Source organism: Bicyclus anynana, chromosome 2, assembly GCF_947172395.1.
Source record: "Bicyclus anynana chromosome 2, ilBicAnyn1.1, whole genome shotgun sequence".
In the NCBI taxonomy this organism is placed as follows: Eukaryota; Metazoa; Arthropoda; class Insecta; order Lepidoptera; family Nymphalidae; genus Bicyclus; species Bicyclus anynana.
In genome coordinates this window covers 6,740,064-6,884,242 of record NC_069084.1, presented here as the reverse complement: position 1 = coordinate 6,884,242, position 144,179 = coordinate 6,740,064, and the positions used below count along the sequence as shown (strand labels likewise).

General features: G+C 36.2%; 5 protein-coding genes, 1 long non-coding RNA gene and 1 pseudogene across 7 annotated transcripts; 6 read left to right on the top strand and 1 right to left on the bottom strand.

Moving 5' to 3' along the window:
• Positions 1 to 35,737: 35,737 nt before the first annotated feature.
• On the top strand, positions 35,738 to 37,117 carry LOC112045623 (uncharacterized). The gene is made up of 2 exons (XR_008251610.1): positions 35,738 to 36,713; positions 36,835 to 37,117. It is a non-coding gene; the product is annotated as an uncharacterized LOC112045623 (long non-coding RNA).
• A 4,278-nt stretch (positions 37,118 to 41,395) lies between these two features.
• Positions 41,396 to 44,732, top strand: LOC112045620 (UDP-glycosyltransferase UGT5-like; annotated as a pseudogene).
• Positions 44,733 to 48,778: 4,046 nt separating this feature from the next.
• On the top strand, positions 48,779 to 66,434 carry LOC112045625 (UDP-glucosyltransferase 2-like). Of its 2 annotated transcripts, none has more exons than XM_052887584.1 (4): positions 48,779 to 49,640; positions 50,332 to 50,554; positions 51,789 to 52,008; positions 66,116 to 66,434. In XM_052887584.1, the coding sequence occupies exons 1-4, from the start codon at positions 48,819 to 48,821 to the stop codon at positions 66,390 to 66,392; spliced, it is 1,542 nt and encodes a 513-aa protein (XP_052743544.1). In that variant the 5' UTR covers positions 48,779 to 48,818; the 3' UTR covers positions 66,393 to 66,434. The 2 variants fall into 2 exon arrangements, with proteins under 2 accessions (XP_052743544.1, XP_023937660.2); XM_024081892.2 differs by lacking the exon at positions 66,116 to 66,434 and adding an exon at positions 53,461 to 55,440.
• A 1,240-nt stretch (positions 66,435 to 67,674) lies between these two features.
• Positions 67,675 to 75,921, top strand: LOC112045622 (UDP-glucosyltransferase 2-like). The gene is made up of 4 exons (XM_024081888.2): positions 67,675 to 68,898; positions 72,767 to 72,989; positions 73,104 to 73,323; positions 75,245 to 75,921. The coding sequence occupies exons 1-4, from the start codon at positions 68,074 to 68,076 to the stop codon at positions 75,519 to 75,521; spliced, it is 1,545 nt and encodes a 514-aa protein (XP_023937656.2). The 5' UTR covers positions 67,675 to 68,073; the 3' UTR covers positions 75,522 to 75,921.
• A 2,813-nt stretch (positions 75,922 to 78,734) lies between these two features.
• On the top strand, positions 78,735 to 87,287 carry LOC112045619 (UDP-glucosyltransferase 2-like). Its single transcript, XM_052885091.1, has 5 exons — positions 78,735 to 78,978; positions 79,321 to 79,523; positions 83,108 to 83,330; positions 85,606 to 85,825; positions 87,008 to 87,287. Exons 1-5 carry the CDS (start codon positions 78,735 to 78,737, stop codon positions 87,285 to 87,287), a joined length of 1,170 nt encoding a protein of 389 aa, XP_052741051.1.
• A 2,372-nt stretch (positions 87,288 to 89,659) lies between these two features.
• On the top strand, positions 89,660 to 98,146 carry LOC112045617 (uncharacterized). The gene is made up of 8 exons (XM_052885082.1): positions 89,660 to 91,847; positions 91,984 to 92,206; positions 92,718 to 92,937; positions 93,478 to 93,737; positions 95,411 to 96,252; positions 96,613 to 96,835; positions 96,955 to 97,174; positions 97,855 to 98,146. Exons 1-8 carry the CDS (start codon positions 91,023 to 91,025, stop codon positions 98,138 to 98,140), a joined length of 3,099 nt encoding a protein of 1,032 aa, XP_052741042.1. The 5' UTR covers positions 89,660 to 91,022; the 3' UTR covers positions 98,141 to 98,146.
• A 36,110-nt stretch (positions 98,147 to 134,256) lies between these two features.
• On the bottom strand, positions 134,257 to 138,514 carry LOC112045621 (UDP-glycosyltransferase UGT5-like). The gene is made up of 4 exons (XM_024081887.2): positions 137,684 to 138,514; positions 136,790 to 137,012; positions 135,600 to 135,819; positions 134,257 to 134,560 (listed from the first exon to the last, which is right to left on the bottom strand). Exons 1-4 carry the CDS (start codon positions 138,512 to 138,514, stop codon positions 134,281 to 134,283), a joined length of 1,554 nt encoding a protein of 517 aa, XP_023937655.2. The 3' UTR covers positions 134,257 to 134,280.
• Positions 138,515 to 144,179: the final 5,665 nt, after the last annotated feature.

Sequence of the window (144,179 nt, the reverse complement as noted above, 5' to 3'; positions counted from 1 at the left end):
CTGATAATGGAGATTTCCTTTTTTATTCCTAACTTAAATTAAATTTAAAATTAACAATATCGCGATTAATATAAAAATAATTATAGAATAGTTTTAAAAAACACGCTTCTAGCGCTCACTAAAAACTACAAATGGAAGATTTTTTCGTATTCTGACAGAAAACCTTTTCATTTGATACCCATGGGAATGCATTTCAAATAGCCTGTCCGCCATATTGGATTTAAGTCACGTGACTATTTTTTTCGCTATTTCTGACAGCAAACACTTTCATATCCATTCATATCATGGGGGTTAACAGCCAGTCTGCCATCTTAGGGAGGCTGCCATATTGAATTTGTAATGGCATTTCTTAGCTAGTCATGTATTGTCATCAGAACTCTGAGCGCGTGCTTCATCCTAATCGAAGACCGGGAAGTGGGTCAAATTGAGATTCCAAGATTTTCTCACATACTTAGTTAGTTACAAGTGAAGCTAATATTATAAGCGTGTTAAAAACGCAATGAGCAATATTAATTTACGATGTCTAAATAACAATTAATTATGTAACTTAATTAGTTCGATACGACCATATCATTGTATGGTTTAAGTGATCTATTACTATTATTGTTAAATTTTGTATTATCTAACCAACTACTGTGATGAACACAATAAATAAACAATGAACCTAATAATATATTAGGGTGGATACTTATATTTCAGCGTCATCATCATCATCATTATCAACCCATATTCGGCTCACTGCTGAGCTCGAGTCTCCTCTCAGAATGAGAGGGGTTAGGCCAAAATAGTTCACCACGCTTGCCTAATGCGGATTGGCAGACTTCACACACGCAGACAATTAAGAAAATTCTCTAGTATGCAGGTTTAATCACGATGTTTTCCTTCACCGTTTGAAACAGGTGATATTTAATTTCTCAAAATGCACACAACTGAAAAATTGGAGGTGCATGTGTGGTGAGCCAAGGAGTTCGCTTTACATAAGACTGGCTGTCTCATCGCGTGTTTTGAATTTAGAACACGATTCTGCCTGGCTGCGCACCGAACGTGCGCAGAAGAGAATCGGGCTGCATTACCACTGAGTTCTCCACACAAGCGACTGATATTCAAACAACAGCCTGAATTATAATTTCACCGCCTCCATTACTTATGTACTACTAGCAGATGCCCGCGACTTCGTCTGCGTGAAAATCGATGTACATTTTCGAACCCTTCGCCCCTTCTATTTACATTTTCGATTTTTTTATATATGAAAAATACAAAATCATAACCCCTATACAATAAAGTGCGCGTTTTTTTTCGTTTGGGTAAAATGCCTAGCCATAGCCACGGTCGGTAGTCCCATCATAAGCCCCCGGCCGAAGTTTTTTGTGCTTGGGTAAAATGCCCAGCCTTAGCCACGGTCGGAGGCCCGTGTACAATAAAGTGCCGAAGACCGGTGTACAATAAAGTGCCCAGCCGAAGGTCGCGCGTTTTTTTCGCTTGGGTAAAATGACCAGCCATAGCCACGGTCGGAGGCCCCATCATAAGCCCCCGGCCGAAGGCCGGGCTACAAAACAGTGGGCGGCCGAAGGCCGCGCGTTCCGTTTTTTTGTGCATCGGTAAAATGCCCAGCCGTAGCCGCGATCAGATGCCATATCACAAACCCCCGGCCAAAGGCCGGTGCACAATAAAGTGCGCGGCCGAAGGCCGCGCGTTCCGGTTTTTGTGCATCGGTAAAATGCCCAGTCGTAGCCACGATCAGAGGCCATATCACAAACCCCCGGCCGAAGGCCGGAGTAAAATAAAGTGCGCGGCTGAAGGCTGCGCGTTCCGGTTTTTGTGCATCGGTAAAATGCCCAGTCGTAGCCACGATCAGAGGCCATATCACAAACCCCCGGCCGAAGGCCGGTGTAAAATAAAGTGCACGGCTGAAGGCCGCGCGTTCCGGTTTTTGTGCATCGGTAAAATGCCCAGTCGTAGCCACGATCAGAGGCCATATCACAAACCCCCGGCCGGAGGCCGGTGTACAATAAAGTGCGCGGCTGAAGGCTGCGCGTTCCGGTTTTTGTGCATCGGTAAAATGCCCAGTCGTAGCCACGATCAGAGGCCATATCACAAACCCCCGGCCGAAGGCCGGTGTAAAATAAAGTGCGCGGCTGAAGGCCGCGCGTTCCGGTTTTTGTGCATCGGTAAAATGCCCAGTCGTAGCCACGATCAGAGGCCATATCACAAACCCCCGGCCGGAGGCCGGTGTACAATAAAGTGCGCGGCCGAAGGCCACGCGTTCCGGTTTTTGTGCATCGGTAAAATGCCCAGCCGTAGCCACGATCAGAGGCCATATCACAAACCCCCGGCCGAAGGCCGGTGTAAAATAAAGTGCGCGGCTGAAGGCCGCGCGTTCCGGTTTTTGTGCATCGGTAAAATGCCCAGTCGTAGCCACGATCAGAGGCCATATCACAAACCCCCGGCCGAAGACCGGTGTAAAATAAAGTGCGCGGCTGAAGGCTGCGCGTTCCGGTTTTTGTGCATCTGTAAAATGCCCAGTCGTAGCCACGATCAGAGGCCATATCACAAACACCCGGTCGAAGGCCGGTGTACAATAAGGTGCGCGGCCGAAGGCCGCACGTTCCGGTTTTTGTGCATCGGTAAAATGCCCAGTCGTAGCCACGATCAGAGGCCATATCACAAACCCCCGGCCGGAGGCCGGTGTACAATAAAGTGCGCGGCCGAAGGCCACGCGTTCCGGTTTTTGTGCATCGGTAAAATGCCCAGCCGTAGCCACGATCAGAGGCCATATCACAAACCCCCGGCCGAAGGCCGGAGTAAAATAAAGTGCGCGGCTGAAGGCCGCGCGTTCCGGTTTTTGTGCATCGGTAAAATGCCCAGTCGTAGCCACGATCAGAGGCCATATCACAAACCCCCGGCCGAAGACCGGTGTAAAATAAAGTGCACGGCTGAAGGCTGCGCGTTCCGGTTTTTGTGCATCTGTAAAATGCCCAGTCGTAGCCACGATCAGAGGCCATATCACAAACCCCCGGCCGAAGGCCGGTGTACAATAAGGTGCGCGGCCGAAGGCCGCGCGTTCCGGTTTTTGTGCATCGGTAAAATGCCCAGTCGTAGCCACGATCAGAGGCCACATCACAAACCCCCGGCCGAAGGCCGGAGTAAAATAAAGTGCACGGCTGAAGGCTGCACGTTCCGGTTTTTGTGCATCGGTAAAATGCCCAGTCGTAGCCACGATCAGAGGCCATATCACAAACCCCCGGCCGAAGACCGGTGTAAAATAAAGTGCACGGCTGAAGGCTGCGCGTTCCGGTTTTTGTGCATCTGTAAAATGCCCAGTCGTAGCCACGATCAGAGGCCATATCACAAACCCCCGGCCGAAGGCCGGTGTACAATAAGGTGCGCGGCCGAAGGCCGCGCGTTCCGGTTTTTGTGCATCGGTAAAATGCCCAGTCGTAGCCACGATCAGAGGCCACATCACAAACCCCCGGCCGAAGGCCGGAGTAAAATAAAGTGCACGGCTGAAGGCTGCGCGTTCCGGTTTTTGTGCATCGGTAAAATGCCCAGTCGTAGCCACGATCAGAGGCCATATCACAAACCCCCGGCCGAAGACCGGTGTAAAATAAAGTGCACGGCTGAAGGCTGCGCGTTCCGGTTTTTGTGCATCTGTAAAATGCCCAGTCGTAGCCACGATCAGAGGCCATATCACAAACCCCCGGCCGAAGACCGGTGTAAAATAAAGTGCACGGCTGAAGGCTGCGCGTTCCGGTTTTTGTGCATCGGTAAAATGCCCAGTCGTAGCCACGATCAGAGGCCACATCACAAACCCCCGGCCGAAGGCCGGAGTAAAATAAAGTGCACGGCTGAAGGCTGCGCGTTCCGGTTTTTGTGCATCGGTAAAATGCCCAGTCGTAGCCACGATCAGAGGCCATATCACAAACCCCCGGCCGAAGACCGGTGTAAAATAAAGTGCACGGCTGAAGGCTGCGCGTTCCGGTTTTTGTGCATCTGTAAAATGCCCAGTCGTAGCCACGATCAGAGGCCATATCACAAACCCCCGGCCGAAGGCCGGTGTACAATAAGGTGCGCGGCCGAAGGCCGCGCGTTCCGGTTTTTGTGCATCGGTAAAATGCCCAGTCGTAGCCACGATCAGAGGCCACATCACAAACCCCCGGCCGAAGGCCGGAGTAAAATAAAGTGCGCGGCTGAAGGCCGCGCGTTCCGGTTTTTGTGCATCGGTAAAATGCCCAGTCGTAGCCACGATCAGAGGCCATATCACAAACCCCCGGCCGAAGACCGGTGTAAAATAAAGTGCACGGCTGAAGGCTGCGCGTTCCGGTTTTTGTGCATCTGTAAAATGCCCAGTCGTAGCCACGATCAGAGGCCATATCACAAACCCCCGGCCGAAGGCCGGTGTACAATAAGGTGCGCGGCCGAAGGCCGCGCGTTCCGGTTTTTGTGCATCGGTAAAATGCCCAGTCGTAGCCACGATCAGAGGCCACATCACAAACCCCCGGCCGAAGGCCGGAGTAAAATAAAGTGCACGGCTGAAGGCCGCGCGTTCTGTTTTTTGTGCATCGGTAAAATGCCCAGTCACAGCCACGATCAGAGGCCATATCACAAACCCCCGGCCGAAGGCCGGTGTACAATAAGGTGCGTGGCCGAAGGCCGCGCGTTCTGTTTTTTGTGCATCGGTAAAATGCCCAGTCGTAACCACGATCAAAGGCCATATCACAAACACCCGGCCGAAGGCCGGAGTACAATAAAGTGCGTGGCCGAAGGCCGCGCGTTCTGTTTTTTGTGCATCGGTAAAATGCCCAGTCGCAGCCACGATCAGAGGCCATATCACAAACCCCCGGCCGTAGGCCGGTGTACAATAAAGTGCGCGGCAAAAGGCCGCGCGTTCCGGTTTTTGTGCATCGGTAAAATGCCTAGACGTAGCCACGATCAGAGGCTATATCACAAACCCCCGGCCGAAGGCCAGTGTACAATGAAGTGCGCGGCCGAAGGCCGCGCGTTCTGTTTTTTGTGCATCGGTAAAATGCCCAGCCGTAGCTACGATCAGAGGCCATATCACAAACCCTCGGCCGAAGGCCGGTGTATAATAATGTTCGCGGCCGAATAAATAAATAAATAAAATATAAATTAATAAAATAATAATAAAGGCCGCGCGTTCCGGTTTTTGTGATGAAAAATCTTTAAAATATCTTCTATGTACAGTATTTGACAAAAGTATAGATTAGCTATTGTTGTTGTTGTTTATGGGGAGCATACATCAATATGCTGAGCTAGGACCTTTTTCTAGGTTATGCCACATATCGCAGGGTATTATTCTTAAATAATTGTGATGTGTGGCATAATGTAGTAATAAATATATTTTCTTTCTTTCTTTCTTTCTTTCTTTCTATTATACACTTTCATAAAGGCCCAATTCTGAATGATCTCCTTTTAGGTCAATCTAATAAGTAGTTATTGCTTGAAACAGTAAACTTGCATACCATTATACGATAAAAAGCAGACAATGTGACTATTTAAACACAAAAAGAATTATCCAATTTGAACCTGAACTTTTAAGTAGTTCCTATGATAAGCTTGGCGCGTTCAACCAAATAAACAAACAAATTGGTCAGTTGAGTATAGAATATGTGCCTCAATATCGTTATTATACAGTTTTAGTGGAAAACTCGTTTCTCCAAATAACGCCTGCGAATCAATTTGAGCAATCCGGTTTTTTCAAGATAACTTTTTTTCTATCTGTCCGATCTTAATGAAACAAAGCCTATATGTTGCCCTGAACTTTGCTTAATCTATTTGTGAAAACCGCATCAAAATCCGTTCAGTAGAACCAGAGAATAGCGTGAACATACAGACAGAAGGACAGACAGACAGACAGACAAGAAAATTAAAAAAAATATTTTTGTATTCTATTGCTCATTTCTAATCGCCCTAACTTGATTTTAGTTAAATTTGGGCAAAGTACAGACACGCGATTTCTACTCTTTTATTATAGTATAGATAGATTAATTAGTGGAATATATATAATGTTATAACCTACCGGCGTCTTATTCACAAGTAAAAGTATTGCAGCAAGCATTGAGATTAGTGCCAAACATGCCCTGGACCGGATTCGAACCGGAGGCAGAACCTCCGGAATCGGAGGCAGAGGTCATATCCACTGGGCTATCATGGCTTCTTTTCTGAATATTGTATAAATAATTTTGTATTATGGAAAACTAATAATAACTAATAAACTAATTCATTCTCTACATCTTCAATAAAATTAAGCATAAATTCTAGATCGCCGAGTGCTGTTAAATTCACTCGAAACTTGGGCAGACGGCTTAATTATACAACTATAATAATTAGAACTACGAGTAGAGGTTGTTCGTTTTTACTTTTTTTAATAATATAATAATAGGAATTGCCTGGAAAATATTACATTAAAATCAATCGAATTTATGTTACGTTTTTTTAACTGATTTTTATTTTAATATGATACCAATATGACGGCGATTTCAGAAAAATCTAAATATTCTAAATAAAAAATCTAAATAAAAATATTTCAATACTAACGGACGCCTGCGACTTCGTCCGCGTAAATTTCGATGTCAATTTTACTACTACCCCTACCCTATCCTACCCTACCCTACCCTACCCTACCCCTACGTATTGTTATATACTTAATTGTTATTACAATATGTTCATAATGATTTATTATTATTATTCGGGATAATAACGTCTTGATTTAATTATATTTTGTGTTTATAAAAAATACACCAAGCACTTACGACTAATAATATGATCTATACTAATATTATAAAGCTGAAGAGTTTTTTTGTTTGTTTGATTGAACGCGCTAATCTCAGGATCTACTGGTTCAATTTGAAAAATTCTTTCAGAATTAGATAGCCCATTTATCGAGGAAGGCTATAGGCTATATATTACTCCCGTATTCCCACGGGAACGGGAATCACGCTGGTGAAACCGCGCGTTGTCAGCTAGTACTGATTATAAAAATTATGGCTACCCTAACTCGAGAAACTAAGAACAGTCTAATATATTGAATATTGAATTATAACTAAATAGGTGTATAATATTGTAAATATATATACCTATTTTGTTATTTGCGCTTCTATAATTAATTATTCATATTAACTGTGTATATTATTCAATGATGTACATTTGTAATGAATTAGTTCGTGAAATGGCGCTGGTAAACCTGATACAATAAATAGGTAGTATCCACATCTGGCGTTTTTTGCTGATTACGATAATGTTCATTTTCAGCCCTTGGTGTACAAATGAACTGCATTTTTCTGCTGGCTTTAATAAAATGTCTTTATCATATTATTGATATATATACAGTCATGAGTTTGGTTTAAATAATGTTCTTGTATGTACGCACATTTCATTACCCTACCATATTTGACTGTCTTCACAAAACATCAGGTGATATTGTAGTAGTTACGTCATTATCTGTGGTACTTGGCATACGACGACGATTTACGAGACGGAGGTCCTGGGTTCGATCCCCGGCTGGGCCGATTGAGGTTTTCTTAATTTGTCCAGGTCTGGCTGGTGGGAGGCTTAGGCCGTGGCTAGTTACCACCCTACTGACAAAGACGTACCGCCAAGCGATTTAGCGTTCCGGTACGATGTCGTGTAGAAACCTACCACTCAATATTGAGTTTATGTCACACTGATAAGTTATATTAAGTTTAGTAAAAAATTTATATTTATATTTAAATATATAAATAAAAAATAACCGAAAGGAGTGTGGATTTTCATCCTCCTCCTAACAAGTTAGCCGGTTTCCATCTTAGATTGCATCATTACTTACCATCAGGTGAGATTGCAGTCAAGGGCTAACTTGTAAAGAATAAAAAAAAATACGATTTTATAACTAAATAAAAAAAATGTTGATAAACATTTACTTAGTCAAGTAAAGAATAGACGACTGTCTTAACAACAAAGATTTATTGAAGCGATCGAATCTGTTTACTTTTGCAAACCATACTAGGATTAGGATGATTCATTCAACTGCTGCTATTATGAACTGTAAGTAAATTACAAATTTTAACATTTGTTTTAAAAGAGAATTTCCTGAACTCCGTCTCTAATGTCATCTCTAAAACAGAATCTAAACTACGGTTGAGTTAAATTAGGTAATTCACGAGTCACTACTAAAATGTTCTTTCAAAAGTACTTGTATTTCCTACATGAAATAAATGATTTCTATTTGATGAAATACAAAGAAAAACGAAAAGCCTACAACCCAATTTTCCGTCGTTTGAAAATGACAACACAGCGCAATAATAATTCAGTCGGAGGGAAAACAAAGTCTTGATTCTGGGAAGGCAATTTTTCAACAGTCGCCCGACAATATATCAAGCTCTCCAAATTTAGGTGAACAGCACTGACTGGAGAAATGGATAAACACTTCTTTCGTATTCGCCTTAATTAGTGAGAAATGGGGCCTCCAAAATCGAACATTTGTATTAATATTAGATTAAGTAATACTTGAAAATACACTTAGCCAGCCCTTATTCGCACGAGAGCAGTTTTTCAGTAGCAGACCGGCCATAGGAAATTGGTAGTACATCCCTGTCTTGGAGAACACGTGTCAGTCTCGGTCATTATAATTAGCGTTACATTATTACTTCAAGCTCGCCAATCCACTTCGGAGCAGCGTGGCGGGTTAGAGTTTTGAATTCCCACTCCTACGAGACTACATATAAGAAATGAGCTGATTATGTTGAGTATTATAAGCGCGAACGTTTACTACGGTTTTATGCCTTAAGTGCTCAATCAATCATGATGCAAGTTGTTTACAGAAAAGCCATAAAAACCTTTCAATCAATACTACCCTTTTTGCAGTTTTAGCTATAACAACGAACAGTTTTATTTATATGTATATGTATAAAAAGACCCGTGAGAGCCCAGTGAATATGACCTCTGCCTTCGGTTTGGATGGCATAGGTTTGAATCCGGTCCGGCGCTTGCACCTCTAACTTTTCAGTTGTGTGCATTTTAAGAAATTAAATATCACGTATCTCAAACGGTGAAGTTTAAAGGTCGTGAGGAAACATGCTTATCTGAGAATTTTATCGATTCTCTATGTGAAGTCCGCCAATTTGCATTAGGCTAGCGTGGTAGACTTATTACTAATTTTTTTTATTATTTACAAGCTAGCCCTTGACTGCAATCTCACCTGGTAAGTGATGATGCAATCTAAGATGAAAGCAAGCAGCTTGTTAGGAGGAGAATGACAATCCACACCCCTTTCGGTTTCTACACAACATCGTACCGGAACGCAAAATTGCTTGGCGGTACGTCTTGTTGGTAGGGTGGTAATTAGCCACGGTCGAAGCCTCCCACTAGCCAGACCTGGACCAATTAAGAAAACCTCAATCCACATACCACTGCGCCGCAGAGGTCGTCAACATTTTTACTAGTGATGAATAGAATTATCTAAGTGTATTCAGAGATAGAAATTGGTGTAGTAATACCACTTAACTCTCATAACATCAGCATTGTTTTCCAATAATCCCGTATTATAAGGGTCGCGGGATACAAAGCGTTCCGTAACGTCGTGCGGGGTCATTTAAATGCACGCCTTTTGGAGATTGAATACAGATGTAGGGTTATTTGATGAAAAAACGACGAAATAAATGAGCAGCGTTGTATGGTTTTATTGACGGCGTTTTTTTATGACCGCATTAGGAGGTGGATTTTATTAAACTGTGATTCTATGCGCACTAACAATGTTTTCTCTCGCTAGTGAGTTTCGAATTCACGCCTATAATAATCAATCCTAATCCATTTTTTATATCCAAGATTTATATATCAATCCATTTCTTACATAAAGTAAGCCAATAAGCTATCCTCGGATAGAGAGTTTGCTATCGTAAAAATCAATCTATCTTTGAGAGGACGGATCACAGATTAGAGATAGGCCTCTGTTTGAAAATGTACACGAGCAGCACGTTCTCAACGGCAGCTGGCAACTGCTACCGACGACTCCAATCGACGATAGCAGTTTCTGCTCGTGTAAACGAACCCTTACACGATCCTTTAAAAAAAGAATGATAGATTAGAATTCGAAGCTCGCACTTGCGAGTTATAAAAACATCGTTACAGAATAGCGCTATTGGTAAAATAATTATATAAAAAAAAATACAACCGACTTCAAAGCATTAACGTATCCACTGAACTAAAAAGGGAAAAATAACATTATTTTTTACCTTTTGAAGGGGCTGCCGGGGACTAGGGGCTGTGTTTTAGTTTGTTGGTCCATCTACAAAGGTTTGCTCGATACTGATCACGCTGGGCATGCGGGTTGGTCAGCGCAGGGCCAGATTTCTCGTACCGGTGTCGCTGCTGCCCGACACCGGCCTTGCTGCCTGCCTTTTAAAATTCTAGCCATTGTGAATGAATATACCGCCATTAGTCGGTCGCCAGAGCCTCGTCAGTCCATCTGAAGGGTGCACAAGCAAGTGAGTTTGGCAGTTGGGGAGACTGACTGATACTAGCCTCCCCCTTACACCCCCACCACTTTTAAGTAGGTGGTTAAAAATAAAATATAACGCTGTCAGTGTGACCGCACCTCAATCAGGATCGGGGTCAGTATTATCCCTTACCCAACTGTTACCAATATCTGCTTGATAAATTACCCTTTTATGCGAACACAAGTCTTCCTAATGCGTTTTTAGTATGAACACTGTTAGATGACTTTTAAAAAGGCTCTCGTGTAATACGTACACATTATACCTACCTACAAATAAATAAAACTGAAGTATCTGTTTGTGTATATTAAATAACTGCTTTGTGCTAAATGCTTTTTAAAGTATTATATACGGTACTTATTTCAAAAAATCATCAACATGTAAATATTTGTTAATCTGTTGGGTCTGGCTAATGTCTGAAACGATTCATAAACATCTTATATATGTTTATCTGCGGACGTAAGTAAAGATAGTTATCTGAAAAAGAAAAATATAATTCTACACAGACAAAGTCTGGGCGTTCCGTTAGTATAGTGTAAAAAGCGTAAATATTTACTCGTGTCTTTTATTTACTAAATATTATTAATCTCTATTTGTTGGAGAAAAGAGGTTTGACATCAGAAGCGGTTGTCTGCAAAACACAAATATTGAATAAAAGTCTGTCAGGTCTAACAATTCCCACTAAGAATGTTACCAATAAACCCCGAGTGGCAGAGAATGACCTTGAGTGGAGTCACGCACTTGTGAACAATGTGTGTAGGGTTAAAGGTACCTTTGACTGTTAACAAACACTCCCTTTTTCCACTCAAGTCACTCTCCCCGCCTATCCCGTAACAACCCATAAAGGATTATTATCCAACAAAGGTGTGGAAGGATCGAACGCCATGACAAGAATGAGCTAGACCATGACGACACAAGCCGATCGATCCAATAACTCACTCGCGCCGACATATTTAATAGGTACAAACAAAATTATCAAAGGAATATAATAATAATCAAAGGAATTGTAGCAATTCCTTTGATAATAATGTTTGTATTTGGAGCAATTTACGCAAATAAAATGGTTCCGTTTAAAATTATTTATATTATTTATAATTTATTACTTTTTGTGTCCTAATAATTTCTTTGAATTGTTTATCTTCGTATATGAAATACTTACTTGTATGAAATGTGTATTCTGTGAATAAATAAAAACTAAATTGGGTAGGGATTTTTTTTATAGAACAAGAGAAAAATTAGCGCTTAATTTGAGTTATTTTAATATTAAAATTTCATGTAAGTACCTACTGAAATTTCGACGGTCAATATTATGATTGATTCGCAATTTATTCCCAACCAACGAAGATACATAAATATTCCTTTCTTAAGGAAAATTAAATATACTATATCCTGAGGCAAATAGGAGCAAATCTCGTTAAATTTAGTGCTGGCTCCGCGCCAGCCTTGCCGCAAACATATTGACAAATGATGATACACCTCGCCACAGCGAGTTAGTGAGCCTTAACCGATTTATTTGTTTTGGTGTACCCGCGGTTGAGCAATATTTAGTTGACAAATATTGCTTGATATCACATAGATTTCCGAGATTTGACGGCCTCTGTGGCGCACTGGTATGCGCGGTGGATTTACAGGACGGAGGTCCTGGGTTCGATGCCCGACTGGGCCGATTGAGGTTTTCTTAATTGGTTCAGGTCTGGCTGGTGGAAGGCTTTGGCCGTGGATAGTTACCACCCAACCGACAAAACCGTACCGCCAAGCGATTTAGCGTTTCGGTACAATATTGTGTAGAAACCTAAAGTTAGCCCACTTACATCTTAGATTGCATCATCACTTACTATCAGGTGAGATTGTTGTCAAGGGCTAGCTTGTAGAGATTATAATAAAAAAAAAACTTCTTCACACTGTCTCATTGCTTCAGTGATGAACCTATATTCTGGATTCGAATTCTGTGTCGAATTATGAAAATGCCAACTGAGCTATTCTTTCTGATGTAAAAAGCTCGGCTCAGCCAGAAATTAGGGAGTTGATTGTTACACCCCCGTTTATCGAAAATTACGTCGGTCCCAAACAATATCATCAACATCAGATAACACCCTAATCCCGCCAACCTGCATTGGCTTAAAAATGCATAAACACTCGTAAATATTCATAATTAATCAACCACAGCATTTCTACAATCTTTACAATAAACGCCTGCACGCATGACTAAAAAAATATTTTGATATTCGGCGACGGTATTTTTCCGATCAGTTAGAAAATCTTCTACCCTCTCTGAAAGTCCTCTATCAGGAAATGTTGACTTTACAATTTTCAATTGCGAAGTCATTATCATAAGTAGGCCATACTCTTAGTTGTTGTAAAAAAACTTGCAGCGAAGTCGAGGGCAAAGCTCGTTATTATTGTTTTCATAGATTCCAATTACGAGAATCCAATTCCTTGCAAAGGCTATTAATTAATCTGCAATCAATTAGACTGTTTTTGTTACTTACAAAAAGAAAGATTGCTTAGGTTTCGTTGATTTATCGGAAAATACGTAATTTCACTTAGCTATTTAATCTATTTCTCATTATTTACTGTGTTGAATCAATATAATTATTTTAACAATATACTACTAATGACGACGAGATATTTGTCGAGAAGAGATGAGGAATAATTTAATTTATTACTAGCGGACGCCCGCGACTTCGTCCGCGTGGAATACAGTTTACACAAATCCCGCAGGAATCGTGGATTTTTCCGGGATGAAAAGGTAGCCTATGTGTTAATCCAGAGTGAAATCTATTTCCATTCCAAATATACACACTTATACACTTTCACACTTACACACAAACTTTCGCCTTTATAATATTAGTAGGAAGTAGGATTTTAGATTTTTTCCTTTATTTCTTAAAATTAATTAATTTAGGAATTACTGCTGTTCCATGTCAATTTGCTAAAATTTAGTAGCTTATAAGTTACTAATAATAAATAAATCTATTTTTACTAACATAACTATGAGCCTATTGGAGCTTGAAATAAAGTATTATTATTATTATTATTATTTCTGTGCCTCCCCCGATGTTAAAATTGGAGCTATATATAGCACCTCTAACACTACTTCTTTTAACCCTTTCCCAATTCAGATTAAAGAAAAAAGTAGTCTAATTATTATTTATGGGATAAAAGTAACATGAACCATGAAAACTCTACACACTAAATAATTCTGCAGTGGTGGTTTTTAATAGCACTATTAATCCGGTATATTTATTAACAAAACAACTGTATAAAGACTAACTTTAAGTATACAATTGTTTTGTTAATAAATACAGTCCGCAGAACAATGAACCCGCAAAGTCCTAGCAACGTTTTGCAAACCGCAGCCTGTCACTACAAAATTTAAGTTAAATTCATTTAATTTGCTTAACAAAAAGGAGTAGCGGCAAATTTAGATTAAATTCCTCGTAACGGAAAGGATTTCATTTTGTTTTATTCGTAGTATTAGATCTCAAGTATCACGTGACACAGAACTGACAGACCTAATTCACATTATTATTTGTTCACCAAAAATATTTAATAAGTAGAAGCGGTTAATTTAGATTAAAATTGTCGTAAAGGAAAGGATTTCACGAAGTTGGAAGGACTCAGTGGCAAAAGGACCGGACTCATCACCGAGAGGTTCGATCCCCACCCGCTGGACTATTTTCATTTCTTTTTATGTATATACAATCGAAGACGCCTGAACCGAATTAAAAAATATTTTTCTGTTGTAAAGGTTATACTCCCCATGTGATCCCATATTCATCTCATAGTCAGATGTCAGGATCTAATTATGGGGTACTTTCAAAAATTATATGAATAACTAGTGTGCTCGTAAAATATTTTATTGAGTATTTTTAAGCACAATTTAATGAAGGTTTGGAATCGAACTGCTGATGGAGTTACAGAATACAAACAAGGGAACTCCTCCAATAATTTACAGCAATTACCTTGTGTTTGGACTTGATTAAATTGTATTGATGATAACTTTCCACCTAGACGGGATGTGATTGTCATTTCGGGTTTGATGATAAAGACTATGCTCAATTAAGGGAACTCCTTAACGGTTTACAGTAGCTACCTTGTGTTTGGGCTTGATTAATTTGTATTGATGAGAACTTTCCAACTAGATGGGTTGTAACTTTCATTAGGGGTCTGGTGATGAAGACGAAGAATAGTTAAGGGAACTCCTCGTCGGTTAAGGAATTTTTGAATTTAAGGGGCCCAGGTGGAGGGAATGGTAGAGTGTTAATTTTGTGTATAAAAGTATTTTTTACTCGTATTATCTATATATTATTAAAATTTTAATAAAAAAAAATACAACCGACTCAAAACAAAACAACGTACCCACTAAACTAAAAAGCGAAAGATAATATCATAATATTATTATGTTCTATCTGCTTCTACCTGATCTTCATCATCATCATCGATCATTCCTAAAACCTACAGATCGAAGACGGTGCTAACGGTAATGTATGTTCGTTATGAGTCATATATTATGACTCAATGGACAGTTATGTTGATAACTTGTTATTCTTGTTTGAAACAATACAAAATAGAGCATTCAGATTACATCGATATTTGCCTGTTACTGAATATTCATGTATTGTTTGTTTGTTTGCTCACCAAAAATATTTCACGATACAATATCTGCCAGTAATTAACAAATTTCAGAGGAATACGTTGATGTAAATTATTCCAAAAACAATTTGTTTGTTTTCGGTATTTGGTTATGCAACATTTATGTTTTTCTTTTTAATATTGTTTGATTTAGAAATTTTATAATGCAGAATGTAGTTTCTGAAATACTATAATATTTCTGTTGCTGTTTATAATGATTTAAAATGTACATAATTAATTATAAGGTAAATTTTGGTACATATTTATCAAAGACTTCGAGATCAAACACATTTGCTTCAAGTTGATTGCTAGCTTATTGTACTGACAAGGATCAGTGAAAAACAGAGTTTAAAATTGTGTTAAATTGTCGTTGTCGAAAGTCGATGGTTAAATTGTCCTAACTAAAATTGATCTTAAATTGTACCGTCAATTATCGGCACATACTGATTTTTATGATAATTCGTTATCAACCTATATTCGGCTCACTGCTGAGCTCGAGTTTAGTCTTAGAATGAGAGGGGTTAGGCCAATAAGTAGTCCACCACGCTGGCCCAATGCGGATTGGCTGACTTCACACACGCGGAGAATTAAGAAAATTCTCTGGTATGCAGGTTTCCTCACGATGTTTTCTTTCACCGTTTGAGACACGTGATGTTTAATTTCTTAAAATGCATACAACTAAAAAGTTTGTGGTGCATGCCCCGGACCGGATTCGAGCACACCCTCCGGAATCAGAGGCAGAGGTCTAATATTTACCTTCACCGTAACTTGTTAATATTCTAATATCCACTAGGTTATCACAATATCCTTTATGACATACTTACAGAATATATGTATGAATAGATGGTTGATGGATCAATAAATTCATCAGTCAAGAGCCAAGTTCAAAGGTCATGTTCGGGATAAAAGCGATTAATACACTATAAATAAGTCCCCTGATTGGAAATTTGCCAAACGATTCCCGACCGGGATCACTTGAGAAGGTCAAATGAGGGATAACAGGATTTATTGTCATAGTAACTGAGCGAAAGTTTCAGAATTACTCGTTCATCCCGTAGATAAAACTGGCAATATTGTTCTGTGCCAGCACGAATCGCCCATTTCATATTGAAATTTTGTAAGTGACTCAGATTACCATTGGGACAGCTGCGTGAAATATTTAGAACTAGCGGACTCTCGCGACTTCTTTCGCGTGGAATTCAGTGTTTCACAATTCACAAATCATGCGGGAACCATGGATTTTCGGGATGAAAAGTATCTATATATGTGATAATCCAGAGTAAAATCGATTTCCATTTCAAATTTCAGCCAAATCGCTTCAGTAGTACCGGCGTTAAAGAGTAACAAACATCCATACAAACTTCCGCGTTTATAATATTAGTAGGATAGAAAGTTACAACTACTTCTTATTGAAGTAGATACTAATAAAGCTGGATTCTTAATAATATTAATTGCTAACGGACGTCTGCGACTTCGTCCGTGTGCAATTCAGTTTTTCACAAATCCCGGACAATTAATGTGCTACCGCGGGGGTAGCACATTAATTGTCCGGGATAAATAGTAGCCTTTAAGTTGTTCGATAACCTTCTCTATCTTCCAGTGAAAGTAGCCGTATATAGCCTTGATTCATGATGTCAAATTGGATATGACGTGTCTTTGATTCGGATAGCGTTGGTTTGAATCCGATCCGGTGCATGCACCTCCAACTTCTCAGCTATGTGCATTTTAAGAAATTGATTATAGGCATTTTCTTCTCATTCATAGCCCAGCTTATGATCTCAAGGGATACTATAACATACGCCACATATAACATAACAGCCACTGACTTAGACAAATTGGAAGGGCTAAATGAGAATTGTCTTTTTAACCCCATAAAAGTGGATATGACCTGTGCTTCCGATTCTGAAAAGTGTAGTTCGAATCCGGTCCGGGGCATGCACCTCCAAATTTTCAGTTGTGTGCATTTTAAGAAATTAAATATTAAGTGTCTCAAACGGTGAAGGAAAACATCGTAAGGGAATCAAGAATTTTCTTAATTCTCTGCGTGTGTGAAGTCTGTCAATCCGTATTGGGCCTGCGTGGTGGACTATTGGCCTAACCCGATCAGTGAGCCCGAGTCTCCTCTGAGTAAATATGGGTTGATAATGATGATGATGAATGATGAATAATATGTTTGCTGAAGTTTGGCAATGAGCCAATAATAACAAAGAATCACATTACTTTAACAATAACAGTAAATCTATACTAATATTATAAATCTGAAGAGATCTTGCGTATGACAAGAAATTTGATCTTATTGAGAGATATGTCCATATCTCGAAAATTAACCTTCCACATATCTATCTATAGCTGCCATACTACACATTTATCGCAATTTCCTCCCCGAGCTCATACATTATCGGGAGCGGGGCTGAGATGATGGACAAACGGTGTTCCCGATAGTTCAACGTCTTCGCCGCAAGATATCGACCATCTTCGTTCATAATTTTCTCTATATCTACTCTCTATATTGCAATATTGTTGTTTCGTTTAGGCACGGAAATCATATGTTCCAGTTTAGGTACAATTTGGAAAGGTGGATGTTATTTTGGACTTCATGACTTTCATGATGTTCAGACTTTCGTCATTATACAAAAGCTGGCTATTGGATTTTTTAGTGTGTTGAAGACAATCAAAAAAAAAATACGGTTAAGGGTCAGCGTTCTTCCTCCTAAATTTGTCACGGCCCAAAAAAGCTCTATAGTTGACTACCGTACCTACTTACAGTTTGACAAAAACTTTTATCTATACTAATATTATAAAGCTGAAGAGTTTGTTTGTTTGATTGAACGCGCTAATCGTAGTAACTACTGGTCCGATTAGATTAATTGTGTCTGTGTTAGATAGCCCATTTATCGAGGAAGGCTATGTATAGGCGATATATTATAATAAATAAAATTAAATAAATAAAAAATATTTACCTGGAATGGTGTATAAGTACTGAAAACAGTGATCCTTTTGAATAAAATGCTTTGCTGCACAACATTAATTAAACAACTATTTACATTTCGTCTTTTGTTTTCACTTTTGATTGAAGGAAAGAAAGAAAGAAATCAGAATACACATCACACAAAGGAAAGAGAAAAAAATTAAAACAATAATTAAAATACTTTACGACTAGCATGATGTGATCCTAAAAGGGTCTCCACTCAGCATATCACTGTGCCCGTGAAGACACCGCGCTACTGTGTTACACAGATTGTTATCTTTTCACCTTTTCACCCTGTCAACTTTTTCTAGAACTCCCATGTCATACATTCGTATGACATCATATGAGTTCATCATCATTATCAACCCATATTCGGCTCACTGCTGAGCTCGAATCTCCTCTCAGAATGATAGGGGTTAGGCCAATAGTTCACCAGGCTGGCCCAATGCGGATTGGGAGATTTCACACACGCAGAGAATTAAGAAAATTCTGTGGTATGCAGGTTTCCTCACGATTTTTTCCTTCACCGTTTGAGACACTTGATATTAAATTTCTTGTCATACGATTATTACATACAAATTATTTCAATTAATTCTTTCTCTACAATTATTATGTTTTGTTAACACACATTACATTAAATTGAGTGATTGTCTGGAAGAGACCGCTCATTAGTGATTAGACTGCCAACTGTACATTAGTTTTTAAGTTAATTTTTTGATTATTATTACTCTTTTTGGTGTACAAGTACATTTCATTCATTCATCCATTACATTAAATTTTATTTAATATTATTAAATTATAAAAAAACATTACAGGACGTCATTGCAATTTTTGTACTGAGTTTTTTCAAATAAACAATTCTTATTCTTATTACAATAATTTATACGATCGATGGTAATCTTGAATAGTATAATTACGATATTAACTTAATAGAAAATGTGCGTTATATTTCCAGAATTATTGGACAATTGGATTGAGAGCGTTGCTCGTTGGCTCAACGCTATTGTGTCATTTGTGGAACAGAAGAATCATTGAAATGCAAAAATCCTTTTAATGTTTCTTTGTTTAACAAAAACAGGGATGAATTTTATGAAAACAATGGCTCAATTATTGAACTTGTAGATTTTTTATGAACACGTAAGTTTTTTTTTTATTCTCTACAAGTTAGCCCTTGACTACAATCTCCCGGATGGTAAGTGATGATGCAATCTAAGATGGAAGCGGGATAACTTGTTAGGAGGAGGATGAAAATCCACACCCCTTTCGGTTTCTACACGACATCGTACCGGAACGCTAAATCGCTTGGCGGTACGTCTTTGTCGGTGAGGTGGTAATTAGTAACGGCTGAAGCCTCCCACCAGCCAGACCTGGACCAATTAAGAAAACCTCAATCAGCTCAGCCGGGGATAAAAACTAGGCCTCCGTCAAGTAAATCCACCGCGCATACCATTGCGCCACGGAGTCCGTCAAATACGTTATAAATATTTTAATAGCTTTTATTTGTACCACAAAACTATATTATTTCTCTATTTATTAGAGGTATGTATTATAAAATGTGCAATTCATGTATATTATACCTACTTGCATAACTAAAAAAAAAAAAATTTCGGCCTCCAAAAAATGAACGCTACAACCAAAAAAATAATTTCAATTAATTAAAACGTCAAACGAAAGGATAAGTGAATCAATAAGTTCAAACATAATTCAGTACGGCTAGTACTTAATTATGTGTTTACATAATTATGTTTAGTACTTAAGTATGGCAAACTTTGAGGCAGTGAAGTGGGTACAATATCTAAATCCGTAATTTTTTCAAGTAAAGGTCTTTGGACCGTTTAATAAATAGATGAGAATTATAATGATGAATCTCATCGATAGACATTGTTGGAATTATACGTAGTTTCATTCATATAAAGTAAGTCTGGCGTCTCTCCGAGAGATACCTGTCCTACATCTATGCGTAGCTTATATTTATTAACCGACTTCCAAAAAGGAGGAGGTACTACGTTCGGCTGTTTGTACCTATGTTTTTTTTAACTTACATTTATTTTATTAAAAGGAAGGTCTGGTCTCTATCTGTATATTTGTTAAATTATTATAAGCGGCTAATCCTTCTATTTGTCGCTGTAAGGTTATTGGATGCTTGCATATATACAAAATAGTTACGAACCTTGATATCAAGGGAACCATAGACAATAGCATGTAGCTGTCAAGTTGAATAATTGAAATCGAAGCTTGACTAGGTCATCTCAGTTCAGTAATTTCAGAAAAAACTGTCATTCTAAAGACGGAATGGCCTGACTATTCACATTTGTACTGATACAATAGTTGTACCACACGAAGTATAAATATTTAGATTGGTCAATCAAGCGGAATTGCGTGTTCTATACAGTTGCCAAATTGCGCGAAATATTGGGATTTTTCCCGCGAATCATGTAAGCGCTACGTAGCTGTGTTAACTACAATGGTAGTTTTTCTATGAAGTCCAAAAGTAATATTGCATGTAAACATTGCCTGCTTGTTTTGCACGAATCAATGTAGGTATAGCTTATTCAGGCCCTCATAAAAAGGCTCAAAGTCACTCAGCGGGCGATGGAACGAGCTACTCTGCGTGATCGAATCAGAAATGAGGAGATCCGCAGAAGAACAAAAGTCACTGATATAGCTAAGCGCGAAGCTGAAGTGGCAATGGGCAGGCCACATAGTTTGAAGAGCCGATGGACGTTGAAGTCCCAAGGTGCTGGAATGGCAACCCCGCACCGGAAAGCGCAGTGTTGATCGACCCCCCATTAGGTGGACTGAGGACATCAAGCGGGTTGCGGGGAGCTGCTGGATGCTCGGGGCTCGAAACCGTTTTGTTTGGAAGTCCATGCAAGAGGCCTATGTCCAGCAGTGGACGTCAATCGGCTGATAATGATGATGATATAAAGTTAGGTGATGACATTTTCGGACTTTAAATAAAGTCGGTAAAATACTAGTTAACCTAAGTAAACGACTGTAATGGGCTAATCTAATGGGTTTAGCTTTTTAAAAGCTAAAGTTGGGGTGCGCTTGCCTACAAAATGTCTGTTTCACCCTTGCCTTGAAGGTGTTCAAATTATAAGTGGCAAGGAACAGACGCCAGAAGGGCAATCCACACTATGGCTGTTCGTATTAAAATTTTAAAATTAACGTTTAGCGCGGGTTGTCTTTAAGTAAACCAAGTAGTTACGTATCCGTTCACATCTTGCTGACAATAGAGCACGACGTTCAGGTTTATAGAGTATGTGGATTTGATTTGCTTTGATGATTTACTCAATATATCCGATCACAATTAAACAAAAAGAAGCTGAAGACGAATGGTTAATCGTCTGCTTTTAGTGTAAAATCTGTAACAACTGAAAATATTTTACAACCGGGAGTTAAATATTGCATTGAACTTCATAGTTCAAATATGAAAGTTGTTTTTGACTTTATGTATGTAATGTATATTGAGTGAAAGATTGTTATTGAATTATGTATTTAAATCAATAGGGCGCCGTATGATTTGTAAGAGCAATTCACGACGTTTTCAGTATATTTTATCGTAAGTCTGACACAAGAAGTAATTTAAGAAAAGAAACAGAATAACAAGGAGTTTTCAAGTAAATTATAAATTATCATACAAGAAATATACGAAACTTTGCTCCCTTACGGGCGGGGCTTATAGTCGTTTTGTCAAGATATCACCGTCATTGAAGCAATGAGGCGATTTTTTTTTTTAAATGAATGAAGTTAATCACAAACTATAGGATAAATTAACCTAGTGTGTTCACAGCCTTATCGCAGAGTTCCCTCCGCTCCGCATACAATAGTCTGTTAACACCGTTCTTCTTTTAAATTGGTTTTATTCCGACGTGCGCTAACATAGTTTCCCACTTAAGGCTTGTTACTTGATCCGTGGCTGAAATAGTAATATCGTAAGTGAATTCTTCAGTTATATAACTAACTTAACGTTTTGGTTTATTTTTAACTGACAGTGCCGTGACTTCTTCCAATAGAATAAAGGTTTTTTAAACCGACGGAATAATTTAATTTTTATATAAACGGTATTCTATTCCCCTCTTTAGGATCCAATCATAATTGAACAAATCTTTGTGCCAAATATTAAAAAGGGGCAACAAAAACTTACTTATTCTCTCTTACAATTATTTTCATGTTAGCAGATAGTCATCATCTCCACTTTTTAATTTTTTATTTGTTGTAATATAATATCATTTATTATTGAAAAATAATAAAATAAGAAACTCAGGCTTATTTCTCCTAATTATTTTGACCCCCCAAGATACTTGCTGATTTTCCTCAATTAGTGACAAAAAAGCTGACTTATTTCTACATTGTCGCCGAAGATAAGGAAGTAATATATATTTTTTAACATCAAAAACATAATTGAAATTAAAAACGCAAAAAAATAACATTATAATGTCTACTTACTGATCAGTTTAGATGCGGTGTTCAATAAAACTATATGTGCCACAATATGAGCAATTTGGTATTACAGTTACAATATATTATACTTACCTGGACGTCAATGTCGGTGCGCTGTGAAAAACGATAAATTCCGGTCCAATACAAGCTGCCGCCGCCGATAAAACTGGAATGGACGCAGCGCGCAATATCCGGGTTTAGACACCGGATAAACTACAGCTGCGCCTAAATGCTATTAAACTTTTTCAACGGTCATATTATTGTTACCAAAATCAAATTTCTCTGCCAATATTTTTGATCTTTTTAAAAACAAAAGGCAGGTGTCACTTGGCGCTAGTTCATCATGAATCATGAATATATAATAATTTATTTATTTTGCTATTATCTGTGACAAGCTGACGAACCCATGCGACAACGTCCCCCATGTCCGACAAAATACTCTCTACGTACGTTTCACCCCGAAACCGGAGCATCCTCAGGAGATGTTGACTCTACAACGTGCAATTGCACGTTGATACCGAGGATGCTTCGGTTTCGGGGTGAAACGTACGTAGAGAGTATTTTGTCGGACCTGGGTGACGTTGTCGCATGGGTTCGTCGGCTTTTCGCGGAATAGCAAAATAAATAAATTATTATATATTCATTCAGCTACTACACTGGCACACATGCTCAATTTTGTGTTTACTTACATTATCATCATCAAAATCATCATTAGCAACCCATGTTCGGCTCACTAATGAGAACGTGTCTCCTTTCAGAAATTAGAGGAGTTTGTCACCTTTCATAGAAAAAAACTAAATTGAAATCACTTCATCCGTTCGGGAGCTATGGTGCCATAGATAGACAGACAGATATGTCAAACTTATACTTACTTTAACACCCCTATTTTACGTTGGGGGTTAAAAAGTCTGTTACGTGAATGAGGAATAATACCGAAATAGTTATAGAAATACCCGGGTAAAAATAGACTGTTTATTTTACCCTGGTATATTCTCTTGCCAAGTGAACAGGGTGGACAATTTTATAAGCCATATACCTTCTCCAAGGCACGGAGTGTAACACTAAAAACTTCCCAACTCCATGCTTCTATTGATAATCATTATTTAAATGTACCAGAATTCCCATGTTTCACAAAGATGCAGTTCAAAATCACGAGTAGTATTCCTAAATTAGTCAACTTTGATTAAACGTTGGTTGTCCACTTTGATTTCGCTTTGGCCTTTCATGTTCAATGTAACGTGATACTCGCAAACAACCGTGCATTTACACTGCAGTGAATGTCAGAGTGAAGAATATATAGTATAAACGCTATTACTACATAAATTGATATTCAATTATATCCTTTTGAGAAATAAGGTTACCACAGAACATCCGTGGAATATTCTGGGAAAATGTAGCCTATGTTTTGCTGAAAGGTATATTTTGTCTCTATACCAAATTTCATTCAAATTGGTTTAGTAGTTTAGCCATGAAAATAACATACAATCAGACTTACTTTCGCTTTGCAATATTAGTATATATAGTATATATTTTATAATATTAGTATATAATATACATGCATTTCAGTATATCCAAATCCAAGCAAATACTCTGGCAGGTATAAACGAGTTTTTGTCTTCATTATACTTGATGATATGTGTAGATGAAAAGTGATAGAGTTAAGATTACATAGAGCTCAATTAATTGCCGCAAACATGAACAGAACATGATCTAGCGTTAATAAATCATTAGGTACATTTGGGTGAAATATAGTATTTAGTTTACACGTAGTATGCATTTGCAACTGTCCTAGAAAATACAGGACAGCTTTTTTGTCACAAAGCCAGTCACACCGTGAATTAAATATTCAAGTCGCTCTAACTAACGCGGGTCACAGAGTCTTTATGACGTCACACCGTTTTTATCTAGTCGAGTACAATTGTTAGTTTTGTCTAGTACTATACTACTACTTTAAATAGTACTACTATATATTCTGTGGTTTTATACACCGACTGTTGCTTTATGGGAAAACTACCGGACGCCCGTGACTTCGTCCGCGTAAAATTCAGTTTTTCATCTCGCGGGAAATGAAAAACTGAATTATACTATTTATTATTACGTGTTAATCCAGAGTAAAATCTATTTCCATTCCAAATTTCAGCCAAATCGGTTCAGTAGTAGCGGCGTTAAAGAGTAACAAACATACAAACAAACAAACTTTTGCGTTTTTAATGATAAAAGGACTAGTGCGTTCGATGACATTAACGACCATGTTTATGTTGTTTATGTGCTTGAATGCTTTACCACGATCTCGCCTGATGATAGAATATAGTATATACCTGATGGTAGACGGCTTAATATAAACAGTGTTAAAGCTTAGAAAACGCCTGTTTAATTTGATGTTAAAGATATTAAAGATTGGATAGAAGCAAGCGTTACTTTGCGGAGGTTCATCATGAATATATAATAATTTATTTATTTTGCTATCATCAGCGAAATGCCGACGAACCATGCGACAACGTACCCAGGTCAGACAAACGTGCTTAAAAAACGTTTCTAAAGAAGTTGACTCTACATCTCCTAAGGATGGTCCGGTTTCGGGTTGAAACGTACGTAGAGAGTATTTTACCGGACCTGGGTGACGTTGTCGCATGGGTTCGTCAGTTTTTGCAGATGATAGCAAAATAAATAAATCATTATATAGATACTAAAGATTTAATGATGATGAAGCTGATGAAAGGGTTTCTCATACACCTGTGTATGCTGTGAAAAAAGTCAACACAAAATATTCGGTACTAAAGGCCGTCTATTCAGAAAGTTCCAGGAACAGTAGGTAGGTATTTTCCAAACCCAACCCTTAGCCTGACAGCCCAATGAAGGCTTCTAAATATTGTTCGTTATAGGTAAATAACAAAACAATTACAATTTATTAAACTTTTTAATTGTTTCTGTGAGTTTAAAAGCTTAACGTAGAATTTCTGCTTGGGTATGGATTTAATACCTACCAAATAGCTGATATTTAAAGACGCTCGTAAATAATTCTACCGTTTGTTAAAGACAACTCCTTTGACAAATTTCGGTAAGCAGTTAGGTATTATAATTATAACAGATTTATTTTTGATATTAGATTAAAGATTAACATAAATATTTATTTACTGGTGACATGTAAACGTTCTTTTGGAAAATAATTACTCGTATGTAGATATTTTTTATAAACCCATATTCAAGCAAATAAATATAATTCTATTCTATTAGTTTTTCCAGCAGGCTAATTCACTAATTTTGACTATGTAATTTGCCATATAAATTGAGGTTCTACGTGTATGTAACAAAAAAAAAATGCGTGCGTACGAAGTACACAAGTCAGAAATGAAGTCATATTTTCTTTGGCGAACTAATTAATAAATCTTGTTTATATTTATACAAATCTAAAACTTTAGATTTCCGAGACTAAGAGGAAGGGAAAAAGGAAGATGGATTAGGAATTTAATTGTCATTAAAATATAAAAGTGTTGAAAAATAATGTAAATTATAATTTTTTTTTTTTCATTTTACTTCTTTAATATTTTCATTGCGCGATTTCTCTCTCTCGTTCAATCTTTCTCACTATAGCTCTCTTCCACCTCTCATTCCATAGCACTGTGCGTGATACGACGTTCGCTGTCTCACTTTTTCTCTCAATCTTTCTCACTTGCTTGCTCCCTACTCTCACTCCACGGCTAGTTGCTTCATGCTACGTTCGCCCTGTCTTACTCTCTCTTAATCGGTCTCGATCGCTCTCTCTCTCTTTTTTGACACTTCCTTTACCCTCATGCGCCTAAAGAAGTTTCACTTCAATAACATTCGGTGTCTACTGACATACGAGTACTTTCGTGGATATCATACAGTAGTATGATGATATTTCTCAGTTGATTTGATGCTTATTTTAACAGAGTGTTAATAAACACCAAATTAGTGAATAGACCAGCTAGATGAAAAAAAAAGCGAGCGTGAAGACGTAACAAATAAACTAATTCGTGTACATGTGGATACTTTTATTTCAAAACTTTCAACTTTCAGCATTTATATTTTAGAACAACTGACATAAGAGAAGTCATCAGCTAAATTACAAATCGCAGTTAGGAGCGCAAAGTTTGCAGAGACGTAGTTTTTACTTTGGTCCCATTTTTACTTTCAGTAATTCGCTTAGTTCCGGCATTAAAGAGCTTAGCGTTCGAGTTTTGTACCTAACTATTAAAATCGATTGTGCTATGGTAGATATACCGTAATGTGTGTTCGAAGAATAGCTTGGCAAGTTCATTTATAGACGTAGATTTACGTACACGTGTACGCAAATCTACGTCTACGCATATCTACGTCTTTCAACACAAGTTATATATTATTTACTTTACTTATAAAATAAGAGATTTTTTAACCAGCATTGTGCGTTTTAAGTAACAAACAAAATCTGTTTATGACAATGAGTTTGTGTATCTAATACACAAAATCTTCAGCTTTATAATATTTACTAGCTGATGCCGCGTGGTTTCACCCGCCTGGTTCCCGTTCTAATAAGAATATGGAGATAATATAATATAGCCTTCCTCGATAAATTTGCTATCTAACACTGAAAAAATTTTTCAACTCGGACCAGTAGTTCCTGAGATTAGCGCGTTCAAACAAACAAACAAACTCTTCAACTTTATAATATTAGTATAGATAAAGAACACATCTTCTATACCTATTACTAACGTAGGTAGGTTAATTGAAGAGATAAACCTGATGCACGGATATGTAGCATGTATCATGTATAATAAATAATACTAGCGGACTCGGTCAAGCTTCGCTTTGACTTTTGTGCACTTCTTCCATACCCTTACCTACCCTACCCCTACCCTATTCCTACCCTATACATAATAAAATTCAAATTATTACGAATCGTTTGTATAGGAATATAAATTTCTTTTTTAGTCTTTTTAAATTTTTCTCGCCGTAAAAACCATCCTAAAACTTCAATGAACGTTAAAAAAAAAGAATCGGCCAAATTGGTCCAGGCGTTGTTGAGTTATGCGCTTACCAACGCAATTTGCTATTCATTTTTATATTATAGATTTCTCTTAATAGCAATCTTGAAACACCAATCACTTGAAATTTAGTATGTACTACTCATATTCGAGTCTATCACCCATATTACAAGATAGCTGAGACCAAATTAAGCTAATTGTATCACGTAGATTACTACAAAGACCACGTACATGAGGTAATACATCTACTCGATTGTCAATTACTAATAAGCCCAATTCAAAGACCACTATAATTTACTTAATATTATGAGAGTCTCAGTTATAATTCTCGAAATAAATAATAATATTTTAGGTTTGTTTACGGATAAAAGTAAATCAAGTTGTCTCCTGGGGTTAAATTATCATTTCAGAGGTTCTTTGAACGTCTGATTAGGGTCTAATTAGAATTGCGTGTACTTACGAATTTACCTGGAATATATGTGAGTTTTATAAATCAACTAGCGGACGCCTGCGACTACATCCGCGTGGAATTCAGTTTTTCACAAATCCCGCGGTAACCATGGATTTATCCGAGATGAAAAATAGCCTATGTGTTAATTCAGAGCAAAATCTATTTCCATTCCAAATTTCATCCAAATCGCTTTAGTAATAGAGGCGTTAAAGAGTGACAAACATACATCCATACAAACTTTCGCGTTTATAATATTAGTAGGACTAGCTGACCCTGTTTACCTTGTTCTGCCATGTAGGTACATTTCATTCATATAAAAACAAAAACTTGGAGCTAGTTAACGATAGGTATTGTCTGTTTTGTCCAAATATATTCATTTTCTTAGATATATTTGATAAAAACTATTTATTATTTAATTAACGTATTTTTATTATATTCTGATTATTTGGTATTCATCATCATCATCATTACGGTTCACTGTTGAGCAGGAGTCTCCTCTCAGAATGAAAGTAGTTAGGCTAATAAATAGACCACCACGCTGGCCCAATGCCCAAATGCCCAAATTTAATTTGGTAATGTAGTTATATTTTAACTTGGAAACAAATTTTAATACATGAAGGTTTGAAACGCCTAATGCTTTTGTCACGCATTTAACTTATGTACTGAAAGCACATATGACTAGACTAAGTACTATTAAATGGATGTGCTCTAGTGCATTATCTTGTTACTTTGTAGTTTGTTTAACTCGACAAACTTTTAACCTTTTAACCTTGAGATGTTGCTACATACATCACCTGTGCACCTACCTACGTTTGTGAAAACATTTACAAGTCCGTTGAGCGAATCTTACAACGTTTACTTATAGTTATTGACAGGGCTGGCCCGTCCATACAGCGAACGGAGCAGTCACTTCAACCCCCAAATCCTAGAGGGCGCCTACTAAATGGTAAATAAAAATAAAATGAATTTTCAATTGTCTATATTTTAAGCGAAGAGATGAACGCTCGCGAATACAGTGTGCGGGCGTAATAGCCGCAATCGGTTCCGCATCCGATATCCGGGAGTATGGTTTTAGAAGGTATCGATATTCTTTTACTTCTAAAATCCTTGTCGACCATATACGGTATTGTGTCTGATTTTCAATCGGTCATTCCAGAGTATGGTCGAGATCTTCGCGTTCCATACTTACCTACTATATAATATTAGGAGCAAACAGGAGAGGCTCCATAATTGGATCTCGCTCCATCCTAAAATTTACTTTGGGCCGGCGCTGGTTATTGATTCGCCTTAAACACATGGTAATGTTAACAGTACCTATATTGAATAGACCAAAAGCAAAGTGTATAAGGTCTCTCTAGTATCTACTGTAATCATAAATAGTAAAGGTCTATTGGTGGACGTGATAGCCCAGTGGATATGACCTCTGCCTCCGATTGCGGAGGGTGTGGGTTCGAATCCGGTCCGAGGCATGCACTTCTAACTTTTCAGTTGTGTGCATTTTAAGAAATTAAATATCACGTGTCCAAACGGTGAAGGAATCGTGAGGAAACCTACATACTAGAGAATTTCCTTAATTCTCTGCGCGTGTGAAGTCTGCCAATCCGCATTGGGCCAGCGTAGTGGACTATTTGTCAAACCCCTCTCATTCTGAGAGGAGACTCGAGCTTAGCAGTGAGCCGAATATAGGTTGATAATGATGAAAGGTCTATAGACCTTAGCTAAAGTGGTTTATTTTTGAGTTGGGCTCATTTGAATATTATTTAATAATTTGAAATTCTGAATAAAATCATCAAATGGATTGCAAATCTATAGGTTTTAACCGATTTGCATTTAACAGAGATTTAAGCACGTAAATACGACGTGATAAGTTTTATACATACACTACACGAATTATTACCGACTGAAATTCGGTCAGATAATAGGCCCATTAGTAGAAATTATGTTCGCATCCGTTGCGCTTAATCCATACAAATAATGTTGTGTACCTATCTCATATTTTGGAGATATGATCACTATCATAATCTATACAAATAAATGATCAGTAACAAAAATTTAGAGGGCAAATAAACAAAAGAGATAAAATATTTTTAACAAAAAAATTCAACCGACTTCAAAATCGCAAAAATAAATTAAAAAGTGAAAAATAACATAATATGTGCTACCTCCTGATCACTTTGAAAGCGGTGGGATAGGATTAGGAGTATATTAACGGAGACAATGGCGGTAGAAACAAGGATACATGTAGAACTCGTAGAAGAAGTAGAAGTACTTCCCCAAATGGCTCGTCACCTTAATTACTCCACAGAAGCTCAGTGCGGTGTCCTTACAGACAGAATATGTTTAGTGGAGACCCTTGATCACAGTCATCATGCTAGTTGTAACCTCTATATTGTTTTTTTTTTCTTTTTCTTTTGCGTGATATGTATAATAAATAAACTTTTTTCTCTTACTTTCAAATGAGCTCTAGCACATAATGCTCAATACACTGATTGAAGTACCTGTTAGTCATAATTTTAATTTTATAGCCTCAATAGCTCAACGGTAAGACGGTGCGACTCATTACCGAGGGGTGGTAGTTCGATACCCACCCCGTTGGACTATTTTCGTATCCACTCCTAATACCTACAGTCTTTCCTGTTGGAGGGGAATGGGAATATTGGTCATCTTAAAAAAAAAAATATGGCAATTATTCTTTAAAAAAAAAAACAAAATAATATGGTATGGATTAACTTTACTTATAATTTTGCAAGTAAACCAACATTGTTAAAATTACATCCTATACATTCTTGACTTCAGTAAGAGCCAATATTTTATGTCTTCCAAGACTCCTAAATTTTACGGCCGTTATCTGCAAGATATAAAGTTTCAAATCAAAGTTGGTATTGTTTTTCCATCCGCTCGGGAACCCTAAAAGTGGATAAAAATCAGCGATAGTTATAACGGGCTCATAAATCAGAGCGGCGATATTTCGTCGAAATCACTATGATGGTTAGGGATGTGCCTACTTAAAAAAAATAATTGAATATTATAATGATAAACTTTATAAAAAGTAATAATTCTATTTTCTTTTTGTCTATGGATAGGTATAATACCTATCCACAGATAAAAAATAGAATATAGAAATAGAATAGTGACAAAGTATATGTACTTATTTGTTTCATAAGTGAACCATAGTTAGCAACCAAGACGTTACGGATCCGTACGTCATCATTGGCAACATTGCTCAAAGACTTGTTGGAAAGCTGAAGTGGCAATATGTGGGAGCTGGATACTGGCTACCCGTGAAAGTCCATAAAAGAAACTGATCAACAGTGGATGTCCATTTGCTGAAAATGATGAACATCTTATTGAAAAAGTATAAGAATTAAAAAAATAAAAGTTTGTTCAACCCTAACATCAAACGTGCAACGAAAACTGATGGTGTATTACAGTTCGCGGATGTGCGTATTTTGAATATCCCGTGTTCGCTGCCGTATTGTTTCCTGAGCTAGGCTATAGCCTTTTATGTGCCTTCTTTACAACTAGTTCACCATTCATAAAATTGGTTGCCCTACGTTTTCAGAGCTATTGGATGGATTGGGAAGACCTTGGTGATTTCATAAGAGCGGAAAGTTTTTAAGCACATGCTGCGAAGGGCTGTACGAAGGAATTGGGACGATATTTTCATTTTCCCCGGAAGAAATTATAAAAATGCGCTTTATATTTCGACGTCTGTATCTTTAAAACCTCTTACCTCTCATAATTTATACTCCTTAAATACCTCTTCTATGTACTTACGTATCCTAGGAGAAAAAACTGTCAAACTTTCAGTCTACTCTAAAGTACTACAAATACTCTTAAGAAAGTAATACTTTTACGAAATTTCTTGATTTAGTCGCTGCGCTCAAAGCTCGCAATAAAAACTATGCAATAGGTTAAAAAAATATCTTACAGTTTGTGAATTTAAAACATTTCAGAGCTAATGCTAAATATACCTAATACTTACATAATATGTTATACTCATACGGAACATGGTTATATGTTAAGTTTTAACAAAAAAATTATCAAGATCATTACAAAGTAGAGATTAATTTGATGATGCGGTTAAAATGCAACGTACCTAGGAGAACTGGGCTAAATTAATGGTGGTTTTATTACCCAACTACGGCGAAGCTAAAAAGAAGGGTAATGATTTTGGCAGTCTATGTATATACCAGTTTAAGTACCTTGATAATAGATATTACGCGGCTAGTGAAAACTGCTAAGTAAAAAGGGTTTAAAACGGCCGATACAAATACATATTTCAGATAGAAATAGAGAAATGCATATTCAGAAATATTTTTACACTTGATTTCCCCTATAAAATTATATCTATGCTTCTTGGCTAAAATAACATTTTGTCTGTGAATCTATGTAAGTATCCTACTAATATTATAAACTCGAAAGTTTGTATGGATGTTTGGATGTTTGTTACTCTTTAACGCCGCTACTACTGAAGCGATTTGGCTGAAATTTGGAATGGAAATAGATTTTACACTGGATTAACACAAAAGCTACTTTTTATCCCGGAAAAATCCATGGACAAAGTCGCAGGTGTCTGCTAGTCTGTTAAATTTGTCTTAGAAGTTTTGGAACAAGAAATTACACACAACAAATGAGTTGTATGAGAGCGTGCAAGTAAATCAACACTAAACACATAGTACGTATACAACTTTTGCTGAAATGAGCAAGCTTTGCTTTGTGAAATTACATCAGACACTTTGGGGATAGCGGTGTAGAGCAATATAACTCACTCATGCAGTATAAAGTTGGAGCGCCGTAAAATCTTTATTGTAGGTACGCATTGCCAACGGGATATAGAACTTCTAGTAGTTTTATGAAAAATGTGCAAGAATATTTTGTATTTCACTAATGTTATTGTAACAATGAAATTTTCGACTACACTAGTATCTACTATAATTATTGTATGTATTTATTTTTCATCCTATTCTTCTTCCTTTGCATATTTCAGGAGAACGGATTTGCTGCTCACAAAATGCTCCAATACTACATTAACAGCCAGACTATGTTGTGATAGTATTTAGCTATACTACTTATCATCATCATCATATCAGCCGATGGACGTCCACTGCAGGACATATGCTGTTTGTAGGTGGGCCGCCTGCTTCCAGCGAACCCTTGCGACTCGCTTGATGTAATCAGTCCACCTGATGGGGTTGACCAACATTGCGTTTTCGCAGTCGCCATGTCGCCATTGGGACCCCAACTTCCATCGTTTCTTCGAACTATGTGCCCTGCCTACAGCCTCTTCAGCTTCGCGACTTGGTGACTATGGTTCTTCTGCGGATCTCCTCATTTCTGATTTCTGATACTTTGACTATAGCTCGTTACATCGCCCGCTGTGTGACTCTGAGCCTTCTTGTGAGGCCCATATTTCGCGACCAAGTCTCAGAACTATAGGTCATCACTGGCAACACTCACTGTTCGAAGATTTTTATCTTCAGGCATTGTGGAACTTCGGACGGAAAATACTACAGATGTCAATGGTAATGATCGTGCTCCTCGAGGTACTGGGATGCAACCATCAATTGTCAAAAACAAATTTGTATGAAAGAAAGGCTTAATATTTTATAGACTTGAACAGTGAACCATTGAAGCAACACGTTTATTATTATTAACACGAAGCATTTATTTTCCGTTTGTTTTTTTCATTTATCAACCTCATTTGTCTAAGTAAATTAAGCTAATGATGTAAATATTAGGCTTTTAATTTTACGTCGTCAGTGCTATTGTTTCCATTGTATTGTTAATAAATAGCAAGATACTTGATAATTAATGTTAACCTATCACGTTGACGATTAATTTATGAGATGTTATTAAATAATATCCTAAAGCAGGTGTGATGCACACTGAGGAAATTGTTTGATACCTTGATTATATTATAAATATATATGTTTTTTAGAAAATAAGGTTTTTATTCTCTGTTGTAAAGTACTAATTCGGTTCGCAATAAAATTACTACCTAACTTCTTTAAGACACTAATTAGTTGTTTTATTTTATCCTAAACTTAAAATATATTAACTATTTTTGTACTAAGACATCGCCCATAATTTAGTCATAAGAATACAGGAAACATTAGAAGCTTTTGTTTAACAATCGAAAGTTTAAGTACCTACTTGAAATCATTAATTGTCAAATAACAACAAATCAGCTAAAACGTAAAATCTGACATTTATTACATAGAATATCAATTTCGTACCCATATGTCAACTAGCATACGTCAAAGATAAAGAATTAGCCTGCTGGCCTCCTTCTGGAAAAGGGACACGTGCCCTGTGATTTTCTTTATCTATAAATATTTATATCAGTATAAATATTTGTTGTATGATTAGAGTAATCAATACTAATATCAACTTAAAGAATTTTTTTAGGTATTTGTTGTTCTTTTATGTTTCAATATCTAGCTGGATTTACTTTTAGATTTGAAAACATCGTTTGACGTATAGAAATATTGGAAATACCAAACCAAAACCTTTTAAATGCTTTAAGTGTTAGGTTGTGTCAAATGGATACGATATGAAGATAGCATTTTCCTTTACTGCAATTTTGAAAGTACTTATTGAAATTGAAAATATCAAACAAAACACTTTATTCTTATTATAAAAACTAAAAATGAATAGTCAGGACATATAAATTTATTCAGTTAAATATAGGTGACATTATTTATTTAATTTAGTTATTAAAACGATTGTGCATTCGTGTTAATTTACTCGTGTTTTGATTTCTAATCACCAAAGGTTTTTGAACCCTGATAATTCTAATGTGAAATTAACCGTTTATTCAATTAATAATTATCATTCAGTATTTGTTATTAGCAAACGTATCAATATATTATATTATGGTTTACATTTGCTACAGTGTTAACAAACAGTTTGAGCGTTTTACTTTTATGCATATAATAGTGAGAAATATGAAAATGTTTTGGTGTTAATAGGAGTTTAGTTTTACCTTTTTTGATTAACTCGTACATTTATTCAATATGAACAATATGTGTTTTTTATTAATTTTCAGTTAGTTTATTTTTGCGTTATACCTATAAACTCCTACTATAAAAAAGTGCATTATTTCTATTTAAATACATAATATTTAATATGATCAATATATTATATGTTTTATGTATGTGCGCCATAGCTGGAAGTGATGCAGCAAAAATATTGGGAGTATTTGCGTTACCATCGTATAGCCATCAAGTTGTGTTTTATCCAGTAATGCTTGAACTGGCGAACCGAGGACATGAAGTAGTAGTGATAACACCAAGTCCAGTATTCACTAAGGCCACGGCACACCCAAACCTGACCATCATAGATGTGCATGAAGTACCCACTAAATTTAGTCACGAGCTAGCTTCCTCTATAGGCCAAGAAACTGATAGTCATACACAACTTATGTTTTCCTTTGAAGTCTTAGCTAGAGTTTTTGAAGAACAATTCAAATCTAATGACGTCCAGAAACTTATCACAGACAAACGTAGAAAATTTGATCTAATATTTTATGAACCATGGGCAAGATCTGTTCTTGGTTTCTCACATTTATATAAAGCTCCCGTTATAGAATTTAGTTCACTTGCTGGGTTCTATGATATATACGATGAAGTAGGAGCTGTGTCTCATCGCCTATTTTATCCTTTTGTAACCAGGCAAAGACTGTACAATCTAACTATATGGGAAAAAATATCAGAACTATATAAACAGATTTCATTAGAATATTCATATTCAAGGTAATAAAGATATTGTTTTATTAGCAAATTAATACTTACTTATTAAGGATATTCGTATTTAAAGTTATCTGGTTATAGTCATCTTATTTTTGCGAAGACCATTCATGTCTAATGTGTCGGTCTTGTCTGTTTGTCTGTCCTTAGAGACATTTAATAAAGATCAGTTTGTGAAATATACACAAACTGAACATAAATAGGTGGTTACGTGCATACGTTATAAAATGAGAGCAGTATCATAACAAAATACAAGATGTATATAATTCGGAAAAGGAATTTCGTACAAATTCCTTGAATTGAAAATTAGTCAGATTTAAGTCTCTTAGATCGGTAACAAGTTAAAAGCAATTTTCAAATCCAAGTTAGTATTTGTAGCTCGCAATAACTTATATTTGGCCGGTTTTTTGAAGTAATAACTTCTTATAGAAGGCTAAACTGCTTCTTCACTCTGTCTGTCTTCCCTTTCTTTTACACATACGGCAGCAGGTTTACATTCCGAGACGCAAACGTTTCTTTTTTAATTTTTAAACTAGAAATTGGTAGGTACTTGTACATTAATTGCAATATTGTCTTTTATTGTTTGTTTATATGCAGGAATGAAAAATTGTCAAGGTCACTGCTTTAAAATCTTTTAATTCTGTAAATTTTGTAAGACATTAAGACGATTCCAATTTTAATTTTTTATTTTTTTATTGTTATATCTACTACTTTTGTGGAAGTTACATTAATTTTATTAGTTAGGTGTTTTTCTTTTTTCAGGACCTCCAATCCTATTTGGATGCTTCCAAAAATGGGGTTATATACATGAGTTTTGGCTCGAGTGTTCAACCATCGATGTTATCTGACCGACCGGTGATGTATTAATTCAAGCCATGTGAGAATATCTTATAGATTTAGATTTTGCAGACAGTGTTGTTTCTTGTGGTCCTGTCAGAAATGTCTTAAATTAAGACAACACCGGCTAAGCACCGCCTTCATACTGATCAGCAGGTAGAACATATTATGATGTTATTTTTCGCTTTTTAGTTTAGTGGGTACGTTTTTAGGTTTTGAAGTCGGATGTATTTTTTTTTGAAGTCGGTTAATGATAAATTGATTATTTTTGTTGCAGTTATCGTGAAAACTTGGTGAAGCTTCGTAATATTTTGACTGATCAGCAACTCTCGTCTCTGGAACGCGCCGTGTGGTGGACCGAGCATGTAATAAGACACGGTGGGGCAGCACATTTGCAGGCTGCAGCAGCACACATGACCTGGACAAATTACTATATGTTAGACTTACTGTTGCTATTACTGATGATCTTGCTAATTACCATACTGTTACTAACACTTATAGTACGTTTAATCTTTAAGAACATTACAAAGTTTATAGCTATTAAAGTTAAGAGAAGTTGATTTAGATAAGTAGTTTTATTTATAACTAGCGGACCCTTGTGACTTCGTCCGCGTGAAACCCTACCCCTACCCTAAGTATCCTATGTCCGTCTCCTGGTTTTAAGCTGTCTCTCCACCAATTTTCAGCCAAATCGGCCCAGCTGATCTTGAGTTCTAGACACGGTTTTCTTTTATAAATAGAATTGTTTCTGACGATCTTGCTAACAACTATTATAATATTACTTATATAATACGTTTAATCTTTAAGAATATTACAAAGTTTATAGCTATTAAAGTTAAGAGAAGTTGATTTAGATAAGTAGTTGTATTAATAACTAGCGGACCCCTGCGACTTCGTCCGCGTGAAACCCTACCCCTAACCTAAGTATCCTATGTCCGTCTCCTGGTTTTAAGCTGCCTCTCCACCAATTTTCAGCCAATCGGCCCAGCCGATCTTGAGACACGACACTAGACACGATTTTCTTTTATATAAATGGATTAGTGTTTCTGACGATCTTGCTAATAAGTGTTATAATATTACTTATATAATACGTTTAATCTTTAAGAATATTACAAAGTTTATAGTTACTAAAGTTAAAAGAAGTTCATTTAGATAAGTAGTTTTATTAATAACCAGCGGACCCCTGCGACATCGTCCGCGTGAAATCCTACCCCTACCCTAAGTATCCCATGTTCGTCTCCTGGTTTCAAGCTGCCTCTCCACCAATTTTTAGCCAAATCGAGTTCTAGACACAATTTTCTTTTATACAAATAGATTTGTGTTTCTGACGATCTTGCTAATAACTATTATAATATTACTTATAATCTTTAAGAATATTAGAAAGTTTATAGTTATTAAAGTTTAAAGATGTTGATTTAGATAAGTTTTTTTAATCATCAGATAGAATTTATACTAATATAATAAAGCTGAAGAGTTTGTTTGTTTGATTCAACGCGCTAATCTCAGGGACTACTGGTTCGATTTGAAAAAATCTTCGATTCGAGTTCGATAGCCCATTTATCGAGGAAGGCTACAGGTTATATATTATCCACATATTCCTACGGGAACGGGAACCACGCGTGTGAAACCGCGCGGCGTTAGCTAGTAGCATTATAAATTCAGACTAGAAGCAGCACACATGACCTAGACAGAGTAGGTACTACATGTTAGACTTACTGCTGCTTTTACTATAGATTTTGCTCACAACTGTACTGTTTGTTGTGCGTATGAATAATATCAATATAGAATTCAAACAAAATATACGGCTTTATTTCTCGTCGTCATCACCCCATATTCGGCTCACCGCTGAGTTCGAGTCTCCTCTTAGAATGAGAGGGATAAGGCCAATAGTCCACCACGCTGGCTCAATGCGGATTGACACACTTCACACACGCAGAGAATTAAGATAATTCTGGTATGGATAAATAAGGTATGCAGGGTTTCCTTACGATGTTTTCCTTTACCGATTAAGACACGTGATATTTAATTTCTTAATTTCCCGTTCTTACGTTTCTTACGTTCCCGTAGGAATATGGGGATAATATATAGCAATATATAGCCTTTAGCCTTCCTCGATAAATGGGCTATCTAACACTGAAACAATTTTTCAAATCGGACCAGTAGTTCAGTAGCGCGTTCAATCAATCAAACAAACAAACAAACTTTTCAGCTTTATAATATTAGTATAGATAACGTGTATAATCTATACTAGCCGACGCCTCGGGGTATATATTATAACGCGGCTTACTTATCAGAAAATAATTTTCATAAACGTTTCAGTAGACCCTACGAATACAAGTATCTACAGAAACACACAAACACTCAAACTCACAACCTAACCTATTTATAATATTAGTATACATTTATATTGAACTGACGCAAGGGACGCCTTATTCAATTCAATAGTTAATTTCTTTTAGTAAGAATTTGTCAATGTAGTCGCTTTTACATACTTTTATATCCCGTGTCTCTGCAAAGTGCTGACAGAATGAATTGATTTACCCTCAACGTTTCTTGGTAAATTATTAACCTACTTCGCTTCCCACTTCGTGTTTGGGTTATGAGATTACCTTTCGATAAAATCGTCTGAGTTTTGGGAAAAGCCAACGCAAAATTCCGACTGGATCGTATAATGGATGACTCGCTTTTAAAAACAAAAAATCATAATCTATTGTTGATTTTCATGTTTTTCTGCACAGTGAATATTAAAGTTATTATTGTACTGTAACTGTAACTAATTTATATATTTAGTATGCGATGTTTTAATACTTGATATGTCATTAGTGAAGATAGTTTAGGAAAATAAATATCACGTGTCTCAAACGGTGAAGGAAAACACCTGCATACCCGAGAATTTTCTTAATTATCTGCGTGTGTGAAGTCTGCCAATCCGCATTGGGCCAGCGTGGTGGACTATTGGCCTGACCCCTCTCATTCTGAGAGGTGACTCGAGCTCAGCAGTGAGCCGAATATGGGTTGATAATGATGTCATAGTGATATAAAACGCCATTTATAGTCAATAAAAAATTTAAATGAAACATAAAGCTTTTGATACGAGAATGCTTCTAACCTTCGCCATTAATCTGTGCTTAAATAAGACTGGAACCCAGGTGCCTTTAAAGAGCTAGAATTTAAGAAAACAAAAGAAGAAACCGCCTCATTGAACAGCGGTGCAACCGTCGTGCTCATTTCCATTCAAAGGTGGATTTATTGTTCGGTATTTCATTGATCATTTCTAAAGGCTATTGAGGTATTTGTTATGGAAAAGGAACTTTGAATTAAAAATATCTCGACTCGATGGACGCTGTTTTTAAAAACGCAGCATTAAAAATGTTAGGCTGATGTGTTTGAGTAGTTGTAATGTTTTAATTACTTAATCATTGTACTGTAGGAAATAGTAGTCTGAGACGGATATGACGTCGCTCGATATCGTGATGGCTTGTGTCAAAAAAAGGTGGCGCGACTTGTTTCCGTAAAGAGTAGGGAGTTAGAAAGGGGTAGCGATCGGTTGGCGGGAACGACTTGCGATATAAGGCACTCGTAGTAATCATACATTTAATATGGACTCGCCGCACACTGTTTAAGCCGGTGGCCGCCACATGCTACAATCGCCGCTGCTCGGTTCTTGTGGTCCGCACCGGCCACTAAACGCCGACAAAGAACACCGCAATACGCCACTCACGTGATTATGATACTCTTGTATGGGTTAAAAAAGTAGTAGCCACCGACCATAAGTGTCGACTACCGGCCACAAATGGCTGTCGCTTGCTTTAGCTACTTTTGTGGCCCTTTCTTGCTTCTTGTAGCGGCGTTTGTGATACTTGGTAGGCGTCCACTCATACACATCGTATGCATTGGACGCATCGATCGGCGAGCGCCTACCGATACTCGTAATAATTGTAGACACACAACTGTATATTAGATTTGTAAATATTTATAGTGATAAACTGGTCCAAAACGGAACTTATGTGGTGTCACGACTAATAACACTTTGACAACCTTTTTGAATAATAAACCGAATTTTACACAAACCGCAAAATTGTTACCACATACGTTTCCGAAAAAAAGTCGTTTAAAAGGTAAACCTGTGTTTTATTGTACCTGACCCTTCCAAAGTGTTCTTCGATCTGGATTATTACTGTATATTCCATCGCTAAATATGTTGAACCTTAAGGATGTTTATTACTTATTTTTAAAATTACCTTATTCAACTTACTTATTTATGAACAATTTTGCTATCCTGCATGATATTTCAATAATACTGTGCATTATATTGATACAATCTACGATCGCTGGTGAAGTATTTATAGAATATTTGCACAGTATAGATGACATTTCAATACCTTTTGAATTGCGTTTAATTGATAACTCTTATCTATAAATCTGAGTACCAATTAAACCTATTATATCGTCGATTTGAGAAAGGGCCAAGTTTGTTACAAATATCGTAGGAGGTTATTTCCTCACACATTAATTGCTATATGGCATCCAAATTTCTTACAACATACAAATTCTAGTTTCGCGAGCCTTTAAGTAAACTTTACTTTTTAGACTTTAAAAACATAAGACAAGTTGAAACATTCTAAGCATCTATAACATGATTTTTCATGAAATTGTTAAGTCTGGGTGCTCAATTGATGTTGATTATGTAATTTAAAAGGCGAATGTAGACAAATGATATATCTATCGATCGATCGATTGAATGATATATAATCACCGTGCGATTTGATATATTTTGTTATTATACGTGATCATTTTAAATACACACTCCTAAAAGAGTACTCGTTAGAAAATAAATAATGAATAATTTATTGAAAACATTATGTATTGTTTCTTCGATTGTATCAATCAAGTCTGCAAGAATATTAGCAGTGTATCCAATGCCATCTATTAGTCGCCAAGTGGTATTTCGTCCTTTGATGCACGAGTTAGCAAAACGTGGACACGAAGTCGTAGTGATAACAGCAGATCCAGCGTATCCGAAAGGACAATCACCCCTGAATCTAACTGAAATAGACGTCCATGATTTGTCGTACAAAATGTGGAACGATTTTTTAGCTTCATGAAAAGTACAGTATGATATGACAGCAGAGCAAATAAAAATATTTATGGGTAAGATTTTAGACGTCTTCGAAGCACAAACTAAATCTGAGGAGATACAAAAACTTATCAATGATGAAGAAAAAGTTTTGATTTATTGTTTGTTGAAGGTTGTGTTAGACCAACCTTGGCTTACGGTTATCGATACAAAGTGCCAATGATAGAATTCAGTTCATTAGGAGGTATGGTAGAAACATATGATGAAGCCGGGGCCTCTACGAATTATCTGTTGTATACACCGTTCCGTGAGAAAATCTATAACCTGACATTTTGGGAAAAACTTCATGAAGTATATAAAGAACATAAAACTAACAAAGTATTCAGAGAACTTGAAGAAATAGAAAATAAAGTTGTAAGAAGCATTTTTGGTCCAAATACACCTAGCTTAAGTGAATTGAAAAAAATGTGCATTTAATATTTCTCAATGTAAATCCTATATGGGACTTCAATAGGCCCGTTCCTCCTAACATAATATACTTGGGTGGTATTCATCAAAAACCTGATAAAGAGTTGCCAAAGGTAAAGCTTGATTATTATATTATTTACAGAAAAAATAACGCTTTTTTTAATATCTAATGATAATGTATGCAATTCTTAGACAAATTTACATACGGCTTTCCAATTTTTCAAATCCCAATTTTCGCTTGAAACAGTGAGTTTTTTGTTTGGCTTACTCGTAGTTATATCAAATCGAACGATATGTCGAAACATTATTCCTAATAAAAGAAAAACGAATTCCACTCTGAAAAGTAACGAGAAATTGCTAAAAGAATAGTATTTACTTAAACTACACGCCTCACTTCTTAGCCCCAAAGCAAGCGAATAGCCTGTGTTATGGGCACTAAGATAGTTGATTTTTATCATATACTTCATAGAAATACTAATAATCTGTATAAACATAATGTAACTTTCTGATATTTATCCTAATTTAGACATAGGTTTTGAAGTAGAAGTGATACAAACAAACAAATTCACTGTCGAATTTATAAAATAAACTATGGATCATCGTTTTTCAGGACATCAAAACGTATCTTGATTCCTCTAAAAATGGCGTAATATACATGAGCTTTGGAACGAATGCTAGACCATCTCTGTTACCGGTCGAAACACTAAATATATTCACAAAAGTATTCTCTCAACTGCCCTATGACATTCTATGGAAATGGGATACAGAAGACTTGCCTAATCGGTCGAGTAATTGTTATGATTCGGTTTAGCTATTACGCGTATTCAGGTGAATGAGATTTTATCATTCATTAAAATCCACCAGGGGCAGCATCTGTACAATTTTTTTCATTTTTTTTGTATAAGCAAGCGCTTAGCTGCAATCCCACCTGATGGTAAGCGATGATGCAGCCTATTGTGGAACGCGCTTGCCTAGAAGGTGCCTATTCACTCTCGACTTGAAGATATCCCATATTTTAGGTGCTGGAGAAAACTGAAGCTGTCTAGTTAGTAAATTACACTTTTATCGTAAGTGTCAAATATAATACAAGTAACATTTCAAACTTAGCCAATCACATGAGCCGAGGGATATGGCATTCTTTAAGGTGGTACCGTGGTTCAACCTGTGAAGTGAAAAAATACATTGTAGCATACAATGCTAGTAGCATTTTGAACGAATAATGATTCTCTTTTAGAGCATCCGAAAGTGAAGCTCTTCATAACCCAAGGAGGTTTACAGTCCACCGATGAAGCTTTGACGGCAGGAGTACCATTAATAGTAATACCATTTCTTGGGGATCAACGGTTTAACGCTGAACAATATGTAAAGTTCAATATTGGAATACGCCTCAGTTTGGAAACAATTACTGAAACTGACCTTAAAAATGCTATAGAAACAATTATTCAGGACAAAACCTAAGTTACAGTACAATTCAGGAAAATTTCTTAAAAGAAAGATAAGCTCAGTATGTCTTAAGACTCAGTTCGAACCCAGAACGTCGTGATCCGAAGCCACATAGGCTAACCACTGGACCAACGAGGTAGTCAAAAGCTCAAGAGAAATTAAATACCGGCCAAGTTCGTGTCGTGCCACGTGCAGTGTAGGGTTCCGTAGATTAAGTAAGAACATTAATCTCTTATGTAATGCACAAAAATAGAGATAGCGGTACCCCTCACCATTGCATGGACAACAAAAAATTCATCCTGAATTTGCATATAGGGAAATAACCGCAAAATATATATTTTTTTAAATTTTTTTTTCACCACCTTATACACTTAATTAATATACCTACATACCAAATTCCATCTTTCTAGTTTTACAAGGCTCTTTTAACAAATTTTACTATCAATTTTATCTTTTTGATTAATAACGGCATTAGTATGCAATTTCGATTTACAAGTACGTTTTTTAAGTTGGTCGAATTTCTTCTTAGGTCATATGGTTTTACATAAGCTAATAGCTGACCCTACAAACGTAGTTTTGCCTAGATAGCTATTAAAAATAGGGGTTTATAGTCAACGGGTCAAAATTTAGGTTTGTACGTATTTTACAATGCCATAACCGTTTCGGGGGAGTTTGGTTATATGAAGGTAAAATATAGCCTATAACACTCACCAATGACGTGACTTTCTAGTAGTAAAAAAATTTTCAAAATAATTTCAATAGATTATCCCTACAATACCACAAACTTTACCTCTTTATAATATGACTATTTAGATAAAAAATAAATAAAAACACATTAAATTACTGGAATTTGTATTCAATGTCTTTAGATACCTACATTATGTAAATGTAGTAAATTATTATTTTTCAGTTACCGTGAAAACGTTGTCAAACTGCATAACATAATGCGCGATCAACCTCAGACGCCGCTGGAGCGTGCCGTGTGGTGGACGGAGTACGTGCTGCGGCACGGCGGAGCGACGCATCTACGTGCCGCCGCCGCGCATATGCACTGGACGGAATATTATGCTATGGATGTTGTAATATCTATATTTGCTGTAGCAATAGTTATTGTAATAGGTGTTATATTTGCGATTCGATATGCAATATCACCTATGATTTTAAAAATTAAAATAAAAAGAAATTAGATAATTAGGTATAACTAGGCGTTTTTGTGTTATTTTATGTTTTTTCGTTAAATATTTGTTATGTTAACGGAAATGTTTGTTATACGTCATTGCATATGCATACAATACCTAAGAAGAAGAAGAAGCTCGCTGAAGACGTCAGGTCACAGGTCCGGTAAAATATTTTGTAAATCCGAACAGCAGTGTCAAAGTCGCGAAGCATTCGCTCCGTGATGCTGTAAGTGTAGACCGCGCTTAAAGATATGTATGTACCTACCTAACTACCTTTTGTTAATAGAAATTGACATCTTTTTTATTCATTAATTTGAAAACTATTTATTTCAAAATTACCAATAAAAATAAATTTGTGATCCTCATAACTAGATTTCTCATGATACAGTTTGATTTTTTGCTCCCAAAAGTGCATTACATGAAGGATCAAAGTGCTAAATTAATCTACGGAACCCTACACTGCACGTGGCCTGACACGCATTTGGCCGGTTTTATTGAATAATTAGTTGACTTTTCGCCATCCGTTTAAAAGATAAACCTTTGTTTTTATTTAGCCTGGGCCTACAAAGTGGTCTTCGATCCAGACAATTATGGTAAGCCATAAGGATGTCATGAAAAAAGTTTATTTATTATTTTTTTCATTATCAGCCGATGACCATCCACTGCTGGACATAGGCCTCTAATAACTTTAGTACGTAATAATTTTAGACAGAATTACGGACTGAAAAAGGTAACCGACTTGGTATTACATGGATCTCACAACTTTTCACGATAGAAAATAGTTTTTCTATTCAATAGATTAATAGCAATTCTCGCAACTCAGTAGTTGCGAGAATTGCTTTGCAGGATTTCGGTACAACTTCATAAAACATATACCATTCTTGCTTTTTTAATCCGTTTACCACTTTACTAGTTAAATTTAAACATATTTCTGGTTTCATCCACAACGAAGTTATTGAGGGTCGAAAATGGCTTGAATTGCACTGCTGACAATATCAGGTCAGTATTACATAACCACGACTCGAACCCACAATCTCGTGATTCATAGCTACATAGACTAACCACTAGACCACCGGGGCAATTCGAGTCAAAGTTGTGGTCGTTCATTAGTATTTATCACATCTACAACATGTACTTATACATGGAGTGGTACAATCAAGGAAGACAAACATCTTATGAACTAAAGATAATACTTTATCTATCTACTTATAAAATAAAACTGTAACCGGACCAAATCTGTACGTTGAACAAATTTAGGATTTTTTAAGAAAGATCAAATATTTTGAGGGCATTAACTTAAAATATCTTGTTCCATTCTAGCATAATACACGTTTAGAAGCTAGTATTAGTCTTTATTAAACCCACTCCACAAGACTCGAGCTCACTGCTGAGCTCGAGCCTCTTCTCAGAATGACAGGAATTAGGCCAATAGTCCACCACGCTGACCAAATGAGGATTGGCAGACTTAACACACACGGAGAATTAAGAAAAATCTCTGCTATGCAGATTTCCTCACGATGTGACTCCTTCGCCGTTTGAGACACGTGATATTTAATTTCTTAAAATGCACACAACTGAAAAGTTGGAGGTTTCGAACCCACACCCTCCGGAATCGGAGGCATTCCTGTTTTTTGAATTAGTTAAATAGTAATAAAATGCCTAGTACACTCTGCATATTAACGTAAAAATGGTATATAATAATTAAACACTATCTTATCTTAGCTTCGAGTAGGACGTACTTACTACACGAGGCACATAAGGAAATGTAAATATTTTACTTGAAGTTTCTGAAACGCAATACAATTTAATATTAAATAATATACAGGGTGTCCCGTAAATAGTACAGGGTAATAGCCGACATCAATGCCTACTAAAATAATGTAATATATGTTACCCGAAATTTAACGGTTTTTAAGTTATATTGATTTTTGTATAAAATTCCTACCTTCAGTGCAGTTTAGTCATACCATGTGCTGAAAAATTACTTAAGCATTAATTGTATACTTGGTAATTATTTTTGAATAGTTGTTAATCAAGTAATGAAATTTAAATTTTTTCTTTTGCAAAGTATTTTCCAAAAAAGATGGGACTGATATTTTTTCATGTTAAACGATTTTTTTTGTATGTAGTTTTAGCGGTCACTGTTATATGGCAGCAGATCTTCTTATACGTATATAAGCAGATAAAAAACTATGTTTGTCGCCCGATAGCTTTCTTGCTATTAGAGTAGATAGTAGTAGCGTAGACTTGAAGCTATTATTATTATATTTTTCTATTATAATTTCTACCAACAAGCTTAAAAAACAAGAAAATGGACAAACAAACTAATCACAAAAAAATATTAGTGTTCAAAAATATATCGTAAAATTCAGGCTGTACGGTAAACGATCTTTGCATGTTGCCGTTGGGGACAAATTATAGATGAATTAATTAGCAAACTTTTTTGATAAAGGAATGGTAATTCATAATTAAAGTAGAATTATCTAGATTATCTAGAGTAAATTGCCGGCTGGTTAGGGTATGCTAGGGTTGGGTATGGGCATATTCCCTTTTATTAAACTTAAGTCACCGTGCCGTTGTTGCCGTAACTAGTTGCATATTGCATATAACTCTGATTGCATATAACTCTGAGTTCTCAGTGAAATAGCAACGGTTCGAGCTAAAGTCGATCGAACGGTGCTGGTTTGTCGATGATTACCCGCATTCTTTTATATAAATACCTACTGGCGGACCTGGTCAAGCTTCGCGTTGACTTTTGTGCACTTTTGCCTACCCTACTCCTACCCTGCCCTACCCGTACCCTAACCTACCCCTACCTGAACTCTACTCTACCTCTACTCTACTCGTAGCCTACCCATACCCTACATTATATAGTCAAAAATAGTCTGCATAACAATTTTTACTTTGAAAATTGCGGAATACTTCATACAAACTTCCACCCAACATTTTAAGGAAGTAGGGGGGGGGGGTTTGGTTTAAAGAGACAAAAAGTAGCCTATGGTACTCGCCATCCTTTCAAATATCTCCATTAAAAAAAGTTCAATATAATATTTGTGTATTGTATTGTACGCTCAAACTTAAAAATGTTGCACTAGCTTAAAAGTTTTAAATAAGTGAATGTTATTCATTGTGAAATAATATATGTTCTAAACCTAAATGTTCGTTGATTGTTCATTTGTTCCATTTACTTATACATGAAAAATTTTGCTACACTGCATGATATTTCAATATTACTCTGCAATATTTATGAAATTTTTGCACAGTGTAGATGACATTACAATATCTTATGAATTGCGTTCAATTAATGTTTCTTATCTATAAATCTGAGTACAATATTATTATATCATTGCTTTGAGAAAGGGCCAAGTTTGTCACAGATAACGTAGGAGGTTGCTTCCTCACAGGTGAATTGCTATATGGCTGCCAAATTCCGCCACTGTTCGCCAAATTAGAAATTCTAGTTTCGCGAGCCATTGAGTAAACTTTACTTTTTAGAATTTAAAAACTCAAAACAAGATGTTTACATTTTTTTTTATTCTTTACAAGTTAGCCCTTGACTACAATCTCACCTGATGGTAAGTGATGGAGTAGTCTTAGATGGAAACGTGCTAACTTGTTAGGAGGAGGATGAAAATCTACACCCCTTTCAGTTTCTACACGGCATCGTACCGGAACGCTAAATCGCTTGGCGGTACGTCTTTGCCGGTAGGGTGGTAACTAGCCACGGCCGAAGCCTCCCACCAGCCAGACCTGGACCAATTAAGAAAATCTCAATCTGCCCAGCCGGGGATCGAACCCAGGACCTCCGATTTGTAAATCTACCGCGCATACCACTGCGCCACGGAGGCCGTCAAAAACATGATTTTTCATGAAGTTGTTGAGTTTGGGTGATCAATTAAGGTTTATTAGGTAAGTGAAACGGCGAATGTAAACAAATGATATATCGCTAATTCATTAGTGAAGAGCTCGGTCGGTGCGTCACCTTTTGTTTATTGAACTTGGCTCACAATCTCCGAGCGACTTGATATATTATATTATCATACGTGATCATTCTAAATACACACTCCTAAAAGAGTACTCGCTAGGAAATAAACAATGAATAATTTATTGAAAATATTATGTATTGTGTCTCTGATTGGATCAATGGAGTCTGCAAGAATATTAGCAGTGTATCCAGTGCCATCTATTAGTCACCAAGTGGTATTTCGTCCATTGATGCACGAATTAGCAAAACGTGGGCACGAAGTTGTAGTGATAACAACAGATCCTGCATATCCGAAATCATCACCCCAGAATCTAACTGAAATAGACGTCCATGACTTGTCTTACAAAATGTGGAACGATTTTTTAGCTTCAGGGAAAGCACAATCTCATATGACAGCAGAACAATTAAAGATATTTATGGATGTCATATTAGACGTCTTCGAAGCACAAACGAAATCTGAGGAGGTACAAAAACTTATCAATGATAAGGAAAAAAGTTTTGATTTATTATTTGTTGAAGCTTGTGTTAGACCAGCCTTGGCTTACGGATATCGATACAAAGTGCCAATGATAGAATTCAGTTCGTTTGGAGGTATCGTAGGAACATATGACGAAACCGGGGCCTCCACGAATTATCTCTTATATCCTACACCGTTGCGTGAGAAAGTCTACAACCTGACTTTTTGGGAAAAACTTCATGATGGATATCAAGAACACACTAATAACAAAATAGCCGTAGAACATGAAACAATAGAAAATAAAGTTGTGAGAAGCATTTTTGGTCCAAATACACCTAGCTTAAGTGAATTGAAAAAAAATGTGCATTTAATATTTCTCAATGTAAATCCTATATGGGACTTCAATAGACCCGTACCTCCTAACATAATATACTTGGGTGGTATCCATCAAAAACCTGATAAGGAGTTGCCAAAGGTAATGCTTAATTATTATAATATTAAATAACTAATAATTATACATTCGAATACTTATCATATTATAATGAAAATTTAATATTTTATTAAGAAATAAAATATTTTTTTATCAAGGTTTGTCTGTCTGCTCATATACTCATGTATGCAACTCTTAAACGAATTTTCATACGGTTTCCACAAGTTTCGCTAAAAACAATATTTTTTTTGTTTAGCTTACTCGTAATTTTATGATATCGGACGATACGTCGAAACAATATTCCAAATAAAAGAAAAAAAATCATCGCTGAGAAATTAAAAGTTACAAGAAATTGCTACATATAAAAAAAAAACAATATTTACTTAACTTTACTTTTAAATAGTACTTAGGTAGCTGATTTTTATCATATAAATTTATATACTACGTATAAATATATTCTGTATTCTTCACGCGAAAATTTTCCAGTAGTGGGAATCGAACCCACGGCCGTGGATACAGAAAGCAGTGTCACTTCCCACTGCGCCACGCATGCGTCTTTCTTTTTTTACTATTAATTTATTTTTTGCATTTAATCCTTTGTATTCACGACATAAACGTTATACTAAGTAAATATGTTAAACATAACATATATTTAGTTATTTAGGTGTAAAAGCAGTACAAACAAATAAACTCACATTCAAATTTGTATGTAATTCAAATTTATAATGTTTTTCAGGACATCAAAACGTATCTTGACTCGTCTAAAAATGGAGTAATATACATGAGTTTTGGAACGAATGCTAGGCCGTCTCTGTTACCGGTCGAAACACTAAATATATTCACAAAAGTATTCTCTCAACTGCCCTATGATATTCTATGGAAATGGGATACAGAAGAATTACCCAATAGGTCAAAAAATGTTAAAATTTCGAAATGGTTACCACAATCAGACTTACTGAGTAAGTACGAGGAATTGTTATGATTCTGTTAAGTATTTCACGAGAATTTAGGTGAATGAACCTTTTTCATCAAAAGGTCTTACAAAAATCCACTAGGGGCATCACCAGGGGGAGGTACAAATCGACATATGACCATCAAATTATAGTAAGCGATAATTTTAATGTAAGTGTCAATTTTAATACAAGTAACATTTTCAAAGGGTAAAATTTTAAATTCATTTTAATATAGATAACGATTTTGGGGGGAAATATAAAATGGTGCTTAGTTTATCGTTAGTAAAACTATTTTTACAACTAAACATTATCGTAATCGGGTTTGATATTTTATAGATGTCCGAAATTCTTCTTCTCACTTTTTTCCTGGTGCTGCCACTAGCGAATTGAATTGAAGCTGTATTATTTTTTTCTGTTACCAACAAGCTTAACAAACATGGAAACGAACAAATAAAACAATCATAAGTCCTCAATAAATATCGTAAAACTCAGGCTGTATGGTCAACGATCTTAGCTTATCAACCGTTGTAGACATATAAAAGACTAGCTGACGCCGCACGGTTTCAACTTCGTGGTACCCGTTCTCGTTGGAATACGGGTATAATATATAGCCTATAGCCTTCCTCGATTAATGGGCTATCTAACACTTAAATAATTTTTCTAATAGGACCTGTAGTTCCTGAGATTAGCGCGTTAAAGCAAACAAAACTCTTCAGCTTTATAATTAGTATAGATGAATTAATAATGTCGTCAAACGTTGTAGCAAACTTTTTTTGATGAAGTAATGATTTTATTATTGATGATAGAATTATCAAGATTTTTCTAGACATAAGTAAACTGCCGGGCGGTTAGGGTAGGCCTGGGCCGAGAATGGACATTCCCCTTTAGCAAGATCCAAAGTAACCTATTGTCTGCTTTCTGCCAATATTAGCTGTACATTTTATATTTACAGTTTAAATAAAAAAATTGTTGCTAAATTGCTTTGCAAATTAGCAAATCTTTGATTGTCAAAAAATCTTGCTGTTCACCCTAACCAATATCATATTTTCTAGATTTTCTACCTTTTAAAGCAGTAAGTTGAGTTATATTAATATATAGTTTGTTTGATATGGTACACCAAAATTAACTTCCTAACCACAGACATCATCACATGAGCTGAGGGATATGGCATTTTTTAGGGACGTCCGTTGTATAATATGTGAACATATTGAATGAATAATATATGATGATTTTCTTTTAGAGCATCCAAAAGTGAAACTCTTTATAACTCAAGGAGGTCTACAGTCTACCGATGAAGCTTTGACGGCAGGAGTACCATTAATTGTAATACCAATTCTTGGAGATCAATGGTTTAACGCTGAACAATATGTAAAATTCAATATTGGAATACGCCTCAGTTTGGAAACAATTAATGAAGCTGACTTTAAAAATGCTATTGAAACAATTATACAGGACAAAACGTAAGTTTACATTTCAGACCAGGTTCAGAAAAACTGCATCGTTGATATATTATAGTGATTACCCCTTGTGACCTTGGAACAAGACGAGAGTTCTAGAGCTTTGGATTAGACTAAGCTATTCTTTACAAATACATTCTTATTAGCAACCAAGAGATGGGAAGTGGGTAATAATTATACCTCTGTGCTCAGGAGAGCACATTGAATCAGCGGTAGGTGGCGTTATTATTAACACCTGATATCATTACACCTTAAGCCCGCTAAACCATATTGCGGCAGCGTGGTGTGTCTAAGCTCCACATAAGCACACATCTCTCTCTATCAGTCTATTTTAACGGCTTACTTTAAGGCCAGGCTTTCCTCTTTATAAAAATATAATCTATACTAATATTATAAAGAGGAAAACTTTGTTTGTATGTTTGTTTGTTTGTTTGTAATGAATAGGCTCAAAAACTACTGGACTGATTTTAAATATTCTTTCACCATTCGAAAGCTACATTATCCACAAGTAACATAGGCTAAATTTGATTTTGGAAAAAAAATAAGGTTCCGTAAGATATTTGGGTTTTACGGAGACAAGGTGTAAAAAATCAACCAGAAATGTTACTCATTTTGCGTACGCTGCCTAAACTATAAAAGTAGCGTAGGGGTACGGGTAGGGTAGTTGAATGTTTACATCGAGTTTTACGCGGACGAAGTCGCTGGCGTCCGCTAGTAGTTTATATGGAGCTTTAAACCCACCACGCTGTTCCAATGCGGGGTTACGATGATAATACTAGAGATTACCCCCTACAATATCGTATATACCACAAACTGTAGCTCTTTCTAATATTAGTATTAGATTAGAAATAAACTAGCGGACGCCCGCGACTTCGTTTGCGTGGAATTTAGTTTTTCAGAAATCCCTCGGGAACCAACGAACTCATCCGGGATAAAAAGTAGCCTTTTTTATTCTTTACAAGTTAGCCCTTGACTACAATCTCACCTGATGGTAAGTGATGATGCAGTCTAAGATAGAAGCGGGCTAACATGTTAGGAAGAGCCTATGTGTTAATCCCTGCTATATTATATCTCAATACCAAATTTCAGCTAATTCGGTTAACTAGTCGAGGCGTGAAAAAGTAACAAACATTCATATCATTAAAATCATCAGTTTTCGCAAATCTCGGGAAACCATTAATTTTTTCGGGATAAAAAGTAGCCTTTGTATTAATCCAGAGTAAAATCCATTTTCATTCCAAATTTTAGCCGAATCGTTTCAGTAGTAGCGGCCTTAAAGAGTAACAAACATCCAAACATCCAAACATACACCCATACAAACTTTCGCGTTTATAATATTAGTTCCTACTAATATTATAAACGCTAGTAGGATAAAAAAAAATATTAAATTACTAGGAATGTTTTTACATTAGGTATGTACCTAAATGTAGTAAATTACCTATTATTATTTTTTAGCTATCGTGAAAACGTAGTCAAGCTGCGTAACATAATGCGCGATCAGCCTCAGACGCCGCTGGAGCGTGCCGTGTGGTGGACGGAGTACGTGCTGCGGCACGGCGGAGCGACGCATCTACGTGCCGCGGGCGCGCATATGCACTGGACAGAATATTATGCTATGGATGTTGTAGTATTTATATTTACTGTAGCACTAGTTATTGTAGGAGGTGTTGCTATATTTGCGATTCGATATGCAATGTCACTAAAAGGTTTAAAAATTAAAATTAAGAAAAGTTAGATAATTATAATTAGCCCTATTTGTGTTATTTTATGTTTATAAAGCCATGTCTTTACGTCACATCTTTGTTATTAGTGAATAAGGTTTCAACATCCTATTAGACTTTCTGGTTTGAGGTGCCAATTCTGTAAAATTGCGTTAAAAGTATCAACCCGGTATCCGTGGAATATTTTTATAATTTATTACTATCAAGTTAACCAGATATTTTTTTTACTATTGCTTAATTAATAGTTAGATAACTTAACAGCAACAATGTCCCACAAATTGTGTGGTATACTTTGTGTAACAGACTAAACGATGTCTTTATCAAAGTTGTATGTATGTAAAAATTACAGGAGTGTATACTGCGACTTAATTTTATAGTTTTGTGTAGTGCAAGGATACAAAAAATATTTATTGGAGTTAATTATTTTCGATGTGTGAGTTTACCTCGTCCCATTAAAAAAACGACACACAATTTTTTTCGTGAATTTGATTGATACTAGACCTTGTGTAATTACTTTGAGATAGGAAGAGACTTAAGTTATTCAGAAAAATCCTTTTCGTGAATTTGATTGATACTAGACCTTGTCTAATTACTTTGAGATAGGAAGAGACTTAAGTTATTCAGAAAAATCCTCTTTGTGTGCTTTGCTATAATCCAAAATTAGCGAACACAATTTTATTTAATTGGTACCCTTTATTAATTTTTTTATAAGTTTTATGTATTACTATAACTGTATTGTTTATGTACATATTGTGTTTAAAATTTTCATTTGTATAAAAAGTTTTATCAATATAACTGTATTGTTTATGTGTTAGCATAGCTCGCTCCATCGACCGCTGAGTGACTTCTTATGAGGCCTATAGTTAGCGACCAAATCTCGGATCTGTCGGCCATCACTAGCAACACATACTGTTTGAAGACTTTCGTATTTATTCTTTCGACTATATTTCTTCTTCTTCTTCTTCTTCTTCTTTGATAAGTATTTCACTGTCTTCTGTTTTCAGTTGTCTTTGCAAACGCGGGTTGTTCATGTCAAATGAATGATATGTCATTATCAAATATGCATTCGACATTATTTAATGTCCTATTTTCAAATCCTTATTAAAACAAAATTTATGCAATTAATTGTATGTCAAAGAGATACAATTTTTGTCTACTTGTAACAATTAATTTAACTGATAGGCAAATATGGATATTTTTGAAAATTGGCCTCCCGAATTGTTATTATTTTCGGCCAATTTTCAGCTCTGTATCATTCGTATAATTTGGGCCCGAGTTTATATGGTGACTGGGTTTCTTCTTTGAGAGTATTCAAGTCTCAAAAAATACAATATATATATATATATATATATATATATATATATATGTATTAATATATATATTAGAATGTACGTAGATGGTTTTTATCGGACCTGAGTGATGTTGTCAATTGGATTCGTCGGGTGTCCACGAATAGCAAAATCAATTAGTATAAAATAAGCATTAATTTTTTATGTCAGTGGTTTTTTTCATATCTTTAATACCATTGTTGTTGTGAGTATGAATACATAGCAATAAATACGAGACACGAGTAATACCTGACTTTAATTCTAATAACTTGTATATTCCATACTTACAGCGGTTACAGGCGCAAAAAATATAGCTAATGATACTCACAGATAATGTGGCTTTCTATTGCTAAAATAATTTACAAAATCGTTTGAGTAGACTTAGAGATTACTCCCTAAACCTATACGAACTCATAGACACTCAAAATAACTTGCTTAACCTCTTTAAATTTTTTATTTTTTTTTTATTCTGTACAAGTTAGCCCTTGACCACAATCTCACCTGATGGTAAATGATGATGTAGTCTAAGATGGAAGCGGGCTAACTTGTTAGGAGGAGGATGAAAATCCACACTCCTTTCGGTTTCTACACAACATCGTACCGGAACGCTAAATCACTTGGCGGTACGTCTTTGTCGGTAGGGTGGTAACTAGCCACGGCCGAAGCCTCCCACCAGTCAGACCTGGACAAATTAAGAAAACCTCAATCAGTCCAGCCGGGGATCGAACCCAGGACCTCCGTCTTGTAAGTCCACTGCGCATACCACTGCGCCACGGAGGCCGTCAAAATATATAGAAGTATAGATTCATAATGAACTGACGCAGATGACGCTTTCCTAAATTCAATAGTTAATATCTTTTAGTGAGAGATGCCATGAGAATTTGTCAATGTAGTCGTTTTTACATATTATTATACCCCGTGTCCCAGGAAAGTGCTGTCCGAATGAATAGATTTACCCTGTACGTTTCATTGTACATTATTAACCTATTTCGTTTCCTACTTCATGTTCGCCAAATATGGTGAACCATAAGGATGTCATGAATAAATGTAAATAAATAATTTTAGAGACTATTATAACACTCAGCCGACTCTACTGAAAGGCAAACTGAAAAACAAAAAAAAAAAAAAGAAGTTCATTCAATATTTTTTTCACTATTAGCCCATGGATGTCTACTGCTGGACATCGGCCTTTTGCATGGACTTCCAAGCACAATGGTCTCGAGTCGCCGTCATCCAGCGGCTCCCTGCAGGCCGCCTGATGTGAGGACATCAGGCGGCCTGCAGGGAGCCCACCATTTGGTGGAACGAGGGTTCCACATAGTGGTGAGTCGACGTAAACTGCGCTTAGTAGTCTCAGACCAATTATAGAAGGACCTGTATCGCACTCATACAACATCACGTCACGAACAAAATTGTCTGTCATTTTGTGAGGAAAACGAGCTTATATTTTGTATATATCTTATACTAACCTAGAAGTTTTTGCCCGTTTTTTACACAATTCAATTACACAAAAAGGTATTTTTACGGAGCTCTTAAACCGACGAACACGATTACAACTATTTAACATCGATTCTATAGAGACAATTTTTATAATCGCATTAGATCGTTGATCATATACTTTGTCAGAAAAGTAACGTCTAGCGAGGCAGGTCCTATGCAATAATTGGTCTGAGTTAGTCGTAGATGCTGGGGAGTAGGTATTTCCCATACCTATAGTATATTCTTGGAAAATTAATTAAAAATGTCCATGACACTTGTATTCTAAATGAATATTTTCGGAGTAAGGACATCAGGCGGCCTGCAGTCCACCAGGGTGGAACGAGGGTTAGGCATCAAATGGTGGGTCAACGAACACTGCGCTGAGTAGTGGATGCTGGGGTGAAGGTATTTCCCATACCTCTTTTGTAAATAGATCTTAAATTGTGTCCCTTAGACCACATTCTTATATTGTGACGTTGCCGAACTTACTCATTGATATATCACGAAGTAACTTACTAGTGAAGTGCGGAGTGTTAATTGCAACTATCTCATCGGTATCGACAAAATCTTACCTCTACGTTCAAAAATAAGTTTTCTATATATAATAGTTCAGATATCTGTTATACTATACAGATATCTGAACTATGCCTGTCGGTATTTATATTATTTCTTAACAAGAAGTAAATATATCATGATTACTACTTAATGAACACCACTTGTATATGCACATATGCACATGTAAGTTTTATATAATATGTATATGTATCAAGATTAATATTCATTTCTGAACATATTTCATTAATTATAATGTTTAAAATATTTTGAAAAGAATGTTCATTTTATTTATAAAATCCTATGAGATTGCTAATCGGTATTTTCTTGCTTATGAAGCACGCGGGCGCCCGAGCGTTATGTAACTTCTTACTTACTCGTACCTACAACGCTAAAAAAAATTAAAAAAAAAACACGAAACTTCTTAAGACATATATATATATAGATATATCATATTGCTTCGATTTTTTTTTAATTTTTTTTTTTACAAGTTAACCCTTGACTATAATCTCACCTGGTGGTAAGTGATGATGCAGTCTAAGATGTTAATCGATGGATGGACTTTGAAGGAGGAGTATAAAAAACCAAACACCTTTCGGTTTCTACACGACATCGTACCGGAACGCCAAATCGCTTGGCGGTATGGTAGGGTGGTAACTAGCCACGGCCGAAGCCTCCCACCAGCCAGACCAGCTGGGGATCGAACCCAGGGCCTCCGTTTTGCAAATCCACAGCGCATGCCGCTGCGCTACGGAGTCCAAAAAAAAGTACATCGTTTCATGTATTTCTTTAACATTCATTCATTTTTTATCCTTTAGATAAACATTTAGAAATTCATCTTATCTCATTCATCGCGGAATTACTTTAAATATTTGTAATAAGAATTTCAGATCGAACTATTTATACCGACGTGAGATATCGTGGGTAGAAGTTAAAATTTTACTAATTTTAGTAATTTTCAACACTCGAATCCAAAAAATATTATTAGGTACTCAATCGTGTATCGTCCTATAACAATCATGTTGGTACCAAAATACATTGTGCTCCAAGAGTAGAGTTTAAATTTTGGGTGTTCGTTACACATTTATAGTTTGCGGCGATGGAAAAAGCAAGACAAATGATTCTCTTTGTCAAAATTTAAATCATATTATATTTTTCTTCTCTGCCTGTATCGAATTATGCATATAGGAAATTGTCATCATGTCCATCATCATCATCAGCCTAATTTTTAAAGTCCACTACCAGACCGGACCAGGACCAGCCCTTCGTTCTTATAGGATATGAGATATGGAGCTCACACTCAACACGCTGCTTAAATGCTGGTTGGTGGGCTTGGTGATAACCATTGGACCACCGAGGCAGTTCGAGTCAAAGTTGTGGTTGTTCATTAGTAAATTATTATTAAGAAGAAAAATATCTTATTACCTAAAGATAAGACTTTATTAGATACATACATAATAATTATATAATAAAACTTTAACCATCTGTATGTTGAAGTTATTTTTGAAAATTTTAAGAAAGGGCAAACATTTAGAAGCTAATATGATTATTATTATCAATCGATATTCGACTCACTATTATATTTTGAGCACGAGCCTTCCCTCAAAATGAGAGGGTTAAGTCTTAGTTCACCACGCTGGTACAATGCCGATTGGCAGACTTTACACACTGTATTGTAAGTATCATAATCATCATCATCGTGTCAGCCGATGGACGTCCACTGCAGGACATAGGACTTTTGTAGGGACTGCCAAACATCACGATCCTGAGCCGCCTGCATCTAGCGAATACCTACGACTCGCTTGATGTTGTCAGTCCACCTGGTGGGGGGTCGACCGACACTGTGCTTTCTGGTGCGGGGCCGCCATTCCAGCACCTTGGGATCCCAACGGCCATCGGCTCTTCGAACTATGTGTTCTGCCCATTGTAAGTATAGACTAAAATAATTATGCAAGATCAGTTTTATTTATTTAATTTTAACTATGGGTAGTTATATATAGGTCAAATGGATAACCTCCTGTTTTTGAATTGGTTCAGTATTAATATAATCAGCGTAGTTACACAAAAATTATATTATTTAAACACTATCTTATCTTAGCTTCGAGTACCTATTCTAAGAGGCACTTATGGAAATAAAAATATTTTACTTGATATTTTTGAAACATAACAATATTTAATAATTCATCATTAAACGGTAGCATAATAACAGTTATTATTTTTTTTTTATTTATTTACAATTACTTTTACAAAGATTAAAAAGAATAATAAAAACTGAAAAATAAATTACTTAATTATAACAAATAATTACATATACACAACATCTAATTGTTCACCAAGGCAAGGACTCAATACGTTGGCTGGTTACGCCTCTGGATCGCAAGACTTACTTATCTTTTGGGCTAAATAGGCACCAGCTCTTGGATCATCTGACGCATGGATCAATTTGTCGAACATACAATTAAAAAAAAAATTGGTGTCTGATGACCAAGGGCCTATAGTCTCAAAGACAAGCGCCGCAAATACATAGTCATTAGATATGACTGAGTATTTACGACGCTTAAGGAATTGAGCGTATTCAGCAGCTGCGCCAAGCGTTGGCCAAGTGCGCGTGAGATGAGACGCTGCCAAAGTATCTACGCAGGTTGCGTCCCATACGAAAGCACGCCCCATAGACCACGGTACTATAGTCAACCCGTCGGGCCTCTTGCCGTCATCCCTGATCAAACCGGGAGGTTCTAACTGCGAAGGTATAGTGGCAGTGGCCAGTGCGCACGAACTATATCGGCGCTTCTGCTGCAACAGAGTCCAAAATGACCAAACTGATCCACGCGGCTACCACAAGGGCAAACATGAGGCTCGCAAACTTTGACTCCCAAACGTAAACATATAAGCATTGTTCAAGGACACGTTTGTGTGTACGTAATACCCTCTGCCGACTAAACGGTTGTGTATGGATACGTGAAAAAATTCACAAAAGTAGGATATATAATGAAATTACAAGGAAAATTATAACAGCTAAGTAGCAATTGCTATTTAAAGAGTAATAATCAGCCAAATTAAAAAAAACGTAATTGGAAAACGAAACTTGCATACTAATATCGTTGTTAATTAAAAAGATAAAGTTGTCAGTAAGATAACTCAGACTAAAACTAAAAAGATGATATTTAGTATAGGTATGTTTATTAGTTACGTCTATAAAGTGGTATGATTTTTTTTATGGCGATCTTTTCTAACATGCAAAGTGAGGATGAATTTTTTATCGTCTATCCCATAGTGTGTGGTATCGTTATCGATATTTTTGTGCATTATGGAAGGACTGAAAGTGCTAAATTAATCTACGGAACCCTATACTGCGCGTGTCCCGACACGCACTTGGCCGGTTTTTTTCTTTTATGTGGTTCAGTAACGACTAAAATCAACACCACACAGGCTTATTAACAATAAGAAGAAAATATTATAATGTTATTTTTCTCTTTTTTGTTTCGTGTGTAAGTTAATGTTTTGAAGTCGGTTGTATTTAAAAAAATCTTTTCGTTAAGTGTAAAAAATTGAATTAAATGAAATTCATGAATGTATACAAATGATATATCATTAACTCGTTCGATTAGTGGAGAGCTCGATCGGTGCGTGATCTTTTTATTTATTTAACTTGGCTCACAATCTCCGTGCGATTTAATAAACGTTATTACCTTATACGTGATCATTCTAAATACACATTCGCGGGAGAGCACTCGCCAGAAAAAAAATAATGAATACTTTAATGAAAATATTATGTATTGTTTCTCTGAGTGGATCAATCGAGTCTGCAAGAATATTAGCAGTGTATCCAGTGCCATCTATTAGTCACCAAGTGGTATTTCGTCCTTTGATGCACGAATTAGCAAAACGTGGACACGAAGTTGTAGTGATAACAACAGATCCTGCATACCCGAAAGGAAAATCGCCTCAGAATCTAATTGAAATAGATGTACATGATTTGTCTTACAAAATGTGGAACGATTTTTTAGCTTCAGGAAAAGTACAACTTCGTATGGATTCAGAGCAATACAATTTGTTTATGGATATATTATTATACGTCTTTGTAGCACAAACTAAATCTGAGGAGGTTCAAAAACTTATCAATGATAAGGAAAAAGGTTTTGATTTATTGTTTGTTGAAGCTTGTGTGAGACCAGCCTTAGCTTACGGCCATCGATACAAAGTGCCAATGATAGAATTCAGTTCATTTGGAGGCGTCGTAGGAACATTTGAAGATACAGGGGCCTCCACGAATTATCTCTGGTATCCTTTACCGTTGCGTGAGAAAATACACAACCTGACATTTTGGGAAAAAATTCATGATGGATATAGTGTATATAAATATAACAAAGTACCCGTAGATCGTGAAAAAACAGAAAACAAAGTTGTGAGAAGTATATTTGGTCCAAATACACCTAGTCTAAGTGAGTTGAAAAAACATGTGCATTTAATATATCTCAATGTTAATCCAATATGGGATCTCAATAGACCCGTACCTCCTAACATAATATACTTGGGTGGTATTCATCAAAACCCTGACAAGGATTTGCCAAAGGTAATACTTGATTATTATATCAAATAAATAATAACTAGATAATATTATGACAATACTATCCTAATCTAATTTTAAAATTTAAAATTTTATAGCAAAATAAAGATCAATTTCTAAATGTAGAAGATTAATAAATAAAATATTTTTTATTAAGGTTAATCTGTCGGTTCTTGTTTATATAAGCAACTTTTAAACGGATTTTCACACTGGTGCGAGATTAGAAATATATACACTCATCTGTTATTTAACAGTGATAAGAAGTAAATGACATAATATTCACCTTGACTTGCGGCTATACAATAAAAAAATATAAAATTTTCAACGTAATTTTTTTGATTAACTTCCCTCATCAGATTTTTAAAAAATCGTAGACTAGGTAAAATAATATACCAAATAGAACTGAAAACGTATATATATATATACGTTTTCAGTTCTATTTGTACCCCCTTTTCCACCACCTTGGTTAAATGATCAATTTCATTGAATTGTACGGTTTCCCCAAGTTTCGCTTGAAACATTGATTTTAGGTTTGGCTTACTAGTAGTTTCATTAAATCGGACGATATACGTCCGTCCGTCCGTCTGTCCGCGGTATAGCGCAGAGACGATTACTACTAAAAAGCTGTCATATACTCGTAGCATGAGTGTGAACATTAAAAATGTGAACAAAGTCGCAAAATACATGTAAAGTGGGGATTTTTTTACTCGTTTATTTAATAATATGGGGTATCGTTGGATAGTTCTTTGATATGAGGAATTTTCTACAAACATTTTACGAATTAAAGATCCATTCGTAAAATATTAAGCTTTTAAGAGCTAATTTTTGTTGGACTCAAGTGTCCCCAACCTATACCGGCTAAGCAGTTGATTATGGATACGTAAAAAAAATCACGTAGTAAGTAAAATATACAGGGCGTCCCGTAAATATTACGCTATGTATGTGTAGTTTGCAAATTGGCCAACTAGGCCAGCGCGATGCACTGGCATTCTGCGGAGACTCGTGCGTAACAGTGAGCCAAATATGAGTTGTTATTAATGATGATGATGTTCATCACACAAATATTTTCCAGTTATGGGAATCGAACCCACTCCCGTGTTAGCGGCAAGAAGGGCTGTCTTTTAATTGTATCATCTTTGTTTTTGTCGTTTTCTTATTTTTTCCAGTAATTAGTATTTATTGATTCTAATAATTATAAATAACTATGTACTAGTTATTTACTGTTCAATAATTTATAATGATTATAATTCATTTAAATAATTACAACTGCGTTGTGAAGAAATAAATGAGTTATATAATGTTTTATAATACATTCCGTCCCCGTATTTTTACGGGATTCATGTTATAACCTATATTACTCTCCCATAATTTAGTTTTTTATTAGTGAAATATTTTTTAAAATAGGTTCAGTAGTTTAGTCGTGAATACAAACAAACAAAATCTTTTTCGAATATATAATGTAACTATGGATTACCGTTTTTTCAGGACATCAAAACGTATCTTGACTCCTCTAAAAATGGCGTAATATACATGAGCTTTGGAACGAATGCTAGACCATCTCTGTTACCGGTCGAAACACTAAATATATTCACAAAAGTATTCTCTCAACTGCCCTATGACATTATATGGAAATGGGATACAGAAGACTTGCCTAATCGGTCAAAAAATGTTAAAATTTCGAAATGGTTACCACAATCAGACTTACTGAGTAAGTACAAGTAATTTTAATGATATCCTTAACCCTACAACCTGTAGTCACAAGTTCAGGACTCTGCTCGGAGTTTTTCTCTCTACCACGCGATGGACCCGGCACCCGTACGGTGAATCTATGGAATGCTAAGATATTCGTCTCAGTTATTACGAGTATTCAGTTGAATTAAGGTATTTATTTAAATTTTCCAAGTTGTACCTGTATTAGATCGAACTTTTAGAATAGATTGATGTATTGAAAGACAGTTCAAGTTTTTCTTGATTAACTTTTTTAGCTGACATCTACTGTCTATTAGCTATCTTTCTGCCAATATTCAAATATGTACCTACATGAAGTGGTTTCAATACTTCCTGTTTTCGCTTCTATATTGAACTAGCCGACGTCCTGCAGTTTCACCCGCGTTCATGTGAGAATACTGAAGCACGGGCATGTCGCCGCTGCGAAGGGTACTCAGATATTTTAATTTTTTTAAAAAATATTAAAAAATAACTTAAATAGTTTTTGAGGTATAAGTCAAAAACCGAAACCTTTTTTTATTTTTAGTTAATTGCTTATAGCTTTTGCAATTTTTGCGAGCGGGCCTTCTATTTTTTAAAATCTATCAACATTCAATACTGAATTGAATGACACCTCAATCATTTTTATAGGAGACGGAGGAAAAAAAATGTACTCCAGAGCATATGTTAACCAGAGGTTAATAAATTCTTCATATGACTGACAAAGACACTGGTATACTTGTGTTATTGTACTGTCGGGTAATATTGCTGATATTGATAGTGAATTTGTACTGCAGAAGAGAGCCATTCGTGCTATTTAAAAAATGGGCTCTAAAGAGTTATTAAGCCAGAAATTCAAAGAAATAAAAATAATGACTGTGTAGTCAGTATATATTTGAAAATTTATGATGATTTTCTTTTAGAGCATCCAAAAGTGAAACTTTTCATAACGCAAGGAGGTCTACAGTCTACCGATGAAGCTCTAACGGCAGGAGTACCATTAATTGTAATGCCCATTCTGGGAGATCAATGGTTTAATGCTGAACAATATGTGAAATTCAAAATTGGAATATACCTCCGCCTGGGATCTATTACTGAAGCTGATTTTAAAAATGCTATAGAAACGATTATTCAGGACGAAACGTAAGTTATAGTAGACGAAGTACTTTTCAGTCCAGGTTTGGAAGAATTGTTTCGTTGTTGCAGTGATTAGGCTGTGTGACGTCGGAACATGAGTAAGTAAGAAACAAATTTATTTCAACACTATGCCACATATCATAATATCTCCAATATATCTAATACAATATCCTGCAATGTGTGGTATAACGCAGGAAATGGCCCCAACAACAACAACATAATGCTATATATGATGTTTTAAAATAGGGCATGAAGCGCTGATTTTCAGTCTGGAAATGACTAAGTCCGCTAACCAAGATTGCTGCAGCTTGGACCATGGTGCGTCTGAGCTCCATATACCCTCTCCTATAAACTCCATATACCCTCTGTTGTAAACCGTTAAAGAGTTCCCTCGTGTGTGTTTCGACTCCATTATCAGATCGACTCGCTATAGTTGTCATTACAATTTTTTAAAGTTTCCCTCGATTTCTCCAGGATTCCATCATCAGATCCTGATATGGTGACAATGAAATCACTTCAGGAGTATACACTTTCAAACAAAAAAAAAAATCAAAATTGGTTAAGAAATGACGAAGTTCTGAGGTAACAAACATTAAAAAAAATCATACGCGTCGCATTGAGAACCTTCTCCTTTTTTTGAAGTCGGTTAATATAAGTGATGATGTTTTTCATTTCATTCTAGATGAAATGGAAATATGAGAGAAAGACGCTACAAAAATAATTAAACCTACCGACTTCAATAAACATAATAAGGATGTTATTTTTCGCTTTTTAGTTAATGTTTTAACTTATACGATAATGTTTAATAAGTGGGTACTTTTTTATGTTAATGATATCGGCTGATTTTTTTCTCAAGTTATCATTATGTATGATGGTTCATGGTTCATTGACTATCGTTAAAATGTAATCACACTAATTACAAAAATAAAGGCAATATTTTGTTCCTTCCTTGTTCTGCGAATTTCACTTTGAATGAAAAAAAGATTTTATTAAGATATTATCCCGGAAAATCCACAGTTAATCCACTAGTGATACATAAAATAATGGAGACGAAAACTTACACTAATTATTCGCAAACGAAGTCGCGGGCGTCCGCTAGTAGGTTGATAATTATGATAGGCCAGATTGGAAATATGCTCTTATGGCACAAACATAAACGTTTGAAGGCCAGACATTTTTCTGCACTAAGTATACATACTTTGTGCCAGTGAGTCCGTGATAGCCCAGTAGATATGACCTCTGCCTTCAATTCGAAGAGCGTAGATTCAAATCCGGTCCGGGGTATGACCTCCAACTTTTCAGTTATACGCATTTTAAGAAACTAAATATCACTTGTCTCAAATGGTGAAGGAAAAACATTGCTAAGAAACCTGCAAACCCGAGAATGTTCCTAATTCTTAACGTGTGTGAAGTCTGTCAATCCGCATCGGGCCAGCGTGGTGAACTTTTAGCCTTTCATTCTGAAACGAGACAGTAAGCCGAACATGGGCATTTAGTGATGATGATACATGCTTTTGATTCAGGCCGACATTAAAATAGACGTTTAGAAAATACTAAAAAAATATTATAGATGAATGAAAAATGTGGTGATTATTTTTACATTCCTTTTAATTTTTCAGTTACCGTGAAAACGTAGTCAAACTGCATAACATAATGCGCGATCAACCTCAGACGCCGCTGGAGCGTGCCGTGTGGTGGACGGAGTACGTGCTGCGGCACGGCGGAGCGACGCATCTACGTGCCGCCGCCGCGCATATGCACTGGACGGAATATTATGCGGTGGATGTTGTAGTATTTATATTTACTGTAGCACTAGTTATTGTAATAGGTGTTATATTTGCGATTCGATATGCAATGTCACTAAAGGGCTTAAAAGTTAAAATAAAGAGAAATTAGATAATTATATTAAGCTCTATTTTGTATCCATGTTGTTCCAATAAAGTAATATTTTATTTTTAGTTTAGTTAACCCGTCTCTTCACAACACACTTTTTTTAGCCGTGATTACGAACAAAAAAATGCAGTTTCAGTACTTTTTCTATTAGTTAGATGCAATTGTAGATGTAACTAATAAATGTAAATTTAGCGGTAGTAGTTATAGTAGGTACATAGACGAGACTGAAAAGGGATCGGTAGTAGGACTGACTTTATGGGCTAAGATCCGGCATTAGAAATATATACTGCATCTGTTAAATTATTAGTTATAAGAAATAAATGATAGATAATATTCACAATGACTATAATATTTCATTTATTTCTTATCACTAATAAATAACAGATGAGGGTATATATTTCTAATGCCGGATCCATGATATAATTTATAAGATAAAGCTCGCAGACAAACGTATGAAACAACAACTATAAGTCTATTAGTTAATCATGACATAGCATAATTAACCTGTTCTTCTCTTATCGCAAGATAAAGACACTCAGTTTGTTACAATATCCTACTATTATTATTAACGCGAAAGTTTGTATGTTTGGATGTTTGTTATTTTTTAACGCCGCTATTACTGAAGCGATTTGGCCTAAATTTGGAATGAAAATACATTTTACTTTGGATTAACACATAAGCTACTTTTTATTCCAGAAAATTCATGGTTCCCGAGGGATATTTGTAACTCTTTAACGCCGCAACTTCTTAACCGATTTGGTTGAAATTTAAAACGAAGACAGATAATACCCTATATCAACACATAGGCTATATTTTATCCCGAAAAATCCATGGCTATAGGAAAAGCTGATAGTCATGATGGTATGAATGTTTGATACTTTTTCACGTCGCGACTACTGAACTGTATCAGCTGAGAATGGAGATATACTATAACTTGGATTAACACATACGCTATTTTTTATCCCGGAAATAATAACGTTTGATGTGGGACTTTTTATACACCGAATTTCACAGAGACAGAGTCTCTGGTGTTTGCGGGATTGAAACAACATTTGGAAAGCTTTTATCCCGGAAAATGAGTTCCTGTGGGTCCATTAAATTTAATTTTTGTGTCAGAAAAATAAACTGACGTTACAAACTTAAAATTGCCTAGAGTTATCATCACATTACACTAATATTATTATAAAGGCGAAAGTTTGTGTGTATGTATGTTTGTATGTTTGTTACTCCTTTAACTACCAAGCCAATCCTATTACTAACCCTATTAATAATATAAACACGAAAGTTTGTTTGGACGTTTATTAACCCTTAACGTTGCAACTACTAAATCGATTTAACTGACATTTAAAATAAACATAGACCCTGTAATTTCTTGGATTAATACAGATTGTCCCGAAAGAAACCACGGTGCTTGTGAGATTTGCGAAAATTGATTGTAATGATGGTATGCATTCTTTTACACAAAATTTATTGGATTTAGAAGTTATTTGAAAAAAATGTGCATACCCCAGTCTCACGCGGACCAAGTCGCAGGTATCGGCTAGTAAAATATAAAGATGACATTGCTATTTGACTATTGTATCAAGTTATATATCTAGTCAAGTACTACTTGTATTAACTGTGACTACTTATTTACCATAAGTCTTCTTCATTCGTTGTCTTATAAACTCATTATCCAACAATAATGTATCACCTACTGAAAATATTTTGTATAATATCTGTGATTGGAACTTCCGAGCCAGCGAGAATTTTAGCAGTGTATCCAGTGCCATCTATTAGTCACCAAGTGGTATTTCGTCCTTTGATGCTTGAGTTAGCAAAACGTGGACATGAAGTAGTAGTGGTAACACCAGATCCTGCGTATCCAAAAGGACAATCACCTCAAAACCTAACTGAAATAGATATCCATGACTTGTCTTACAAAATGTGGAATGATCTTCTGGAAACCGGAATGGGGCAAACTCGTATGACTTTTGTGGAATTAAAAATAGTTTTGGACACATTAACTGAGATTTTTGATAAACAAATGAATTCCCAGGATGTCCAAAAACTCATTAAAGATAAGAGTAAATCGTTTGATTTATTGTTTACTGAATCTTGCGTCAGACCAGCTTTAAGTTTTGGCCATCGATACAATGTCCCAATAATAGAATTCAGTTCATTGGGCAGTATATTCGGATCAATTTATGGAACCGGGGCTCCGACGAATTATCTCGTGTATCCTTCACCATCGCGCAACAGAGTCTATGATTTATCTTTATGGGAAAAGGTTTCAGCAGTGTATAATGAATATAAAATTGACAAAGTTTTGGAAGAACACGAAGAAGTAGAAAATAAAATGGTTAGAGGCATATTTGGCTCTAATGTACCTGATCTGAGTGAGTTAAAAAAAAATGTGCAACTAATATTTTTGAATGTAAATCCAATCTGGGATTTTAATAGACCTGTTCCACCTAACATAATATACTTGGGTGGCATTCATCAGAAACCTAATAAGGAGTTGCCAAAGGTAAAACATATCTGCTATATTTAAATGATATTTGAAATTGTTCATACTATTTGATTCATACTATTTGTCATCACGGACTCGGGTCAGTCTTCAGTTTCTTAAAGGACAGAGGATAAAAAGCTAATTCTCATCACAATGATCCAGTGCGGGTTGATGGGCTTGTAACAACGCTATCACACAAATAGCGTTTGACTATGCAACAGTCAGTACCTGATGTTAATGATAAGGCAGGGAGCAATCTTTTAGAGGCACGGTCGGAGAGGCACGGAGATGTAACGTCACCAGCTTCCTAACTCCGGGCTAAGCTGAACATTTATAGGAATAAAGCAAAGCTTAGTATTTCATAGCCTGACCCAGGACTCGGACCCAAGACCTCGTGATCCGAAACCTTATAGGATAACTGCTATAGCCTATAACCATCAGACATCACCTCTGAAGATTTTACTAAGGCCTCGATTTATTAAAAAACAGTACTTCAGTAAAATTATATATTAACTAGCAGGTGCCCGCGACTTCGTCCGCGTGAAAATCGATGTACATTTTCGACGCCGTCGCCCCTTCTATTTATATTTTCGTATGTTTTATATATAAAAATTATAAAATCACAGCCCCGACCGAAGGCCGGTGTACAATAATGTGCGCGTTTTTTGTGCTTGGGTAAAATGCAAAGTCGTAGCCATCGTCGGAGGCCCTATCCAGCCCCCGGCCGACGGCCGTCGTGCAATTAATTGTGTCTGCGTTAAGTGCCCAGCCGTAGCCACGGTCGAAGACCCTATCACAAACTCCCGGACGAAAGAGGGTGCACAACAAAGTACGTACTTTTTTGTGCTTGAGTAAAATGCCCAGCCGTAGCCACGGTCGGAGGCTGCATCACAAACTCCCGGCCAAAGGCCGGGTCACAATACAGTGCGCGGCCGAAGACCGCGCGTTCCGTTTTTTGTGCATCGGTAAAATGCCCAGCCGTAGTCACGGTCGAAGGCTGTATCATTAACTCCTGGCCGAAGGCCGGGCCACAATACAGTGCGCGGCCGAAGGCTACGCGTTCCGTTTTACGTGCTTAGGTAAAATGCCCAGCCGTAGTCACGGTCGAAGGGTGTATCATAAACTCCCGGCCGAAGGCCGGGCTACAATACAGTGCGCGAAGGCTCTATCACAAACTCCCAGCCGAAGGCCGCGCGTTCCGTTTTCTGTGCATCGGAAAAATGCCCAGCCGTAACCACGATCAGAGGCCATATTACAAATCCCCGGCCGAAGGTCGCGCTTTTTTTTGTTTGGATAAAATACCCAGCCGTAGTCACGGTCGAAGGCTGTATCATAAACTCCCGGCCGAAGACCGGGCCACAATACAGTGCGCGGCCGAAGGCTACGCGTTCCGTTTTTCGTGCTTGGGTAAAATACCCAGCCGTAGTCACGGTCGAAGGCTGTATCATAAACTACAATACGGCTACAATACGGTGAGCGGCCGAAGGCCGCGCGTTCCGTTTTCTGTGCACCGGAAAAATGCCCAGCCGTAGCCACGATCAGAGGCCATATTACAAACCCCCGGCCGAAGGCCGCGCTTTTTTTTGCTTGGCTAAAATACCCAGCCGTAGTCAAGGTCGAAGGCTGTATCATACACTCCCGGCCGAAGGCCACGCGTTCCGTTTTTTGTGTTTGGGTAAAAAGCCCAGCCGTAGTTACGGTCGAAGGCTGTATCATAAACTCCCGGCCGAAGGCCGGGCTACAAAACAGTGCGCGAAGGCTCTATCACAAACTCCCGGCCGAAGGCCGGGCTACAATACAGTGAGCGGCCGAAGGCCGCGCGTTCCGTTTTCTGTGCATCGGAAAAATGCCCAGCCGTAGCCACGATCAGAGGCCATATTACAAACCCCCGGCCGAAGGCCGCGCGTTCCATTTTTTGTGCTTGGGTAAAATGCCCAGCCGTAGTCACGGTCGAAGGGTTTATCACAAACTCCCGGCCGAAGGCTACGCGTTCCGTTTTTCGTGCTTGGGTAAAATGCCCAGCCGTAGTCACGGTCGAAGGCTGTATCATAAACTCCCTTCCGAAGGCCGGGCTACAAAACAGTGCGCGAAGGCTCTATCACAAACTCCCGGCCGAAGGCCGGGCTACAATACGGTGAGCGGCCGAAGGCCGCGCGTTCCGTTTTCTGTGCATCGGAAAAATGCCCAGCCGTAGCCACGATCAGAGGCCATATTACAAACCCCGGCCGAAGACCGCGCTTTTTTTTTGCTTGGGTAAAATACCCAGCCGTAGTCAAGATCGAAGGCTGTATCATACACTCCCGGCCGAAGGCCACGCGTTCCATTTTTTGTGTTTGGGTAAAATGCCCAGCCGTAGTTACGATCAGAGGCCATATTACAACCCCCCGACCGAAGGCCGCGCTTTTTTTTGTTTGGGTAAAATACCCAGCCGTAGTCACGGTCAAAGACCCTATCACAAACTCCCGGCCAAATGCCGGTCTATAATAAAGTTTACGTACAAACTTTCAACCCCTATTTCACCCCCTTCTGATTTTATTTTCGCTATAAAAAGTATTCTATAACCTGCCCCGTATTATGTTCTCAAACCGTGCTAAGTTTCATTTGAATTCATTCAGTAGTTTCAGTGTGATGCCCGGTCAACAAAAAATAGGGACAGACAGACAAATAATCGAAAAAAAATGTTTTTGAATTCAGTATCGATTGTATAATGCCCTATGATAATTTTTTTTTAAATTAATCAAAAAGTTCTGTAATTTGACCTGTTACAGTTTTATTATAAGTATATAGATAAGTATTTAATAGCTATTGCGCCAAATTCGTGCTCTTTTTATAGTAATAAATCTTGCATAACATTATACGATAAAAAAGTAGACAATGTGACTATTTAAACACAAAAAGGATTATTCAGTTTGAACCTGAACTTTTAAGTAGTTCCTGAGATTAGTTTCGCGCGTTCAACCAAATAAACAAACAAATTGGTCAGTTGAGTATAGAATATGTGCCTCAATATCGATATTACACAGTTTTAGTGGAAATCTCGTTTCTCCAAATAACGCCTGCGAATCAATTTGAGCAATCCGGTTTTTTCAAGATAACTTTTTTCTATCTGTCCGATTTTAATGAAACAAAGCCTATATGTTGCCATGAACTTTGCTTAATCTATTTGTGAAATCCGCGTCAAAATCCGTTCAGCAGAACCAGAGAATAGCACGAACATACAGACAGAAGGACAGACAGACAGGCAGATAGACAGACAGACAGGCAAAAAAATAAAAAAATATATTTTTGTATTCTATTGCTCATTTCTAATCGCCCTAACTTGATTTTAGTTAAATTTTGGTCAAACTGCAGACACTCGATTTCTACTCTTTTATTATAGTATAGATAGATAGATAGATAGATATATGCTGTCGCGACATTTTTTGTAGAAAATGATGTGTGCTGCGAGTGAATGACGCTGCTGTATTTGCAACCCCTTGGCCTTTTGAATAGCAATGACAATGCTTGAGGGAATTAGCAGACTGTTGGGAAGGCGCCATGTACACCTTGGGTTACATTATTGGAGTTTTAGGAAGGATCCCTAATTTTTTTTAAATAAAATATAGCCTATAGCCTTCCTCGATAAATGGGCTATCTATCACCGAAAGTATTTTTCAAATCGGACCAGTAGATCCTGAGATTAGCGCGTTCAATCAAACAAACAAACAAACAAACAAACTCTTCCGCTTTATAATATTAGTATAGATATGAAGTACTTTTTTTCGAATAGGTTAAATTATAATTTTTATAAAAGCTTTTCAAAATAAACTAATCAAAGGTAAATTTTTAACTGAGCTTGTACAATTTGCATGCGCATGTATAATAGTTATGTATGAAAAAATTTCAGGACATTAAAACTTACTTGGACTCGTCTGTGAATGGCGTGATATACATGAGTTTTGGTACAAACGCTAGACCTTCTTTACTATCGGCTGAAAAATTGAAAATATTCACAAATGTGTTCTCACAACTGCCTTACGACATATTATGCAAATGGGATAAAGAGGAATTACCGAATCGTCCAGAAAATGTTAGAATTTCAAAATGGTTACCACAATCAGATTTATTAAGTAAATATATCTTTTTTATCGTTGAATGCTTAACGAGATGTTTTTATATCTTTTTAGTCAACTTGCTCAGATATTTTAAAATAAGAACAGGTAAATATTTTTATTTTATTTTAGAGCATCCAAATGTGAAGTTATTCATAACCCAAGGAGGGCTACAATCTACCGACGAAGCTCTTAATGCTGGTGTACCGTTAGTTGCGATACCATTTCTCGGAGATCAGTGGTTTAATGCAGAGCAATATGTCAAACTAAATATTGGAATCTATCTTGATCTAGAAACTATAACTGAGGATAAACTAAAAAATGCAATCAACTCTACCATTCATGATAAGGCGTAAGTCTGTATATTTTAGTTTTATTACATGTTTTGTATTTTTTTTACGAGCATCATTACATTCCTTCCTTTTTATTATGATATTATATAGAACTAGCGGACGCCCGCGACTTCGTCCGCGTAAATTTCGATGTCAACTTTACTACTACCCCTACCCTACCCTACCCCTACATGTACCCTACACCTACCCCCACCCTACCCCTACCCTACCCCAAACCTACCCCTACCTTACCTACCTACACCCTACCCCCATCCTACCCCTACCCTCCCCGTACCCTATCCCTTACCTACCCCTATCCCACCCGTACCCCTATCTCACGCCTATCCTACCCCTACCCTACCACTTCCCTATCCTACCCGTACCTCTACCCTACCACTACCCTACCTCTACCCCTACCCTACCACTACCCTAAACCCGGCCCTAAACCTACCCTACCCCTACACTACCCCTACGCTTCCCTACCTTACCTTCCCTAACTTACCCTTAGCAAAATCGGTCCAGTCCTTCGAGAGTGGTGGTATGACCAAGAGAAATAGAGACTTCTATACTAATAATATAAAGAGGTAAAGTTCGTGTGGTTGTAGGAGGTAATCTCTGGATCTACTGGACCGATTTGGAAAATTGTTTTACCAATAGAAAGCTACGTTATTTGCGAGTGTCATAGGCTATGTTTGATCCCCATATTCATACGGGAACGGGAACTACGTAAATGAACGCGCCGGGCGTCATGTAGCGGAATTTCTGCGTCGTAGAAATTTTGTATTATCTCCGAAACTATTTAAGTAATTAACATACTGTAAAGGGCAAATCTTATCTCCATAATATCCTTGTGATTATTAAATAATTTATTTTAATAAGGATTAAAGTTTAGTTGTATAAATAATGACGTAAACCTAAGTATATAAAATTAATAATTTTTAAAACACAAAAGGTACTATATCTGCTAATATATAGAAGATAGATATATGGTGTCGCGGACTTTTTTGTGAAACTTTTAAAGATACATAAAGTCTACATACATTCATTTAAATTTTACACAATAGTTAAGGCAGCGCATGCGAATAAGTCTGTTTAAGAGGATTTTCACTCCGACCTGTATGACAAAAACTGTGATAACTCGGCTAATATATATGATACCAATATAAAATATAGCCTATAGCACTCCCCGATAATGTAGCATTCTACTGGTGAAAGAATTTTTAAAATCGGACCAGTAGTTTCGAAGATTACCCCATTTAAAAAATGTGACAAACTTACAAACTTACAAACTTTACCTCTTTATAATATTAGTATAGATTATGAATAAAAAAGCCGCGATTGCCAAGTTGATACTATCTCTGCCTTCGATTCGGAGGGCGTAGGTTCGAATCTCGTCCGAGACATACTAATACACCTGAAACTATTGAGTTATGTGTCTTTTAAGAAATTAAAATCACGTGTCTCAAACGGTGAAGGGAAAAACATCGTGAGAAAACCTGCATAACTGAGAATTTTCTTAATTCTCTACGTGTGTGAAGTCTACCAATTCGCATTAGGCCATTCGCAGTAGTGGACTATTATGCTTAACCCCTCTTATTCTGAGAAGAGAGTCGTGCTCAGCAGTGAGAATAATATGGGTTGTTAATGGTCAATATTATAAAGCTGACTTACTTCGAAAATATACAATAGGTATCACCTGATAGTAAATGATGATGCAATCTAATATGGAAGCAGGCTAACTTGTTACTGAGTCTCCTTCGCCACGAAGGCCGTCAACATTTTTGAAATAATAGTTACAGCATTGCTGAAGATTATGGTTACCGGTAAATTACAGAAATATTTAGCAGTGCAGCATATTTCATAATGTATTCTTAGAACATGAAGTGCTTCTCTTACGAGTATTTAGGCAATACAGAAAAATTATATAATTATATTTTTCAGTTACCGTGAAAACGTAGTCAAACTGCATAACATAATGCGCGATCAGCCTCAGACGCCGCTGGAGCGTGCCGTGTGGTGGACGGAGTACGTGCTGCGGCACGGCGGAGCGACGCATCTACGTGCCGCGGGCGCGCATATGCACTGGACGGAATATTATGCTGTGGATGTTGTAATATTTCTGCTAACTGTAGCACTAGCTATTGTAATAGGTGTTATATTTGCTGTTCGATATGCAATGTCACTGAAGGATATAAAAATTAAAATAAAGAGAAATTAGATAATCGACTCAATTATATCTAAAGATTTTAACAGCTGTAATGACTTTGACAGTTAAAATTAAAATAAAATATAAAGGAACATTAATTTTATAATATACTGTATCTCAAATAGAGTTTGTATTTAGATGAAAGTTTCCTTTTTTAGGTCTTCTATTTTTATGTAATTAATTGTATCTTAATTTGACTCACTTTCCGGTCTTCGATTAGGATGAAATTTTGCACACGCTCTGAGTGCTGATAACAATACATGACTAGCTAAGAAACAATTCCTATATGGCGGCCTTCTCAAGATGGCGGACTGGCTGTTTGAAATTCACCCCCATGATATGGATATCAAAAGAAAGGGTTTGCTGTCAGAAATACGAAAAATAGCCACGGGGCTTAAATTCAATATTTGTAATTTTTAGTGCGTGCTAAAAGCGTGTTTTTTATTTTTTTTTAACTATTTAAATTTATGATTACAACAGTAGCTTACAATATTATTATAAAATAGTACATTATTTTTACGTCCCTGTGATGTTTTGTTCCGTTACTCCGTTATTGATGGCCTCCGTGGCGCAGTAGAATGCGCGGTGGATTTACAAAACGGAGGTCCTGGATTCAATCCCCGGCTGGGCCGATTGAGGTTTTCAGAATTGGTCTAGGTCTGGCTGGCTAGGGAGGCTTCGACCGTGGCTAGTTACCACCCTAACGGTAAAGACGTACTACCAAGCGATTTAGCGTTCAGGTATATTAATACGAAATTAAGATTCTATGTAACAAATGTGTTCCGGTGCTTACGTACTGATGAATGTCATACAATATGTAGATGACATTTTTCAATTGGTTTGATGTTTATTTCAATAAGTTGATAAGAAAATAGTGAAAAAGACAGCTGCACTGGTTTTGTTTTGCCAAATATTTAAATCAATATAAATGTTATATTTGTTTTAAGGAGTTAACTTTAAACAGCACATTCAAGGAAGGAAAGAATCATCGAAGTCTGACTTTAAAATTACCTACTTACTTTAAAATTTATTCGTATATTACTTTAAAATTTATACAATAAATATCTCCTTCGTTTTTTCGTGGATTATTAAAAAGAAGATATATAATATCATTATAATAATAATGACTTTGCAACATTCGGAATAGCAAGAAATCTCAACTCTGTTCGTTTGAAATTTTTCATTGATAATATTATTTAAAAACAAACCATGAACGAGGGAACCATGCCTGTTAAACTTACTGATAATGGTGATATTAGCACCGCCTTAAATTATTGATTTTTTTTATGTACCAGCGGACGCCCGTGACTTCGTCCACGTGGAATTCAGTTTTTCACAAATCCCGCGGGAACTATGATTTTTTCGACATAAAAAGTAGTCTATGTGACTATATTTCGGTTCAATAGTCGACGTGAAAGAGTAACAAACATTCATACTATCAAAATCTGAAAATGGATTTTTCGGGACAAAGAGTAGCCTATGTGTTAATCCAGAGTAAAATCTAGCCAAATCAGTTTTGTAGTTGCAGCGTTAAAGAGTGACAAACATCCAAAAATACAAACGCGTTTATAATATTAGTAGTACATTTTAAAAACTATTCTAGTTATATATAGTATTCCACTCAATTTCACACACACACACACACACACACACGCACAGAATTCCATTTAACTACCTACTGTTCACGGTCAATTAACTATTGATTAAGAATTAAGATTTTCTGTGGGTAGAAATTTCGTTTCACGAAAAAAAAGGAACTTTCGTTTCATGAGATGAATATGATATGACGTAGTTTTGTGAATTTTAGTCACACTAAAAACGCACAAAAAAAATGATAGAATGTTTCGCCTATGTAAATTTATGTTTGTGCAACAAATAATCAAAACGAATAAAACAGGGCGTACAATTAAATTGATATAATATTCTTTTATCACAAAAGTAGTGCGTGCGTTTAGTAGTAAAATAGTAGGTAAGTATAAATAATGTGTATACGCACATTGACGTACTTAAATTACTGACTTATATTTATATAAACAGAATAAATAAAATGTACACAGCTATATATATATATATTTTCTTATACTGTGGTTGTCTATAGTGTATACTGATTAGTGCTGCACTAATATATTATTTTTTGTTAGAGCAAAAATGGCAAAAATAGACGCTTTGTAAAAAAAATTTACTATTTTTAACAATTGGTATATTTTTAATGTACATTTGTCTGACGTGTAGTGTCGTGACACGTGACGTTAAAAAATAATATATTAGTGCAGCACTAATATATTATTTTTATTATATTTGTTAGAGCAAAAATGGCAAAAATAGACGCTTTGTAAAAAAATTTACTATTTTTAACAATTGGTATATTTTTACGACAAAGTTTGCTGACATAATGATAGACAGCAAAGATTTAAGGCAGATTTACATTTGTCTGACTCATGTTGTGACGCATCAGAACAGAATCGGTTTCATACATTTTGTATGCGACGCATCAGAAGCCATCACGATATGTCACCACACATAAGTGTAAACGTTACCATACAAAATGATACCGATTCTGTCCTAACGCGTCACGTGTCACGACACGACACGTCAGACAAATGTAAATCCGCATTTATTCTCTTTTAATTACAAAAGATCAAATTTGATAATATATACGTCATGTTATTGCACTTTTTTATATTTTATTCTAAAATAAAATTATCAGTGAACCTACTGTTTTTATATTTCTATAATTAATTAGTCAGGAAGCTTAAAGAATTATTTTATCTGTATAGTGGTAAACGCCTACGACTTTGTCCACATTCTTGCTGATAACGTCTTTCTCATGACCGATTTTGATAATTAACAAAAAATAAACCATTAATATGTTGCTTTAGTCATAGCTTAATTTTTTTATGAAAATATATTTAAAAACATTTATTAAGTTTTGCGAAAATTACCACAAACATAATGCAGAAAGACAATAAAGTTACTTTCTGTTATCTGCAGTCATTCTTTTATCCGCTCCATATCATTTTCTATTTCAATGTACAGACACTCGATGCGTTGTTACAAATATAATATATGAGTGTATCAATCTGTTATATCTCTTTCTTTTGACATAGTACTCATACCAAATTATATACCTATGATCATTCTTAAACTTACACCTAACTGATTCGACGTCTAAAATATTATCAAACAGCAATGTACTACTTATTAAAAATATTTTGTGTAACTTATATGATTGGCAAAGTCGAGCCCGCGAGAATATTAGCAGTATTTCCTGTAGCATCTATAAGTCACCAAGTAGTGTTTCGTCCTTTAATTAATGAGTTGGCAAAACGTGGACACGAAGTTGTAGTGATAACACCAGATCCTGCGTTTTCGAAAGGGAAATCACCTCAAAATCTAACTGAAATAGATATTCATGAGTTGTCTTATAAAATATGGAATGATCTTTTAGAAACTGGAATGGGTCAAAATCGTATAACTTCAGTGGAAATGAAAATGTTTTTGGATGTATTGACCAATACTTTTGAAGCACAAATGAAATCTGAGGATGTCCAAAAACTTCTTAAAGACAAAAACAAATCTTTCGATTTACTGCTTACAGAATCTTGCATTAGACCCGCTTTAAGTTTTGGCTATCGATACAATGTGCCGATTATAGAATTCAGTTCGTTAGGAAGTATATTTGGATCAATTTATGGAACTGGGGTCCCAACAAATTATCTCGTGTACCCTTCACCAGTGCGAACCAGAGTCTATAATTTATCTTTTTGGGAAAAGATTTCAGCAGTGTATAATGACTATAAAATTGATAAAGTTATAGAAGAACACGAAGAGGTTGAAAATAAAGTAGTGAGAGGTTTGTTTGGTCCTAGCGTACCTGATTTGAGTGAGTTGAAAAAAAATGTACATCTGATATTTTTGAATGTTAATCCTATTTGGGATTTTAATAGACCCGTTCCACCTAACATAATATACTTGGGTGGTATTCATCAGAATCCGCATAAAGAATTGCCAAAGGTAAAGTTTTAATATATATATTTTTTTAAATATGATTAATATTCCGATACCCCTCTAGTCAGGAAAGACTGTATTAAGAGTAGGTACGACAATAGTCGAACGGGGCGGGAATCGAACTAACACCCCTCGTTAATCCGACCGCTCTTACCGTTGAGCTATTGAGGCTCTAGTAAATAAATATCAAAAATATATTATAAAACTAGCAGGTGCCCGCGACTTCGTCCGCGTGAAAATCGATGTACATTTTCGACGCCGTCGCCCCTTCTATTTATATTTTCGTATGTTTTATATATAAAAATTATAAAATCACAGCCCCGGCCGAAGGCCGGTGTACAATAATGTGCGCGGTTTTTGTGCTTGGGTAAAATGCAAAGTCGGAGCCATCGTCGGAGGCCCTATCCAGCCCCCGGCCGACGGCCGGCGTGCAATTAATTGTGTCTGCGTTAAGTGCCCAGCCGTAGCCACGGTCGAAGACCCTATCACAAACTCCCGGACGAAAGAGGATGCACAACAAAGTACGTACTTTTTTGTGCTTGGGTAAAATGCCCAGCCGTAGCCACGGTCGGAGGCTGCATCACAAACTCCCGGCCAAAGGCCGGGTCACAATACAGTGCGCGGCCGAAGACCGCGCGTTCCGTATTTTGTGCATCGGTAAAATGCCCAGCCGTAGTCACGGTCGAAGGGTCTATCACAAACTCCCGGCCGAAGGCTAGGTTACAATACAGTGCGCGGCCGAAGGCTACGCGTTCCGTTTTTCGTGCTTAGGTAAAATTCCCAGCCATAGTCACGGTCGAAGGCTGTGACATAAACTCCCGGCCGAAGGCCGGGCTACAATACAGTGCGCGAAGGCTCTATTACAAACTCCCAGCCGAAGGCCGGGCTACAATACGGTGAGCGGCCGAAGGCCGCGCATTCCGTTTTCTGTGCATCGGAAAAATGCCCAGCCGTAGCCATGATCAGAGGCCATATTACAAATCCCCGGCCGAAGGCCGCGCTTTTTTTTGTTTGGATAAAATACCCAGCCGTAGTCACGGTCGAAGGCTGTATCATAAACTCCCGGCCGAAGACCGGGCCACAATACAGTGCGCGGCCGAAGGCTACGCTTTCCGTTTTTCGTGCTTGGGTAAAATGCCCAGCCCTAGTCACGGTCGAAGGCTGTATCATAAACTACAATACGGCTACAATACGGTGAGCGGCCGAAGGCCGCGCGTTCCGTTTTCTGTGCACCGGAAAAATGCCCAGCCGTAGCCACGATCAGAGGCCATAATACAAACCCCCGGCCGAAGGCCGCGCTTTTTTTTGCTTGGTTAAAATACCCAGCCGTAGTCAAGGTTGAAGGCTGTATCATAAACTCCCGGCTAAAGGCCGGGCTATAATACGGTGCGCGGCCGAAGGCCGCGCGTTCCGTTTTTTGTGCATCGGAAAAATGCCCAGCCGTAGCCACGATCAGAGGCCATATTACAAACCCCCGACGAAGGCCGCGCTTTTTTTTGTTTGGGTAAAATACCCAGCCGTAGTCACGGTCGAAGGCTGTATCACAAACTCCTGGCCGAAGGCTGGGCTACAGTACGGTTCCGCGTTCCGTTTTCTGTGCATCGGAAAAATGCCCAGCCGTATCCACGATCAGAGGCCATATTACAAACCCCCGGCCGAAGGCCGCGCGTTCCATTTTTTGTGCTTGGGTAAAATGCCCAACCGTAGTCACGGTCGAAGGGTTTATCACAAACTCCCGGCCGAAGGCTACGCGTTCCGTTTTTCGTGCTTGGGTAAAATGCCCAGCCGTAGTCACGGTCGAAGGCTGTATCACAAACTCCCAGCCGAAGGCCGGGCTACAATACGGTAAACGGCCGAAGGCCGCGCGTTCCGTTTTCTGTGCATCGGAAAAATGCCCAGCCGTAGCCACGATCAGAGGCCATATTACAAATCCCCGGCCGAAGGCCGCGCTTTTTTTTGCTTGGCTAAAATACCCAGCCGTAGTCAAGGTCGAAGGCTGTATCATACACTCCCGGCCGAAGGCCACGCGTTCCGTTTTTTGTGTTTGGGTAAAATGCCCAGCCGTAGTTACGGTCGAAGGCTGTATCACAAACTCCCGGCTAAAGGCCGGGCTACAATACGGTGCGCGGCCGAAGGCCGCGCGTTCCGTTTTTTGTGCATCGGAAAAATGCCCAGCCGTAGCCACGATCAGAGGCCATATTACAACCCCCCGACCGAAGGCCGCGCTTTTTTTTGTTTGGGTAAAATACCCAGCCGTAGTCACGGTCAAAGACCCTATCACAAACTCCCGGCCAAATGCCGGTCTATAATAAAGTTTACGTACAAACTTTCAACCCCTATTTCACCCCCTTCTGATTTTATTTTCGCTATAAAAAGAATTCTATAACCTGCCCCGTATTATGTTCTCAAACCGTGCTAAGTTTCATTTGAATTCATTTAGTAGTTTCAGTGTGATGCCCGATCACCAAAAAATAGGGACAGACAGACAAATAATCGAAAAAAAATGTTTTTGAATTCAGTATCGGTTGTATAATGCCCTATGATATATTTTTTTTTAAATTAATCAAAAAGTTCTGTAATTTGACCTGTTACAGTTTTATTATAAGTATATAGATAAGTATTCAATAGCTATTGCGCCAAATTCGTGCTCTTTTTATAGTAATAAATCTTGCATAACATTATACGATAAAAAAGTAGACAATGTGACTATTTAAACACAAAAAGGATTATTCAGTTTGAACCTGAACTTTTAAGTAGTTCCTGAGATTAGCTTTGCGCGTTCAACCAAATAAACAAACAAATTGGTCAGTTGAGTATAGAATATGTGCCTTAATGTCGATATTACACAGTTTTAGTGGAAAACTCGTTTCTCCAAATAACGCCTGCGAATCAATTTAAGCAATCCGGTTTTTTCAAGATAACTTTTTTTCTATCTGTCCGATCTAAATGAAACAAAGCCTATATGTTGCCCTGAACTTTGCTTAATCTATTTGTGAAAACTGCATCAGAATCCGTTCAGAAGAACCAGAGAATAGCGCGAACAACCAGACAGAAGGACAGACAGACAGGCAAAAAAAATAAAAAAATATATTTTGTATTCTATTGCTCATTTCTAATTGCCCTAACTTGATTTTAGTTAAATTTGGTCAAAGTACAGACACTCGATTTCTACTCTTTTATTATAGTATAGATAGATAGATAGATATATGCTGTCGCGACATTTTTTGTAGAAAATGATGTGTGCTGCGAGTGAATGACGCTGCTGTATTTGCAACCCCTTGGCCTTTTGAATAGCAATGACAATGCTTGAGGGAATTAGCAGACTGTTGGGAAGGCGCCATGTACACCTTGGGTTACATTATTGGAGTTTTAGGAAGGATCCCTAATTTTTTTTTAAATAAAATATAGCCTATAGCCTTCCTCGATAAATGGGCTATCTATCACTGAAAGTATTTTTCAAATCGGACCAGTAGATCCTGAGATTAGCGCGTTCAATCAAACAAACAAACAAACAAACAAACAAACTTTTCCGCTTTATAATATTAGTATAGATATATAAAATCTAGTAAAAACAATATAAGTTTTTTTAGGATATCGAATCTTATCTAGACTCTTCTCAAAAAGGAGTGATATACATGAGTTTTGGTACAAACGCTAGAACTTCATTGTTACCAGTTAAAACATTGAAGTTATTCACAAATGTGTTCTCTCAACTACCTTACGACATATTATGTAAATGGGATGACGAAGAATTACCAAATCGTCCAGAAAATGTCAGAGTTTCAAAATGGCTACCACAGTCTGATTTATTAAGTAAGTATTACTTCGTTGCTTATCTTTATAAAGTGCAGTTGATATTTAACACTAGAATCGCCGAACATTACGACCCCAGGCCGCCGCCAGGACTTTGCCCCCTTATATTTATAGCAACTTTCCTTTATGGCATGATTTATTATTAAGGTTATTTCTAACTCTCTGAAAACATGTCACTGAAAACATGTAAATTTCTTCATTTAAAATCAAATCCATATTCCTTAACACAAAAACTGACCAAAGGACAATGGTCTATTCCCAAACAAATTTTTGCTGACATTTTTTTCAAGCGTCTATGAATGAAAAAAATATAAAATGATAGATAATTATTTTATTAACAATTTATTCTTAAGGCTTAGTATTATGTCAAGTCTGGAATTCAAGATATTTATGTTTGAAGTTTTAAAGGTTATGTTTTGTCAACAACGAATAGATACCTACTTTTTAAATTAAAGTCTTAATTATTCCATGATTATGCAGCCGGGTATTTAGGTTCGATCAAAGAACATGAAAAGTAGGTTTGATTCCCCTTTTTTCTTTTAGACATTGATAATATACATACTATAAAAAAATAATCTTCCTAATTAAATCTAAAAACCAACAAAAAAGCGGGAGAATCGGTGTCCATAAACAGTGAAGCGGTCGTTAAAAAGGGTGTAATTACGGAAAATCAGTTGATATCAAAAAAATACAAGATTTACAAGAAGCATAGGAACGCAAACAACGAAAATACGACGCGATGTAACAACTGAATTGACAGTTCATAGTTGAATTGTTAGTGCATGACTTGTCATAGGAACACGTAAAAGTATCGATACTTTATAGTATCAATTAACGATTATCGATCTCCTTTCGATACTGTTACTTGTGTAATCGATAATTTTCAGGAAATTCCTTTCTTTTACCTTTATTTAAAATCATGTTGAACATACTTAAACAATAAATATGTTTGTAAACACTTGTTCCCTTCCTTTGATTATTAAAATATATATAAATATTTTGTTTATTTTATTAGTTAAATGTAAAATGACGTCAAGTAAGAGTGAACTTTAGCAGTATTTTGTCATGATTAGAAATAAGTAATTTAAATGCAATAGGTAGGTACATACTCGTTTGAAAATCAAAATATTTAGTAATATTTTAAAATAATTATATTAATTCGTTATAAGTATTAGTTTATATGTTTGTTCTACTGAAATTAAACTGATGTCATTGAATACGTGTAGTTCAATGACGATACTTTATTCGATTCGATACTAGCTTTTCGATGCCGTGCGCGTCCCTAGTTGTCCAATAGATGTAATATTGGTATAAATAGTGTGGTTGCCAAACTCAATTATTTAAATGTAATTGATGTGTATATATTTTAGTTTATGGACATAATTAGACATTGTGGACTTTTTCAAAAAATTAAATAAATTATTTTCTACAAACTATAATAGTTTACATTAGTAGACGCTTATGAATTCTATCAACAAACACCAGACCATTGTCCTTTTGAATTTACTGTCAGATGTGTTGATACAGTAATTCTAACTGTAGCTAAATATCAAATAGGTCAAATAAGTAAATATCAAATAATCTAAACTAGTCATTATTTTTGTTTCAATTTAATTTTAAATATTCTGGTGTATGTTACGGAATTTCCTAATGTATACTTTTTGTTATTTTAACCGACTTTTAAAGAGAGGAAGAGATTCTCAATTCGACTCATGTTTTTTTTTTAATATTTGATACCTCATAACTATATCATTTCTTAACCAATTTTGAAAATTCATATTTTGTTTGTAAGAGTATATTTCCAGATTAGTCAAATTTAATTTTCATGAAAATCGGTTCAATAAATTTGTGTTAAAATGAAAATACTGTAATTGCCCGTACCGTGGCGCTTTCGTTACTTATATAAAGACACTCTAAAAAAAATAATAAAATCTTTTTAACAAAATATCTCCACCAACTTCAAAATAACATTGGTACCTAAACTAAAAAGTGAAAAATAACATCGTCATCAATTCAACACTCTATACGTTGCGTGTAGAGTTTTTATTGTAACTTGGTAACATAATCCGTGTAACAATAAAATATTTTTGACATAAAAATTCAACAATCACAAAAGTAAATTAAAATGCGATAAATAAAATCCTATGTGCTACCTCCTAATATTATATTTTATTGTATTATTAGTACACGGTTTGTGTTACCAAGTTACAATAAAAACTCAACATGCAACGTAACGAGTGTTGTATTGCGAATTGTATTTTTTATTTGTTCTTAGAGCACCCAAATGTGAAATTATTCATAACCCAAGGAGGGCTCCAGTCAACTGATGAAGCTCTTAACGCTGGTGTACCATTAGTTGTGATACCATTTCTCGGAGATCAATGGTTTAATGCTGAACAATATGAAAAACTAAATATTGGAATTCATCTAGATTTGGAAACTATTACTGAGGACAGCTTAAAGATTGCCATTGAAAAAACTATTCAAGATAAAACGTAATTATGCTTATAAACTACTAAGGTCGTTTGGGATTGTATACAATTTTAGGTTTTTTATAACTGTATTGTAATGTTACGGGTATAACCAGGAATAGCATTTCCTCTTTTGCCTCATTATAGTAATCCAATTTAGCCTTAACACAAAACTTACACATTTACATTTCAGAGCTCAGAATAATATTATTTTTTTCTGTACAATATCTGCTTAAATAATAAAGATTTATTTTACAAAACATTATCAAGTCACACTAATATTTTAAAAGTTTGTGTGTGTAAGAGTGTAAGTGTGTAAGTACGAGGTTTTTTCCTCCTTTACCCTGCGGCTACTGAACCGATTTAGTTGAAATTTAAATTTGATATAGATTTTACCGTGGCTTAACACACTTTTTATCCCGGAAAATATCATGGTTCCCGTTGGATTTGTGATAAACTGAATTTCTCGTGGCTGGAGTCTCAGGCTAAATTAAAATAAAACTTTTTATTTTTTTAAATTAATTTATTTCTAGAAGGGTTAGTCAAACAATAATATTAAAAAACCTACATATCTATAACTACATATTATAAAAATAAAACTTAAATCCCGTAAAATGAAAAAGTTCCTTTAGGACAAGGCAAGACAGTGTCGAAAAAAGAAAATATATTATATACCTATTGTTAAAAACTTAAGTTGCATAGAGCTATCATCATATCACAGTAATTACACTAATATTATAAAGGTGAAAGTTTCAGAACCTGTCTGAAGTCTGTAGTTAAAATTAAATTACGACATGTATACTGTATACTCAGGGCGCAGCTAGTAGCTGATAAAGCTAGATTTACTACATGTTTCATGATAAAGTCGGTCCAGTTTTATAAATAGCATAGTTTTTAATTTGTATTGTCGTCGAGTAACTTGCACAAAATGTGTGAGTGTTTTAAAATGACTGTTAAATTAAAGTGTACCTAATCCTTTTGAAAAATTAGTAGCAACTTTTCTAATTCAAATGGTTTCCAGTGTAAAATCAGGCACATTTTACATCAAGATATGCTATGCTTTTTTATTTCAATGGATGTGTACGTTAAAAACAAAAGTTATTTGTTCAAGTTCATGTTTTTACTTATCATCAGATGGATCAACTGCTCGTTCCAAATACTATTTCTGTGAAAATATCTGCTGTTATAATATTATTTATATTTTAGGTACCGTGAAAACGTAGTCAAACTGCATAACATAATGCGTGATCAACCTCAGACGCCGCTGGAGCGTGCCGTGTGGTGGACGGAGTACGTGCTGCGGCACGGCGGAGCGACACATCTACGTGCCGCGGGCGCGCATATGCACTGGACGGAATATTATGCTATGGATGTTGTAATATTTCTATTGGTTGTAGTGCTGACTATTTTTATAGCTGTTATATTTGCGATTCGATATATATGCGATTCGCTGAAGGATATAAAAATTAAATTAAAGAGAAGTTAAAACATATACCACAACATTGTGCATTAAATTTAAATCAATCTTAATTTTAATTTTTTTTATTAATGGCCTACTATTAGAGTCAGTACTCGGTCATTAGTAGAGAGGAGATATAAAGCTTGGATGCACCGCTGGGCTCTAATGCGGGTTGGCAGACTCAGGGTGTATCGCATTTTGTGTGACACTTTAACATAATCTGTTTGTTTTTAATTGATTTTGTCTGGAACTTGTTAAACGACTCAACGTCTGACGAAGACTGCTCATCATACATCGTAACATGTTCAACCTCTCAAATCCAGGCTGAGATTTTGCACTACAACTTTCCAGGAAAATAAAATATCAAGCAAAGATAACATCTCATGATCCGAAATCACAACAGGACCAACAGGGCAGTTCTAAATACTCAATACCATGTTGGAAATTCTATATTTACTTAATAACTTTCTAAATTTATTTAATAATGAAATTCTATATTTACTTGTGATGAAATAAACAATCGTAAAGATTGTTTTATTATTTTTATTACTTTTAGTACCCTATTAAGACAAGATCATTAAACTACCACTACATTACAACAGAAGTTTACAATATATTATTTTCCATATCTGTGTGTTTTGTTCTTAATGAGTTCCGATGCTCCGTATTCCGTAAAGCCAGGTTTAACAAAATTTACCATGTTATCAATATTATAACTACACTACGAATAATTCATAGCTAAGACAGGTTGGCACCGGATGACATTTCTTACCTACAATGTCAACTTTGATCAGTTGGCATTAAATAAATAGTGAATAGGTAAGAATCACGTGACTCAAGAACTGATAACAATGGCTATTTGGTAAATTTCATATAATTATTTCTAATAACGTTTGTCAAATTAGTAAATTCGCTTGCTTGTCTTATTTTGGACTGTATTAACCTAACAATATTTCAATCACTATAAATGTCCTATTTTATTTTAATGATTAACTCATTAAAATCGGATTGTAACTAGTTAACTACTAACTTATGTGTTATCATACATTAAAATACTTCCTCTGTTTTTTTTTTCGTGGGTTAGTAAAAAGAAGATATATATTATTATAATAATAATGACTTTGCAATATCAATAGGTTAGCTAAAAATATGGCATAGTAAGAGACTTCGACTTTGTTTGTTTGGAATTTTTCATTAATATTATTTCAAAAACGGCTAAAGTAAAAGGTAGTGCGTATATTTATTTGATTTAGTACAATTATTGTTTTAATAGAGATATACAATACTACTTAATAAGTATAATATAAGAGAAGTAAAATTAGCGCAAAACGAAAAGCTTAGGAATTACGTACATAAACCGTAAAAAATAAAATAAACAATGAAACTGTTTGGAACATAATTTAATTATGTAGCAACTTACATACAACTATACAATCATCATCATCATCATCGTCATCATCATCATCATTATCATCATCATCATCATCATCATCATCATCATCATCATATCAGCCGATGGACGTCCACTGCAGGACATAGGCCTTTTGTAGGGACATCCAAACATCACGATACTGAGCCACCTGCAGTCAGCGAACCCCTGCGACTCGCTTGATGTCGTCAGTCCACCTGGTAGGGGGTCGACCAACACTGCGCTTTCTAGTGCGGGGTCACCATTCCAGCACTTTGGGACCCCAACGTCTATCGGCTCTTCGAGCTATGTGCCCCGCCCATTACCACTTCAGCTTCGCAACTCGTTGAGTCGGTGTCTTTCATTCATTTTATTTGTCATCGTTATGTTGGAGACTTTGGTTCTTCTGCGGATCTCCAACAAATACATAAATATAGAATGATAGAATAAGATAGTATAGTGCATAAGCGCATTGACATTGACAGACATCTGATATTTATATAAACAACTGAGATACAATACAATGCTTACATTAATGAATATTGCATCGCATTGTGTACGTTTTCTTTTTTTTTTTTTTTTTTTCTGTCTGAGTAGGTGCCGATAGCTCCCTGCGGAACCACTACGGCGTCACCGGGGGGGTTGGGCGAGCGCAGAAGCATCGCCTGATGTGACCCGAAGGCTGAAAGAAAGATAGAGGACGGAACGGCTCTCTAAGGGCGTCTCCTATGAGACTCGGACCTCGGCTTAGAAGGCCATTCTGGAGGAGGTAACCGTGACCTGAGTGAATCAGTCCGGACGCCCCCAAGATCGTGAGTTAGAAAACCCACGTCCGGGTGACGTTAGATATCGGGGACCTCGTCTTCGCCGGCGAAGACGCTGTGTAGCTTGTGATTGTGTTACCTGGGAAGCATTGTCGGTTGTTATGTCATCGTCTGGATCGTAAAGGACGTTCTTGGGACGCCTCTGCTTGCAGTTAGCGTTTAGGTTGGGAGTGTAATTGCAGGCCTCAACCACTAGTTGGTTGGGATGGATGGCAGCTCTGTCAAAATAGTTTTGAGAGAGCTGTTTCATGTACTTAGCTATTGTCGGTAATTCTAGATCTCTATGGAGGTCATTATTGCGTAAAAACCACGGCGCGCCCGTGATTTGACGCAGAAAATGATTCTGTAGGGTTTGAAGCGGCCTAAGGGTCGCTTTTGGACGGTGGGCAAAGACTACACTAGCGTAGGTTAAGATCGGACGGATCGTAGTTTTATAAAGCGTTAGCTTTGAGCGGAGGGAAGTGTACGTTTTCTGTGTTTGTGAAAGTTATACGAGTAGTGTATAGAGAGTACTACACAAGGTATTTTTATATTATTTATTTTTAAAGCAGCCACAAAAATAATGCTATGCTCTAAAATGAGCTAATAATGTTGCTCTAAAAAGTTTATGACTATTTCATCATACCTATAGCTCGCTAACAAACGAACAGATACTCCTAGCACTGGCTGAGACTTATAAAGTATGAAAGCCTAAATGTGATAGTTTGCACATATCAACAAGATTAGGCGTTAGGTATTGGGTGTGCATAATTTGAGGACCGCATACTGTTTACAGTTTTCACACACTCTATTTTTTAATTATGGGCAAAAAGTTATATAAGCATATTTGTGGGCAAAATAATTTGCTTCAAATTATGATTACAAATTTTTTGTAAGATGCATAGTATCAGAGATATCGCAAAAAAGTGTTTTCACTCCTTTTTTCAAGATGGCGGCCAAGGGACAATGGTGACGACCCGACAAACTTGAGGTAAAGCTTCTATTGACCCTCACACATGCGCCAAAAATAAAATTGCGTCCTCAAAAAAATGCAAAGATCATGTAACATTTCAATGGACTAAAATTAGAACATCAGCTATTAGTATATACCTGTACAATGGTGGACATCTGTTCTCCGCATTTTTCACGATAACTTTTTTCTTAAGAAAAATTCAGATTAAACAGCAAAAATAAGCCGCTAATACTTAAACATAAAATGTAACTTCAGACAAACCAATTTTTTTTCATGTTTATCGGATATAAACCCCTTTAGTAATTGTAGAAATTAGCGTAGAAGTAATGAAGAAAACACTAAAGTTGGTTATCTTAATCTACAGTGTTTTTTTTAATTTATTCCAAATCATGTTTGATTTCAATGTACAGACACTCGATTTCTACATTTTTGTTACAGTATTCTTATAATTGACATGATGTTTATGAGTGTATCAGTCTGTTATATTATCTATATAATAACATACTATTTACAGTAAATATAATCATTTATAAGCTTACATTGATTTCATACGTCGTGTTAGATATTATCAAACAGCAATGTATAAGTTATTTAAATTATTTTGTATAATTTCTTTGATTGGTAAAATCGAGCCTGCAAAAATATTAGCAGTATTTCCAGTAGCATCTATTAGTCACCAAGTAGTGTTTCGTCCCTTAATGCACGAATTAGCAAAGCGTGGACACGAAGTTGTAGTGATAACACCAGATCCAGCGTATCCTAAAGGACAATCGCCCCAAAATCTAACTGAGATAGATATTCATGATTTGTCTTACAAAATATGGAATGATCTTTTAGAAACTGGAATGGGTCAAAATCGTATAACTTCGGTGGAAATGAGAATGTTTTTGGGCTTGATGACAAAGGCTTTTGAAGCACAAATGAAATCCGAGGATGTCCAAAAACTTCTTAAAGACAAAAGCAAATCTTTTGATTTACTGTTTACTGAATCTTGTGTTAGACCTGCTTTAAGTTTTGGCTATCGATACAATGTACCCATTATAGAATTCAGTTCGTTAGGAAGTATATTTGGATCAATTTATGGAACTGGAGTACCAACGAATTATCTTGTGTATCCTTCACCATTGCGAACCAGAGTCTATAATTTATCATTGTGGGAAAAGATTTCAGCAGTGTATAATGACTATAAAATTGATAAAGTTATAGAAGAACATAAAGAAGAAGAGAATAAGGTAGTAAGAGGCTTATTTGGACCTAACGTACCTGATTTAAGTGAGTTGAAAAAAAATGTACATCTGATGTTTTTGAATGTTAATCCTATTTGGGATTTTAATAGACCCGTTCCACCAAACATAATATACTTGGGTGGTATTCATCAGAACCTGCATAAGGACTTGCCAAAGGTAAAATTTTAATAATTTGAATAGATAGTTTTTGGCTATTCATTAGCTTAACTTAACTTAGCTATTTATTGTTCAAGTATCTGTTTTGAATTATGCATTGATAACTATTTGTTTTAAAAATAAAGGACTTTTTTAGGATATCAAAAGTTATCTAGATTCTTCTCAAAATGGGGTGATATACATGAGTTTTGGTACAAACGCAAGACCTTCATTGTTACCAGTTGAAACATTGAAAGTATTCACAAATGTGTTCTCTGAACTGCCTTATGATATATTATGTAAGTGGGATAAAGAAGAACTACCAAATCGTCCAGAAAATGTCAGAGTTTCAAAATGGTTACCACAATCAGATTTATTAAGTAAGTATAAAGATCGTAGCTCATTAGAGTCACCCGGGACCCGATCCACACCGCCTCGTCGCTAGGCGTCTACTTGTAGTCGACAGGTGGACCACGGCTGGACGACGCGTTGTCACCAGTGAACCTCGCGTGGTCAACGAATTTCTGAGTAGTCTGAGAGTAGTAGTAGAGTAGTTTGCCAGCGTTTGCCCCTAGGTATGCACGTGTGTCAACGGGCTATCATCGACCACTCGTACTCGCCGCGAGGACACCTCACGAGCGAGGCGATCCGGTGATGGTGCGGAGTTGATGTAGTGAGCGCATGCCCACGCAAATCCGTACAAAGAATACTAACACTCGAGGCAAGGCGGTGCGGGTCGGGTCCCGGGTGGTTCTTATGAGCTACGACCTTTAAGCTTATTAATCGTTGAATTTTACCTTTAAAATGAGCCGTTTTTATTACATTTTTTACAAAATTTTAAAAACATTCACATTGTACAAGCCTCGTAAAGTATCCTTTATTTGTTATTAGAACACCCAAATGTGAAGTTATTCATAACCCAAGGAGGGCTACAGTCTACTGACGAAGCTCTTAATGCTGGTGTGCCGTTAGTTGCGATACCATTTCTCGGAGATCAGTGGTTTAATGCTGAGCAATATGAAAAACTAAATATTGGAATACATCTTGATTTGGAAACTATTACTGAAAAAAACCTGAAGAATGCCATTGAAAAAACTATTCAAGATAAAACGTAAGTTTATATTTACAGAATTGTAATGTTATACTCACAGAACATATGTTGATGACAACCTAAAAAAGTAAATGCTTGAATAATTTATTTTTTTGTCACTAATATTGCAATGCAATTTAGTCTTAACACTGAAAACCATATAACGTAAATATTAATGATTTACTTGACAAAACACTATCAAGTAGTGGATAAATCTAGATTTACTGCATGGTTAATGACAAAACTGATCCAGATTTTATTTCCTAGCTTAGTTACCTATGAAATGTATTAGCATTATTATGAAATGTTGGAGTGGCAACTAAACTTAAACCTATGTAAAAATAGTAGCAACTTTACTTATAGGAATGTTTACTGGTGTAAATACAGACATATTTCGCTTAAAACCTCAAACTATGCTATGCTTTCTAGATTTCGAAGGTATACCTACCTAAAATATAAAAATTTATTGTACGCTGTTATACATGATTTTTCCACTTGTATGTAAGTTTCATCAACTACTACTTTAAACAGATATCAAAAGCGAAACTATCTCTATTACAGGTACCGTGAAAACGTAGTCAAACTGCATAGCTTAATGCGCGATCAGCCTCAGACGCCACTGGAGCGTGCCGTGTGGTGGACGGAGTACGTGCTGCGGCACGGCGGAGCGACGCATCTACGTGCCGCGGGCGCGCATATGCACTGGACGAAATATTACGCTATGGATGTTGTAATGCTTCTAGTGTTCGGAGTACTGGCTATTTTAATAGTCATTATATTTACCATCACCCGATTAGCAATGCAATTGAAGGATTTCAAAATTAAGATGAAATAAATTAATACTTAATATAATTATCTTTAATTATTACAGTTAGCATATTATGACCTTTCAGGATTAGGATATAAATTAACAATATGACTTATTGCTTCATAAATGAAATATAAATATACAAATGAAATTTTTTTAATAAGATATAAGATATTATTTATATTAGGAGCAATAATAAATAATGTACATTACCAATATTTCTCAGAAATAGCTGGTATTTAGATTAAAAATGTATCTACGAGTACTTATACGCACGACGGAATATATTTACTATATACTTGTATGTAGTGATATTTTTGTTGGCTGTATATTGACCATTTTTAGAGTTCAGCACCCAAAGTTCCCATTCATTATTGCTAAGACTGTTGCCCATCCATCAGTCTGTCGCTACGCTGTATCTTATGAACCATGCTAGTTACAATTTTCACAGATGATGTATTTCTGTTGCTGCTAAAACAACAAATATTAAATAAAAAAAAAATACAACCGACTTAAAAATTATAAAAATGTTTTTACTAAACTAAAAAGCGAATAATAAAATCGTATGAGCTACCTTCTCAGTTTGCTCAGTGCGATTTGAAGGCGGTACCAGGTTAGTGCTGTGTTAATTAAAGCCGTTTCTGAAAGAACTGTCTGAAAATCCTAAATCTCTATGATTTAAACGTCTTGAGTATCGCAATTCGAATCCAGGACCTCGTGATTCGAAACCACATAGGCTATCACCTGAACCAACGAGGCAGTTGACATCATGTGTTATCATCATAACATGGCAATAACTGTAAACAAAGTTTTTAAAACTATACTAAAGCGTGACATAATACTCGTAACATATACAACAAGATAAATCATTATGACTCTGCAATATTTGAAGGTTAGCTAAAATTTTAACTTGCAAAACACTCCAACTTTATTCGTTTAAAACATTTTGAATGTAAATATTTAAAATCGGAAAGTACAAATCGAATTCATATACAAATGGTAATTCGAAGGTTTATTTTAACTATTGTAGTTTTTGTTAAAGAGAGATTTTAGATATTAATTAATAATTATTAAATTAGCAGTCAGTGATAACTTAATAAAATAATAGGTATATATATTTTTTATTAAGAACCTACATTGAATAATGATTACACATCAAAACAGCATTTGAAAATCTCTGCCGATGGACTTCAGGTTTTATTGCAAAGTAACAAGCTGATATCTCTGTTGCAGCCAAGGCTTCATCAGCTCGTCTAAGACAAAATGCTTTCTATTCATGAGCTATTTCCCATTTTGGATCGCATTAGAGACATGGACAACTTTCTAAGTGGGCGGTTGAAGCATTATTTCGAGATGTGGTTGAATTTGTACCATTTCATCATAAATTGTAAATTATAAAATTCACATTAAATTCCATTAAAAAAATTCATGTGTATAAAATTTGTAAAATTTTAAGTTAATATAATTTTAAGTTTAAATTATAAATAAACGTTAGGGTTTGTATTTATGCTCTTCTTTTTCTTTCGCTTTATTCCAAATATTGATAAACATGCAGACTGGTGTTTACTCTTTTGTAATACCGTTGTAAAGATAACATGACATTGCCCTATCATGTTTTTTTTTTATATTTTATAAAATAATTGCGACCATTCATTCAACGTCCGTGTACTTGATTCTCCGTCTCAGATATTACTAATCAAACAATGTACTACTTACTAAAAATATATTGTGTTATTAATGTGATTAAAGCGATGGAGTCTGCAAGAATATTAGCAGTGTATCCAGCAGCATCTATTAGTCACCAAGTTGTGTTTCGTCCTTTAATGCACGAATTAGCAAAACGTGGACATGAAGTTGTAGTGATAACAACAGATCCCGCATATCCCAAGGGAAAAGCCCCCCAAAATCTAACTGAAATAGATCTCCATGATTTGTCTTACAAAGCTTGGAATGATATTTTAGAAACAGAAATAGCACGAAATCGTTTGACATCTGTGGAAGTTAAAACATTTTTACACGTAATGATTAAGACTTTTGAAGCACAAGTGATGTCTGAGGATGTCCAGAAACTCCTGCAGGACAAAAGCAAATCTTTTGATTTACTATTTGTTGAATCTTGTGTGAGACCTGCCTTAAGTTTTGGACATCGATACAATGTTCCAATAATAGAGTTCAGTTCGTTAGGAAATTTGTTAGGATCAGTTTATGGAACCGGAGCCTCGACGAATTATCTTGTGTATCCTTCGTCATTGCGAAGCAGAGTTTATGATTTGTCCTTATGGGAAAAGATTTCAGCGGTGTATAGTGACTACAGTATTGACAGAGTATTAGAAGAATATGAAGAAGAACAAAATAAAGTAATAAGAGGATTATTTGGTTCTAACACACCTACTCTTAGTGAATTGAAAAAAAATGTACACCTTATATTTTTGAACGTTAATCCCATCTGGGACTTTAATAGACCCGTTCCACCTAACATAATATATTTGGGTGGTATTCATCAAAAACCTAACCAGGAGTTACCAAAGGTACAAGTAACTATATTTTTTAATCTCTATAGTATTTAGTTAAGCTTGAATAATCATTCTCTGACAATTCTACAATCTTACTTTCTATAATCCTAATAAAAAAATGCTGACGCCTTTAGATTTGCTCATCGGATCATTAGTTTTGAAGCTATGATGCCAACAGACAAGCACACAGACATGTCAAACTTTTCTTTACGTCCTGGTTTTATAATTTGTTTTAATGAAAAATTGTAATCATTAAAATAGACATTTGAACTTTCTTTAGTTGTATTTTTAATATTATACTTTTATTTGCAAATTTGTTGTTGAGTTGATGGTTATTATTATTTCACTATTAACGTAATTTGACATTCTGTATAGGATATCAAGACTTACCTGGACTCGTCTCAAAATGGGGTGATATACTTGAGTTTTGGTACAAACGCTAGACCTTCGTTATTACCAACTGAAACATTGAAAATATTCACAAATGTATTCTCACAACTGCCTTACGATATAATATGTCGATGGGATAAAGAAGAAATACCAAATCGCCCACATAATGTCAGAGTTTCAAAATGGTTACCCCAATCAGATATATTAAGTAAGTATTACTTTTATTATACATTGATTTACCATATTTATATGAGAAGTTGTTATACAATGAAATATAACATTTAAAATTTTTGTATTATACTAGGCTTATACTTTATTTGTTCTTAGAGCATCCGAATGTGAAGTTATTCATAACCCAAGGAGGGCTACAGTCTACCGATGAAGCTCTGATGGCCGGTGTACCGTTAGTTGTAATACCGTTTCTCGGAGATCAATTTTTTAATGCTGAACATTATGTAAAACTTAATATTGGAATCCGTGTTGACTTGGAAACTATAACTGAGGATAAACTAAAGAACGCTATTGAAAATGCTATCAGTGATAAGACGTAAGGATGTTTTTTTTAATTACCAATGGTGATTGAGACATCTCTTCTAAACTATTGTGGATAACTTATAATTTGTACTTTAATATTACAATTTTTATGTATTTTGTTATGTGCATATGCTTAGACCATATTAGTTTTTACACACACATACATTTTAAATCTCAGGTTTTATAACAGTCTAAATATAATTAAATTATTCCTGCACACTACTAGTATTTACATATCTGTCGATAATTTAAATTTAAAGCCGTATCGATATTAGAGCCGTGATAGCCCAGTGGATATGATCTCTACAACATTATACATATTTCCTGAAGTGGCGGTGTATACAATTTAATCCTTATAAAATAATAGTAGCAGTATTGCTGAAGAGCAGGGTTGCCGGTTTAACTACAAGAACACTCACTTAACATATGTGGACCATCTGGGTATAGGTAAGAAAGAAAATAAAAAAGAGTGTTTATTTTAACATTGGATGCCACACATCGCAATATCTCCAATACACCCAGGACAATCCCCCGCGATGTGTGGCTTAACCCAGAAAACGGCCCTAGCTCAGCATAATGCTACATGCTCCTTTAAATTAACGCTTGCAGCGCTGATTTTCAGCTGGAACCACAGATCGGGTGTCGTCTATAAATATTATACAAAGCAAATATAAACTGTTATCGGTATTTCAGGTACCGTGAAAATGTAGTCAAACTGCATAACATAATGCGTGATCAACCTCAGACGCCGCTGGAGCGTGCCGTGTGGTGGACGGAGTACGTGCTGCGGCACGGCGGAGCGACGCATCTACGTGCCGCCGCCGCGCATATGCACTGGACGGAATATTATGCTGTGGATCTAATAATAACAGTTTTGGCTGCATTTGTGATTCTACTTGTTGTGATTGTACTTGCGATACGATTTCTGTTATTTAAGTTGCAGCTTAGAAGCTTAAAATTTAAAATTAAAATAAACTAAGTTATTATATCCCATATTTATTTATTCAATAAGTTATAAGTATCAAAATAATAGCATTAATAAGGAATTAAGAGTTGAGGAACTACACCCCAATATGCAAAGTAAAGGATACAATTAGGGCTAGCTAAAAGATACAAGAAGGGACTCCTTAATCACCCTAATAGGTAAAATCGACCTCCTCGACATTGACACTCGCGATATTTTTTTTTATAGTCCTAGGACTGATCGCAGATTGGCCGTACTTAGGATACATTATCTTTAACGGGTAGCGTTCCCATGTTACCAAAGATTAACATTGACTGATGTCTGGTTAGTCATTACCCATTTGTAACAAAATCCTAAATTAATCGTAGCTGTGAATCGAAGGACATCTCGTAGTAAATATATTTCCATCTGCGGCATAGAGGTCAGGGCTTTCCAGTAAGAAAGGTTTAACTAATTAGCATAACGTTTTTGGCGTAACAGTAATTTGTTGTTAATTGTCCGTGAAGAAACAATCTTCCTCTAATTACCGACTAAATGCCCCCGGGAGAGAACCTTTTAAGAAAATACTTTTCTTTCAACTTTAGGTTTCATTAGCATATTTCTCGCACCAGATCGAGGAACCATCGGATGTTACTTTTTGTGTAAACTGAAATATCTTGGAAATTTTAAATTAACATCTAAAGAATAAAATAATATCTAAAGAATACCTGGAGAATGATAGAAGTGTTAGTTGAGAAGCAATGGTTTTTGTTTAATTTTTTTTTTTTAAGTTTCTCAGACAATTTTTTTTGTAATGGTAAGATTCCCCTGTGCCTATATGATTCCTCACTAGATCAACGACACAGTTTACATAATATAATATGAATACATTGTATCTCAATTCAGATTACATTTAAGGAATTAGTTCTATGAGAATTCATCCGATACCAGGTAGGTACTTACAACGTTAATTCTCTGGCAACTATTTCCGATATTCCTTAGTTTTGGAGTGGTTTAACCTTAAAGAGAGAAGATTCTGAGGTAATCCTGTTGGCTTCATATTTAAGTAATAAGTACTTTAGAGTAAAATTTAAAACATGGCCTAGTCTTCAGAAGTTACATTGAATTCGTACTTTAGTTAACTAGGCCACTGTCTTTGAAATCTACAATTTCTTTTAAAACATTTCACTTGCTTCCGTCATCGAGTAAAACAATTTTGCTCCTCAAAGGTAGAATTTTCGGCAGATATTGGTGTACCGATTTACGAGTATATGTGCGTACATAAGAATAGATAAGTACAAATTATTGAGGTTCCAAGATTTTTTATTTTTTAACTGACTCAAGCTAATCTTTGAAACATACTAAACGTATTTTTTTTTAATGACACAAGCTCAGATATGCACTCATTTTCATATGGATATAGAATAAGAGACACGTATCTTTGCATTCCATCTACCATTAGATCCACCGTGTTATGGGTTGATAATGTGATAGAGGGTAGAACTCCGAATTGGGTCGAAGACTCGCGACCCCCGTACAACCTTTTCGCCTACTTATCCAGCCACTAATGGTTAGATCCTACTAGAACGGGTATCAACCGTTCTAATAAATAACTTGCACTTTTATGAGGCCAAGGTATTAAAAGTTATCCATAGAAACTGAATTCCGCGAATACGAAGATTTAGTCGTGCGCTAGTAAGGCAAGGATTAAACATAAGGCAAGGATTCTAAAAGCACTCTTACAACAAGAACGAACTAGTAAAGTTCAAGCGCGCTGTAATTAAATTGAATTTACAACAACTCTCAGAGAAGTTATGAATTTCTGGAATAATTTGCAGTTTACAGAATATTGTTTCTCAAAGCGCTAATGGGTGTTTTGTTGCTAAAGCTCCTTTAAGAGTAACAAAGTAATAAGATATGTTGAAATTAAATTTAAATGGAATATTTTCGTTATATTTCGTTTTATATAATATAGATATTCCATAACGTGCGTTGCGAAAGGGAGCCAGACGGAAAAAATTGAGATTAAAGTTGAACAGACACTTTTTACCCGACTGCTTAAGAAGGAGGGTAATATTTTTGCTATAGTTGTAAGCCGTGACCTGAAGACAGCAGGTGAGCTCCATAATAGCTATAGTGATAGCGTTTGCGATTGCTATAGCGATTGCAATAGCGGATAGTGATTGCGATTGCAATAGCGGATAGTGATTGCGATTGCGATTGCGATTGCAATAGTGATAGCGATTGCGATAGCGGTAGCGATAGCAACAACCATAACGATAGCGATAGTGATAGCGATAGCGATAGCGAACTTCGTCCATCCGGGTGTCCCTTGACACCTCTCAAGTTTCTTTAATTAAGGTTTGACGACCTCTCTGGCGCAGTTAAAATTACTGTAGTTCTCAATAGAGAGGTCCTGGGTTCGATTCCCATCTCGGGTCAGTTTAGAACTTTAAATTTCTAAATTGACTCAGGTCTGGTCTGGTGGTAGGCATCGGCCGTGGCTTACCATCCTTCTGACTAAGACGTACCGCCAAGTGATTTAGCGTTCCGGTACGATACTGCGTAGAAACCTTCAGAAGTATCGGTAGAATAAACTTGTACCTCTTCCAAGTTAGTCCGCTTCCATCTAACACTGCATCGTCACTTAACATAAAGTGAGATCGCAGTGAAGGGTTAACTTTTCATAAAATAGAAAATACTTAATAGTAGCTTACCAATTTTGGTATGGGAAATTAAAGGGGCGGACTAGCGTCAATAAAAGTAGGGGGCGGATAATGTGATGAAAGCCTGAAACTTACCTGTGCCGGCCGCGGTCGTCCTCCTCCTGAGGCTTGGTGAGTAGCTGGGCTATATTTTTATAACACGCAAGTGCGAGTTTCAAATTTACTACTATTTACTCTATCTCTTTCTGTTTAACACGATACTATAGAATGAGAAAGATAGCGATGAATTATACATCGTTAGAGAATAGCCGTGCTGATGTGACGACTCGTTTGTCCACTCAGGTACACGGCACTTTGCACACTCTAAGCACTTCCTAAGACACTGTCTGATTGTTTTGTACGCGCTATATTATTAAATAGTCACACACGTGTGGTTAGCGTTAGAGCAGAGAACCGGAAGCGAAGAACTGTCATGGCCTCAGACCAATTATTGTATAGGACCTGCCTCGCTAGACGTTACTTTTCTGTCAAAGTATATGATCAACGATCTAATGCGATTATAAAAACTGTCTCTATAGAATCGATGTTAAATAGTTGTAATCGTGTTCGTCGGTTAAAGAGCTCCGTAAAAATACCTTTTTGTGTAGTTGAATTGTGGAAAAAAAGGGCAAAAACTTCTAGTTTAGTATAAGATATATACAAAATCTAAGCTCGTTTTACTCAGAAAATGACAGACAATTTTGTTCGTGACTATGAGTGCGATACAGGTCCTTCTATAATTGGTCTGAGGTCATGGCGTCGACGAAGAGCGGAAGTCCAATAGAGCGCTGGTACAGTGTTGCCATGATTAAAAACGTCACGCTGTTTAGCGTGAACAAATTAAAAAAAAATGCAATTTTTAATAATCATTGTTAAATACAAACGCTATTGGCATTATAAAAACGGTCTTATTAAGTCCCTAAAAAGTTCCAACACGGCCATTTCGAAAACGACATCTTTACTCCGCGTGAAATTGCACCGATATTGGTTAGTTTATTGTAATTCTTGAATTCTAAATGTGATAACGGAATGGTTATTGCAAGTAAGGGAGGCTTATCGGTAAAGGTATATAGAATGAAAAATGAAAAACAAGTTATACAACGTCTTAGTCAAATTGCCTATAAAATGGCACGTAACTTGGCTTTTGACTTTAAAATTCTCGTGTCTCTATTATAAAACTCACTTATTAAATTTTATAAATGAAAAAATCCCCTTTTATGCACCTTTTATGCAACGCAACTGTTTCATAATTTACGATTTGGAAATTGGTTACAAAAAATACTTCGAATCCCCTTTGGATATTCGTAATAATTTTGTCGATTTAAAAACTGCTCACCTACGCGAATACATTTTTTGTTCCCAACTTATGAGGGTTGAGTATAATCTGAAAGCGCGTCATATGCGATGATTTTGTGTGAATAATAGAGGGTGAATAAATTCGCTTCTGACTGGCGGTGTTATTTTGATATTCGTTTTAGATTACGAACATCCAAGTAATACTATAAACGCGAAAGTTTGCATGGATGTTTTTTACTCTTTAATGCCGCTACTGCTGAAGCTATTTGGCTAAAATTTTGAATGAAAATAGATTTTTAATCTGGATTAACACATAAACTACTTTTTATTCCGAAAAAATCCATGGTTTCCCATTTGCGAAACTACTGATTTTGAAGATATGAATGTTTGGTTCTCTTTCACGCCTCGACTACTGAACTGAATTAGCTGAAATTTTGGATTAAGATATATTATAGCCTGAATTGACACATAAGCTACTTTTTATCCTGGAAAAATTTATGGTTCCCGAGGGATTTGTGAAAATCTAAATTCCACGCTCACGAAGTTGCGGGCGTCCGCGTGGAAAAATTAATTTAATGTAAAATACAGGTAAAACTTACGTGACACGAAGTTGGCGTATGCCCGAATTGTTTCGAACCCATACGGGGCCCTTAGTCATAAGTTAGCTTGGATCATGCCGCGTTGCAAGTACCAGTTCAAGACTAAGGGCCCCGTATGGGTTCGAAACTAGTCGGGCATACTTCGATCTTGTATCACGTGAGTTTTAGAGGTGCTTTATAATAATTTAATATATTCAATATACTAGCGGACGCCCCATTTCATCCACGTGAAATTCAGTTTTTCACGAATCCCGCGGAATCATGGATTTTTTCGGGATAATATTTAGCTTATTATGTTGCTGAATAACCTCCGCTATCTACCAGTGAAACTCCCGTTACAATCCGTTCAGCTGTTCTAGAGATTAGCCCGGACAAACAGATAGACACAAATTTTTAAAAAAGCTTGTTTAGAAGAACTTGTGAAAACATAGTTATTTTGAAATCACAAGCAAACACTACAATTTTGCTGGCACTACTTGCTGGCACGTACCACCAATCCATTTAGTATAGCATTCCGGTATAATGCCGAGCAGAAACCGATATAAAGTTACTTTTGATTCACGTATTGTGGGTAGGTTTGAAACAATAAAGTCAGTTGCAAACAAGTAATGGTCGTTTCACATATGCTGCGGTCACGAATATAAAACCGTGTAAAAGTGATGATTTCATAGTTGTTATCGCCGCGATAGTCGCTTTTAAATTTACATGTTGTTAATAAATAGTGAAGGAAATAGTAGTCTGTGACAGATATGACGTCGCCCGATCTCGTGTTGGCTTCAGTGTGTTCGTGGTGTTCGAGCCGTCCACATCTCTTGTTGTGTAAATCTTAATGGGTTACTTAGGATAGGCGGGGAGAGTGACTTGAGTGGAAAAGGGGAGTGTTTGTATACAGCCAAAGGTACCTTTAACCCTACACACATCGTTCACAAGTACGTGACTCCACTCAAGGTCATTCTCTGCCATTCTAGGCTCTTATTTTGGTTACAGTTTGATTTGTTAATTGAGTTGTCCTGACAAGTGTTGTGAATCATAACCTTTGTTCGACATTAGTTATCTTAATTTTGTAATCACCTTAGAGTCCTATAATATAGTGTTATTGCAGTGTTCTAACTATTGGCGTAATTGTATAAGTACTTCTCAGAATACAGTACACTCGTTTTTTTTTTATTCTTTACAAGTTATCCCTTGACTACAATCTCACCTGATGGTAAGTAATGATGCAGTCTAAGATAACTAACCTAACTCGTTAGGAGGAGGATGAAAATCCACACCCCTTTCGGTTTCTACACGGCATCGCACCGGATCGCTAAATTGCTTGGCGGTACGTCTTTGCCGGTAGGGTGGTAACTATCCACGGCCGAAGCCTCCCACCAGCCAGACTTGGACAAATTAAGAAAATCTCAATCTGCCCAGCCGGGGATCGAACCCAGGACCTCCGTCTTGTAAATCCACCGCGCATACCACTGCACCACGGAGGCCGTCATCAGGTGTGAAGAAGGTGTGTGTTCCAGGAATGAAAGCCGTTGAAATTCCTCTTTTTTGGTGTAATTTTACGAACATCGATTCGTCATTCTGTATAAGCCGTGTTTACGTGTTATACAGGTACAATTTTTGGACACAATGCGTGCTTTATAATGATGGCTGAATGTGGCTTCTCTTGTTTTCTGTATTCTGAGAAGTACTTATATGCAAATGGAACACTCGAGAGATAGCACAGCTCGTGTTGGAAGGCGGTCCAGTTAGTCTTTGTAGAATATCTCCGGTGGGAACTTTCATGTAACCCCGCTTCCGTCAGTTAATATCAGTGAGATTGTATTCAATGGCTAACTTGATTTTGAAATCTGTACTCCTATACTTCATAATAAAGATAGAAGAATTTTTATAGATAGAAGATACAAATCGCTGTTTAGAAAATAATTTTCAGAATTTTTGGAATCCGCACAAGTAAATTTTATTTTGATTCACTCCTTTGTCTACAAATTAAACATAGACAATAGAGTAAAATAAGTGGAATTGAATTCATATCCGGTGTAAGCTGTCAATGTCATGTAATATTGTAAACGGTCAATATGACACAAGTTAAAAAGTAACATTAAATCGTAGACAGAGAAGCATGAAACAAAACAATTCCTTAAATTGCTTTAAAAACGCCATAAACGAACGCGACATTATAAACAATTGATTTAAAAAAAAGCGGGTTTTTTTTTTATTTTAGGTTTTCATACATTCATTTAATATTTTATGTTCTTTTAGGATAAAAATAGTTTGTTCTGCTTACTTGACACTCTCGCGGGTGAAACTGCGAGGCGTTGGCTTGTAAGAAACAAAATTCTTATTTAATCAAGCAACAAATGTTTTTGGATTTAAGTCTTATTAAAATAATAGAGTAGACAATAAGCATCCCAAAATGACTTTTCTATACTTTTTGTGAATTATTTGCTGGGTTGTCTTTTTTCTACTTTTATTCAAGAGATATTTCGCAGTGGTTAGGTTTCACTAATTAGCTTGAATCTCCTGAGGCCAAAAATCCTAGATTTATGTTTTGGGAATGTAGGTTACCGTCGAATAAATTTTCAAACCTAGCTTTGGGATTTACTCGTAGTATGTAAATAGATAAAATAATCCTGAATATTTTGTTTAAATAAATTGAATGTGGTGCAAATAAAGTGAAAACATTAAATAGTTTATCGAGTTTGTTTAAACAATTTTAAAATTACTATATTTTTAGTTTAAATTCTTTTACAAAAACTACAAAAACGGAACATTTGTAGGATCCCTCGTGTATCCATTTGTCTGTCTCTGACAGTATTTTTTTTAATCTTTTTTATTTTTGGACACTCACTTGGCCGGATTTTTTTATCTATATCTATACTAATATAATAAAGCTGAAGAGTTTGTTTGTTTGATTGAACGCGCTAATCTCAGGAACTACTGGTCCGATTTGAAAAATTCTTTCAGTTTTAGATAGTCCATTTATCGAGGAAGGCTATAGGCTATATATTATTCCGGTATTCCCACGGGAACAGGAACCACGCGGGTGAAACCGCGCGGCATCAGCTAGTCAGCTAGTAGTCAATAAATGCGAAGTCTCTGTCTGTTACCACGGTTAAACCGCTGAACCGATTTTATATACAGATAAACTTAAAGTTGAAAATATATTTTTATCGCAGATAAAACCATGGTTCCCGCCGCGGTATTTGTGAAAAACATAATTTCCCGGAACGAAGTTCTGGGAGTTTGCTAGTATTATACATCATGTTTTAATAATCTTGGTGTTTTACTGCGTCAACATTTTGAAATACACGATAATAAATTGACATCGATTCCGGACATTCTATTAAAATAATCCCTCAAAGTGATGACATAATATTACATGAAGGGACAAAACACACTGGTCAAATTTTATTGACACAAAAAGAGCATCTCGATACACGTGTTTATAATAATCATTATGTTTATAAGTTGAACAGATTTACAACTAAATAAATATATGTATTCTGTGACTAAACTATGTATTTTTTTTTCTCATTTTAAATTGTTTCTTTTTTAACTTGACTCCTAAGCCGATCAATATGTAGCAATGCGGTTTTCATAATAAGAAAAAACATGGCGATGAACTACAGGCTTTTATGGGATTAGAATTGGACAAAGTGAAACAACTGGTACAATATGTTATCTTTACCTGGCATTCAGTGGCGTGCACAGGGTTTTTAATTAGGATAGAATTAATAAGAAATACAAATTGTACAAAATAAAAAAATCTTTCTCCAATTTAGATTCGAATTAAGGAAGGTAGAGTGCTTTTTTGCATCTATAAGGTAGACTCCATTACGCCTGTAGTATTTATGACGAGATATCATACTGAAAAATTACTGAAATTTGCATTTAAATTTTAGCGTTTGTTCATTGGCTAACCACCATTAATTTTACTAATGTTTTCAAGCGTCAGGTAGTTATTTAAAATATACCTAATTCACAACACGTAAATGTTATTACATTACATTTCATCAGCTGTATTTTATCGAATTCAATAATAAGTCAATTGCTTTATCAATTGCTTCTCTTATAGATTCAAATTTTGAATAAGCTTCGATGTGCAAAATTCGTCGTTACTAGCTGGCATTTGTATGTTGTCCCCTGTTCCCAAAAATAAAATTTCTGTATGCTCTTAAGGAATTTCAATCTGTCACGTTTCGATCATAATATTTTTTCTTTCTGTGATCATGTTTTTTTTCATACTTGCGCAATGTGTCAATTTCACATAACTAATAAATAGATATTATTATTTTATTTAATTCTTCAAAATAATATTTAGTATTCCAACTTACGAAGATTGTTACTTGACTTTATTGACTCTTTTCTGTAATCGTAGATCGTTACTTGACTTAATTAACTTTTTCCCTGTACAGGAAGCTGAGTATTTCCCATAACTCTGGGGTTATATTCTTTGCCGTAAGTATTCTAAAATTAATATTTTTGGGGTAATAATATTGCTTTTGTAAATAGATCTTAAAATGTGTCCCTTATCTTTATAATTATGACATAACCAAGTTTTACGTATTTTAAAATACAAGGATAGTTATAGGCGTGTGTTACATAAATAGTCGGAATTATTTGAATTACTTTGTATGAAAACATAATAAATTTTTATTTTTTGCTCCTTTAAGTGGACTGGTCAACACCTTGAAGTTATGGGAAATACTTCCGAGCATCCTGTATATTTAAAACCAAATTTGACATTATTACACACACTTGTGGTATGGCTGTTTGGTTGGTGTGGTTATGAATAAATAGTTGAGATGTTAGGTATACTTATAAACGAGTAGGTACTTTAATTAAAAAGTCTCATTCTTAAACACCTGAAAATATCCTGTCTGCAGCATAAAATATTATTCTCGAAGAACAGGAAAAAAATTGGACGAAGTAAAAGAATTATGATCGGCAAACAATTTTCTAAACGAGAAGATAAAACAGATTTATTAAATTATGCCGTATAACCAAATAAATTCGGCAGATTCGACACGATTTGCACTAATATCAGTCGACGTCATGCGCTGAAACCCGCTCACTGGATCACATAATTTCCCACGAAACCAGCTTCGTGGATTTGCGTTGCCGCTAGCGCATTCGATATTAACTTTAATAATATTTTGTAATTCACTACCGGATTTGTATATATTTAATAAATATTTAACAGACAATATTAAAGATCCAAGTTATAAATTAAATGAATTTTAATTTGTCTTAGTTTACGAGCTCATTCAAAATGTCAGATAAAAACAATTATAAGATAACATGTTGATATTAATTAGTCTAAAACTTAAAATTTTAGTTACGAGATTTCCAAATGAGCCCACAACAAACTAAGCCAGGGTTTATCCATTTTTGTTTAACATCATTTTATAAACTTATCTAGATTTAAGTACGCAATCGTAGTGTGCGATTCAATGTGTATAAAAAAATAATACGAGTATGATATATATCTGAATAAATAAAAATAAAGCCTCCTTATTTGTATACCTCAAAACAACTATTTGGGGTATTTATTCTTGTCAGTGTCATTGAAGGATTCAGTTCAAAGTTATTAATATTCTTTTGATACTACAATAAAATAGTAAACATTGAGCACTTCAAATATAATTGTAAAAAAAATTGTTGGTGCTACTAAAAAAACTTTGATTATTTTTCCTCTGTATGTTCAAACTATTCTCTAGAATTCTAAATCTACGGAACGAATATACTTGCAGTTTTACTGATAAGTAAAACTAAGTTTAGTTCGAGTAAATGAATATTTTAACCTCCTGACTGTTCATGTAAATGATACTTTAAAACTGGAGAATGATAGTACAAAAGGCCATTGTTTAAAAACCAGTAGTGAGTAAATAAATCAATACTCTCTTTCATCCTGATATACTTTGTGACGCTTTTTGCGGTACGTGATAATTTCAGATAACTTTATATTAAAAAAATAAGAATTTCGTTCCAAAAAGGAGTTGAATTCTAAGACTTTAATATAAATTCAGCGTCAAACTGCGTGTTACAATTTATCCACGTCATCGCTCGGCGCTGTGAGGAAATATCTAAGATTCCCGCGAGACGCATGGGAAGATCAATATTGTTCAATTTATAGGGTTGCTTGTTATCTGACTACTATACAATGTGTGCTAATATAGAAAAAGAATATAAGAAGTTTGATAATAACACTACTACAGTAACCCACCCGTTACATCCCGTAAAGCTGTATTTTTTTATTAATTAAATATACTCCTTCACGTTGACCGATTACTCTCTCTCTCTTTCCAGTCGATCCCTCTTGACTGAGGATCGTGACCACCTTGGCGAGTCATCTTTCGGTATACAATGCTACTCAATCGAGAACATTTGTACGACACTGTAAAAGGTGCGGGCTCCTGTTTCCTTGAGAAGATCCGGTTGGAGATTTACCTCGTGGCCGTTTGCCTTCAAGATTTCCCACCACAATATTTTTTTCCAAGTTGTCCTTGCCACAGCGTGTGATATGTGCAAACTAACTGTGGATGCGCTGTAGACGGTTGGGAGACGTGTTTTACTCGTAATTTGAAGCTGTGAAAGAGTTGATACATTTGTACGATTGGCAGTCCACGGTATACGTAACACTCCATCACCACATCTCGAACGCATCAATTATTTGTCTTTCTCTGGCGTGAATAGTCCACGTCTCTACACCATAAAGGAAAATCGGAAAAGTAAGTACCTGGGCCAGGCGTGTTTTAGTTCTATTTGTGATGCTTCGATTTTTCCAGATATTTGTTAACTTCGTCATCACATCCCCATCTATTGCTATATATACGAGAATATATTGACCGATTACATGCTAACTATTATTATAAATGCGACTGTAAGTTTGTTTATAACGCTTTCAGTTTCGCGCGTACACCACTGAACTGATTTAAAAATTCATTCACCAATGGAAAACTATATTTTCAGCGAGTAACGTACTTTATCTTCGTATTCCCAAGTAAATGGAAACCAGCGGGGGATACCGCAGGCGTCTGCTAAGAGCATAATGAACATTTTCATATTTGAGAGTTCACCATATAATATTCACAAAAAAAAAGCGATAGTTATAGATTGAATTACGAGTATCATAATAATATTATCGCTCGAGAGCAAAGTTTGGACCAAGAGCTAGTTATTTCATAAAACTGTAACGTTTACCATAAACTTACATAAAATAGTGTGTATTATTATTAGTAAAAATATTTTTACATGAAGAAAACCTATGATTATATGACATTTAAATTATTTTTGTGAACTTTATAAACTTAATAATGTTAGTTTTATCATTAAAACATTTATTTAGTAAACAAGCAGTACGAAATCACAAAATTGAATTATTAATGCTATCAAATACCAAACTGACAATATAATCACGAAGCCGTGACACGGTTAATACCTTCTAAGTAAGCTTTAGTGCATTAATGGGCACAGGATTATATTGAAATTGCAATACATACGAGTAGCTCAAAAGGATTTATTTTGTATGCATAAAACGAAAAAAATCGCATCTCAAAAATGCTACGTACTTTTAGCTAGTTCAGAAATGGTTTTCAAACAATAAGAAACATTTGTCAGGACAACTTAATTAACAAATCAAACTGTAACCAATGTAAGACCCTAGAATGGCAGAGAATGACTTTGATTGGAGACACGCACTTGTGAACGTTGTGTGTAGGGTTAAGGACGTCTTTGATAGTTAACCAACCCCCCCCTTTTCCACTCAAGTCTTTTCCCCGCCTTTCACAAGTAGCCCATAAAGAATTACACACCAAGAAATATGGACGGCTCGAATGCCATCCTAAAATTATGCATAATACTAGTTTTCTTTAATAAATAATATAAAAACTCGGTTGGTGGAACGTAGACATTCGCTTGCAACAAAATATCACATTTATTATCCTGAAGAATTTATGACGGGTATAAAGTTATAGGTTTAGACCCCGTTATCGGCTTTATAGGCAAAAGTTAGCAAATTTACGCAAATCGGAAATTACTACTTAATTTATTCTGAGATAAGTAATTTTATAGACCATATCAGTGAAATGTTGTTCGTAAAATTCGAAGCTTTCTGAGTTTTATTATTTTCCAAACTATACAGTGCTTTTATATCGAAAGTGTGGTTTGCTTAATATTGTCAAACAAAATAAAATAGTTAATTAGAAATTAAATATATATTAATAAAACAGTCTATAGGTATGCACATCGCGCATATATCTGTCTGTCTGTTCACGGTAGGAAGTTTTATATATAATTTAAGAAGGTTTTGTGTTTAACATGACGGAAATTATATAATGAACTTCCGCAAAGTAACACCTGCTTCTATCCAATATGACGGAAATTGTTGGATTTATAGGAAAAATCAATCTGCCTTATTCCTTCAAGATACAAACATGCACAGAAAACTAATTTACATTGAATCTGTCGAAGATTAAGTTACGCGCGTCGCTAGTAGGTATATATTAAATAGATTGTTGACATGATTATTATATATTTATTTCAAAACCACGTGAAAATAAGTTTAAAAGTTATTTAAAAAACTAAAATACACGCTTTTTAATTTTTAAAGTTAAAAAATTACTAATATTAAAATCACGTGACTTTTTTCTTCGTATTTCTGACAGCAAACCCTTTCATTTGATATCCATATCATGGGGGTGTATTTAAAACAGCCAGTTCGCCATCTTGGGGAGGCCATTTAAATTTGTAAAAACATTTCTTAACTAGTCATATATTGTCATCAGAACTCAGAGCGTGTGCAAAATTTTATCCTAAGCGAATACCGGAAAGTGGGTCAAATTAAGATTCCAAGATTTGATTTTCTTACATTCATAGTTACAAGAGAACCTAATATAAGCGTGTATAAAGTAAAATCGGAATCCGGGACAGGAACGATTGTTGTTCAAAAATTCTCATCCGGATATTAATTAAGATAAAGTCTCGACCCAAAAGGATGAAGAAACTACCCTAAAATATTAGAAGTTTTTTTTTTATTCCTACGCCCTTCACTCCGCCTAACATTAATAAATGCCACAACTTTTACAATACGACAAGATGAAAATAGAAATCCTTGAGATTGGTCGGAACCACATCTACAGACTAATGGATTATTTCTAACATTTCTTATTAAAGTTAATAGAAGTTGGCAACTCAGGATTGCTTTTGATTTTATTACACAGGATTGTACTTAACCCACTGAAAAAACAGTTTAGTGACATTTTAGAAGTGATTTAATGTTATCCTGGTTGAGTATTTGACCTCACGATTAAGGATGCAATTATATTTTGACAGATCATATTTGACTATTAACTGAACGATATACAAAACATCTTCTCATCATCAATCTTCTTCTTTCACTTTGCAAATTCCCGTGACACGGGGTATGCTTTTTCAATCAATCGAATGTTGGTATTCGTATAGCTTTGCCTCATGATTGGTATAAAATTAGTTGTATGCTCGGTTGCCACCTGACAGCAAGCCGTGGTCCTCTTCGAGGCCACCGTTGATCAATATTGGTCCAGCCATCAACATCTCTAAAGGTCCTTTTATATCTACAGACATTTAGCGTGCCAGACACGTGCCGTAACAGACAAAATAATATTCTTCTATACAGTGTTTATAGGAAGGAATATTTTAACTGCGCGGTCCATGTCTGTAGAGTCCTTTTCATGAAACCTGAACTAAAATTGACAGCGCCTAACACAAATCGCCACAATAAGATCGCCAATACCAAATGACAATGAGCGCCATTAAGACATTAGTGCCGCGTCTGGGGGACTTCTTTCAAGAAAACGACTCTACGTGGCTCCTAGCTACCTATTGGGCAGTGTGAATAGACGGTTTCTGTGGGTGTCTGCCACGCTATTTGTCTGTGACGCACTATGTCTGTAGATATAAACAGATCTTTATGCATGCCTCGGCAGACATGTATCTCAGATGGGCCTCTACTTCAAATTTCAGAGAAACCTCAAGGCTCGTTAGACAGAGCCTCGCTCGTTGACTAGCAGGGGCACCGCTTACAGGTGAGGCTGTCTTTGAGCCCTGGAGGTGGTTGTTGGGCTCTATATCTCCGATATCTATCTACATCCGATGATATATATTATGTAGTACTTAACTAAAACCAAACTGAATCCTCACAAATAAGTGAATGTTACGTCATTTGCACTTTATTTGATAACAAAAATGTTCAGTATTAATTATAACTTAATTATTTCTTTTCCGAACTATAATGGAAACTGAAATGTAACTTCGACTTCGTATTGCAAAATGAGAAATAGAAAAATGTCGTTAACATCACTTCCCAACTCAGAATAATTACATAAGGACTTGTATCAACAAAATTGTCTGTTGTTTTTTGAAGGGGAACGAGGTAAACTCGAAACAAAAACATCGAAAATACTTAACACCAATAAATATATATATATTGTACCCTTACACTACACACAATTATAAATTTGATTCGTAATTAGCGTAATTTTTACACACACTAACAAACACATTGCTTAGAATCATTACACAGAATATTTGATTACTTGATCAATGTTTTGCTATTCCGACTGAAGAATCGATTATTTGGCGATTTTTTATTATACATTTGGTATAAATATATGAAATTAGAGTTTCTTAGTAATAAAACGTAACTACATCTATTTTAATTTGAAGTTGTTGACCGTTTTTTATGCCATTCAACTATGCTGGATTTTTAGGGAGCTCTTTACACGACGTAAACTATTATAAAATAAACTATTAAAATATAAACGCGTTAGATCATTGATCTTATATTTTGACAGAAGGGTAACATCTAGCGAGGCAGGCCCTTATTTAATTCGTCTAAACTTTCCGATATCTCAGCTAAGTTTGTATCAGATAAAAGTTCTTGAATGGTTTAGGGACATGGGATTTATTGTTCGTTCCACAACGACCTTCGTATTTCTTAAATTACTTTTCAGTTTTTTGTTAGAATTACGTCACTTTTTCTTTTCGGGAGCTTTTTGTATCCACTACGCTGGCCCAATGCTGATTGGCAAAATTCACACAAGCAGAGAGTTAAGAAAATTATCTGCAGGTTTTCTCACGATGTTTTTCCTTCACCGTTTAAGACACGTAATATTTAATTTCTTAAAATGCATATACCTAACTGAAAAGTTAAAGATGCATGCCCCGGACCGGATTCGAACCTACGCCCTACGAATTGAAGGTAGAGTTCATATCCACTGGGCTATAGTAATTAAAAATATGGGGTGTAAGGGGGAGGCTAGTACCAGTCAGTCTCCCCAACTGCCAACCTCACCTGCTCGTGGTGCACCCTGCAGATGGACCGACGAGGCTCTGGCGACCGACGAATGGCGGTATATCCATTCCCACAGGCTAGATTACGAAATGCCTCAGGCCGGTGTCGGGCAGCAGCGACACCGGCGCGAGTAATCTAGCACTGCGCTGACCAACCCGCATGCCCAGCGTGGTCAGTACTGGGCAAAACTTAGTATGGACTACAAAACCACAACACAGCCCCTAGTCCCCGGCAGCCCCGCTATTCCTGGCTCTGGCAGCGGTTACGGTAACGGCGGGGCAAGGGGTGTTAAGAATCTCCGGCAGAGATTCCGCTGCCAACCCCGACGACTAGACCTGGCAACATATAACGCACGCACTTTGAGGTCCGACGAGAAGGTCATCGAGCTGGAAGAAGTTATGAGCAAGTTGCACTGGGATGTAATAGGATTGTCTGAAGTCCGAAGAGAGGGGGAGGGTTCGATAATCCTTGAATCCGGCAACATGCTCTACTACCGGGAGGGCGACCAACAGTCCCAAGGTGGTGTCGGCTTTATCGTTCACAAGTCCCTCGTGAACAATGTTGTAAAAGTCGAGAGTGTGTCGAGCAGGGTAGCTTTTCTGGTCCTCCGAATTACCAAACGGTATTCGTTGAAGGTTATACAGGTTTACGCACCGACCTCGACACATCCCGACGAGGAGGTAGAGGTATTGTATGAGGATATTTCTAAAGCCATACATGCCTCAAACTCTTATTACAATGTTGTGATGGGGGATTTTAACGCAAAGCTGGGCGAACGTAGCGGTTCAGAGTTGAAAGTGGGACGATTTGGATATGGGCAACGGAACGATAGGGGCCAAATGTTGGCTGACTTCATGGAGAAGGAGGGCCTCTTTATGATGAACTCCTTCTTCAAGAAGCCACCACACAGGAAATGGACCTGGATGGGCCCCGATGGTTCCACGAAAAATGAGATTGACTTCATCTTGTCTACCAGACGGCAAATATTCAACGATGTTTCTGTGATCCATAGGGTGAAAACCGGTAGCGATCACCGAATGGTTAGAGGCACGTTGAATATCAACATTCAGCTGGAACGGTATCGACTGGTGAAGTCTACGCTCCGACCTACTCGTGCCCATATTCAAGACCCCGAGTCCTTTCAACTAGAACTGCAGAACCGCTTTGATTGCCTAGCAAATTGCGAAACTGTGGACGATCTGAACAACAGGTTCGTGGAAACTGTCCATTCCGTTGGGTTTAAGTTCTATAAGACCCACCGTACGACGAAACGAACCAAAAAATTCTCAGACCATACACTTAAACTCATGGAAGAGAGGCAAGAAATGAGATTACAGTCTTCAGCAGATGCGTCAAATTACCGACTGATCAGTAGACAGATCTCTAAGTCGCAAACCAGCGACTTGCGAAACTTCAATACCGAGCGGATCAAAAATGCGATTGAAAACAATCGAGGCTCAAAAGTTTTCGCCAGAGATCTGTCTATTGGACAGACGCAGCTGACGCGTTTGAAGACCGAGCACGGTAATCTGATTTCTTCCAAGCCCGATTATTAAGTGAGGTCGAGAAGTTCTATGGACAGCTATACACGACTACTCAGCAGCCTGTTGACAACTTGACTAAAGACCCCAGAGCCAAGTTGACCCGACACTATACCGAAGATATCCCGGACGTCAGCCTATACGAGATTAGTGTGGCTCTCAAACAACTGAAGAACAATAAGGCGCCAGGTGAGGACGGAATCACAGCAGAACTCCTGAAAGCGGGTGGAAAACCGATACTTAAAGTCCTTCAGCGATTGTTCAATTCCGTCATTCACGAGGGCACGACGCCTGAGGCGTGGCATAGGAGCGTGGTGGTTCTGTTCTTCAAAAAAGGTGACAACACCTTGCTGAAGAATTACAGACCCATCTCGCTGTTAAGCCACGTTTACAAATTGTTCTCGAGAGTCATTACGAATCGTCTCGCTAATAGGTTCGACGACTTCCAGCCTCCCGAACAAGCCGGTTTCCGAAAAGGCTTTAGTACCATAGACCACATCCATACGCTGCGGCAGGTTATACAGAAGACTCACGAGTATAACCAGCCACTATGCTTAGCGTTTGTGGACTATGAGAAAGCCTTTGATTCGGTGGAAACCTGGGCTGTGCTAAGGTCATTGCAGAGATGCCGAATTGATTACAGGTATATCCAAGCGTTGAAGTGCTTGTACGAAAACGCCACTATGTCAGTCCGTATTCAGGATCAGACTACGAGGCCAATCCAGTTGCAGCGAGGAGTGCGTCAGGGAGATGTGATCTCTCCGAAGCTATTTACCGCCGCACTGGAAGACGTCTTTAAGCTTCTGGACTGGAGCGGACTTGGCATCAACATCAATGGCGAGTACATCACTCAACTGCGGTTCGCGGATGATGTAGTCATCATGGCACAGACTCTGGATGACCTTAGTACCATGCTCAATGACCTCAGCAGCGTTTCACAACAGGTGGGCCTGAAAATGAACATGGCCAAAACAAAAATAATGTGTAATGCTCATGTATCGCTCCACCCAATTATAGTTGAGAACGCTGCACTCGAAATTGTAGACGAATACATATACCTAGGACATATGATCCAGTTAGGTAGGTCCAATTTCGAGAAAGAGGTGAACCGTCGAATCCAACTCGGCTGGGCAGCATTCGGGAAACTTCGCGACATCTTTTCGTCCGAAATTCCTCAGTGCCTGAAGACAAAAGTCTTCGAACAGTGCGTGTTGCCAGTGATGACCTATGGTTCCGAGACTTGGTCGCTAACTATGGGCCTGATAAGAAGGCTCAGAGTCACACAGCGGGCGATGGAACGAGCTATGTTAGGAGTATCTCTGCGTGATCGAATCAGAAATGAGGAGATCCGCAGAAGAACCAAAGTCACAGACATAGCTCAACCAGTTGCGAAGCTGAAGTGGCAATGGGCGGGGCACATAGTTCGAAGAGCCGATGGACGTTGGGGTCCCAAAGTGCTGGAATGGCGACCCCGCACTAGTAAGCGCAGTGTTGGCCGACCCCCCACCAGGTGGGCTGACGATATCAAGCGAGTCGCAGGGATTCGCTGGATGCAGATGGCTCAATATCGTGATGTTTGGAAGTCCCTACAAAAGGCCTATGTCCTGCAGTGGACGTCCATCGGCTGATATGATGATGATGATGATAGTAATTTAATATATTATTCAAGTATATTTTCAAAAACTATTTGCGTAAGCTGATTAAAATACATTGAAACCATATTATATTTCTTTCTGTATGCCATAAGATACATTGAAATAATACCAGACACTAACTTTGCAAATATTATAAAATAGAGGATTGTTTAGCAGATTCATTGATATACTACCATCAGCGTGTAATATTAACATTATAGCGGAAGCTATGCTGAAATTGTAATCGAATAAATATATGTACAGTGAAAATATTATTTTACTTCTCCCACCTTCTGTTACACTAGTTTTTATTATTTGCCACAATACCAGTGTTTTTATAAAACGTTTTTCATTCTGCTAATCGCGATTTCAAGATATTTTCCACCCACACCGTCCGGTCGCCGTTAACGCTGAAACGCTAAAAGGAAGTGTACTTTTCACTTAAAGCGTCGACTTGATTTATGTGTTAGCTAACAGACTCTGTTAAATAAATATTTTAATAGTATCATTTACACACGGTATGTTAAGAATTTCTTGCTAAATATAACCTCAAAAATTGGATTAGATGTAGTGGTGCAGTTGGAAATGCCTTATTTTGTAACTAACTAGCCGACCGCTCGCGTTTTCACCCGCAAAGATACCGTTCCCGTAAGAGTACTTACAGGGATAAACAAGTCTATGACACTATTTTAAAATTTAAACTATCGAGAGTGTTATTCATATCAATTGATTATGAAACACGGCTAAAACTCACGTACTTTATGGTCGGAGTATGTCCGACTAGTTTCGAACCCATACAGGGCCCTTAGTCATGAGCTGGTTTTTGCAACGCGGCACAATCCAAATTGCGAAGCGGTTCACATTGCACGCTGGGAGAGGGATTGAGTAGTGGGGAGTGAAGGTACCGTTACACTCTCCGACGGTTCATTAATGTCATCTTCTTTAGACTTGTAAGCAAAACCGAACTAATGCTACTTGCTCTCCCTCTCTACTCTCCTCTACTCTTACAGCGCGCGATGCGAGCAGCTGCGCGCCGCGCCGCCGCTTCGCAGTTTTTATCGTGCCGCGTTGCAAGAACCAGCTCCGTATGGGTTTGAAACTAGTCGGGCATACTCCGACCTTATATTACGTGAGTTTTAGCCGTGTTTCCAAAATATAAATCATTTTCTATAGACTGGTCTGGACTACAGCTAATTTGATGACCACGGTAAATTATGCGAATGATTCTAGAGGATAACTGCGTGCTAGAGGATAAATCCGTTATATTCAAAGATAAATAACCTTATTTTTGCAAATAGGTTTTTGTACCAAGAATCCCTCCGCATTTATTGCGCCATCCGTTACAAAGATATCGGTGAAATAAATCAGTTTTGTATTAGAATCTTACACGCATATAATAAAGCTGAAATATGAAGTCTAACACAAAAAATTAGGCACAGATTTTACTACGAATTAAGGCTAATCGTACTTATATTACTACTAGCGGACGCCCGCGACTTCGTCCACGTGGAATTCAGTTTTTCACTAATCCCGCGGGAACCATAGATTTTTCCGGGATGAAAGAAGCCTATGTATTAATCCAGAGTAAAATCTATTTCCATTCCTAATTTTAGCCAAATCGCTTTAGTAGCCGCAGCGTAAAAGAGGAACAAACACACTTACACTCTTGCACACAAACTTTCGCCTTTATAATATTATTGTGATACATACCTATAGCAGACGCCCACATTCATCATCATCATCGTTATTAGCAACCCATTTACGGCTCACTGTTGAGCACGAGTCTCCTCTCCAAAATGAGCGGGATTAGGCCAATAGACCACGCCGACCCAATGCGTAAAACTTCACACGTATAGAATTAAAAAAAATCTAAGGTATGCAGGTCTCCTCACGATGTTTTTTCTTTACCGTTCGATAAATAATTAATTTCTTTAAATGCTCATAACTGAAAAGTTGTAGGTGCATGCCCCGGACCAGATCCTACGGCCTCCAAGTCGAAGGTTGAGGTCATATCCACTGGGCTATCACAGCTCTTTCACTGGGCTCACTTTATTAATCGGATAATAATAATAATCGATCTATTTCTTACAGAACTTTTTTTTACAAATTCTTACTAATTGTTTGTTTGTTTTTGTTATTAATTATAAAAATTAAAATTATTCGTAACAAAATCTTAAAATCTTGGAAAACCGACTTTTTATTTGCGTCCCGGTGAACACGTCGCCAATGGTCAAATATCTGGCCAAATATATCTCACCGATGACCTTGAGGATGTCGTTGTTTGTTTGTTTCAGTCTATCCCAGAAAGAGGCTATGCGATTTCGTATAAACACTAAAACCTTTGCCTCGGCAAACATGCTCGACGCACTGCAGTACCTTGTGAGTCGCATTAAGATGCGGTATGCATCAATATATTGCACCCTAATGGTCCTCATGAACGATCTTTTGTATTTCGTCCATAGTAATCGACATTTAGAAACTAGCAGACGCCCGCGACTTCGTCCGCGTGGAATTCAGTTTTTCACAATTACCGCGAGAGCCATGGATTTTTCCGGGATGAAAATTAGCCTATGTGTTAATCCAGAGTAAAATCTATTTCCATTCCAAATTTCAGCCAAATCGTTTCAGTAGCCGCAGCGTAAAAGAGGAATAAAATACTTACACACTTACACACTTCCACACTTCCACACTTCACACAAACATTCGCCTTTATAATATTAGTGTGATATACACGAAATAGTGTAAATTCCACGTCTCATATTTGGAAAATGTTAAGTTTGTTTGTTTCTTGGTTGGATAAATATTGTTTCTTAAGGTGTATGTTTCTTAGTTTTGGTTGTTTTGTTTGTTCGTTAGCTTTTTTTTTTAAGTTTGTAATAGGTAAAAAAATAATACTTTTACTGTAAAGATTTCAATGTTACTTCTCTGCTTTGGTACACTGGCGAACATTTTGAGCAAGATAAAAAGTTAAAAAAAATATATTTTTCTTTATATACCTTTGCTAAACATGTGTCACGTAGATTAGATACTTTTCTACAAACGCTAAAACTTCGAAGACTAACAAAATGTATGGGAATAACAGATGCGAACGTAAACTTGATCACCTGACCCGTCGATAGTAAATGTCATTCCCATACATTTTGTAATTTTCGCAGCGTTAGCGTTTGTAGAAAGAGAAATGACGTGCCACATGCTACGGCTCCAGATCGTTTTTTTATATCATATTACCATCTCCATATACTTTTTCACGGGGGTATATTATATATCTGGGTTCCTGAGGTATTTCCCTTTCAAGTTTACTCATGTCATAAGAAAACATGCAAGAAAGGCAACCATTTTTAATATTTCGATGTTCATGCTAAAGCAAATCCTCTAAATATTCTGCCACCAATGCATTTATTTTTACAACACTCGTGCACTGAATTGTATGGTTTACGTCGGCCGATAATCTTCATCGGTCGTTAGGCCGCTTGCGGGAAATGGGCAATGCTGTATATCGATTGAGATATCAATGAAGCACTCTCATTAGTCGTTATCCAGCATTTGGAGAGTCTCCGAATGGTGAATGCTAGCGATTAAGACTAATGAAAATGAAGCCTAAGCCCCCATTCGCACGAGAGCATTTTTAACGGACGTTAAAAAGCGTTCAAATACAACAAATGCATTAACAAGTGTTTGTTCACACGTTTTTAAAACACGACGCTTATTTCGAACTGTGTTGCATTTTCAATTTTGGACGTAGGAAATAGATTTTACTATTCTTGAGACGGCGCGTATTATGAGGAGGTTCCTCACTCTGGAGCCCTGACCACCGCTTGCTTTTGCACTCAAATGTCCCGCAGCGGGAGGGTTTATTTTTTTATAATTTTTTAATAGTGTTTTGTATTATATTTTTATATTAGCATTGTTAAAAATAAAAAAAAATAAAAAATAAATAAATGAGAGATAACCATAAATATTTTATTAGGTGTAAACGGTTGTGTAAAATAAACGTTTTTAATAAACTTGTAACAATTATCATCTATTTGCTTAGTTCATTCACGCTGAGTAATTCGATCATTCATAACTGTGATAAATAAATAATATTGTAACTAATTTGTAATCGAGTCTATCATAGCATTACACCCTACGGCTATTACCGTAGGGTGTAATGCTTTAATATTTCAAAGGTTTAAAAAAACTAAAACTACCACAGAATACAATATAATAGAACTTACTAGTCAAGTATTTAAAGAAGAAGAAGTACTACTTTATTGCTCACAAAATACAAAATACAAAATACAAAATAAATGAAATATTAGTTAAAAAGTTCTGTCCTAATTACTAGTCGTTTCTTTTGAAAATGTTATCTCCCTCCTAGCCCTAATATGCTAAAAAAATACATAAGCTTTTTTTTCTGCGTATTTTTTTAATTTTAGCAATCCTCTAATGCAGACAATATACAGACAAATGAAGTGCAAAATTCAAGCAAGGAAACTCGGTCAAATATACGTGCAAGAATTTCTGTTTTACCTTGCACAAGGAAAGTTTATTTTACAAAAATTTCGAGCTTCGTGTAAAAGGTTATATAACAACAGTGCTTATGTTACTTGAGGTTTAATTAGTGAGCGTGGTATTGTGTGTAAGAGATATTAAAGTGCCTTCCTTATTTTTTTTATAAATATTATTAAACCAGCTGACTTGGATTTAGTCGCTAACTATGGGCCTTTTTAGAAGGCTGAAAGTCACTCAGCGGGCGATGGAGGAAGCTATGCTTGGAAAACCAGGAAGTGGGCCTTGATAGCAAAGTGGATATGACCTCTGCCTCCGATTCCGAGGGTGTGGTTCCGGGGCATGCACCTCCAACTTTTCAGTTGTGTTCGTTTTAAGAAATTAAATATCACGTGTCTCAAACGGTGAAGGAAAACATCGTAAGGATACCAGAGAATTTTCTCAATTCTCAACCTAATTACGCCGTGCATGGATATACCTAGACCTACCTACTGTTTAAACAAGCTTGTCATATACACAGCAAATTGCTTGCTATTACACCAACCTGAGATTAACAAAGCTAAGGTGTCATTAGTAAATGCATAAACAATATTGACGTACTAGAATACGAGATCTTGTGAACGTAACGTCAATAATCTATTTTATACTCTATTCTCCTTACGATAAGGTCCAATATTCATTGTACACTTTCGATGTTTACTTTAAATTGGTTTGTGTACTGAAGGTATCTTTGAGTTAATATTTGATGATATTTTGATTGTATCATAAAAAAATAATTATACAGTCACACAAGGTATTATTTTTTACAGCGTTCAGGAAAAACGTATGTAAAAATAATTTTTAAGGAATGAAATCATTTTAAATTGTTCACAATTTAAATATGATTGATGGTGTGGGATATGAAAAAAATAAACAATTCGTATTGAATTAGACACAATTAAGTAAGTACCTAACAATATCGACTAATGTCGACCAATAGCACGCAACCAGCATTATCTCTCTTTATTTTTTTGGAACATTGGGACGAAAGAGCCACTCTGTATTATTATATTTACGTAATGTACACTCTGTATTATTATATATTATATTTACGTAATGTACGATCTAAATTATCATCATGATGATGACAACATCATCATTAGCAATCCATATTTGGCTGACTGCTGAACACGAGTCTCCTCTCAGAATGAGAGGGGTTAGGCCAATAGTTCACCACGGTGGCCCAATGCGGATTGGCAGACTTCACACACGTAGATAATTAAGAAAATTCTCAGGTATGCAGGTTTCTTGTCACTGTCACGATGTTTTCCTTCACCGTCTGAGACACGTGATATTTAATTTCTTAAAATGCACACAACGGAAAAGTACTTTTTATTAGTCCGTAATTTTTTGTACACATTAAAATTTATGTAAAAGATAAGATTTTGAACACGTTATATTTTGATGCAAATAAATAATTTGAGCTCATAAATATATAAAATACTAGCGGACCCGCTCAAGCTTCGCTTTGACTTATTAATTTATTTATTTGCACTTCTTCCCTATCCCTACCTTACACTACCTTACTCCTACCCCCTACCCTACCTCTACTCTATCCCTACCCTACCCTACAACTACCCTACTGCTACCCTACTCCTACCCTATCCCTATACCATAAACCTACCCTACCACTACGCTACCCTACCCCTACCCTACCCCCACAAAAAAAAAGTATCCTGTCCTTCTCCTGGCTCTAAACTACCTCCCTGCCAATTTTCAGCTAAATCAGTTCAGCCGTTCTTGAGTTATAAGTGGAGTAACTAACACGACTTTCTTTTATATATATAGAGACAAATAATTAGCAATAAATTAAAATTGCGACTATAATTTGAGATTTAAACTATCCTATCTTTCAAGTTGGATCGAACTGCACATGGCGTGCGAATTTTATTATAATCGGTTAAGTGGCTTAGGAGTCCATCGAGGACAAACATTGTGACACGAGATTTATATATATTAAGATATATATGTATAAAAATATATATGTTGGCGCGTCCTAAGCGTAGGCCCTGTAGTAAGGCGTTAAATAGACTAATAATGACAATAGAATATAATAATATTCTTCACTGGACACACAACAGTAAAGATTGTCGTAAGCTCAATAAATTTATAGGTTATATTTACATTCTAGTAAATGGAGGAATCCCATTTCCCAATCAACAGAATACATCTAACATATTAGGTCCCTGGAAATCCCAGGAGACGCGTGCAGTACGAACCTATACCTCAAATAAATCGTTTCGAGCTTTATTGACAGTGGCTCCATTCAGTTTGTCTTGAATTTCAAATACAGGAGTCCTCGTGAGACACTTGAATTGTTTTTCTATGCCTTTAGAATAAATTTCAAGAAAATGTATATTTAAAACATTTCTGAAAAGTATGCCAGAAAATGTACAGTTAAATTTGTTTCAGTTACACATCATCATCATCATCATCAATTCGTGTTTGGCTCACTGCTGAGCTCGAGTCTCCTATCCAGAATGAGAGGGGTTAGGCCAATGTCCACCGCTGGCCCAATGGTGTGTGAAGTATGCTTATCCGCATTCGGATAAGCATACTTCACACACACAGAGAATTGAGAAAATTCTCTGGTATGCAGGTTTCCTCACGCTGTTTTCCTTTCCCCGTTTGAGACACGTGATATTTAATTTCTTAAAATGCACACGATTCGCACCCACACCCTCCGAAACCGGAGGGAGAGGTCATATCCACTGGGCTATCACTTATATGTAACTGAATTATTATGCCGAAGAGGTAGACCAAAGTATCTATAGTATATTCTATTTAGGAAGATGGGTTGACTTTAAGGCAGCATAAATGCGTTTGTGTGTGACTGTTCATCTTTAGACCTTATTACTACAAGCAAAGTAAAAACGTCTTTCGAATGAAGGATTTCTATAGTTTACCCTTCCTTCCAATTAATGAAGGTATTCCATTCAAATGAGATTTCCCTAAAGCGAGTCTTGAAGGGTTTAAAATAAAAACGGTTGATTATATTTAATACTTTTTAACCAACTTCCAAAAAGGAGGAAGTTCTACGTTCAGTTGTATGTATGTTTTTTTATGTAGATAATAAGTCCAGCGCTATTACTGTCATTTGTGGACCGACTTTGAAAATGATTTTTTTGTTCGGAAGGGTGCTTCCATTTTTGTCATGTCAGGATCTGATGCATCCTGGAGAAATTGAGGGGAACTTACAAAAATCGTAGAGATGACTTGTGCATTTGTAAATCCTACTAATATTATAAACACGAAAGTTTGTATGGATGTTTGTTACTCCTTAACGCCGCTGCTAGGTACAAAAGCGACTTGGCTGAAATTTTGAATGGAAATAGATTTTACTCTGGATTAACACATATGCTACTTTTTATTCCGAAAAAATCCATGGTTTCCCGAATCTTGCGAAAACTGATGATTTTGATGATATGAATGTTTGTTACTCTTTCACGCCTTGACTACTAAACCGAATTGGCTGAAATTTAGTATTAAGATATATTATAGTCTTGATTAACAAATTAGCTACTTTTTATCCCGAAAATTTTATGGTGCCCAAGGGATTTGTGAAAAACTAAATTCCACGCGGACGAAGTCGCGGGCGTCGGCTAATTTTTTCATATTTAGTTATGCTCCTTATTGTAAAAGACACAACATTTATAATGTATGGTCTTGTCACTTCAACACACATCAACCCACGCCACAGCCTACTGTTCCGTATTCCACACAGCACACTCCAATAACTAACTCCGGTTGACCAAGCGTCTAATATGTTGTAAACATGTCAAATACACATACGCAGACTTTGTCGTTATTAAACTTGATAAGTTAACTAAAGGAATAAGTTATACCTGCTAGGTAATCTATCTATACCTATAATAATCTTAATATATAAATGTCATTCATCACGAAATCTCAAAAACCGCTTGATGATTCAATTAACGAAAAAATTAAATTTGGCAGGGAGGTAGTTCATAAGTAGACGTCCACTAAGAACGGATTTTGCGAGAGGGCCGGATTAAGGAGTTCTAGTCGAAGAAGTCGTGGGCGTCCGCTAGTACTAAATAAAGAGGTAGTTTGCGAGTCTGTGAGGTTGTAGGGGGTAAAATTCTTTTACCAATACACAACGAGAGCTACATCTTCACCAAATAACATAGCGGGTGATATCGTAGGGTGCTATAGCAGGTCTAGTAACTTTTATATTATAACTAGCGAATGCCCGCGACTTTGTCTGCCCGAACTCCTTAACCCGGTCTTCTTGCCTTATCTTGTGTTCACGATAACGCTCGAAATTCATGAAATAATATATTTTTTTTAAATTTTACGGAACTACAACAACTATTTAACTGATAACAAAAAACAAGGACAAGGTTCTCAATTCGACGCGCATGTTTTTATTATATATTTATTTATATGATAACAATAAAATAAAATTCCTAATAAGCAAAGTCTAATGAGTGCTGCATACAATTTTAAATTTCTTAGAGCGGTTTCAGACTAGCGCGCGTGTGAACTCGTTTTTGGTAGCACATGTAGGCGCGTATAGGCGCGCCTTTTGGCACACGCTCAACTCGTACGAGCGATGATGCGCTTCTAACTTTCTATTTCGAAGCTGGTATAAGCGCGAGCCGCGAGAGACACCTCCCAAAGATACTGTTATAATTAGTAATTCTTTTAAGGGCAATTGCATACGTTTTTATAATAAACTGCCACATGAAACCACTGGCATGTCTCTCAATATGTTCAAAATTATTATTAAACGTAAGCTTATAGAAAAGTCATATTATAGTGTAAATGATTACGTAAATGACAAAATTGCTTGGAAATGAAATGTATTACATGGCAGGCTACTTATATACCTATTGTTAAATGGTGATAAACTAAAAAAGAATAAACCTGGCTGAGTTTGTTGTGAGCTCTTCTTGGACCAAAGCGCGTTTGGAACCCTCTTAACTTTAATTTTAAGTTTTCGAGTAATTATTATCACCATTATGTTAAATTTAATATACAGTGGTTTCGAAAGAGCTTGTAAATTAAGCCTATTTGAAATAAATTAATTTTGACTTTGACTTTGACTGACACGACGCCACCGGTTCGAGCAAACACGCTAATATATATCCTGTTTTGAAGCGAGTAATGTAGCGCGCATGTAAGCGCGTATGCTGAAACGAGCGTCTACGCGCAAAAAGTACATTAGTCTGTGTAGGAGAAACCAGGAAAAATGTTCGACGTACCTTGTATTGCTGGCGCTGTCGTCTTTCCGGGGTACCCCTCTGTTAGTAGATAGCTGCAGGCTTGGCAATTTCAAATAATGGCTGGCACGATAAGAATGACGAATGTAATATTTGAATCACTTGTCTTATTCAGAATGTAATGATACTATGAAGAACGCCGACTTGCCGCGTTGAGCGTTTGAAGAAGAAGAAGGCTCTTGTCTGACAAGCGACAGCTGACAGCTGACAGCTGACAGCGTGTGAGGAGACGTCGGAACAAATTTCCTGATTTGTGTCATATAAGATTCTATACATTGTCTATACTTGTGATGACACTATGAAATTGAAAAGTCTACGGAACATGCCGCCGACCTTAAAATAACCCAGCTTATTTTAAAGTGATAGATTGATACATACATAATGAATGATAGATACATGATTAACGAATGAATGATTATACAATATAATTGATAAAATGAATATGATAAAATAATATATAGTAAATGATGAAGTATTTAGATGCATGAAAATAAATTATTCGATGGGCAAGGGACAAACCTTGACCACAGATCGTTTGACTAAAGTATTACCCAAGCGTACAGTTACGACGCGCGTTACACCGTCGACGCCAGGGTGAAGTTGGTGTACACGTGCTAAACGCCATTGCAGTGGCGGTAGCGAGTTGTCAATCAAGACTACTACGGAACCCTCACGGAGGGGTGAGTGCTTACTATCGTTGAACCATTTACCTCTTGGTTGTAGCTGCTGTAAGTATTCTACACTCCAGCGTTTCCAAAAATGCTGTACACTTTGTTGAAGCACTTGCCAACGAACAAGCCGTTTGGTGTTATTGTTAGAAAAATCGTATTCTGGAAGAGAGGTAAAGGGTTCTCCGATGAGAAAATGTGCTGGTGTCAGTGGCAACGGATCGGAAGGATCATTGCTTAACACACACAGGGGTCTTGAGTTTAGGACTGCCTCTATTTGGCATAAGAGTGTATTGAATTCGTCGTGTGATAAAGTAAGATTACCAATAACGCGATAAAGATGAGATTTCATACTTTTTACCGCGGCTTCAAATATACCTCCGAAATGCGAAGCATATGGAGGATTGAAATGCCATGTGATAGAAAGATCACTTAATTTTCGCTGAATATCGTTTTGATGAGATTGGTTTTGAAGATACTGGACGAGTTCCTTCAAATACCTGTCACAACCGACAAAATTTCTACCACAATCACTGTAGACATCAGTACAAATTCCGTGACGTGATATTAGACGACGTAAAGAATTAATAAATGAGGCAGTTGATAAATCAGGTACCAATTCTAGATGTACTGCTTTGGTGGACATGCACACAAAGACAGCAACATAGGATTTGTAAACACTAGCCCGACGCATTGGACTAGATTTTAAATAAAAATGACCGGCGAAATCCACAGCTACGTGTAGAAAAGGTCGAAGAGAACGTACTCTTGCGGCTGGAAGTTGAGCCATAATTGGTTGCAGTGCTGTAGGTCGAGTACGATAGCAACGTATGCAACGGCGTGTTCGCATGCGAATAGCATCTCGCGCTGATATAATCCAGTAATATTGAGAGAGTAAAAATTGTAAAGTTTGTGGTCCGACATGTAAATGAATTTTATGAAAGTGATCGATAAGCAAATTAGTAAAAACGTGTTTTTTAGGTAACAATATTTGATGTTTAGCATCATATGGAATTTTAGCGTTTTGAATTCGACCGCCGACCCTGAGAATTCCAGTAGTATCAAGAAATGGTTTTAGCTTTTGTAAACGATTAGAACAGTTTTTGTTATTTTTTATTTGTAATATATCATCTGAAAATTGATCATGTTGTACAAGTGAAATTACTCTGTGGAGAGCGAATTTGGTTTCGTGGACTGTAATTTGATCTGTAGAAAATGATTTAGATTTACGACATTTATGATAAAATCGAAAGCACATAGAAACTACTCGCAGCAGCTTTGACAGGGATGAAAATTTTTCTATGAAATCTAAATCTTGAGGTTCCTTTTGGGACACCAAAGTGTGTTTGCGACGCTCTTCATTTGTTTGTAAGTCTATGTGAGAAACAGGCCAATCACGTTGTGAAAGTTTAAGCCACGATGGGCCTGAGAACCATAGTTCTTGGTTCAACTGAGACGGCAGAACGCCTCGGGACGCTACATCGGCAGGGTTGTCTGCTGAACGAACATGTCGCCACTGTGAAGCCGGTACGCGACTTGTGATTTCTGTAACACGATTAGCGACGTATGTACGCCACTCATGAGATGGTGAACGAATCCATGCAAGAGAGATCGAAAAATCGCTCCAGGCATAGACATTTTGGAAAGGTAAAATAGTTCCATATGTTATGAGAACCTTTTCGATAAGTTTCGCAACAAGTACTGCACCACATAGTTCCAAACGGGGTAGAGAAATCCTTTTGAGTGGTGCGACTTTTGTTTTTGCAATAATAAGAAATGTGTGAATATTATCTGTGTGGTCCGTCACACGTAAATAAACACAACCAGCATATGCCTTTTCAGAGGAATCAGAAAAGCCATGAATTTGTACTTCCTTGTATGAAGGAAGAATATGGCGTGGTAAAGATATATTTTTGATAAGTGAGAACTCTGAAATAAAGTTAGCCCATAGCTCACAAATAGTTTGGGGCGGTTGTTCATCCCATCCTACTCCAGATATCCAAAGTAGTTGGATTAAATGCTTTACAAGTAATGTTATAGGGGAAACAAAACCTAATGGATCGTAGATTTTAGAAATCTCAGAGAGCATAATGCGCTTGGTGCATTTAGGAGAAGGTATGTTAACATGATAAGAAAATGTATCTGTTTTAGGGTTCCATTGGAGTCCTAAGATTTTAACTGAGTTATCATCATCAATGCTAGATAAAATGAGTGCATCATCCTGATTAAGATCCTCTTTGCTGATAGAAGATAAGAATTCAGAATTATTGGAAGTCCATTTACGAAGTTCAAATGTTCCTGCTCTACAAAGACCAGTCAATTCGCGTTGTAATTTCAAGGCATCTTCCAACGTAGCAGCTCCAGTAACAACGTCATCGACAAACACGTCATTTAACAACACTTGCGATGCAAGAGGAAAAACTGATGATTCGTCTAGAGCCAATTGACGAAGTGTTCGTAACGCAAGGAAAGGTGCCGATGCGACGCCGAAAGTTACAGTACATAAGCGATATTCGTGTATAGGATCATCTACTGAATTTCGCCAAAGAATCCGTTGAAAGTCACGATCTTCATTTCTAATTTGAATGTAACGATACATCATTTTGATGTCAGATGTGAACACAATGTTATGAAGACGATATTTTAAAAGAACTTGAACAATATCTTGTTGAAGCTTAGGTCCAATCAACAGATTATCATTGAGAGAATGACCAGAAGTGGTCTTACAAGATGCATCATACACAATTCTGACCTTTGTTGTGGTTGAAGATTGTTTAACAATTGGAAAATGTGGTATGTAATAACAATTTGCAGTTGAAGGATTTCGAACAAGTTCCATATGTCCCAAGTCTATGTATTCTTGGAGACATTTGATATAATCAGCTCGCAACGCATGATTATTTGAGAGTTTTGACTCAAGTCTATGAAGACGTGAAAGAGCAATTCCACGAGAATCACCAAGTGGAGGTGCATTTTCTTTGAATGGAAGAGACACAGTGTATTTACCGGTTGAGTCTCTAGAATAAGTGTTCTGATAAATTGATTCACATAGAACCTCCTCTTTAGTGAGAGGCTGAGTTTCAAGCACAGATTCACTTTCCCAAAACTTTTGGATTTGCATATCCAATTGATAAGTACTAACATTCACACAAACTTGTGAAGGAACCGTTGATGATATTCGACCGTTAAGTAAAAAACCGAAGATGCTATTGATAGCAACAGGTGTACCTAAGGGCCCTTTGATAATATTATGAAGAAGTATACGATCAGTATAATCCGATCCTAACAGCAACTCTATAGGTCGAGATGAACGCAATTCAGGATCTGCTAACGGTAAATTTTGTAAATGAGTTATAGTTTCGAATGAACTAGGAATTGTAGGTACATAACTAGTAATTTTAGGTAAAATAAGCGCTTCGATATAAAGTTTAGGTTCGGATTTGTTGTACGGAGTTATCTCGCACATTACATAACCACGAGGTTGGTTATCCTTATCACCTATTCCTGTGACAGTTGCACTCGTAGAAGTGCGAAACCGTTGAAGACCAAGTCGTTGAACACAAGACTCGGTTATAAGAGTCGCCTGTGATCCCTGATCAATTAAAGCGCGGATGACATTCGACTGACAATTAGAATTGATAGGTTTAATATTAATTAATGCAGTAGTAAGGAGGACAGTCGAAGAATTTAAAGTATTTTTTGAAAATTGAGAAATTTCAGCAACTAAGTTATGTGTAGGATTGTCATTAGTCTCGTGAAGTTTAGTGTGATGGCGCTGAGAACAAATTCTACAGTTGTAACGCGATGTACACGAGTCAGTGTCATGATTTTTGAAAAGACAGTTTGAACAAACTTTATTTTCTTTAATAAAACTTTTACGATCTTTTAAATCTAAATTCTGAAATGATTCGCAATTATTTAATGTATGAGATTCATTACAGAAATAACAAGGTCTTTTTGAGTTAGACTTCGTAGAACTATGAAAACTAACGCTGTGCGCGGGAGGCTTTGTATACGAATTATTATTAATTTTAGAATTATAATGCGCGCGAGTGAATGTTGGAGGCGTAGAAGAGACGATTCGCTGTGATGAAATAGAATGAGCTGAGCCGCCGACCATGCGCGCTGCAGCAGCGGGTTGGCGTAAGTTGCCGGACGTAGTCGCGAGAGGTGCACTATCTTTGGCAGCCGACATTACTTCTAAAGCCGCTAATTCTTTTTCAAGAAAGTCAAGCAATTCGCTAACCGGTGGAACCTCGCTTGGCGTTTTTAAGGATAATTCAAAACGTCGACGAATACTAGATGGTATTTTCCGAAGTAAAATATTTAAAAGTGGAAAACTCCACTGTTGTACTGGAAAATCTAACGAATCTAAAGCAGTTAAATTCTCATGACAAATATTGATGATAGATTTTAAACTTTGTTTTAAGTTTTTATCATTAACTGGCTCAGCATCAAAAATTTTATCAAAGTGTTTTGTCGCGATGATTCTTTTATTTTGATAGCGGTTTATTAACACCGTCAAGGCGTTTTGATAGTTTGAATCGGTCGCAGGAAAAGATTTTATTAAATTTAATGGTTCGTCACGCAACGACAATAATAAGTAACGAAAACGTTGAACATCTGATAAATCCTCGTTATCGTGGACTAAAGATTTGAACAAGTCATAAAATGCATTCCATTCAGTTACATCGCCTCTAAACGTTGGCAGCGAAATAGTAGGTAACTTTAATCTCGATGGAAGACTATGACATAAAGGTGTAGCTACATGAGCGGAGTTTTTTCTGATATTTATTTTTAAATTGTCCAATGCTATTTGAACCAGGTAATACAAATTATCAAATTTATCACGAATAGCCAAGTGGTCTTCTTGGTTAAACTCACCTTTTTTTGCAGTATGTTTTTCGATTTTACCTTGGATTGATTGAAATTGTTTCTTTATGTTATTTAATTCCCGAGATCGAACTCGAAACTCTGCTTCATTGTCTATGCAATCAGCCATGCGTTGGATACTATTTATACAAACGTCTCGTTCAAAGACTAATTGTATTAACTCCATATTTCAAAAATAAATATTTATAAATTGTTTAATTAGGTTGATATAGAAAAATAAGAACAAGAACGTAATGAATATTTATGTTTATTTGTCACAATTATGCTAAATATTTTATTAATTTGTGCGAAATATATATTCGATATAATATACCTACGATAATATCCTGTATGAAAAAATATCAAAAGGGTACGAATATCTAGAAAGAGATATAGATTTCAGATATGATAATAATCTGTACGAAGATACAGATATTATATAGCTCTGTACGAAAATACAGAAGCAATATATGGTACTATAGGAATCTATACGAATATACAGATTCGATGTCGTTCTGTACGAATATACAGTAACGATATTAAATATGATGATAATCGGTACGAAGATACAGATATGATATTACTCTGTACGAAGATACAGAAGCAATATAGGATATGACAGGAATCTGTACGAATATACAGATTCGATATCGCTCTGTACGAAAATACAAAAACGATATTAAATACGATAATAATTTGTATAAAATACAGATATGATATCGTTCTGCACGAAGATGCAGAAACGATGTAAGATTTGTGATACGATACGATATTTACCTACTCGTAAATTACGATTGGGTAAGAAATCGGCATGTAATGCCTGGGTGTGAATGTAGTATTGCGAATTATGTTATAAATATTTGTACGAAAATACAAATATAATTTTGTGATATGATGTGTAATTATGTATGAGTACGTAAGTAATGCCGGAGTATGAAACTAGTATGTTAAATTGTAATTACGTGTTACAATACGAAATATTGCGAAATGTAATATTTATAAAATATAATTTTAATGAATATTCATTACTCGGCATGTGTGACACCACCTTTATGACACGACGCTAGCGGTCGAAAAGTGTACCCGCGTCGTGGTAAAAAGTTATTGAAAATTTGGAAATACGTAATGTTAAGGTTAAATATTGTTTGAATTAGTTAGAATATAGATTAAAAACACTGTACGCATAGGTATTTTCAAGAAATAATACGTAATAATTAAAATTAAAGAATAAATATGATCGGAATGCGGGTAGGTAGTCACTTGAAAGATACGAATTGGATACGAAATATTAAGAATTTATGTAAAAATATAGTGCCAACACAAGTATTTAAAAGCCATGGTAATTTTGATCCGGCTCGTAGGAATTTATGTAGGAGAAACCAGGAAAAATGTTCGACGTACCTTGTATTGCTGGCGCTGTCGTCTTTCCGGGGTACCCCTCTGTTAGTAGATAGCTGCAGGCTTGGCAATTTCAAATAATGGCTGGCACGATAAGAATGACGAATGTAATATTTGAATCACTGTTCTTATTTAGAATGTAATGATACTATGAAGAACGCCGACTTGCCGCGTTGAGCGATTGAAGAAGAAGAAGGCTCTTGTCTGACAAGCGACAGCTGACAGCTGACAGCTGACAGCGTGTGAGGAGACGTCGGAACAAATTTCCTGATTTGTGTCATATAAGATTCTATACATTGTCTATACTTGTGATGACACTATGAAATTGAAAAGTCTACGGAACAGTCTGAAATCACCCTTATTAATTTACTTTAACTTTTACTCGCAGGGATTTCAATTTCAATACAGTATAATGTATAGCAGTAATCGCCGCTATAAAAGCAGCTATAGCAATGAGTGTAATTGGTAGAATTAGGTCCAACGCGTAATATTCCGTCCAGGGCACATTAGCTGCGGCGGAGCGCAAGTGCTTGCCGCTTCCGTGTCGCAGCAGATACTCCGTCCACCACACAGCTCTGTCCAACGATGGTTGTTGCTGATCGTGCATAATGTTCCGCAGTTTTACGACGTTTTCCCTGTAGCTGAAAATAGAATTATTTTGATTATAGCTGGCTATACCGACAAAGACGTACCGCCAAGCGATTTAGCATTCCGGTACGATGTCGTGTAGAAACCGAAAGGGGTGTGGGTTTTCATCCTCCTCCTAACAAGTTAGCCCGCTTCCATCTTAGATTGCATCATCATTTACCATCAGGTGAGATTGTAATCAAGGGCTAACTTGTAAAGAAAAAAAAAATTTACACAAAGTATTTCGAACGAATTTCTCAAAGCAAACAAATAAAGCTTGTATCACATTATTTTCCGAATAATTGGAGGGGATCAGGAATGTTCATCTTTATCGTCATCACGTATGAAAGGGGTTAGGCTAATAGTCTACCAGGCTAGCCCAATACGAATTGGCAGACTTTACATAAATAAAGAGAATTTAAGAAATTCTCAGGTATGCAGGTTTTCTCACGATGTTTTCCTTCACCGATTGAGACACGTGATATTTAATTTCTTAAAATGCACACTGAAACTGAAAAGTTGGAGGTGCATGCCCCGGACCGGATTCGAACCAGAGGCAGAGGTCATATCCACTGGGCTATCACGAATAATTTTATTAAAAATTATTCCTGGTAGCCTGGTAGATAATGAATATTATGATTGGAAAGGCGACGAAGTTTTGGTTTACATTAATCATTATGTACATCGTAACTTTGTCAAAATTAAAACTCACATTTTATCAAAATTTACCCGAGTAGTTACTAAATCATCTGTTTCTGGTTTGTGTAACTTAATTAAACATAATTTTTATGAAATACAAATTAATACCTTCCTCAATTTCGAAATATTATAAAAAACTATCACGTTATTAAAGGTAGGTACTTAAGTTATTTAAAAAGATGTAAAATGAAAAAAATATATAAAACTTTCCACCGGTTGAGAGTACCTACCATGTAGTTCAATTTACTTGTATTGAACTTATTTCCAATACAAATAATGAAAGTATGTTTCAATTATTATATAATATTAATTAGTAGTTTTTATTAAAAGCAGAATAAAAAAAGAAGAACATACCTCGTATTTCCAATAACATTTTCTATAGCGTTTTTCAATATTTCATCTGTAAGCGTTTCAATTCCAAGTTTCATTCCAATGTTGTGAATAACATATTTCTCTACATTAAACCATTGATCTCCCAACATCGGTACACCGATGAGAGGCACTCCCGCTGTTAAGGCTTCATCTGTTGATTGCAGACCCCCTTGGGTTATAAATAACTTGATTTTGGGATGTCCTGAAAGTGTTGTTATAATCTTATAAATTTTTTATGTAATCATACTATGAGTAGATTTAGATGTAGGCAAGAAAAATTCCTCCAAGGTATGTTGCTCTGTGTATTTGTGTTAAAACCCCTAATGACAGTCACAACCTATATCTAGGTGAAATGTCCAACATCAATACAAATTAATCAAGTCCAATCACAAGATAGCTACTGTTGTGATGTACGATTTTTTAAAGTTTCTCCAGGATACCATCATCAGATCCTGACATGATAAAAATGGAACCACTTGATGATCACTGGTTATCAATAACAAAATAAAAAAAAAAAGATTTTCTTTTATCTTCAACGTTTACAATCTATATTTTTTATACTTAATGGAAAAAAACATGAATATATTCAAACAACAAAAATATGTTCAATATGTTATTTCATTAAATCTTTCAGTTCTTTTTATTGTGAATACGTGCTGTAGTCAGCACCGCAATAATATTTGTGTCACCCTAATTCCATAAATCACCTACATTCATAAATAAAAGGAATTAATGAATGTATTTGTAATACGACTGACGAATTGACGTATAATACCATCCTAATCAGGGCTATTAGCCTAAAGAAGCCTACTACAGGGCCAAGCCTCTTTACTTATAGATAGAGATAGTGTATAGCTTACTTTATTTGAGCAGCGTTATGAGTATATCGCTGCTCCAATGAAGGTAAGGGTGAATTTGATTGACATTGTAACGATCACATATAACATTTGAAGTGCTTGTGAACTACGGTGGTATAAAACCACAAACTTCCCAACTCTAAGCTTAGAATTTTCGCTGAGGACTCGAACCCAGAAACCTTGTGGTCCGAAGCCACACAAGCTAACCACTATAACAAAACGACATTGCGTACAAAATAAAAGTTTAATTTAACTACTTGGTTAACGGTTCTTAAACACGGTAGAAATTTCTTAAAACATAAAAACAAAACTTACTTAGTAAATCAGACTGTGGAAGCCATTTGGAAATTCTAACATTTTGGGGTCGTCCTGGAATTTCATCCTTGTCCCATTTCCACAAAATATCGTAGGGCAGTTGAGAAAATACAGTTGTAAATACTTTAATTTTTTCTGGTGGAAGAAGTGACGGTCTTACGTTAGTACCAAAACTCATGTAAATCACTCCATTTTTAGATGAGTCAAGGTATGTTTTGAGATCCTATGGTAATAAAACAAACGATAATGTAAAACGAAAATATTCCGCCGATTTATCTGTCTGTTTACGCTAATTAACTTAATGTAAATTGGAAGTACACAACTTAATTAGTGAACCAGATGTAAAGCTTTCGCCAATTTAACATAAATCAACATAGATATTCTAAACAGTAGGTATATTAAATTAAAATTTATAATTAATAAAATGTTTATTAGAAATAAGTATACACTATCTATGTCTGACAAATTGACCCAAGAAGCGCCAATTAGAAGAACAATTACATGGTGTGCTTTGTTAGAAATATTCTAACAACCTCCAAAGTCTCAATAAGAGACTTCAGCGTTTGTTTTAAATTGTACTATGCATTGTTTGTATTTTGAGCTTACAAAAATTAAGCTGTCTAAGGTGCACATTTACTTTAATTAATTCATGTGTCTATAATATATCAAATTAGCGTAAACAGATAAATAAACGGAATGATTGGTATTTGCAAACTAAATGAAGAACTTTGAAAATATTCTAAACTGCTAGTTACAAAAGTTCACGTTTTTGACACAGATTCACGTGTACTTCCGTAAATTTTGATTAAATTTTAATCCAATTTTGCGACACAAATTTCAATGAAAATAATAAAATTAAAATAGTAATATAGTTGCTTACAATTGCACTATTACCTTCGGTAATTCCTTTTTAGGTTTCTGATGCATTCCTCCTAAATACAAAATATTTTGTGAAACAGGTCGATTGGAGTCCCATATTGGATGTGTATTTAAAAATATCATATCAACATTATTTCTTAATTCACTCAGCAAAGGAATATTAGGACCAAAATGTCTTTTTAACATTTCATTTTCCTCGTCTTCTAACAGTTCATAAGTTCTTTCAGATGAAAATTGATGGTACAGCTCCGATATTTTCTCTCGAAATGATAAGTTATGAATTCTTTGGCGAGTTACTGTGGGAAATAAAAGTGGTTGCGTTGGAACACCCATCGTATTAAAAATACCGAATATCGCTCCGAGAGAACTGATTTCTATTACTGGTACTTTATATAAATGTGAAAATGCCAAAGCTGGCCTGACGCATGATTCAAAAAACACAAGGTCAAATCTATTCTTTTTATCATTGATTAATGTTTTAACATGTTCAGATTTCAGTTGCTCTTCAAAAACCGCTGATAATAATTTAAAAATAAAGTTTATTTGTGAGTATGCATCGTTGGCTTTGCCTTTCTCAGTAGTTATGAATGAATTCCAAAGATTGTAAGATACGTCATGTACATCAATTTCTGTTAGATTCTGAGGCGTTTGGCCTTTTGGGAACGCTGGATCAGTAGTTATAACTACAACTTCATGACCGCGTTTAACTAGTTCAAGCACAAGCGGGCGAAAAACTATCTGATGACTTATAGATGGCGTTGGAAAAACAGCTAATATTTTTGCACAATCACACAACAGTACAATAGTTATAAATACAAAACAAACAACAACTATCGCAGACGACATTTCCGCTCTCGACAAGGTAACAATCGAATGATTTATGGTGTTTTGAAATTGTTTTTAGATTCTTATATGGTATGGTATTACATAATGTCATAACAATGGCATAAATTATTTCAAATGATGAGCAGAAAAAATGATATGTAATAATGTCAATTTTGCTCTGTCATTGCTAATAGGTATTTAACGTAATAAATACTTACACGTAAATACGTAGCTTGTAAATGCTAAATTACGAGTATGTCAGAAGTTTGCCTTATTCATTGAAAAGTGTGACTATTATTTAAAAAAAAGTTAATTTGTGTTTAAAATGATGTTACTCAATAATATTTCAAATAATTCCTTTAAAGGTAGAGCAAAATGTTATGTTGTAAAAAATTATGTTGTAAAAGATAACGACATAAGTTGTCTTTTTTTAATTTGAAATTGAAAATTTTCAACGTTTCATTTCATTTTGATGCTTCTGCCTGATCTGTAACATCTCATCATCATTTATCATTTAACAGAAAAACAACGCTTACATGAAGCGTTGTTTTGCGTAACATGCTACACGTCTGGATTTGTAATTCATCAATTATTATGTTAAATTCCTTTGGATTGGTTCATGGACAATATCATTATCATTGAAGTGTTTCGTAACCATTCACTTGTTGGAACGATTTGTCTGCCTGTCTGTCGCTCTGTTTATCTGTTTGTCCAGGCTCCTTTTTGTAACAGCTGAATAGATTTTAATAGGACCTTGACTGGAATATAAAAAAAGTTATTGAGCAATTTACAAATTTTTATCCTGAAGAAATCCATGGGGCCCGCGGGGGTTTATAAAAAAAATATTTTCGATTATTTTTACGTAAAAGACAATTCTGGTCTTGAAAATTTCCCGAGGACGAAATAATTAATTTGGACGACGACTCTTTTCTTTTATTATTTTTGAAGCAACAAAAAAAGAAATTCACGCAGAAAAAGTCGCTAGGAGAAGCTAGCACAACATAATTAGTCACATATTGTTCTACACTAACAAGTTACTAAGATGTTACGAGTAAATCTTAGTACGTAAATCATCTATAGTTATGCAAATACGTTGTCGAATTATCTGCCAGCTTTCATTAATACGATATAATATTAGAATATGGTTTTGTTACTTCTCGAGTAGCGGATATTTGCTTAACTTTGTCAAATGCTTCAGTATTGAGTGTGGTGTTATTGACAACTCAAATAATGTTTATTCGATAATAACCATACGTAATGTTTTGGTTTTGAACAATCAATACTATTGTTATTATTTTTTCAAGTAAACTATTAAAATTAAGCGCTTTATTTTTCGCTAAACGCCGAAAAATCGATGATATATTTCCCTTTTTACCGAAGCATATCCCATGTTTTATAAAAAATGAGGCCTGTGGGCAGTTAAAATGATAATGATGATGATGATGATTGTAGCATATTTGTATGTGTTTGAAAATGGCCGAGCGTTTGTTTTTTATTTTCATCAGGTATCTAATCCGCTAGATGTTATTGTAAGTTCTCATCCTTAACTTCGATTATTGATCTATTCAAGAGCGTGCCATCCTTTGTGTCTTAATTAGACTCTGATGACGTGTTTATCGTATACTCGAGTCTTGATTACTAAAGTGGGCTTGTTAACTATCTATATTAATTAATATTATAAGATTTTATTCTGTTTGTGTTAATATTTTAGATTTTAATCCTGTGTGTTGTGCGTATTTTTATTATGTTTTGTTTTGATTTTATATTTTTTTTATTTGTCTTGTTTTTATGTAATTTTTTTTATGCTAATAAACCTTTATTTTATCAATCTCGTTGTTTTAATTTGTTTATCTAGAGTAAGTACTACGGCTGAGTTTTTTGCTGCCAGGCAGCATTGTGTTCCAGCCTGAACAGCATGGTTATCGATCTAAATACTGACACATGAGCATACTGATGACATGTATGATGGTATACTTATTAATTACATATATGATGATGGACACGACGCATAACATTGTAGGAAGTATTCTTTGCAGGCGTTACAAAGTATTGCTATTATAATATATGAGATGATTTTTTTCTATCTGCTTATTCTGTACATTTTATTATAAAAGCGCGTATTAAATTTTACAGCTCGAAAAAGTGAAAAAGGAAAACTAAGCTTAGCTTATTTATATTTACTTATACAAATAAGCCTAAATAGGGCCAAACTTAGCTATTTTAATTAAAAATAAATGATCTTGATAGACGAACGAAAAAGTGAATAATATAACTGTTTATGGAGGTACGGAACCATTACCAGTAAACATTATGTTTTTTACAATGTTGTTTTACAAAAATAGTTATCATACCGCCTCAATACAAATCAATTCAATTAATGTTATTTAAAGAAATACAGAAAAAAGCAGCTCCATTGGTTTGCAGAATGTGTTTCAAACGCAAGAAATTAAAATTTAAGACAAAGTCATACACAGATTAAAAACTGGGTTAGTCAAGTAAAGCCCCCACATTTAGCTCGTTACGAATCCCGTATGTACAAAAAACTTTTGCGAAAGCAAAGTGAATTTAAAAATCTGAATAAGCTTTTAAGCCAGGAGTCGAATAAATCATTTCGATGGAGCGTGGAACGAGTGCAAATGGAGTGAGGAAACCTATGTGTAAAAGGAAACGAATTTTTATAATTTGTCTTTATATTATCTATTATTTCTGGCTTGTTATTTTTTTGCGATGACTGTTGTTAGGGAAAAAAAATGGTGAAATATTTCGTTGATTCAGTGGTTAGACTATAAACATCTTTGCTATATTAGTATAGACTAATAATATAAAAATATATACGGTCGAATTGAGAAACCTCCTCTTTTTTTTTTGAAGTCGATTAAAAAGGTAAAGTTTGTGGAGTTGTAGGGGGTAATCCAGTGACGTAGCATGCCTTGGTGATTTTTAATTGTATTAATAATTTAATAAATTAATTTTGTTTTTCATCGTTATGTTTTAGTTTTTTGTGTTTTTTTTTTAAATCAATGTAGCTATCTAATTAGTTTTAGTTAGTTTTTAATAATCATCTATAATAGTTTACATAGGATGTTGAGTCATTATATAATTTAGATTTGATGTGATATATATACTTAAAAATAAAGATCTTTCTTTCTTTATTTTTTTGGAAGGTAAATTAGTTGGAGGGAACATATGAAGGGTAAAGATTTATCTCAAAGGAAACAAAAATGCTCTCTTAAAATAAATATGACAGTAGGTAACTTAGCCTATTATGTAAGATGACTCTACCCCGTATGTACCCCTATGTAGTCCCGGGGCCCTGTATCATTGATACGACGGTAGCTACGCCCCTGGGGTAATCTCTAGATGTACTGAACCGATTTTGAAAATTAGTTTACCACTAGAAAACGATGTTATTTGTGTGTGTCATAGGCTACTTCGACCATTAATAACAGAACCTGCCTCGCTAATCGTTACCCCTCTGGCAAAGATCATAAATAAATGATATAACGCGTTTATAAAAACTGTCGCTATAGAATCGATGTTTCATTGTTGTAATCGTTTTCGTCGAGTAATGAGCTCCCTAAAAATGCCGGTTTGTGTATTCAACTACATAAAAATTGTGGCATAAAAAACGGCAAAGAACTTGTAGTTTAGTAAAAGATGGAGTAACGTTTTCATTTGTAAGTATTTACCTTAATTTTATCAAACTTGTAATAAAAACAATTTCTAATCGATTCTTTTGACGGAACGATTCTTGGTTTTGTACAGCAGGCGAGTAGCCTATTTCCCTACGTTCCTATGCACCACAAACACACCAATTGCAGTGATCTTGCAGTTTAATGAATGTATGCCACAGACGCTTTACCTACAGTCTGTGTTAATATGCTGGTTGAGTTGAATAAAAAAAATGCCCATATGAAGGTTAAAGATTTATCTCAAAAAAAACAAAAATGCTCTCTTAAATGATTTAGCCTATAATATAAGATGTCTCTACCCCTGTAGTCCAGTCCCCGTATAATTGATTCGACGGTAGTTACGCCCCTGGGGTAATCTCTAGATGTACTGAACCGATTTTGAAAATTAGTTTACCACTAAAAACGATGTTATTTGTGTGTGTCATAGGCTATACACTTCGACCATTTATAACAGGACCTGCCTCGCTAATCGTTACCCCTCTGGCAAAGATCAAAAATAAATGATCTAACGCGTTTATAAAAGCTGTTGTTATAGAATCAATGTTTCATTGTTGTAATCGTTTTCGTCGAGTAAAGAGCTCTTTTTTTTTTTTTTTATTCTTTACAAGTTAGCCCTTGACTACAATCTCACCTGATGGTAAGTGATGATGCAGTCTAAGATGGAAGCGGGCTAACTTGTTAGGAGGAGGATGAAAATCCACACTCCTTTCGGTTTCTACACGGCATCGTACCGGAACGCTAAATCGCTTGGCGGTACGTCTTTGCCGGTAGGGTGGTAACTAGCCTCGGCCGAAGCCTCCCACCAGCCAGACCCGGACAAATTAAGAAAATCTCAATCTGCCCAGCCGGGGATCGAACCCAGGACCTCCGTCTTGTAAATCCACCGCGCATACCACTGCGCCACGGAGGCCGTCAAAAGCTCTCTAAAAATGCCGGTTTGTGTAATCAACTACATAAAAATTGTGGCATAAAAAACGGCAAAGAAGTTGTAGTTTAGTAAAAGATGGAGTAACGTTTTCATTTGTAAGTATTTACCTTAATTTTATCAAACTTGAAGTAAAAACAATTTCTAATCGATTCTTTTGACGGAACGATTCTTAGTTTTGTACAGCAGGCGAGTAGCCTATTTCCCTACGTTCCTATGCACCACAAACACACCAATTGCAGTGATCTTGCAGTTTAATGAATGTATGCCACAGACGCTATACCTACAGTCTGTGTTAATATGCTGGTTGAGCTAACTAACAATTCTCTGTTGATAAACCAAACTGCGTGTTGATTCGGTCACACTGCATCTATGCATCATTGTTTAATGTTTATTCATTTGTATTGAAAGCAAACATCGTTTATCTCGTGATCGTTTATAAATTGAATATTATTGCTTATTTGGTAGCGGGCTCGTAAATAAAATATGATAATAATTGAAATAAATTTTGGGATAATATGAAATAACAAACAACAAAGAGCAAATTGTGTGTATTTGTTTAACTTATATCTATACTAGGTATAATACTAATAAAATGAGGTAAAGTTTGTGAGTTTTTAGCCCAGTGGATATGACCTCTGACTCCGATTCCGGAGGGTGTGAGTTCGAATCCGGTCCGGGGCATGCACCTAAAATTTTTCAGTTGTGTGCATTTTAAGATATTAAATATCACGTGTCTCAAACGGTAAAGGAACCTGAAAAAATCGTGAGGAAACCTGCATACCAGAGAATTTTCTTAATTCTCTGCGTGTGTGAAGTCTACCAATCCGCATTGGGCCAGCGAGGTTGATTATTGGTCTAACCCCTCCCATTCTGAGAGGAGACTTGAGCTCAGCAGTGAGTCGAATATGGGTTGATAATGAAGGTTGTAGAGGGTAATCTCTGGATCTAAACCGGTTTTAAAATTGATTATATAGAAAGACACGTTATTTGCGAGTGTCATAAGACACATTTATCCCTATACTAGCTGATGCCGCGCGGTTTCATCCGCGTGGTTCCCTTTCCCGTA

Coding starts and splice junctions, on each gene's coding strand:
- LOC112045625 (XM_024081892.2), top strand. CDS start 48,819: ATGAATAATTTATTGAAAATATTATGTATTGTGTCTCTGATTGGATCA. Junction 49,641..50,331: donor CTGATAAGGAGTTGCCAAAG/GTAATGCTTAAT, acceptor AATGTTTTTCAG/GACATCAAAACGTATCTTGA. Junction 50,555..51,788: donor ACCACAATCAGACTTACTGA/GTAAGTACGAGG, acceptor ATTTTCTTTTAG/AGCATCCAAAAGTGAAACTC.
- LOC112045622 (XM_024081888.2), top strand. CDS start 68,074: ATGTATCACCTACTGAAAATATTTTGTATAATATCTGTGATTGGAACT. Junction 68,899..72,766: donor CTAATAAGGAGTTGCCAAAG/GTAAAACATATC, acceptor AAAAAATTTCAG/GACATTAAAACTTACTTGGA. Junction 73,324..75,244: donor TCTACCATTCATGATAAGGC/GTAAGTCTGTAT, acceptor TATATTTTTCAG/TTACCGTGAAAACGTAGTCA.
- LOC112045619 (XM_052885091.1), top strand. CDS start 78,735: ATGATTGGCAAAGTCGAGCCCGCGAGAATATTAGCAGTATTTCCTGTA. Junction 78,979..79,320: donor AACTGGAATGGGTCAAAATC/GTATAACTTCAG, acceptor AAATTGATAAAG/TTATAGAAGAACACGAAGAG. Junction 79,524..83,107: donor CGCATAAAGAATTGCCAAAG/GTAAAGTTTTAA, acceptor AAGTTTTTTTAG/GATATCGAATCTTATCTAGA.
- LOC112045617 (XM_052885082.1), top strand. CDS start 91,023: ATGTATAAGTTATTTAAATTATTTTGTATAATTTCTTTGATTGGTAAA. Junction 91,848..91,983: donor TGCATAAGGACTTGCCAAAG/GTAAAATTTTAA, acceptor GGACTTTTTTAG/GATATCAAAAGTTATCTAGA. Junction 92,938..93,477: donor AAAACTATTCAAGATAAAAC/GTAAGTTTATAT, acceptor TCTCTATTACAG/GTACCGTGAAAACGTAGTCA.
- LOC112045621 (XM_024081887.2), bottom strand. CDS start 138,514: ATGTCGTCTGCGATAGTTGTTGTTTGTTTTGTATTTATAACTATTGTA. Junction 137,013..137,683: donor CTAAAAAGGAATTACCGAAG/GTAATAGTGCAA, acceptor TTATTACCATAG/GATCTCAAAACATACCTTGA. Junction 135,820..136,789: donor TCCACAGTCTGATTTACTAA/GTAAGTTTTGTT, acceptor CAACACTTTCAG/GACATCCCAAAATCAAGTTA.